This window comes from Gopherus flavomarginatus, chromosome 7 (assembly GCF_025201925.1).
Source record: "Gopherus flavomarginatus isolate rGopFla2 chromosome 7, rGopFla2.mat.asm, whole genome shotgun sequence".
Lineage (NCBI taxonomy): Eukaryota > Metazoa > Chordata > Testudines > Testudinidae > Gopherus > Gopherus flavomarginatus.
This window is the reverse complement of record NC_066623.1, coordinates 109,220,979-109,365,157: the sequence shown is the minus strand read 5'-3', so window position 1 is coordinate 109,365,157 and position 144,179 is coordinate 109,220,979. Positions and strand designations below refer to the sequence as shown.

At 45.7% G+C, this 144,179-nt stretch overlaps 1 protein-coding gene across 5 annotated transcripts; it reads left to right on the top strand.

The window, feature by feature from the left end:
* Positions 1-87,167: 87,167 nt before the first annotated feature.
* SLC5A9 (solute carrier family 5 member 9) lies at positions 87,168-131,116 on the top strand. 5 transcript variants are annotated; one of them, XM_050961704.1, is made up of 16 exons: positions 87,168-87,233; positions 92,460-92,501; positions 93,340-93,539; positions 94,998-95,069; positions 100,661-100,765; positions 103,053-103,217; positions 106,281-106,386; positions 107,180-107,260; positions 108,081-108,286; positions 109,312-109,447; positions 111,208-111,315; positions 111,926-112,076; positions 113,320-113,488; positions 115,226-115,441; positions 126,138-126,297; positions 129,753-131,116. In XM_050961704.1, the coding sequence occupies exons 3-16, from the start codon at positions 93,411-93,413 to the stop codon at positions 129,959-129,961; spliced, it is 2,013 nt and encodes a 670-aa protein (XP_050817661.1). In that variant the 5' UTR covers positions 87,168-87,233; positions 92,460-92,501; positions 93,340-93,410; the 3' UTR covers positions 129,962-131,116. The 5 variants fall into 5 exon arrangements, with proteins under 5 accessions (XP_050817661.1, XP_050817659.1, XP_050817662.1 ...); XM_050961702.1 differs by having other exon boundaries at positions 87,169-87,233; positions 92,412-92,501; XM_050961705.1 differs by having other exon boundaries at positions 87,169-87,233; positions 92,412-92,501; positions 126,138-126,301; positions 129,760-131,116.
* Positions 131,117-144,179: the final 13,063 nt, after the last annotated feature.

Genomic DNA, 144,179 nt, shown 5'->3' with positions numbered 1-144,179 from the left:
ATCTAATTATTTTTTTAACCCAATGATACTTTTGGCCTTCACAACATCCCCTGGCAATGAGTTCCACAGGTTGACTGTGCATTGTGTGAAGAATGTTGTTCCCTAACCTCCAAAGAGAGTGGAGAGTGCAGGTGTTAACTGAGTTCAGGCCTGGATACATTCCTTCAACCACTCTTGCTGCCTTTGGGTCCAATCTGCACATGGTCAGAAATGACTGCTGTATCTGTCACCTTGTTGGCCAACCCCTCCCTAAAACCCAGCCATAAAATCATGCTACACTCTCTGATTGGGAAGAATCTAAATTTATGGAGAAACTATTAGAAAGCCGAACGGAACTTTGTTCTAATGAGCTCAACTTTATTCACAAAATAACACTCAAACCATTCACTGATACCTTCTCCCTTTTTGTAGGCTTGGAGTCAAATCAGTAATCTACAAAAAGAACAGAAAAAAGGGTTTTTTTCCCTCAGAGAAACAATATTAAAAAATATCTGGCCCTTGCAGCTGTCAGGACCTTTGATATTCAGCTACATGTCATTTCCATATAGCATAACGAACTTTAAGACCAAATTACCTCCATAAATAATACAGCCTTGTGATTTCCTCAACTACCATTCCTTTGTCGCCGTGAAGGGTGGAAAGAACAGGAAACACAATGAGTATGCTAAGGCGCCATCCCTTTGGTTTTTAAGCTTAGACAACAGCATTATCTAGAGATTAGGATGTGTCGCCACACGGAAGCAAACCTAGAAATAAGAAGCTAATCTCATGCAAGGTTTTGAATTTCAGGAGTGATGCCATGAACTGTTTGCTGTCCTCCAATGGGAAGCTGTCATGGTCTAATTCCCCGCTCTGAACCTTACCGTCCAAAAGATGGGGTACCAGCATGAATTCCTCTAAGCCCAATTACCAGCTTAGGTTCTTAAACAAGAAAAGCTTTTAATTAAAGAAGGAAAAACAGTAAAAATTATCTTTGTAAATTTAAAATGGAATAGGTACAGGGTCTTTCAGCTGTAGACACTGGGAATACCCTCCCAGCCTAAGTATACTAGTGCAAATTAAAATCTTTTCAGCAAAATACCAATTTGAACTCCTTTCAGCCAAATACACATTTGAACTTCTTCCAACCAAATACACATTTGCAAATAAAGAAAACAAACATAAGCCTAACTCGCTTTATCTATCTAGTACTCACTATTCTGAATCTATAAGAACCTGTATCAGGGAGACTGGAGAGAAACCTGGTTGCACGTCTGGTCCCTCTGAGCCCCCAGAGTGAACAACAACCAAAAACTAACAGCACAGCACAAAAACTTCCCTCCCTCAAGATTTGAAAGTATCCTATCCTCTGATTGGTCCTCTGGTCAGGTGACAGCCAGACTCACTGTTCTTGTTAACCCCTTCCAGGCAAAGAGATATAAAGTACTTCTGTGTTGTTAACTTTTCTTATCTGTTTATGACAGAAGCCTGTGCAGAAGAGCAGAGCACTGGGATGATGTGTTCCTGAAGAGCAGCTTTAGCAACAAGGTCTATCTGGCAGGGCCAGTTCCAGGCACCAGCGAAGGAAGCAGGTGCTTGGGGCGGCCAATGGAAAGCGATGGCACATCCGGGTCTTCTGCGGCAAGTCCCTCAGTCCCTTTCTTCCTCTTCAAGCTGCTGCTGAAGTGCCGCCATAGGCTTAATTATATTTTTTTCGCTTCGCCGCTTGTGGCGGCAAAAGAGCTGGAGCCGGCCCTGCTATCTGGTATCAGTTGGAGCTGTATAGTAGCATTTTTTAGCAAACACGCTTCATCGTTGGTCTTCCATCCAACTAATTTCAGGAGAGATTTAATTGAGGAGAGGGTAGAGTGACCTCAGAAAGGGAGTCCCATGAGTAAGGAGCATCATGGAAGAAAAAGCTGATGTTTGTTGGAGAACCAGGCAAGCAGGGAATATGGGATAGAAGAGACAGGACAAGATGGTGACATAAGAGACAAATTAATTATTCATACCAACTATTTTCCCAGCTCTAGTCTGGAGTGTGACTGTTTTTGCAAATTGCCTCTGCTGTATTTATCTCCTGTCCCCAGATACCAAAATGTATCCATGGTACAACTGTGTTGCACTTATTGTCACTACATCCCTGGGCCAATGGGACTACTTATGTTAGAGAAGCTTATACATCTAAGTAATGGGTGCCTTTATTTTCTGTGTCAGATCTTTCTGCTATTTCTTTTAAATCTGTAATTATTTTTGAACAATATATTCCCCATGAATATCTTAGTATGAGACCAAACACTCCGAGGGGCCTGAGAATTCTACTGGCTATGGATATTGGTTCAGAATCTAACCCTGCCAAGATTTATGGCTGAAGTCATCTCACTGCCCTTGCCTCCCACAGATAAACTCTAATAAAAAGATGTGTTCGGCCTCATTCCTTCCTCTGTTGGACCCTGAATAGCACTTATATGTGGGTAATTCCTAAAGGGAAATTCCTTTATTTTGACTCCAGATTTCTGACATGGCAGCATGTGGTACCATAAAACCGAAAAAAAAACCCCCAAAAATCCACAGAAGTTGACTGCGAAAATAGCACAGACCTGGGAAGACCCGTACTATGAACTTTGTGGAGCTATAAAATGTACTGATGAAAAGGACGGGGAGGTCCTTTCGGAGCAAGACAAACCGCTGCAGTTACGTGGTTGCAAACCGAGACAAACCTATCTGTGTAGAAGACTATGCTCATGAAAGCCAGTGGGAATTCAGGATGCGCTGCACCTTGCAGAAATGGAACCTGCTGGTGCACTCTTGAAACTTCCTATCATGTATTAGAATCTATTTTCATGTAATAGGTTAATCTATTGTTTGGACAGTTCTTCTCAGACTGACAATCAAGATTCCTGGGTTATTTTCCTGGCTCTGACGCTGACCTTAGGCAAGCATGGTCATCTTGAATTAATTTTGCTTATAAAATTATGTATGACACTTCAGTTCCACAGTGATGGGTGCATTAGGCAGACAGAAAAATTTGTGCATTCCTTAAATTCTCACTTTGTGCAGTATATTAAAAATGTATGCAAGTTCTACCCTACTCACCATCCCTAGTTCTTGTATTATGGGAATAAGTAAATAACTTTTCCTTATCCACTTTCTCAACAGCGCTCATGGTTTTATATACCTGTATCATATCCCCCCTTAGTCTCCTCTTTTCCAAGCTGAAGAGTCCTAGCCTCTTTAATCTTTCCTCATATGGGACCCTCTCCAAACCCCTAATCATTTAATTGCCCTTTTCTGAACCTTTTCAAGTGCCAGCATATCTTTTTTGAGGTGAGGGGACCACATCTGTACACAGTATTCAAGATGTGGGCATACCATCGATTTATATAAGGACAATTATATATTCTCAGTCTTATTCTCTATCCACTTTTACAGATCCAGACTAACACGGCTACCCCTCTGATACTTGACACCACTTTTTAATGATTCCTAACATCCTGTTTGCTTTTTTGACCGCCTCTGCACACTGCGTGGACGTCTTCAGAGAACTATCCATGATGACTCAAAGATCTTTTTCCTGACTCATTGTAGCTAAATTCGCCCCCATCGTATTGTATGTATAGTTGGGGTTATTTTTTCCAACATGCATTACTTTACATTTATCCACATTAAATTTCATTTGCCATTTTGGTGCCCAATCACTTAGTTTTGTGAGATATTTTTGAAGTTCTTCACAAACTGCTTTGGTCTTAACTATCTTGAGTAGTTTAGTATCATCTGCAAACTTTGCCACCTCACTGTTTACCCCTTTCTCCAGATTATTTATGAATAAATTGAATAGGATTGGTCCTAGGACTGACCCTTGGGGAACACCACTAGTTACCCCTTTCCATTCTGAGAATTTACCATTAATTTCTACCCTTTGTTCCCTGCCTTTTAACCAGTTCTCAGTCCATGAAAGGATCTTCCCTTTTATCCCATGACAACTTATTTTACGTAAGAGCCTTTGATGAGGGACCTTGTCAAAGGCTTTCTGGAAATCTAAGTACACTATGTCCATTGGATCCCCCTAGTCCATGTTTGTTGATCCCTTCAAAGAACTCGAATAGATTAGTAAGACACGATTTCCCTTTACAGAAACCATGTTGACTATTGGTCAACAGTTTGTTTTTCTATGTGTCTGACAATTTTATTCTAACTATTGTTTCAACTAATTTGCCCAGTACCGACGTTAGACTTACCGGTCTGTAATTGCTGGGATCACCTCTAGAGCCCTTTTTAAATATTGGCGTTACATTAGCTAACTTCTAGTCATTGGGTACCAAAGCCGATTTAAAGGACAGGTTATAAACCTTAGTTAATGGTTCTGCAACTTCACATTTGAGTTCTTTCAGAACTCTTGGGTGAATGCCATCTGGTCCCGGTGACTTGTTAATGTTGAGTTTATCAATTAATTCCAAAACCTCCTCTAGTGACACTTCAATCTGTGACAGTTCCTCAGATTTGTCACCTACAAAAGCCAGCTCAGGTTTGGGAATCTCCCTAACATCCTCAGCCGTGAAGACTGAAGCAAAGAATCCATTTAGTTTCTCCGCAATGACTTTATAGTCTTTAAGAGCTCATTTTGTATTTCGATCGTCAAGGGGCCACACTGGTTGTTTAGCAGGCTTCCTGCTTCTGATGTACTTAAAAAACATTTTGTTATTACCTTTGGAGTTTTTAGCTAGCCATTCTTCAAACTCCTCGGCTTTTCTTATTACACTCTTGCACTTAAGTTGGCAGTGTTTGTGCTCCTTTCTATTTGCCTCACTAGGATTTGACTTCCACTTTTTAAAGGAAGTTTTTTTATCTCTCACTGCTTCTTTTACATGGTTGTTAAGCAACAGTGGCTCTTTTTCAGTTCTTTTACTGTGTTTCTTAATTTGGGGTATACATTGAAGTTGGGCCTCTATTATGGTGTCTTTAAAAAGCACCCATGCAGCTTGCAGGGATTTCACTTTAGTCACTGTACCTTTCAACTTTTGTTTAACTAACCCCCTCATTTTTATATAGTTCCCCTTTTTGAAATTAAATGCCACAGTGTTGGGCTGTTGAGATGTTCTTCCCACCACAGGGATGTTAAATGTTATTATATTATGGTCACTATTTGCAAGCGGTCCTGCTATAGTTACCTCTTGGACCAGCTCCTGCACTCCACTCCAGATTAAATCTAGAGTTGCCTCTCCCCTTGTGGGTTCCCGTACTAGCTGCTCCATGAAGCAGTCATTTAAAGTATCGAGAAATTTTATCTCTGCATTTTGTCCTGAAGTGAAATGTTTCCAGTCAATATGGGGATAATTGAAATCCCCCACTATTATTGGGTTCTTAATTTTGATAGCCTCTCTAATTTCCCTTAGCATTTCATCATCACTATTACTGTCCTGGTCAGGTGGTCGATAATAGATCCCTAATGTTATATTTTTATTAGAGCATGACATTTCTATCCATAGAAATTATATGGAACATGTGGATTCGCTTAAGATTTTTACTTCATTTGAATCTACATTTTTTACTTAGTTTACTTAGGTTATCCCAGGGGAAAAATACAGTTAATGCTGAGGTTTAAAATATCTGAGCCCCTGAATCTTAAAACTCCATCAGCACTTGGGGATTTCAAATAACCTTAGCAACAGGGAGGTTAAATACACACACACACACATACATACATACATACACACACACACACACACATACACACTAAATGTAACATAGCTCAACAGATCACTTTAGAGTTTTGTCTGACATGGTCTCTGCTCTTGATCACCTAGTATTTATAGAAGGTATGGATTAAAAATAATAAAACCTGTCCCTTTCTGAGATTGCCTTATAATGAAAACAAGAATATTTTGGAAGCAAAGAATAGGAAGCGTTGACTGGGATGCCCCACTGCTTTTTTAAGGAGCCTGGCTAGAAAGATTTATGTCAAGAGCAACAGAAGGTTGGAAATAAAATAATGCCCTTGATGTTATGGCCTCTCATTCAGCCAAGCGAGATGGCTTTTTCATGTACCTTGTCGAAAACCCAACATCAGAAAGGGGGTAGGAGATTAAAATCTTCCACCATTAACAGAGATTTACAAAAGATATGACCAAATAAATACATATTCCACACGTGAGAGAAACCGCTCCACTTGGTGATATACCTGCTCCCATGCGCAATGAAGGTAGCATATAGCGAGGCCGAGTGTTTTATATTTTCCAGAACAGTGACTTTACTTTCAGAGGCCAGTATGCTCTTACCCTGTTCAAAGCCTGAGTAGGCCTTGTTTATGGGTGCTCCACAAGGGATAGGGCCTGACTGAAGCCACCCCACCAACCTGAAGAGAGAGATCGGAGCTGTTCTTTTGTTGCTACTGCAACCCATGGCAACCTTGAGCTGCATGGTCCACATAATCTCCAGTACATTACCCTTGTTTTATATTTCTGCATGTGAGAGGAGAAGCAGGCAGGTTTACACTGCAAGACAGATTACCATAGGGCTGAGAAACACAGGAAGGGTGCTATAGGGAGGATATGGGTTATAAGAGCACAATATAGTGTGCCAGGAGAGAGCAAGGTCAATCTTGAGGCGGGAGCAATAAAGAGGAAGTGATTAATGGCAGGTAACTAAAAGGAGTGAGCCATGTGGAAGGAGTCAGGTAGTGGTTGAGAGGGGCAGAAGAAAACACATGGAGCTGCTTGTAACACGAGACCTGAGGAGCATCAAGGCACCTTGGGGTGGCAGAGTGTACAGCATGAGCAGGAGATGAGAGCTGAGGTGAAAGTGGATCTGTTGAGAGTTTTGACAATGATAGATGTGAGCCACAACACCAGATTCAAGCACCCTTGGCCCTCTGGGAAGGTGTGATGGGGCACCGCCCCCGCTCCTGTCCCCTTAGCTTCACAGAGTGCTCAGAGACCTTCCTTCTTGTAGAGGGATTTTATAGTGTTTCACTCTACCAACTTCACATACTGGCACAGCCACAGTGTTTACAAGTCTATCCAGCATCCCTGCCCAGTCTCTTAAAAGGGGAGGGAGATAAAGGTGCCTTGGTTCAGGGAACTCCCTTTTATCAGCCCCTCTCCTCCTCCCTTACTCTTCCTAACTGTGCTCTTTTACCCAGTCTCCTTGCTAATGGTTAATTAGCTCATTAGCTTCCCAGCCCAGATCTTATCTGGTAAATCAGGCCCTCCTTGGTGCCTAATTGGATAATACAGTGACAGAAGGCTGGTGCAGTTGCTGATTCCCAGCACTCTGTCATGGAAGGTCCGGTCCAAAAGCAACATGTCTCTGGTGAGCTTGTTTTGTTTTTTCCTAATTGTTTCAGAGAAATCAGCACAGCTTGAAACCTTCCTTTTGAATCCAGGCCTCCAAGACCCTAATGCTGACCTAATGAGCGAGCAAACAGGCTTTAGCTGTAGTAAGAGAGCCTACAGCAATACTGGTAATAGAATGCATGTATTCTGAATGTAGAACTGGTTATTACAAACTCCTATGTTATTAGGTGATGAAGATCGCACCATGTGTCACTGAAAGGGCAGTTTTCTCTATAAGAACAGAAAGGTCTAAGATTTGTTCTCTTTGATCTTGATGTCATGATAATGTGGCCATTATTAATGTACCTGTTTCTCAGTGGATGACTATTTGTGATGATAATTCATACAATTTGAAAGCCACCAGAGTGATCATGTAGTGTGACCTCCTGTGTAACACAAGCCGTAGAATCTCCTGCAATAATTTCTTCATTGAGCCTGTAACTACTTTGAGCTATAGCATAATATATAACATTTTCTATAGTGCTTTTCAGTGCTTGGAGGCCAAAATGACATGCATTCTCTCTCTCTCAATCTCTCTCTTTCCCCCTCACCATGTATTTATATGGTCTTTTATCACTGTTGTACTTCCCCCATTGTACAACCCTGTATAGAGCAGCAGTATATAAATAATGGAGATGATCAAAAATGGAATGACATTTATTTTCATCCCAAATTGGGACACACAGTCCAAATATCAAAGCTTTTTACAGAACAAAAAGTTCCATTCTGAAAAACTTCAACTGGGAAACATCAAAATGTTGGGAGTTCCATGATGCGCTTTGCCAGCTCAGTCACATAGTGAGATCTCAGTGCATCATGGTAGACGTAGTCTAGCAGAGGAGAAGGACCCATAGCAGGAAATTGGTGGCATTAAGGTCCTAAATCTACAATTCCCATGAGGCTCAGCAGCTCAAGCAGAGGGAAAAATTATTGTTCACTTGAAACATTTTGTTTCAATTTTCCTCACAGAAAATTTCCCCCAAATTGATTTTTCTCCACAGAACATTTTGAATTCAATGAAAACCTATTTCCTGAAAAGAAAATGTTTTGGGAGTGCCCAAATAAAGGAAGAGCAGTGATAAAAACTGCTGCAGTAATGAAGCAACTCATGCAGCAGCTTAGCTGGAATGAGGGCCATAGTATTCTCAGTGACAGAATCGGTGCAATGGCTTGATTCTGCCCCATTGAAACTGGTTTTATACCAATGAGCTCCACTGACTTATTAGAGTTGTTCCTCATTTACTTTGGTTCAAGGAAAAGCAAAACTGGTCCTGATATTTCCATGTAAGTTCTCATTGTACACAGAAGAAGACGCAGTACAGCCCTGCTTTTGCAAAGGGTTTCAGAGCAATCCGAAACCTTCAGATAAATGGGACTTTGGAGTTTCAAAGAAGCAAGCCATCTATACATTGCTATCAGGGGATACCTGGCTCACATCCAGTTAGACATGCATATCAGTTAACCAGAGGTCACACTCATGGGGTTGCAATCAGAGAGATTAGTGATGAAAAGTCTTATTAGCTCATCCACTGCATGCTTCTGCCAAAGCAGGATTGTTCCCTAGAGTCCATGATTTTGTATAATATATGACCAATTTATTGAGACTGCCATTCTGCACGAACGCCAAACATCCTCGCCAAACCATAAGTTCAAGAACCGTGGAGCAGCTGAAATAGAATCAGCAACATTGGATCGATACTTCTCTGAAGGTATGTCTGTGCTACAAGCACTACAGCAGCACAGCTATACCACTGTAGCACTGTTGTGTAGACACTTGCTACAGAAATAGAAGGGGGGGGTTCCATCACTGAAGTAAATCCACCCCCTCAAGAGGGAGTAGGTAGGTTAACAAAATAATTCTTCCATCAACCTACTTCAGAGGCATGTGGGAAGACAGCAGAATAATAGCCCAGCACTAGGTTATTGAGTGCTTCAACCTTCACAGGATAGAATGAGCTTTTTGCTGGGGGGCAAGGGGAGGGGAGGAAACTGCTTGCAGCTCTATAGAGAAGTAATGTGCAGAGCACTGAGTGCTTGCTGCCAGATGAGTCTTTATGCACAAACTTACACATAAAAACTACGTTAAAAGAACATTATTAAGGTTGCAAAGTCAAGCAATCTAATCTTAGGAGATGCCAGAATTAAGGTTGCACAGCCCCCTGGGGCAACTGAATTATGATACGGATTATAGCATTACATGATTTTTTTTTCACATAACAACAATAATGTTCTTTTAATATAGTTGTGTGTGTGTGTGTGCGTGTGCGTGATTTCCAAGGTTCTTAACAAAGCAAACTGAACAAAAGGAAATTCCATCATGCAGAATCATAGTGACAACCACATCAGCTGCCTTGGAACTTGTAGATTCACCAGATCTCTGCCACTATGACAATAGTTGGTTGTCATTCTCTGTGTCAGTGATTAAAGTGCTATGGGCCCTACTTACGCATAAGATGAGGAGACTTGGCCAAACCCCCAAGCTAGCTGGCCATGCCCCCTTGGGAGTGAAAATGGGCGTATTAGCCAGTCCAGCTGCCTAGTTGTCAAGGGTGTGCTAGGTCTGGACCCTACCCTACTTCTGTGCAGATGGGACAGGTGCAGGGGAGAAAAGATGTCCTGCCCCCATTTCTCTGCCTTCCCCGAGACTCAGCTCTTACCTGCATAGACAGGGCAGGAATTAGCTCTAAAGGGATATGTAATAAAAGTGCAGCTTCTTATGGGTATGTCTCATGGGTGTGCCTCTGTCGCAGACAATGAGGCACAAGTAAGACATATGTGAGAGCATTTGCACCCGCACCTGGGCCCTGTTAGGGCTAATGTGTGACTCTGCATCTGGGTGTGTCTAGCAAAGTGCCAGTTCAAGCTGTCTCTGGCAGCTGTGAGCATATGGGTTTTGGCAGGCAGCTCTAAGGCATAGTAGACTGGAGGGAATCGGCAGCACACATGGTGAAAGGCAAAGGAGCTGAGGCCAGGAGGAAAAGCACAAAGTCTCATTGGTTATTAGAAACCTATCAGCAGCCATAAGGAGAAGAACACACTGTGTCCTAGGCCTCCTCCTTATATTGGCAGGGAAGGGGTTAACCTGCTCCCTCTGGCTTAGGATCAGTTGGCAAGATAACTGTGGAGAATTAATGACATCCCAGCACACTGGACAGGGGATGTGGGGCTGAATCTAGCAGAAGGCAGGGAGGCTCTCTAGGGAGAGGGGCAGAACTGTGAGGAGAATCCAGGCAGGGGGGGTCTTTTCCTGTCTCGCCCTGGCCTGAAATGGGCCAAGACTCGTACCTTACTTCAGACTCTGGCTGAGGAAAATCCTGTTACTCTTCTGTCTGGCAGAACATTCTTTACATTGACCTCCCTGCTTTATAATCCAACCTGCTGCAAAGATGTTTAAACTCCCCCTCAGAGTACGGGATCCGGAGTGCCAGCCTCTCCTACCTTCCAACATCACTGCTGGGGGTCTACAGATGAGGGGGAGAAGGGATGAGACATACAACTCCATGGCCAAAACCAAACCTGGAAGATGGTGGATTTCAGTAAATGCTCGTCTTGTTGCCTAATAATGATTAATATTTAGCATGTACTGATGCTTTATTGCAAAGCACGAGGACCGATATTATGTAATTAAGCAAATTGATCTTTCTGGGTAGGGGCTGATTTAAAGAGCAGCTGACTAGAGAGTAACCTCTTTGAGACCGGGACCATGTTTTTGCTCTGTATTTTGTACAATACCTAACACCATGGGACCTTGATTTATGAGACGGGTCCCCAGTGCCAATAATAAATAACAAACAATGATGGTGTCAGTTTATGGGAGACTCATATGAAATGTTCTCCAATAAATCTGATCCACTTAGAGGATTAGCCAGAGCTAAGTCAAATCTGGACCCTGGAAGCAGGGCCAGCTCCAGGGGTTTTGCCACCCCAAGCAGCCACCCCCTCTCCCCCCACAAAAAGCTGCTATCGCGATCTGCGGCAATTCAGCGGGAGGTCCTTCGCTCCCAGCGGAAGTGAGGGACCCTCCACCGAATACCTGAAAGTGCCGCCTCGCTCTGAAGTTGCCACCCCAAGCACCTGCTTGATAAACTGGTGCCTGGAGCTGGCCCTGCCTGGAAGGAGAAACCACTGGAAGTTGAAGCTAGACAAATTCAGATTAGAAATAAGATGTAAATTTTTAACGGTGAGAGTAATTAATCCATTGGAACAATCCACCAAGGTGGATTCTCCATCACTGACCATTTTAAAATCAAGATTGGATGTTTTTTCTAAAAGATCTGCTCTAGGAATTATTCTGGGGAAGTTCTATGGCCTGTGTTATCCAGGGGATCAGACTAGATGCTCACAATGGTCCCTTCTGCCTGGGAGTCTAAGACTCAACCCAGCCCTTTACACTTTTGGTTCTGAGTTACATCCAAAAATGGAAGGGGCCTGTTTTTCAGCTCAGATGCACCTAGGAACTTGTGGGAACAGGAGGTTATAATGCAGGTGCAGGGGACGAGTTGCCAGAACAGATGAACTGTTAAAGTTATCAGGCACATGTCTTGTTAACGATATAAAGAAGAAAAAAGGAATCTGAAGAATCCAAGAGATGTAAAGCAGAACTTAACACTGCAGATTTTTCATTTAGAAGTTTTTCTACGAGAGTGGAAATGCTCTTCAAATGGGATTTGCACCTAGTGAAAACAGGAAGGGATTCCGGGGAGGAAATTCCTCTTGACATTGGTACAAAGTCTGGCCAAAGGACTTAAAAGGGTAAGCTTGATCCTGAGGCGGCCCTAACTCATGCCTATCGGCCCTAGATCCCAATGGAACATGGTTTTCCCAAGGTGGGCATTTAGCTGTTTTTCAGCCATTTTGAGCTGATGTAACCAGTGCAAGGACTAGTGCAAGGCAACTTTGAACTGGGCCTTAAATCTTCATTCTGTTCTGTGATCATGGTTAAGCAGTGGAATAAATTGCCCAAGGAGGTTGTGGAATCTCTGTCACTGGAGATTTTTAAGAGCAGGTTAGACAAACTCCTGTTAGGGATGGTCTAGATAATCCTTTAGTGTCCTGCCATGAGTGCAGGGGACTGGACTAGATGACCTCTCGAGGTCCCCTCCAGACCTACAACTCTGATTCTATGATGGAGTGAGAGGAGCAAAGTCTCTACAGCTTTAATGGTGGCCTGCAAAGGGAAAAATGCATGAGCCCTTTTGCATGTCTGTATAGTGATCACAGATAGGAAGAGCAGGGAGTGTTCTGCATGGTTTTGATCTGTTAAAAAATAGCAGGACTCTCACATCTGGTCTTCTCTGCTCCTGAAGAACCTTGTGAGGCTTCAGATATGAACTGTGGTTTCTTTTTCAACCCTGAACTGAAGGAGTGTGATGTCAACTCTTGCACACAGATATCAGTTTTCCAAGCGCCTTCACGGTGTTTGAGTGAGAAGGGTGTCAGCAAAACCAGTTGGAAAGTGATTTGAAGAGTCTGAATAAAAATCACTTCCCTTCTCACACTGGGCTACTTCACCTTGACTGGTCCCATTAAGTAGTTATGCTGAAGCATCTGTTCCATCTTGTATTTAGCTGTGGCACTCTGAGTCATTTTCCAGGACCAGAAGAAGAGCTCTGATTAAGCCGGAAAACTTGGCTTTCACCAACAAAAGTTGGTCCAATAAAAGACATCACTTCACCCACCTTCTCTCTCTAACTTCCCTTCTCAGTTACTCAGCATTGACTCATGTAGTGTCCCTGATCTTCTAAACCTGTTAGATCTCCAGTTGTCCATAGATCCTGCCAGGAAATACCTGGGAGACAAAACTTGAATTTCTAATATTGAAAACAAGCAGGGAATTAATACTAAGAAATTAATAATTTCAGACCTTCTGTAATCATCATAAATCAGCCAAAAGGAGGCACAAATCTATTTTTTCCTTTGCTGGTCATCTTTTAGTAAGGAATAAGCAATCTGGTTCATAGATTTTTGGAGCCAGAAGGGGTCATTAGATCACTAGTCTGACCTCCTGTATACCACAGGCTGTAGAATTTCACCCAGCTACCCATGCATTGAGCCCAATAACTTGAGTTTGACTAGCACATATCTGCATAAATACTTACCTGATGTGGATACTTTGCCCAAAATTCCACCTGATCCCAAACACGGGCTTTTTTTTAGCCATTATTGTTCACTTTGGCTCCTTATTGCACTGCCTGCTTCTGATCCGGGTTGGTAGGTGGAAGTGCTGAAATAACTACCTGAACAGCTGTTCTCCTAATACTGCCAGCCTCACTAAAAGCACACACATAAAAAAATCCTGTAAGAAAGCCTGTTCTCATGACATTTCCAATCCATCTTTTCAGTCCCAAGACCTGCGGAGAAGATTTCAGATAACCGTCTGAAGCTTGTGTTTCGTAGGTTAGAGCATGGTTTGCTTTGCCTATCTGAGATATGCCTGTGACTCGCTTGCTAAAAGGAATTTCCAAGCCTGGAGCAAGGTATGGTCACGAGAGCTTTCCAAGAAATAAATATAGGAATAAATATTTACCTTCTTTGTCCAGCTCTCCAAACTAAGAGTTGTGCTGAAACAATTATCCTTCCCTTTTAAGATGTATTTATTTTGAGACTTATCTGGCATGAGAAAGCAGCCTCAGATTGAAGTACTGTACACCTTTTGTCCTCTGAGTAAGGGGGACATCATAAATGTTAACAGCATACTCTAGGTATTTCTGGGCTCCATTAGGTCCAGAACTGCACACTGGTGTTAGGAAGTGTTTGGGATCATAATAGAGGTGGTAAAGCCTGTTGCTTATGGTGCCAGATTAGAGATTTTCAATCTTGTTTGGGGTTTGTATTGTTGAAATGTTTGCTAACGACCCAGATGGAAATAACATTCATACCACAATTTAAAGACCTGGTTGGTGGTTTTTCATCCAGAGTTGGATACACTTGGCAGAGACTATTTTTTCCCATCAATTTAAGTTTTTGAACAGTTGATTTTAATAAAAGAAAAATAACTTTTGAGCAAACAAGAAAACTATGTCCTCCAATGTTTTCCAAAGAGAACCAACTTCCTGTGAAAGCCCTTAAACTCCAATTCTGTTTTGCCTATAGCCCTGGTTGCCATGTTTTATTTATTATATTCCCTCTTTTAAAAAATCATGCATGGTAATGATAAACTGGAGGTGCCTGTAACTTAATATCTATGTATTTCAAAAATACACATAGCTGGTGTAAATCAGCATTACACCAGTTCCAACCAGTTGAGTATCTGGGCCATGTTTTTTCTTGTTAGTTAGTTTAGTTTAGTTAGTGGCATTTATAGTAGTTTTTAGAAACCTCTAACCAAGATCTGGGCTTCATTGTACTAGGTATGTAACATTCCCTGTTACAAAGGCTTTACAATGTAAAGGGACAAAACAGACAAAGGAAATATTATTATCCCCATTTTACTGATGAGGGAACAGACGCACAGATAGATTTAGGGCTTGTCTATGGAGCCTTACTCCACACTAGCTGGGATATAAATTCTAATGCACACCAATGTGTTGCACACTTATTGACCCATGTAGGCCCTGTTGGCATGCACTTAAAAGTACCCTAGTGCAATTGATATAGTCTCTTCAAACCATATTATATTACAATGCACTAGGGAACTTTTAGTGCACGCCAACAGGATTCCCATGGACCAGTTAGTGCACAACACATTGTTGTGCATTAGAATTTATATTGTCAGCTGGTGCTGACGAAGGCACAGCGTAGACAAGCCCTAAGTAACTTGCTCAGGGTTATATAGGGAGTTTGTGTCAGAGCCGAGAACTGAACCCAGATCTCCTGAGTCCCAGTGCAGGGCTTCATCCACACGACAGCCGTCAAAAGGACAATCAGAGGCCACAGCATTACAGTCAAAATCAGGGACCAGCTGACCACTGAACTTTCATTCTAATCCTGAACCAAACACTTCCCTGTTTTAAACTTATAAAAGTTTGGTTCATTTGTTTATTCTCAATATTTTCTGCTTTTTACTTCCAACTGGAACCCAAACCAGAAGGTCTAAAGTATCATAAGAAAGTCTGATCTGGCTGGATGCTGGTGGTATCTGAACCCTCAAAGAGGGCCTGTTCTTGTGAGACTTTCAGGTCAGGGAGTTGAGCTAAGTATCGAGTTATTCTGTTATTTGTACTGAAGTTTCCAACACTTTGAAGTTGAACTGTCCCTGTAAAACCTGCAGGGAACTGAGCTGGTGCCCACTAGCCTTTCATTTCTAAGATATAACAGGCAATATATTATATAGGAGCAGAATTGTGTATACACAGCGGAATTTCTCAAAGTGTTTTTTTTTCAGGGTCTTCTGCAGTATCCATCACCTTTGCAAACTAACACAAAATAGCTAATATACCACAAGGATGATGTATTCTATATTTAATTTCTTTTCCTCCAGTAGGCCCACACCTTCAACTGACAAGACTGTAATTAATTAAAAGCCTGATTTAATTGGTTAGATTTACATTATGCCCTAAAGATTGATAGGTGTTGGCTTTAGCATACAAGGAGGCAGCGAGTTCCAGATTAGAATTGAGAAGGGTCTGCTGCTAGTCCAGGAAATTTGTACTCCTGGCTAACTTGCATGTTAGGAGATACTTAACTGGATGACAAGATGACATCTCATGATGGGCTCCACTGGTCCAAGATGAATCCGCTGGAGACTGGAAAGTGGGTCTATTGGATTTGGAACCCCAATGATGGCTGCCTACCCATCTGGATCAAGTACAGCCCTAGCAAACTATTTTACAACTCTCCCAGTATGAAAGGGATCCCCATTTCCTTACTGTCCAGGGTACAAGAACCACCACACACGGGGTTGCCTCTTTGGCACTCTCATCAGGGACTGAATAGCAGTGCTGGAGGGAGCTTTCATGGCTTTTGCTCATGCTGTAGCAGTTCTATAAATAAGTAGAACTGTCAATCCAGCACCTTTCCTGAGCCTTAAATTCCATTTAAACCCTTTAAATTAAAAGATACGTCCAGCGCATGTGGTGCAGGATGTTTAACATACAGGGTACTAAATTGACATCAGTGCTTCAAGGGTCGGACTGGCATGTTATTAAGCACTTTACAATGTAACAAGATGCCAAACACCTTCCATTTAAATCAACTGCCCTTTGTGTTATTCCAGGCAATTAAGCCAAGTTATATTTTTAATCTGACATTTTAGCTGGCGCAAAGGTCTGTTTTAAATATTGCAATCTTTTGATCCTCCAGTTAAAACCAAGAGCTGACTGGGGTGTTTCATCTATTTGCACTTAAGGTTACAAGCGTGGTAACTTTCAGAGGATTTGCGCTTTCCATTTTGTTCCTCCCCTGGTGCGTGCGTGACAAGCTGTGTGCAAATCACTTTATTACCATGTTCCTACAACTAAAGACAAGCCTGATCTCACATCTAGGCCTAGATTTCAAATACTTTCATCATCGAGGATATTCAGAGTCAGGATCCACTTCACGCCCATTCACCACACAATCTGGCTGCTTTATACCCAGCGACCAGATCCGCTGCTGAAATAAGTCACCTTCACACAGATAATAGAATTCATTAGGGTTTCTGGAGAGCTGTCACCAAGAGAGAAAGGAGTGCATATCAGGACTGATCCTGGATTAAAGCTGGAGATTATGCCTTGCAGTTGAACTGTGAACAGTGACAGCTGAAGTGATATAGTGGTCAATAAAATATGAAAGCTGTTGACACTAGAATCACAATTTATATGAAAGTTCCTGACGGCCACTGGAGGAGCCGACACAAATTGCTTTTCACATCTGTGGCAAGCAGGGGTCAGGTTCATGGGGGGAATTTATTTATTGAAACTTCTCATTGCTGTACTTATAAATCTGCAGCGTATCGTTAACCTGTGAGCTGTGAACAAAGGCTGTCTTTTCAGAGATAGTAATTTTGGGGGGTGGTTTAAATCAATTTGGAAGGCAAGCGATCCAACCAAGCTGGAAAAGAAAACAATTACTCTTAGAACAGCCGGGCATGTTACTGGAGAGACAGTGCCTCTACATTCAACCACTGTGTTGGCTTGTAAACTCTATTTATGTGGGTGGAACACGATCCTTGTCATTGGAAATAGTGTGTGCTCATTGTATTACATCCTTTCCTGCTGTAGGCATCCTGTTTAAACACGCCGAATGCAAACGGGGTGCCTGCTATTCATTTGCAGACCCCTCGTGATAATGGAAACCGTAATGGTATAATTTATGCAGAATAAACTAAGAGGAGCTGCAAAGTGGAGTTAAGTGCATGAAATAGTGAATCTAGAAGAAAAGCTAACAAAGCCCATGTTGTCAGTAGCTACCGGTGTGGTGCTCTGCTCTTGTTCAATAATGACAGTCAGCTGCGTGCGTGTTCCCTCTGTGTGCTGCCCTGGCTCTGCAGATAGCTGATACAGCAGACCCCGAGAGAACCCCCAACGATGACAGACTCTAGTAAGGTACGAAGGAACTCAAGCCAGGTTTACTATCAAATGAAGCACAGTAATAGTTTCCTATAGACTCTACAGGACATACTAGGAATAAGTGGCCCCTGGCAATGGACACAGCTCAGTCAGTGATGGGACACTCCACTTTACCCTAGGCTGGACAAAGATGCGCACTCCAGGACCTACTTTTATACAGTTAAAGGACAGATTACTCATCCCTCCTGACATATTGAAGTACAGCCCCTTGGCTCATTAGGTGCTGTCTCCCCTTTGATCATGTTGTTCCAGATAAACAGATCTATCCATCATGCTGCCCTTTCTTTAAGATGCACCTGCCTGTTCCTTGTTATGTCTGTGGAGTGTCCTGATGTCATCTTGGCACAAGATCCTCTTCTTGCCATTTCTGTGAGAGAGAGGCCTGCCTCTGGCTCACAGCCCAGCTTTTGCTTAGCAATAACTGGAAGTACTTTGGTTCAGGCTTCAGGCCTCAAACTAGGCCTCTGACATATGAGTTTATGTTTCAGGGCCTCATCTTACTACAGCCTGATATTTTTTGCTGCTGGGCCTATGTAATTGCCCATGTACATGGAGAGAGAGTAATCAGCCAGCAGCAGCATGGGGCTCAAATAGATTCTGACTTTGCTGGAAGAGAGAACCAGAGTGGATATACAAATATTGGGTTAAATCAGTAATTCCCCTGTAGTCAATGGAGTTACACTGGGGATGAATTTGGACCCATTCACTTTTCTGTACATGTGATGGAACTATTTAGAAAAGTGTTGAAATTAACCTTTAGATGTTGTTATTTATTTAGAGCCACCAATGTACTCGGCGTAACTTAAAACAGAGAAACAAATATGGCAGCTGCAGTGAAGGGCTTCTGCTCCAAGGTCCAACACTTATTAACAATTACCTTTCCCGTCTAATAAAGTAGGTTTCCCCCCATCTGTTGCAGAGCTGGCTGACTTCAAAGGAACCAGGATCCAGTTTTTCATGAGAACGCCCTTGCCTTCTCCACTCTGTGTTATACTGAAACAGTCTTTTGTCTTTAGCCATAGGCAGGGTGATTTCCATTGCTTGCAATTGTCTCTGAGGTCTTTTCATTGAAAGGCTTGGGGTAGAGCAAGGTGAGACAATTGAACCTTTGTATTAGGTCCTCTGCTGATCAGGGCAGGATGACATCTCCTTCTTGCTTGAATGGGCCACCACCGAGACACACTATCTCATGGTGATGAACTTTTACCCCAAGTCCATACAGCATAATTTCAATATATTTATGATTCCTTAATTATTACCTGTACATATATCACACAGTAATTATAAAGCTTGACAAGTTACAAGCTTTCTGTAGATACCTGACATGCTATCATAGAAGATGAGGGTTAGAAGGGACCTCAGAAGGTCATCTACTCCAACCCCCTGCAGGTTTTTACCCCAGTTCCCTAAATGGCCCCCTCAGGGATTGAACTCACAACGCTGGGTTTAGCAGGCCCATGAGCAAACCACTGAGCTATCCCTCCTCTCCTATAAATTAATGGAGATATCCTATCTCCTAGAACTGGAAGGGACCCTAAAAGGTCATCAAGTCCAGACCCCTGCCTTCACTAGCAGGACTAAGTACTGATTTTGCCCTAGATTCCTAAGTGGCCCCCTCAAAGATTGAGCTCACAACCCTAGGTTTAACAAGCTAATGCTCAAACCACTGCTTTATGGATAAACTTCCTGCAAGATGTGTTTGGTGTAGTGAGTTTGTCAGGTCTGAGGTGAGAGTCATTTGCAAAGAACTGAGATTCCTTTGCCAAGGAACCTCCGTGTCACAACCCACTTTTATTATTAATTATTTGCATTCTTGGACCAGGTTCCTATTGTGTTAGGCACTGTATAAACACACAACAATGAGACGGCCCCTGTCCCAAAAAGCTTACAATCAAGTATAAGGAAAGGGACGACAAATGGATTCATGCGGGGGAGTACAAGGAAACACTGAGACAATATGGTCAGCATGGTGGGTTCTGATCTCTGCACAGCAGTAGCCTTGTCTTTATGAAGGCTTTTGTAGGTCTAATGGTCTTTTTTAGGGTTCTTATTTAAAAGCTATTATCTAGCCCTTTGGGGTCAGCAAGTGTCTGAAGGGAGCAGACCTCCCTCCCAGGCAGATGCTGTTATGGTCTTCCTTCCTTTCCTATCCTTCACAGTATGCTGTGTGTAAGAGTTAAGCCACATGTTAGATTTTAATCTGTGTGTTGGGAATGTGGAGCGGTAAGGAATGGAAGTCTGCAGGGCTGGATATTCTGGCCCTGCTGTATTTTATGTTCATTTGTTCTCCAAGTGCAATCACTTTGTTTTTATTTAGCTGAAGGGGGAAGGTTTTCCAGGAGCTTGTTTTAATTTATAATGCTAGATCTGAGCATGATTTCAGTGATTTTTGGGGCCTGACCGTGAAGCAGGTCTGAGGAGAATAACTTGCAATAGGCCATTGCATAAATCCTTCCATCTAGGTACTGGCAGGGTACTTTCATGCCACAGAGCTTCAAAAAAGTCCACAGCGGGCTGAAAAATGTCAAACAAAACCTTTTTCCATCTGAAAATGAGGTTTTGTCAACATCAAAGTTGTCCAGATTTTGGTGGCATTTTCTGACCGGTGAATCTAAGTTCAATGTTTCAGGACGACCTGAGACGAAACTTTGGTTTGTCGATCCCATACGAAACATTTTTGTTTCATGTCGACCTTAATTTCTGCATTTCAAAGTGCTGCTGCGGTGCATCTGAGTTTCCAAGTCCCTCCTATTGCCGTTCTCCTCTATGGGCCCTGATCCTCAACTGATCTTCCTCTCCTATGATGGTCTTTCCCTGTAGCTCAGCTGCCGCCATGCATATAGAACCAGCTCTGGCTTTTTGAGAACTTTCTATTTTGCAAAAAGTTTTGACGTTTTAACTTTCCATCCTGATTTAGACTAAAAACAAATACTGAATGATCGGAATTTCCTTTGGGGTGGAAATTCCATTTTCCGATCAGCTCAGTTAGCAGCCCTTGTTCAGAGTTTCATGATAAACTCATTCAGAAGACTAAATTTGTGGGGAAAACTCTTTGACTCTGAGAATTATACACACTGGGGCTGAGCCAAAGCCGACATGAGCAACACTGGAACACAATCATAGAAGGGGCACTTTGGTTTTTTCGTTTGAGTATCTTGCTCCCCTAAAACATGTTGTCACAAAAGTGTTCCAGGTGGTTTATGTTAACAACATGGTCACCCTAAATGATGATGATTTACAGTTGGATCTAAAGGATCTCAAAGCGTTTTACACATATACTTTTTTCATTAAGGATCAACTACCAGAAGGGGGGTTCCAAAGAGGATGGAGCTCAGCTGTTCTCAATGGTGGCACATGGCTGAACAAGAAGCAATGGTCTCAAGTTGCAGTGGGAGAGGTCTAGGCTGGATATTAGGAAACACTATTTCACTAGGAGGGTGGTGAAGCACTGGAATGGGTTACCTAGGGAGGTGGTGGAATTTCCATCCTTAGAGGTTTTTAAGGCCTCGCTTAACAAAGCCCTGGCTGGAAGATTTAGTTGGTGTTGGTCCTGCTTTGAGCAGGGGGTTGGACTAGATGACCTCCTGAGGTCTCTTCCAACCCCAATCTTCTATGATCACAAAAGCCCTGGAATGAAAGTAAATATTTTACCAATGTGAAATCTGGAGCGCAACCTGATTTTAATTACCTGTTTATGGTCCCACAATGAGTTGGGAGCAGGAATAAAACCTCAGCTTTCCTGACACCCAGTCCTATGATCTAACCATTGTGCTTCCTCACTTCTAAACTGGGAACCTACACTGAAGGAGCTGATCTTAGCATGAAATCTGGTAAGCACAGTTTCTCATGAAAAATCTAGTATTAGAGGTTAGAAAAAGGGGTTTGTATCATTCATTCTGTTCTGACTGGTGCCTTACGTTGAAATCAGATTGTCCTAGGGTGTGCAGCTCTAAAGTGAAAGCTGGAATGACCTGTCCCCCGAAGGAGAAGAAAAAGATAAGTGAAGGCAACACACATATCACTGCAGATCTAAGTAACTGGGGACAACTTTATCACACCTTCTGTTGAGAGGTCTTTCAATAGTACAGTCTTCCAGACATGACATGAATAAACTGTAGATCAAAGGGAGCTCAGACTCTGTGGCCCAAATGTGAAACATGTTTTAACTTAATAGGGTTAGAATAATAGTGGATTGGATTGTATGTGGGAGAAATCTGCATCTGTAATAAAGTGAGAGGGACAGATGTCCTGTTAAAGATACTCCCATGGCTGTGATTCTTCACTGCCAAAGCCAAGCTACTACCTACCCTCCCACAACTTCCAGAGAGAGAGAGAAAGAGGCTGGCCAGGGTTTTGTATTACAAGCCGGCACTTGCATTATGAACAGACCCGCACAGAGCAGGAGGCGGGAGAGAGAACAAATGGGGCTGGGGAGGTAGGAGGAAAGGCAAGCTGGGTTCTCAAGGGAAAGCCCGCTCTTTCCGTTTGAGGAAAATAAAAGGCTCAGTGTCCTGGAGCAAGGCACAGATAACCACGCCAAACAGCTGAAGAAATCTACCAGGCCTCTATTCAGTCAGCTCCTGCTAATCTCATTTTACTGCTGTGCACAAGAGGAGACATTGAAATAAAGATGCTCTTCAGTTGGACAGGAATCCTGTTCACCAACAAGTTTGTAACATCTTGCCTACAGAAGCTGCTTTAGTCCGAAACTGGATTGGGAGTCACCTAAGATGTAGTGTTTCAGAGAGGTGCCATGACAGAGGGAACTTCCATTGCGAGATGAGGCCACTTAGTCAGTAGACTCCAACATCTGGAAGCTAATCCCCAGATCACAGGCTGTAGAAAGAAGCTGCTGGACAGGAGACAGGGCAGGAGGACAGATGGCCCAGGCAGCAGGGAAAGATTAGGCAAGTGACCCAAGGAAAGGAAAACATGGAGGATTCTCCTTCTTGACTTGAGGACAGAGAACCCAAATATTCATCATGTAGAGCAGAGACACCCCTACATCTGCCCCTGACTGGCTAACTTTTGCAAAAGGCAAATCAGTTCTGTCACTTGGGCAGATGCTGCAGTAGCTATTACTGCATTTTCACACCGCAGCTACCACATTTACACACAGATGCAAGAAGCAAAATAAAAACTATGGGGTCAGGATCCTTCTGTGTCCTGCCTGATAATGGCTGCTAGTCAGTAGGGCCACTGAAGTGCTCTCATTCACTTTCTAGGTGCTCAAAGCTTCCTGATGTCTGAGAGTCAGCAAAATACAGGTGCTCTTAGGATCAAGTTCCTGGCAGAGAAAATTGCTCCCTGACATCCGCAAGAACCTGCAAAGTGATTTGCTCTTCAATGTCTGTTTCAAATTCAATAAACTTTACAGCAGCCACATCTAACCACAGTGTGTTTTATCCTTTAACCGCTGCCACAACTATGTAGTGAAACACATTTTTCCATCTTTCCCTCTAGAGCTCAATTAGCACATGATCTAGGCTGTTATCTAAGCATGAAGCAAATGCCATTAATGACCAGTGTGATTTATGGCCTCATGTAACAAGGTAAGATCCAATGTCACAAACGCATAGGGAGATCTGGATGCTCTTGTTCGATCACAAACCAGCGCCAGCTGCTTCTAAGTTTGTCTCTGCCATCTCCATAATAGTGGGAAAAATTGCAAAGTGGTCTTGAAATATCCATAATTTTGATTGGCTAAACCAGTCACACGGTTTTACCATGTAGTTTACTGATTTCCATTTCATTTGTGGTGGGCGGATACAGCACATGGCCGTGCAGGTTTCCCACATGCTATTTGGCCAATGTACCTTAAGCACATTCACCATCTCTAGTGGTCAGAGGCGGGATTAATCTCCATAGCCTATTCAGTCCTTGGACTCGCTGTGACTGCCAACAGGATGGCCAATGAGTGCCAATCGCAATGGTGATGTCAATGCCTGTCTTCACGAAACTAGCCTGAAGACCAATTCACCACAGTGCAACAGTGAGCAAATGCATGGAGTCATGCGAGCAAGCCAGTGGCTTATTAAACACAAGTATGGATGTATACATCCCTCATGCTGACAGTTAAATCAATGGCTGATTCGACATCCATTCCCTGATTAAGCTTCTCTAGGGGATATGCCTGAGCAGGGCTGGCTCCAGGCAGAAGCGAAGGAAGCAGGTGCCTAGGGCGGCCAATAGAAAGGGGCGGCAGGCCGTCTGTTGTTGGGGCAGCACGTTCAGCAGCGGCACTTCGGCGGTGGGTCCTTCACTCCCTCTTCCTCTTTGGGGGCCGCTCAATCAGGTATTCCTTGTTTGTTTGGGGGTTTTTCTGTTCACTGCTTGGGGCGGCAAAAAAGCTGGAGCCGGCCCTGTGCCTGAGGCATCATCAGTGTCAGTATCACTGCTACCCAGAAGAACTGACAGTCACAGATATTTGACAGGTTTCAGAGTAGCAGCCATGTTAGTCTGTATCCGCAAAAAGAACAGGAGTACTTGTGGCACCTTAGAGACTAACCAATTTATTTCAGCATGAGCTTTCGTGGGCTACAGCTCACTTCTTTGGATGGATAGAATGGAACACACAGATAGAAGTTAGAGTTGGTATGGGTACTTCCACCTTTTCATGTTCTCTGTATGTATAAATATCTTCTGTCTGTGTGTTCCATTCTATGCATCCGAAGAAGTGAGCTGTAGCCCACGAAAGCTTATGCTCAAATAAATTTGTTAGTCTCGAAGGTGCCACAAGTACTCCTGTTCTTTTTACGGATATTTGAGCATTTCAGAAATGTATTACTTGGAGTATTTCTAGACTCTAGGCATGGCCAGGCACTTACCACTAGTAAATATGCAGCTTTGTTGTGACACCTTCAAAGCTGATGGTAGCTGGCTGTCAACAAGGGAAGTTGGCATGAATGAAGATTTGCCCTACTGAGAAGCCCTTTAGAATTAATAGAAGAGTGTAATCTTCCTGTAAGACACTTTAACCATCCTCTAGAATTGAAAAGATAATGATAGCCAAGCTGTAATAGCCTAATGAATGGTTCAAAAAACCTGTAGAAAGGAGACCATTTGTGCAGTAAATTCTATAGGTCTTTTAAAGCCATTTCTATAGTTTTATTGGTTTCCTCCACATTAACTCCTATAAAACTTTTGCATATGGCTTGGTTTGTCAGAAGAATGGGACAGTAGAACCTCAGAGTTACAAACCCCAGAGTTACAAACCGACCAGTCAACCACACACCTCAATACGCCACCAGGCAGCAACAGAGATGAGGGGGAAAAAAGCAAATACAGTACTGGGTTAAACATAAACTACTAAAAAAAAAAGGGAAAGCACCATTTTTCTTCTGCATAGTAAAGTTCCAACGCTGTATTAAGTCAATGTTCAGTTGTAAAGTTTTGAAAGAACCACCATAACGTTTTATTCAGAGTTATGAACATTTCAGAGTTATGAACAACCTCCATTTCTAAGGTGTTTGTTCTACTGTATTCAGACAATAGATCCAATAAGGCCTTGGGGGAGAGATAGGGAGTTATGCCATGTTTACTAGCATATTATATTATTTATTGTTTGTATTATCGTAACCTGTAGGAGCCCTAATCATAGACCAGGACTGCATTGTGCTAGGTGCTGTACAAACTAAAGAGAGTCCCTGGCGTGAGGAGCTTACAGTCTAAGGGTACTGCTGGGTCTCTTGTTCTTTACACAACATATGTAACATATAGGAACCACATGGGCATACAGAGTGCCAAATAACCATGCTTACTAACTATAGACAACATTCAACATATGTACACTGCTGCTCTGCAGGGTTCTGGTGACATCTAAACCACAGAACCCAGTAAGTGCCAGTAGAACACTCACAAAATATTTAGAGGGATACAACCCATTGCCTATACAGGGAAAGGACCCTATTAGAGTGTCTGTTCACAAATTCTGTGGGATCTGCCTGGTAAATGGATACAGTCAGTGCTGGAGTGGAATGGAGCAACCATTTAACAATTCACATCAACACTACACACTGCAGAGTGGGAACCTAGACTAATAGGATGGAATTATCCCACTTGGAATATAGGTGGCTGGGATACCAAAGCTAAAGTCCCAGCTCTTGTGAAAAATGTGATAAGATTGTTTACCACTTTATTATAATATAAAATGTAAGGCAGCATTGCATAGTGGCTAGAGCACTAGACTGACACTCAAGAGACCTGTGTCATATTCTCAGCTCTTCCACTGGCCTGCTTGGTGATCTTGGGCAAATCGCGTCATCTCCATGTGCCTCAGTTTCCCCATCTGTACTAAGGGGATAATGATACTGACATCCTTTGCAAAGTGCTTTGTGACCTACTGATGAAAAGTGCTACATAAGACCTAGGTTTTATTATTTTGTCGTTGTTATAATCCAGTGATGAAGACAGTGGAGAAGCAGATGAAGGAGACATACACTGCAGAGGGGAAAGGTGAAATGTCTTGCTATGGGTCCACTCAAAATATGATTATATAAGCTCTGGTGGGATGCCATTGTTTATCCCTCAGAACACTCCATCAGCCCCACTCCAATAAGTAGGTTGTCTTTGTGACTCAAGTCCTACAACTGGAAGAGGGAGCTGTGTAGCAGCGTGGGAGAGGGGATGACTTTTGTTACTTCAGTCAAGTGTCATTATAGGCTTGGCTTGGGAAACATCTGCCAATAATCAGCAGGGCCTGATCAAAGGTGTCAGATGTTGTGGTTTCTCCTCCAATCCTCTAGGTAATCAGCCGGGAAACCGGAGAACTTGTTATTGCAGTCAAAATCTGCCTGATCACCAAACAGCCAGCAATTTTTTGAAAATGACCCAACCTGCCCACGTGAAAAAGAATCCATGCTCAGCATCAGCCATTGTAAAGGGTCAGCAATTTTTAATATCCGGTAACTTTCCTCTCTCTTTCTCTGTGTACTTTTCTCTTTCCTTCTCTGTGCATATATCTGTGCATTGCTGCATTTGGAAAGGAGAGGGGTGGATGTGAGGGGTTCTTGGCACCACATAACTCAAGCAGAACAAAGAGGAGGAAAAGCTAAGGGAGACATAGCAAATACTTAACCACTTTAAAACATCTCCTGGTAGGAGGGGGGAAACGTCATTGGCAGCTCCAGAATCTGATGGGGAAATGCTGGGTGGGGCGCCGCAGAAAACAGCTGAAGGAACTGATGTGGTAGGAAAGGAAAGCATATGGCCAGGAAAGCAGAGCACCTTTTGTAGAGTCCTTTTTTACCGTTTAGTAACTGGCACAGATTTATGCTAATTGTAGCATTGGGGATTTACAGAATGCTGGCGACTTTTCTCGTCGTATGTCATAGTGTGGCCTCTCCAGAGCACCCCGAAGTCATGAGCATTCGAGTGACTTTACATATTGCGTGCTGCAGATATTTGTGCAAAAGAAGTCTTGCTGTGTTTAGACTGGGCTACTTTGGGGAGGCGGAATGTCTACCTGCTTTTCTCAGCTCTGTAGCAAGGTCCTCACTAAACTTTAGTCCATAGATTGTTATGACAGGGTTTGGGCTGAATCTGGCCACTTTCGGCTGCTTGGGTTTTGTTAGAGCCTAACTTAGTTATTTATGTGTTATGAATTAGCACTGCCCCCTTGCCACACAGCTACAGGGCTGGGGATGGGAGAATGTTCCTAGATTCATAGGTTATTAAGGCCGGACGGAACAACATCTAGTCTGACCTCCTGCATAGTGTAAGAAGTAAAATTCCACTCCGTTCATTGAACCCAATTATTTGTGTCTGACTAAAGCATATCTTCCAGCAAAGTGACAAAATGGCATTACCGGATTCCAGGTGTGTTAGGTCTCTATCCAAACTTCCAGTGTACAAGTATAAAGATTTTTTTTCTGCTGCTTGTCAAACTCACCCTGGGATCTGGAGATCCTTCTGGCTCATGCTTCTCCTACAATAAAGACCTTGAAGTCGGAACTGTTTCATCTCATTAGCATCAAATGATGTGGCAGACAGTGGATCCCTTATGGAAGGGATCTGTACTGACCATGGTGCATGGCCAATGTTACAGCTTGAGAGCTAGCAGTCTGGACTCAGCTCACTTTCCTGAGTGCCCTCGTGTCCCACCAAACTAGGTCCTCCCTGAAACCCAACCCCCTCTCCAGTTCCACTCACCATGCTACATGATCTGAATTTACAATTTTTTTGGGTTGGAACTGAATCCATCTCTCTCTCCCACAGCTCTCCTGACTCTGCTAGGCGAGTGGGAATCAAAATCAGCACAAATTAAATATGGACACTAAGCTCAGCAGATATTTCAACGGATTTGCACTGGGAGAGGGTCTACTAAAACAGTTTATAAAGTGGTGGTAAACCCAACTCTCCTCTATGGCTGTGAGACTTGGGTGACCTACAGAAAACACCTGGAACACCAGCACCAGCACTTTTTTCAGAAGATACTCAACATAAGATGGGAGGATTGTCACACTACTGTCAGTGTCCTCACAGAGGCCAACATCTTCAGCGTTTGAAGCCTTGATTATTCAACACCAGCTGAGGTGGAGCGGGCACTGTGTGCGCATGCCTGATGTACACTTACCCAAACAACTGCTGTACACCCAACTGACAAAAGGAGGCCAAAAGAAACGCTTGAAAGACATTCTCAGGATAAACATCAAGAGATGTGGCATCAACACCACACACTGGGAGACAGCAGAATAGGGATAACTGGCAAAGACTTGTCATAGCGGGAACGTCCACTTTTGAGGAAAATCCTTTTCTGGTCACAGAAAAATGCCAGAAAAGGAAAGACAATTGTCATGTGGCATTCGCAGCCCAACCCTGTCTTCCAATACCACCTGCAATGTCTACCAACGAGCCTGCCACTCAAGGATCGGACTCCTCAGTCACCAAAGGACCTGTAAAAAATAAAACCTGTGAAAGAGATCATCCTTGACCTCAAGGGCTCACCGACGATGACTAAGACAGCACAGAAAAATCAAGCTATGCGAACTGAGGAGAATTCAATTAATCTGTTTTTTCATAGGGATCCCATTGTAACTCTTAAATAATTCAGTATGGCACATCCAAATGACAGATCTCCAAGCTCCACCACTGAACAATGGTGATCAGCCCTATCCTAGTTCTTGATGGAGATTTAAGGTGGTGGAGGAGTGACTCAGAAGAAACCACATCAGCCAGCAACATCTTTTCCCCAAGGCATAATGCCGATAACAAGCAAAATATGTTCACCTAAGTAAATGTGGAACAGAAAACTCCCCAGCTCAGTATTAAGTCCATCCCTATGAGCTCTGGGCCTGAAATCCAGCCTTTTCAAAGGCAGTGTTCTCCTTGCATCTCTCAAGCACCCATCCAGTGGCTTTATGCTCTGAGGCCAAAATCTTCTCCCCTGCTCCAAGTCTGAGTAGGCCTTGTACATAAATGCTCCACAAGGGCTAGGGGCTGAAAGAGGCCTTGCCATCAGCCAGCAGAGAGTCAGTGAAGCTGTTCTTTCATTGCTTCTGCAGCTCATGAACCAACTTGGTCTCTTCTTGAGTTCAACCACATTAGTCCTGCTGTTAATGACAGGAGAATTGGGCCCCTTCCAGCATGAGACCAATTTCAGCAGGGGCTGAGAAACAAAGGGAGGGAACTATGGAAAAGATATGGGCTATAAGAGCAAAGTACATTGTGCTTGGGCCTTCCTAGAGGGAGTAAACTCAGTCGGGAAGGCGGGAGCAATTCAGAGGAGGTCAGTCATGGAAGGTAATCCAAGGGATGAGTTATGAGGTGGGGCTCGGATGAGGATAGCACCATGGCACTCAGAGCAGCTTGTAGCAGGAGATCAGAAGAGCATCAAGGCATGCTGAGGTGACACAGCACATGACGTGAGTAAAGGGAATCATTGGAGATAGGAGGCAAGATTTTGACAGATCTATGAAGAGCTTTGACAGTAATGGAGCAGAAATGGAGCACCACTCTGGGAAGTTCAGCTCAAGATCGGAGAGGCAGTGTGATCTAGTGGGCGTGTGATGGGGCTGGAAATCAGAAGACCTAGGTGCCATTCCCAGTTCTGCCATTGACCATCTGTGTGACCTTAGTCAAATCACTTCACCACTCTATGGCTGTGTTTTCTCTCCCACCCTTTGTCTCTCCTGTCTATCTAGATTATAAGAAATTTTGGGCCGGGACTATCTTTTACTATGTGCATGCATCACACTTAGCACAATGGGTCTCTCTACAGAACAACTGTGATACAAATAATAACATGACGAAGGGGGAAATTACTCTGGGGAGGACAAGGACTGTATTTTTCAGGAGGCTGCTGGGAAGACTGGGGAAGAAAACACCGATGTGTTAAATAGCACTGGCTCCTGTGACTGTGTCTCCTTTGCTCTGAGGGACTGAGAAACATTAGGCAAAACCTGGTTATTTTTCTTTTTTTGAAAACAAACAATCTTTTCAATTAGACGGGTTTGTCGCAGAGGCCGTAAATCTATGCTTTATAAAAACAAATGCTCTCATAATTAGTTCTATCCAGGAAGAAAATTAACTGTTTATCTTTGTGTAATTAATCAAAGGACCCTGCCAGCTTTACCATGCCACCTCTCCGCAGACTGAGGGTGGGAGTGAGGTGAGAAACGTATGATATACAATGACAGGACATCGGGATACCATAGATCTTCCCCCTCTCTGCTTGTACAACTGTCCACATGAATTATGTGAAATAATATTCCAGGCCAAAGAGTTACAGGGCTGTGCAATGGCTGCTACTTGAAGAAACAATAAATAACAAGGGGAACATTTGATACCCTCATTTGTATTTACATTTTTAACAGCGGGATCACTCTGACATACATGTACAGTGGGGCAATCCAGTTCACCTGTCTAATTGGTAAAACCGCAGTGCCTTTTTACATGCAGTGGAAGTTACACCAGGGCTGAGTTTGGCCCAACAGCAGTCAGGTTAATTAGCCCTGGTGTCTTTCCAGCCTGAATAGTCGTATTCACTCTTCTAGTAGACTTTCCACTGGTGGTTTCATTTGGATAAAACACACGCCCCATCCCACTGAAGAGGTGACTGCCTTTCAGTGATGGGTGTGGCAATCCCATTGGGCCTAATCTTGCCCTTAGCTCCACAGACACAATGAGCAGGAAGGATGGTCTTTCCTTGTGACTAGGGAATGAGTTACCCTGGACTCTGTTCCCAACTCTCCTGCCCCCGTTCCACGTCAGTGGACTTACTCCAGGTTTTCACTTGTGCAAACAAAATCAGAATCTGGCCCATATGTTCTCTGACACCAGTTTCCCATCTGTAAACCAGGGATAATGTTTACCTGTGTCACAGAGATGCTGAAAAACTCAGTTCATTCATGCTGCTAACGCAGTTTGAGATTATTGGAAAGAATTATTAAATATGCAAAATGTTGCTATCTGAAGGCTCTCATTAGGGCCAATGATTTTATCTGAAATGTGTTTCTCAAGTGCTGAGTGGGGAGAAGCGATACCTCAGTGGTTTGAGCATTAGCCTGCTAAACCTAGGGTTGTGAGTTCAATTCTTGAGTGGGCCATTTAGGGAACTGAGGTAAAAATCTGATTGGGATTGGTTTTGCTTTGAGCAGGGGGTTGGACTGCATTACCTCCTGAGGTCCCTTCTGGCCTTGATATTCCATAATTATCTACAGGCTGAATTATAGGGCCCTCTTTATATGAATTAGGTTGGCAGCTGCAATATTCTAGGTGTTTTCCAGTCACATAGGATGCAGCGTCTGCTGCAGAGCACAGAACCTAAGCAACAAACAAGAGCCAAAAGGAGCTGGATCAAAGATAAATGCTGCCATACATTTTTTAATATAATTATGTGCTGTGTAACTTGGCCTCTTCTCAGCCACTATCAGCTGGCAGTTGGTGCTAGACGGAAGACGATCTTAAGGAGGGATTTAACCAAGGAGAGGGGAATGGCCTTACAGAGATTACATACATCCGATTCTGCAATTGTCAGAGCATGGTGGACTGCTGAGCCCCTGTCAATAGCAGGATCAGGGCACAGTATGTGAAGTGTGTGGTGATCCTTCTGAATGCTGGAGATAATAATTTGAATTTAGATACTGTCATTAGTCAGTAATTATATTATTGTTACAGCAGCACCTTGAAAGCCTGGATCAAGGCACCACTGTGCTAGGTGCTGTATGGACAAGTAGCAAAGTCCCTGCCCCAGAGAGCTTGCAGTCTAAGTGCCAGACAGAATACAACAGGGGGATGGAACAGACCAACAGGGTGGAAAGGCTGGGAGCGCAAGGCAACGTAAACCAAACCCACTTTCTCTCTACACATAATTCTATCTGAGGTAGGCCTTGGCCCAAGGATCTCATAGGGTGGGTGCATTCAAGACTGGGTCTCACTAGGGTTCATGCCCAAACTCCATTATTTTGCAGTGTGGATGCAGATCAGGCCTGCCCCCCAGATTCAGGCCCTGAGAGGGCACCAATATTATTCCACAGTCCCATGGACCAATGTTCTTTGTCCTTCCTATCCCAAGAATAGCCAATCAACTCCCAGGAAATGGAAGCAACTTCCCTTATTCCCTAGGGTCAATATGCAGTGTGGCTTCTCAGGACCTGGGCTTTCAAACCCAAGACTTGAGTCCCACTAACCCTGGGTGAGACATATCCTTTGTCTCTCCTTCCCTGCAGTGCTGAGACTGTCAGCATCCATGCTGATGGCGTCTGGCATGTGGACCAGGTGGCTCTGATTCTCCACTCCTCTGCACCATAATGTTTGCACAAATTGGCTGTACAGTACACTGCCCAACCAGAATGGGCAGATCCATCCTTCACTCCTTCTAGCTGTACGTGTAAACCCCACTGACGTGGCTAATTACTCCTGATTTATACTATGTCAGTGAGGACAAAATCAGGCTCAAAACTCTTTCTGCGGGCTGGTTTGAAAGGAGGTGCACACATAGGGATGTGCCTTGTCCACACCTACATTTTTTTGCAGTGAAGACAGTGTTGCTGATATGTTGATTTGCAGGCTGCTGCGAGCAAAGGGTGCAGAAGTTATCATTCAGAAGACCCTCAGTTTTGAAAGTCACCCTCTTCCCGCAGCGGTCGCTGCCTTTCCCAGCCACTCATCTATAAATCTGAAGAAGAAGGAAGTTGAAGTGCAGGTCATTGGAAACCTGATCATTCCCCCAGTTTGCCTGCTCATTAAGGTGAGATATAACTTTACCTTAACATCACGCTCCTTTCACTCTTCATCTCGCAGCGGCCCTGCCGAACACTAAGCAGGTCACATATGGCCTCTGTCAGCTACACCCCAACCTTTGGTACCTGTTAATAAAAACATCATGAGTGTTTTCTTTTTGTTTCCATTTGAACCTGGCCCATCTCGATGATAAGGCTTTGTCAACCGGCTTTGCTTTCCAGACTCACGACTCTGTTGCCGCGGCGCGTCCGCTTGGAGACCGTAGGCATGTGTTGTGTGACTCTGTCCCCATGTGTGACAAACAGGCACTTCATTAACTCCCTGCAGTGGATTTGCAGATGTGCAACAGTAAGAACTAGACCATCTCCCTCCTTTTGCTTTTTCCAAGTGGGAAGGGCTAGTTAGTTCAGCTAAAAGCAGACTGGATTTGTTATCGGGGTGCAAACTTAATGTTCATTTTTGAGACCTAAACGTTGAGATTTCCTGCAAAGAAACTGACACTTCAAAAAAAAATCTCTGTTTTTAAATTCAAAAGGTCTTTGAGATGAACAGCCAGTTGTGCTGAAAGCAGGATGCATTTCTAGTGCTCAAAGATAACATGGCCCTTTCGTGGAAATCTAGGGAAAAACTCTGCATCTGGGTCACTTCTGACCTGAAATGAAGAGCTGAGTAGCTGAAAGGAAGGATGGTCTTGTAGTTAAGCCACCAGCTGGGCATTCAGGACACAGAGGTTCTATTCCCTACTTTGGCACAGACATTTGTGCAACTTTTGGCAAGTCATCAAATCTCTTTTGGCTTTAGTACCCCAGCTACACAATGGGGCCAACAACCTTTCCTTGGTCTGTCTTAGACTGTATCCTCTTTGAGTCCAATGCTAAAGGCAATAGCCAAGATATGGGTTCTCTCCTTGGCCACAGATTTCCAGTGTGATCTTCAATGAGTCACTCCTCATCTGTAACATACGGATAACAGCTCAAAGGGGGTTGGAGAGGATAAGTACATTAAAGATTGTGAAGCACTTCTGAAATCTGATGAGAAATGCTATAGAAAAGCTGACTATTAGTAGCTGTCTGTAGCCTATCCTCTTAGAGACCTGATCTTGGATGTGATCACTAGGAGCTACGAGTAATGTGAATAATAACTGTACATAGAATTTCATGAAAACATTTTTCATTCCTTTCACACTGCTCTAGTGATCATAACAACTGAAAGCACAGTTGCTTTTGATTTATAATTTCTTTATACTACTATTACCATCAGAGGCAAGAGAATGAAAGCTAAGCAGGGTCGTGTTTTTATACTGTTTGGTTTTTTGGCTTGTTTCATTTTAAAATATTATTCCACTCCAACACCTAACAAATGCTTAGGGGAAAGGACATCTTTATTACAGATTAAACACCTCAACCTTGTCTATTAAAGAATGAGAGATCTCCCAATCTGTTTCTGAGACCTCCAGCAAAACCATGGAAGACTTGACTTGTTAGTCCTGATATTTCTAAGGTAAAAGGACTATGGGGTGGTATACCAGATGGTGCCAAAACCTGTGGTGACTATATAGATCAAAAGAGACAGAATTGAATCATCAGCATGGAGGAGCTGAGAGTTGACATCAATGAGGAAGTCCAAATACTTTTCACATACATTTATAGTATTATAATACTAGATAGAATCATAGAATATCAGGGTTGGAAGGGACCTCAGGAGATCATCCTGTCCAACTCCCTGCTCAAAGTATGACCAATCCCCAACTAAATCATCCCAGCCAGGGATGGGAGTAGAGAGATGCAGGCTCATGACAGAAGAAGAAATTAAGGATCAAGGCTGCCGCAGAGGAGAAAAATCCTAGGGACCCCTATAAAGCATCAGTTTCTACAGAATCCAGACTCTCCTCTCTAGTGAAGTAAATGACATCACATAAGTGAGAGACTCTGGCCCAGTTTTTCAAAATAGAGTTTGGATGAAGGACAACTCCCGCCTGTGACAACCTGCCTGAATGCTCTCGGGTTTGCCCAACAATTGTTTGCAAACCCATCTGCTCCCTGAACCTTCCTTGTTCTCCACTTGCCTCACCAGCAAAGTGAAATTCTGTGAGGTGTGTGTGTGTTTTATACCAGGGGAGCTGGGATTTGGGTAACTTGGACGCCTTCCAGAAGCCTTTCCTTTCACACTGTGCCCTTTATTAAGAACCAAAGTATGTAACCATTATAGAAAAGGTGTTTATGTTTCTCTGCCTAATAAATCACTTGTCCTTTTTCATCTTTAATGGCCTGAATAAAACCATTTCCCTGGTACTGAATTACTACAGCCAGTATTACCCCCACTCACCGACCCTTTGTATGGTAGTATATGCCTCCTTGTGACCGTTGCAGCAGGGAGGATTGAAAGGATTTCGGAGTTAAAAACCCAAATTCTGCTCTCCTGTAGGCCATGATGATTTTTTCAGCCCCAGCAAGGTCTTTGCGCCAGATGCATTCGCAATGATCTTCCTCACGGAGTTACAGACTGTACACATACCCTCACAAAAACTAAGATTAGCCTTAATGCTCACAGATTCCCTAAATTTAGGAGGGGTTGGTTTGTAGATTTCACAGATTCCCAAAGGCTGGCTTTGTTCCCTCAACCTTAACTGATTCTGTATATTCTTGTTTGGTTTCTGCAGTTTGTGCACTGGCCCATTGAGCTCCCTCCTCCAATGTAATGTCTTCCTGGCAGAGTTAACTTGGGCTCATACTCAAATGTTGCCCTTAACCTCCACTCCCATCTACAGACACAACCCACTCACCTTAAGTTTATTGGTGCTTTCAACCCAGGCTAGCTGGCCCGACTGGAGATTTCAGCTAGAGCTCAGGTGCTGCTCTCCCTCAGGAAACATTGGGTGAAATCTTGGCTCCATTCACGTCAATGGTAAAATTCTCATTGACGTCACTGGGGCCAAGATTTCACCCATTATATTTATGCTTTCTTTGTTTCTTCTTTTCCTTGATTGGAAATAAGAGATTTAGGTTCAAAACACACATTTAGTTTTGTCTCAGGGGAAAAAGAACATTTTCACACTGTCGGGGATGTGGACCCAGATGACCTGATAGATCTTTTTCAGCTTCTTATGTCTTGGATTTTTTTTTTTTAACAGCTCACTAGCTAAGCCACCATCCTTGGTGTCAGATCTGAGCCATCTGGGTTCATTTTGTCCAATCAATGCTGTAATTCCACTGAGTTTCTCATCCACTTCAGACACCGGCCTGTATTACTGTAATCTGTGAAATGCTAAATGGTTGTTATATTTTTTTATTATTGCTGCACCTACAGGTGCTAACTGATGGTAGGCCCTATTGTGCTAGGCACTGCACAAACACATAGAAAGAAACACCCTCTGACCCAAAGAGCTTACAATCTAAGTAGACAAGACCAACAAAGGATGGGAGGAAGGAGGTATTATTAGCCATAGATTCAGATTCATAGATATTAAGACCTGAATGTGACCTCCTCAACAATACAGGCCAGACGGTTTAACCAAGTAGTTCCTGCATCAAGCCCATAATTTCTGGGTGGTCTAGAATATACCTTTTATTAAGTCATCCAGTCTTGATCAAAACAAATGAGGTAAATGTGATCTAGATGAAATTACTGTAAGGTCGGTTCACAACTGGTTGAAAGACCATACTCAAGGAATAGTTGTTAAAAGTTAAGTCAAACTGGGGGGATGTACCTAGTAGGATCCACAGGGGACAATCCTGGATCCAGTGCTGTTCAGTATTTTCATTAATGACTTGGATAATAGATTGGAGCGTATGCTTTTAAAATTTGTGGGTGACACCAAACTGGAAGGCATTGCAAGCACCTTGGAGAACAGGATTAAAATTCAAAACAACCTTGACAAATTAGATAATTGGTATGAAACCAACAAGATGAAATTCAATAAAGACAAGTGCACAACGTACTTCAGTTAGGAAGGAAAAAGCAAATGTACAATTACAAAATCGGGAACAACTGACTAGGTGATAGTATTGCTGAAAAGGATCTGGGGGTTATAATGGACCACAGATTAAATATGACATCCAGACAGATGTGATGTAGCTGCAAAAAAAAAAAAAAAAAAAAAAAAAAAAGCTAATAATATACTGGGGTGTATTAACAAAGAGTATTAACAAAGAGTGTTGTATGTCAGACACAGGAGATAATTCTCCCACTCTACTCAGCACTGGGGAGACCTCAGCTAGAGTACTGTGTCCAATTCTGGACATCGCACTTAGGAAAGATGTGGACAAATTGGAAAGAGTCCAGAGCAGAGCAACGAAAATAATAAAAGAGTTAGAAAACCTGACCTATGAGGAAAGGTTAAAAAAACTGGGCGTGTTTAGTTTTAGAAAAGAAGACTAGGGGGTGGGGGGAACCTTATAACAGTTTTCAAATATGGTAAGGGCTGTTACAAACAGGATGGCGATCAATTGTTCTTCATATCCACTGAAGGTAGGACAAAAAATAATGTGCTTAATTTGCATAAAATCTAGTAAGCTCATTTGGGAGTAGAGAACCTTAGAGTTCTGTGGATGTTCGGTGACTCATGGGCTAAGCACTCCGGGGGGATGCTCCGAGGACTCAGGGGTTGGTGTGTGCCTCCTGCTAACCTGTACAGAGAGAGCGAGGCCTGGAAGGCCGTGCTTGTGTTGCCAGAGGCTGGTGGAGTCAGCAGCCAGAGACAAGACTTCCGCATGCTGAAGACAAGTGGTACCAAGGTGTTTAACAACCCTGTGTACTCCAGGAAGTGTCACAACAGGTCCGGACAAACACCTGTCAAAGATGATCTAGATTTATTTGATTCTGCCTGAGCTCAAGAGGCTGGATTAGATGACCCTTTGAGGTCCCTTCCAGCCCTACAGTTTTATGATTCTTGATTTAAAAACTCCAAGTGACAGGGAATCCACCACGTACTACACAAAGTTGTTCCAATGATTAATTATCCTCATGGTAAAAAAAATATGCACCCTATTTCTAGTCTGAATATGTCTTCACTTTCCAGTCATTTATGCTTTCTTTGTTTCTTCTTTTCCTTGATTGGAAATAAGAGATTTAGGTTCAAAACACACATTTAGTTTTGTCTCAGGGGAAAAGGAACATTTTCACACTGTCGGGGATGTGGACCCAGATGACCTGATAGGTCTTTTCCATTCCTTGGTTTCATTTTACTCTTGTCTGCTAGATTCAAGAGCCCTCTACTATCAGAAAACTTTTCCACATGTAGGTACTTATAGACCATCTCTTTGTTATATTAAATAGATTGAGGTTCTTTAGAGTCTCACTATAATGCAGGTTTTCTAATCTCGAATCCTTCTTTTAGCTCTTTCTATTTGCCAACTTTCTTTTTAAAGTGTGAGCGCAGTACTCCAGCAGTGGCATCACAAATGCAGTATATACTGGTAACAGCACCTCACTAATTGTGCTCGATATTCCCCTGCTTATGCACCCAATGATTGTTTTTGCCCCACATACCCATTTTTCAGATGGAGAACTGAGGCCCAGAGAGATTAAGTAACTTGCACATGACCACACAGGAAGCTTATGGCAGTAGTAGAAACAGAACCAAGGCCATGACTCCGATGCCTTAATTACGAGATCATTCTTCCTTTCAAATATGTAAATGCTAACATTAGGAGGCTGAATTCCTTGGCAATTTACCATGAGAAGATCAAAGTCCCTGGTTAATGTAGGCCAGTGTCCTGCTTCCAGAAGCGATCTGCAGCTACAAATGAAGGTTAAACAATTTGCTCCTGACCAATTGTTGAAATGTTCCATCAGGGAAGAGAAACCTTTCCCAACTCTGCTATTCCCTTTTCTTGACACCAGACCTGCTGCTCCTCCATCATTGTGAACGTCACTTTCATTCCAACAAAGGCAAATAAGGACCTGCTCTGTTTTCTTTCTTTTTTATGTTTTATGAAGTGTGTTGGACATGCTCTGGACCCACATTTTTCAGCTGCCACCTTTGGAAACCAAGTGAGCTCAGTATTAAACTGAAATAAAAAAAAATGCACTCATAAATTATAATCCATTTAATGAACCAAAATATGGCCAGTAGTTGGGAAGACGCTGCCTCTGTGGATTGGTGGTGGCGACAAGTCTGACAGGCAGGACAAGAGGTGAGTGATGCCCATGGAGACCAGGGCTCCTTGAAAGTTTAATGACTGGAGTAAAGTCAAACAAGGGGCTGGAGAGACTTGAATTATGGTGTCACAAATACATGCTAACCTGAGGTGGAAAAGTAGGGTGATGATCTGGCTTAATTTCCCCAACCCTGAAGTTGGCCCCAGCTTTCTATTTCTGTGCCCAGTGAGAAGTCATGATATCTGGCCTCACCCATCAGTCTGAAGTAGCTCCTCTTCTAGCCCGGCTGTATTTTAGCACAGCTGATATCTCCACTCTCTGGTTAGTGTGTGTGATGATGAGTCCCCATCTGTGCCTGATCCACCAAGGATATACATCTGTTCCAGCCCCTGCCTACAGCGGATCAACCCAGATCAGTAGTGGGCAACCTGCGGCATGTCAGGCAGTTTGCTTACACTGCCCGTCCACGGCACGGCTGCCTGCAGCTCCCAGTGGCCACGGTTTGCCATTTCCAGCCAATAGGAGCCGCGGAAAGCGGCGGCCAGCATGTCCCTCTGGCCTGCACCACTTCCGGTGGCTCCCATTGGCCAGGAATGGTGAACCACAGCAATGGGGAGCTGTGGGCGGCCGTGCCTGAGGACGATCAGTGTAAACAAACTGTCTCGCAGACCACCAGTGAATTACTGCGACAAGCTGTGTGGAGCCCATGGGCCACAGATAGTGCCCTAGGCACATGCTTTTTAGCTCTCAAAGGCCCCGGTTCAATCCCCAGCGTCACCAAGATGGCCAGTATCAAAATTAATGTGCAGGATTTCCAGAACCAGCTCACTCCATTGGTCCTTCAAGTATTCTGCCTCAGTCAGTGAGCCGTAATCCATGCATCCCAGGAAGGAAAATAGAACCCTATAAATGAATGTGGGCAATTGTGCAAGGCTGTATGTGAATAGCAGGGGCGGCACGTTTGTAAAATTTTTGGTGGTGCCCAGAAACCTGCCTTGGAACCCCCCAACACACCTGCCCCCCAACACACCTGCCTTGGAAGCCGATATATATTTTTTAAAATAATGTAAAAATGTGAGGGCTCTGGGGTGGGGCTGGGATGAGGGGTTTAGGGTGTGGGAGGGGCTCAAGCAGAGGGATGCGGTGCGGGGATGAGGGCTGTGGGGTGGGGCAGGAATGAGGAGTTCATGTTGCAGGAGGGGGCTCAGGGCTGGGGCAGAGGGTTGAGGTGTGGGAGGGTGAGGACTCTGCCTAGGGGTGCAGGCCCTGGGGTGGGGCAGGGCCGGGAATGAGAAGTTTGGAGTGCAGGCACTCCCCCAGCCTTCTACCACCAGCAGCAGAGAGCTCCAGGGGAGGGGTCCCTTCCCCCCACCCCAGCAGCACACTCATCTCGCACCAATGTCACTGCATGTGCTCCTAGGGCCCCTCTCAAATTCAGGAAGCCCCCTCACCTCCCCTCTGGTGGGTGCTGGGGGAAGGGGGGCTGCCATCACGTGTGCGCCTCCTCCCCTGCTGCTGCCCCTCACTATAGCCTCACTGAGGGTGGGGGATGGGGCTGCCCTTTGCCCAGCGTGGGGCAGGAGCGGTGACTGCTGGCAGGGGGGGCCCCCTGTGCTGGTGGAGGGTCCTGCTGGAAAAGGGAAGGGTCCGTCCGTCCAAGGCGGAAGGGCAGGGGCAGTGTTAGCCTGCCCCGGCACTAGTGGTTGTGGGAGGGTGCGGGCAGTGCGCTAGGACCCTGCGGCGGCAGTTGATGCCCTCAGCCGGCAGAGCAGAGTGCTGCTGTGAGGGGCCCCAGGCCAGGCAGGGACGCTCAGGGGCAGCAGACGGGGCCGGGGGAAGACACCCAGCCGAGAACATTGGTGGAGCTGGGCCCCCGGCCCCTGAATAATTCTGGAGCATGGGCATATAACTCGCTGCCCCTGTTGCGTAGGGGGAATTTCCCTCTATTTGTTCAGCTGACCCATGTAAGCAGGAGAGTTGATAAAATAAATGAACCCACATAGTAGCTATTGCACAGATCTTAGTATCAAGCATATTAATCCGTGGTCCATGTGAGGGGGCTCCCAGGGACATTAGTGGGAACTGAATGCAGAAATCGTGGGCAAAATTTCATCCTTAGGGTTGGGCTACACTAAAAAGTTAGGTCAACCTAACTAAGTCTCTCAGCCTGTGAAAAATGTTACATCCCGTGTGATATAGTGAAGCCAACTTCAGCCCTAGTGTAGACACCACTACGTCGAAAGAAGAATTCTTCCATCAACCTAATTACCTCCTCTAGGAGTGGTGGATTTACTACAGTGATGGAAAAACCTTTTCTGTCGCTGTAGTAACTGTCGATGCTACTGCGCCACAGCTGGAGTGTTTCTAAAGTTGCTGTACCCTTAGTTGCTGGCTTTTTGGTGGTGGTAGTGGGTTTTTTTAAGCCCCTGTGCTATAAATGCATGTTGTCTGTGATCCTACATTCTGCCCTGTATGCCTCATGCTTCTGCAGGCAGCATTTAGACCCCTAAGGGTTTAGGGAGACTGAGGAGAGAAGGTTGAATAATGCACCCATGTTTCACATCCAAAAGTGTGAGCTGGCAAGGAGCCAAGGCACAAGTCAAATTAATTTGATAGTCCCGTTTCTGCTTCTGGTTTAAGCAGCCCTTACTCTGTCCCATGGCACATAGTCTAAGAAGGTCACAGAGGATAGACTGCCTGGGACACCCTGACGTAGCCGTTTGCTGGTTTATTTGGGTAGAAGAGCATGAAAAATGGCTGTTCATGGGCCCTGCCTTGTGGAAAAATAAGGGAGAGACATCACCTCTTTCGTGAGACGGATCCCTCCAGTTATCTGCCGGCCTGAGCAAGAACAATGAACTCCTTGGCCATATTCCTCTCTGATGTCGGCCTGTTGGCTTCAGTGGGGATGAATGGGGGCCTTGACAGTCACAGAAACATGCTGCCATCAGCTTGCATATGGCAGCCTGGCCGTGCTGGAGTGCAAGTAAACTCAGGCTCAGTTCCGGAGTCCCAGCTTGTGAATAGATGCACAAGCAAGCCTTGTTATTAGGAATTGGCCACGCTTAGTGTGGGGAAGTTTAAATAGTGGGGCCAGGCAAAGAGCCTCCTGTCAGGATGGTGTAGTGGACGGATCCCTGGACTGGGCCTCGAATCTGTGTTCAGTTCACTGCTCAGCCACAGGCTTCCTCTGTGACCTGGGTATCAGTGCCCCGTTGATAAAACAGGGGTGACATTTCCCTATTGCAACGGAGCGCCGTGAGGCTAAAAAGCATCAGTGTTTGTGAGCTGCTGATACTACAGTGATGAAGGAGGGTGAAATAAGCACCCAGATAGACAGCCCTGGCCTGCTGAACACACTCACGGGCTAGGGGAGACCTTTCTATGGATTTGCTCTGTTAAAATCGTGTCAGCATCTCCCTGCTCAGCTCTGATTACAATTTCCTGCTAACCGGTGTTGTTTATTGACAGGGCCAGCAGCTGTCACTAGATGTATCCCTAACTTTTCCTTACTCCTTCACATGTACAAACCATTGGATGTGACTGTTACAGAGACAAGCAGATTGTTCAAAGTGGGTCTCAAGTTTTTAGGGCATGGGATTTCATTGCCCTTTGACCTCCTCAGCTCAATATGCAACGTGGATGCTGGGGAAAACTCAGCCACACGCAAAGGAACGAGGCCGGTTATTTATGTGCGTGGGAAATTTGCTGCCTGCTCACAGTGTTTGCAGCCTCCGTGACACTCCACGAAGGGAGAGGTATTTCTCTTTGCTGGCCTGTTTGGAAAGTGAATAAAGAGACGCAAACGGCAGCACTTACCAGATTGCTTCAGCAGACAGCGAGTCCCAGACGAGCAGTTCTGAAGGGGAAGGGAGCTTGCACTCATATGAACAAACAGCCAAGGTAGTTCCAACAGTTGGAGAGACAGATGAAAAAGACAGACTTTTCCCCAGCCTCCTGTCCACCCGCCCTCCCCCACCATAACAGCCTGAACCCGAATCTCCATGCATCTGCGATGAATACGGCGTTTACAATGCGAGGAGGCAAAATGCTGCCCTGCGTTTTCTAGGCAGCCTTTAAGTAACTGCCTTAGTGCTCTCGTACATATTGGCCCACGGGCGTCATTAACAGCACAGGGAGCCCTGAGGAAGCAGGGAACGCCACCTAGGAAGGCACTGAGGTCATAATTTGTACAGAGCTTTTTCACATTCTTTCCCACCTGCCACAGATCAAAGGCCCCAGGGGCAAATCGACTGTATTTTTTTTTCTTTGGGGTTTTACGGCCATACAGCAAAGGTTGTGCAGCTCCAGTGAAAACTGAGGCTCTATTAATAATTGACTTGTATCAGGACACTCAACGGGGCAGCAGAGTCAAGGGAACAGAAAGAGGACTTGAAAGACAGGCAAAGAAAGCATGGAGGGGTCAGCAGCATTGTCAGTGCTTATGATTTTCTAGCAGCTCTCAAGATATTTCACGTTAAGCCCCTGGTCCTGGAGAGAAATGATTAAATGGGAATCTCAGCTCTCATTTAAAAATAAAATGTTTCTGGCCCTAATGGTTGCAGAGGAGAGCTTGAAACTGTGCCCTGAGTGCCGCCTAAAGGCTCAAAACCAAGAAAGCAAAGAAAGAACCCTAAATGCATTTTTTCCCAAAGAAATCTCATGATTTTTAAGCCAATCTCGTGATTTTTCAGGGCCTGACTCATGATTTAGTAATGTTTGGGGTTGGCAACACTGGGACAGTGTCCAGTTGATTTAGTTACAGAAGGGGGGGGGTTCACATTGCTGTGAAAATAAGTCTTAACTTTACTCTTAAATACAAAGGAAAAGTGTTGTTGGACTTGAATGTGGCAGCAGGGCTGTATTGGAGGAGAAGGAGGACGTGAAACTGACCTGAAACAAATGAGAAACTGACCAATCCAGTCTCATTGTCCATGGTCAGTGTAACACAAACAGTAAAACATACACGATCAGCGAAAAGTAAATTATTAGAATTTAATCATTCTATCTGTGTGTGTGTTATTAGTAACATAGATACTGTATTATTAGAGATTTTTTCTAACCTATAATACCACCTAGCTGTTGTTTAGCACAGTTCACGAATAGATCTGAAAACACTTTCCAATGAGGTCATATCCTCAGCTGGTGTAGACTGGCATAACTCTATTGACTTCAGTGAACCTACACTGATTTACAGCAGCTGAGGATCTGGGCCCCACATTTTCTCTCCCTAGTGCTCCTCTACATTAGATTGCAAACGCTGAAAACATTCATTACACAAGGTCAGCTGTGCTAGCTATACATTTGTATCCAGCTGTGATAAGCTTCACTCTCTGAAGACTAGCTTAGGATTGTTGCTAAATACGATCCTTTCACTGAGAGAGGGCAAGACAGAGAGAAAAGGAAGTTATGGTTTTCTAGCTTTCTGAAAAATTAATATTAGGCATTAATTTAATCGATGCAAGGTTTGCTAGCTCTCCCTACTGGCTAGAAGGTGAACTACACTAACCTGCGTCCCGGGGTCATTAAAGCAAGAATTAAAAACCTGTTTCATGAGAAAGTGTTATAAAAGTAATAGAAGAAACCTAAAGTAAATCTCCATCCAACCATTTTCCAGCTGCAAAACCATGCCAGCAGAAGCAGACCTTATGTCCAAAACTGTGGGAACTAATAACATCTTACTGTATATTAGCTCATGTTGTCGACAACTGAATGACATGAAATGTCAGCCACAAGACTGATTCTACTGTGGGAGTTTTATCTATATAAAGATTAAGGATTCAGCACATAATAAACTCCATTACTAGAATTCAGACACACGGGAAAGGAGCATAAAGCCACTGGGTTTGGGGAAGTTGTTGGTCACTGAATTTTGATGCTCTGATGGAGAAAAACAATTAAAATGTATAAAGAAGTTTGTTTTAGGTTTACCTAGTTAATTTTTATTTGGATCATAAGCAGGGGTAAAGAGTACGGATCTTTACATTGCAAATGGCATTATTCAGTTCCATCTTCAATATTACAGTCATATCAAGATCAGATTTTCTAAGATGAGTGTTTTTTTCAAAGTTGGGATGGTGAGAGGAGGTGTTCTCTAACCATCCTCCCTGCAAGCTCAGTCTGGGATTTCAAAGTCAGGTTGGGATCTTTCCTGCTCCTATATTGCCACTAGGAATTAGGACTGGAATTCTCAAAAGAGAATAAGGGAGTTGGGTGCCATTATCTCGTTGAAAATCAGTGCTCCTGTGGAAATCCCAGCTAAAGATTGTACCGGTCCAGTTCTGCTCTTTCATACCCACACAACCCCATGGTCTCTGCTGCTGAAAGGGAGCAACCAATTCTGTGGCCGGCTGAGTCATCGGACTAGAATCCACCTGTAACGCGGTTGCACTCACCTCTCGCAGGCGTCCCCTGGCTGAGCACGTGTGTCTGCACTCTTTGTTGTGGTGGGTCCAGTTTGTCCCTGCTCCGGAACAGCACAGTGCCCCATGGCTTCTTCCCTGGAGGCAGTGTCTTTGCCCTCTCAGGGCCTTTCTGGCCCCAGCTCTTGAGCTGGGCCACTGCAGTTCAGTTCCCCCCTCTGGAGTGCCTCAAAGTCCAGGCCACTTCCCTGCTGTGGCTAGTGGGGGGCTGTGCGGGGACCCAGGCCCACCCACTACTCTGGATCCCAGCCCAGGGCCCCTGTAGATAGCAGCTGTTGCTCTGTCCCTTTATCTAAGTTATACTGCCACTCTTAATTCCCTGGCCACATCCCCGCAGCCATGGGCCATCTTCACAAGGTCCCTTCCAGTCCTGTGATTCTAAGATTCACTCTTACCTCAGGGCCTTGTCCTGATGGAGTCCCCGCAACCAGCTCAGGGCTCCTTCTTGCTCTCCCTGACTTCTGCAAGCACTGCCTCGTCCGAGGTCCTGCAGCTCCCTCAGCCAGACACACACCATCCACGCTCCTCCAGCTCTAGCAAGGAACTGAACTCATTCTGGCCCTGCAGCTCTTCTTATACTGACCTGCTGGGCCCTGATTGGCTGCTTCCCACACAGCCACTCTAGGCAGCTTGAAGGGCCTGTCTACTGCCCTCTTCTGGGGCGGAGTGTGGCAGAGCCACAAGGCCAGCAGAGGGCCTCAGGGCCTAGTCCACCCATCATACCAGCTCACTCTCCCAGGTATTTTAACTCTGCAGAGCAAACAGCACTGAAAAGTAGTAAAAACATATTCTGTCACTAAGTTAAATAGATGACAATGAACACACACAAGGGGTAGCTCTCTAGAGTAACAAGCGGCCATTTTCACATAGTCACTTTTCAACCACACTTGAAGGTTGTGGCTTTTCAAAAGCCGTCAATATTCGCCTAACTCTGTTCCCACTGAAGTCAATGTTATAGAACTTGGCCAACCCTAAGTGCTTTTGAAAATCCCACACCAAATATTTAGGAGGTGTTGCACTGTCATATTGATTCCCCAACCACTGAATTGGATGGATTTTCATTCCCTTTTTCTGTGAACAATTTGATCCTGCCATTTTGCTCATGTGAAATGAATTGAGGTCGCAAATCTGAGCATTAGCTCCTCTGAGTACATGGTTTGCACCAGTAGTTGGGCATCTAAACATGCAAGTACCTATCTTTGAGTTCATGGTTCATATTCTCTGTGGAAATTGGATTGAAGTTTGTAGATATGCAGTCTCGATACAAAGACTTTCCATCCAGGAATCACTTCCTATGCAAATCAACCGCCAATAGCAAGTGATCAAAGCAAAGTGGGTGAAAATCACCTGTATAAAGAGGGCCAGAGCAAGGCCTTTACACCCACTATTCTGAGGGCTTTGACGGGATTAAAATAATACATATGCTTTGTGTCAGCCTTATGAAGAGGGGTGAATTTTACCTTAAAATCCTATTGTTGAAAGAAATCCCTCTGGGGGTTTGTAAGGAGAAAAGCTGTTGCTGGACTTTGTAGCTATGCAATGGAGATGCTGTGATGTCTTAAGAAGAGAGGTCACTTATTTAATATATATGCAAGTATTACAGTGATGGATGGGATGTCATATACATGAGCTGGGCAAAGTACTACAGTGATGGATGGGATGTCATATACACTGAGCTAGGCAGGTAGATGGAATTAACTCGGTAGGTCATTGGCACCTCTCAAAAATGCTTTAAGACCATGTTGATAGGAAGTGAAAATCCCTTCTGAAAGCAGCTTCCTACAAACACTCAGGCCTAATCTACACTAGGAAATTAGGTTGGTATAGCTACCTCATGCAGGGGTGTGAAAACACCGCCCCCCATCCTGAGTGATGGAGCTAAAACAACCTAATCCCCACGTATATGGCAGTAGGTCGGTGGAGAATTCTCCTGTCAACCTAGCTTCTGCCTCTCAAGGAGGTGGATTCCCTATGCCCACAAGAGAAGGGAATCCATCAGTGTAGGTAGCATCATCTTGTAAGCACTACAGTGGTGCTGTTGCAGCATTTTAAGTGTAGACAAGCCCTTAGTGGTTTCACAATTACCCAAGACAAGAATAACAACAATAATAAATACTTATATAATAGTAGCCCCTAAAGGCTCCCCCTGAGACCAGGACCTCATTGTACTAGTCACTGTACAAACACATACTAAGAGATAGTCCCTGCTCTGAAGAGCTCACAAGTTAAAGAAACAAGACAGACAAAGAATGGGGAAAAGGAAAGCTCTTAGCATGGGATTCTAGACAGAGTGTCTGCACTCTGAGGGTATAGAATCATAGAATCATAGAATATCAGGGTTGGAAGGGACCTCAGGAGGTCATCTAGTTCAACTCCCTGACCAATCCCCAACCAAATCATCCCAGCCAGGGCTTTGTGAAGCCTGACCTTAAAAACCTCTAAGGAAGGAGATTCCACCACCTCCCTAGGGAACCCATTCCAGTGCTTCACCACCCTCCTAGTAAAAAAGGTTTTCCTAATATCCAACCTAAACCTCCACCACTGCAACTTGAGATCATTGCTCCTTGTTCTGTCATTTGGTACCACTGAGAACAGTCTAGATCTATCCTCTTTGAAACCCCCTTTCAGGTAGTTGAAAGCAGCTATCAAATCCCCCCTCATTCGTCTCTTCTGCAGACTAAACAATCCCAGTTCCCTCAACCTCTCCTCATAAGTCATGTGCTCCAGCTCCCTAATCTTTTTGTTGTCCATCGGCTGGACTCTTTCCAATTTTTCCACATCCTTCTTGTAGTGTGGGGCCTAAAACTGGACACAGTACTCCAGATGAGGCCTCACCAATGTCGAATAGAGGGAAATGATCATGTCCCTCTATCTGCTGGCAATGTCCCTGCTTATACAGCCCAAAATGCCGTTAGCCTTCTTGGCAACAAGGGCATGCTGTTGACTCATATCCAGCTTCTTGTCCACTGTACCTCCAAGTCCTTTTCTGCAGAACTGCTGCCTAGCCATTTGGTCCCTAGTCTGTAGCAGTGCATGGGATTCTTCCGTCCTAAGTGCAGGACTCTGCACTTGTCCTTGTTGAACCTCATGAGATTTCTTTTGGCCCAATCCTCTGATTTGTCCAGGTTCCTCTGTATTCTATCCCTACCCTCCAGCTTATCTACCACTCCTCCCAGTTTAGTGTCATCTGCAAAATTGCTAAGGATGCAGTCCACACCATCCTCCAGAACATTAATGAAGATATTGAACAAAACTGGTCCCAGAACCAACCCTTGGGGCACTCTGCTTGATACTGGCTGCCAACTAGACATGGATCCATTGATCACTATCTGTTGAGCCCGACGATCTAGCCAGCTTTCTATCCACCTTATAGTACATTCATCCAGCCCATACTTCTTTAACTTACTGGCAAGAATACTGTGGCAGACTGCATCAAAAGCTTTGCTAAAGTCAAGGAATAACACATCCACTGCTCTTCCCTCATCTACAGAGCCAGTTATCTCATCATAGAAGGCAATTAGGTTAATCAGGCATGACTTGCCCTTGGTGAATCCATGCTGACTGTTCCTGATCACTTTCCTCTCCTCTAAGTGCTTCAGAATCCTTTCTTTGAGGACCTGCTCCATGATTTTTCCAGGGACTTAGGTGAGGCTGACTGGCCTGTAGTTCCCCGGATCCTCCTTCTTTCCTTTTTATTAAAGATGGGTGCTACATTAGACTTTTTCCAGTCATCCAGGACCTCCCCCGATCACCATGAGTTTTCAAAGATAATGGCCACATTACATCTGCCAACTCCTTTAGCACCCTCGGATGCAGCGCATCTGGCCCCGTGAACTTGTGCTCATCCAGCTTTTCTAAATAGTCCTGAACCACTTCTTTCTCCACAGAGGGCTGGTGACCTCCTCCCCCTGCTGTACTGCCCAGTGCAGCAGTCTGGGAGCTGACCTTGTTCGTGAAGACAGACGCAAAAAATCATTGAGTACATTAGCTTTTTCCACATCCTCTGTCACTAGGTTGCCTCCCTCATTCAGTAAGGGGCCAACACTTTCCTTGACTTTCTTCTTGTTGCTAACATACCTGAAGAAACCCTTCTTGTTTCTCTTAACATCTCTTGCTAGCTGCAACTCCAAATGTGATTTAGCCTTCCTGATTTCAATCCTGAATGCCTGAGCAGTATTTTTATACTCCTTCTTAGTCATTTGTCCAAGCTTCCACTTAAGATCAGCAAGGATTTCATTGTTAAGCCAAGTTGGTCGCCTGCCATATTTACTATTCTTTCTACACATCGAGATGGTTTGTTCCTGCAACCTCAATAAGGATTCTTTAAAATACAACCAGCTCTCCTGGACTCCTTTTCCCTTCATGTTATTCTCCCAGGGGATCCTGCCTATCAGTTCCCTGAGGGAGTCAAAATCTGCTTTTCTGAAGTCCAGGGTCTGTATTCTGCTGCTCTCCTTTCTTCCTTTTGTCAGGATCCTGCACTCGACCATCTCATGGTCACTGCCTCCTAGGTTCCCATCCACTCTTGCTTTCCCTACTAACTCTTCTCTGTTTGTGAGCAGCAGGTCAAGAGGAGCTCTTCCCCTAGTTAATTCCTCCAGCACTTGCACCAGGAAATTGTCCCCTACATTTTCCAAAAACTTTGTGGATTGTCTGTGCACTGCTGTATTGCGCTCCCAGCAGATATCGGGGTGATTGAAGTCGCCCATGAGAACCAGGGTTTCTGATCTAGTAACTTCTGTTAGTTGCCGGAAGAAAGCTTCGTCCACCTCATCCCCGGTCTGGTGGTCTTTAGCAGACTCCCACCACAACATCCTCCATGTTGCTCATGCTTCTAAACTTAATCCAGAGACTCTCAGGTTTTTCTGCAGTTTCATACCAGAGCTCTGAGCAGCCATACTGCTCCCTTACATACAGTGCAACTCCCTGACCTTTTCTGCCCTGCCTGTCCTTCCTGAACAGTTTATATCCATCCATGACAGTGCTCCAGTCATGTGAGTTATCCCACCAGGTCTCTGTTATTCTAATCACGTCATAATTCCTTGACTGTGTGTCTAAAGACTCCCCGGCCGGAGCAATCCTGGATTCTATTCAGACTCTGGAGGCTTGAAACACAGGACCCACCAGTCTCTCTGCAGAAGTCTAATGAGCCACCAGAAGGGGGAACCTGACGCAATGTGACACTGCACTTTACAGATGGGGAATTGAGGCACAGAGAGATTGAGTGACTTGCCCAAGGTCACGTCGGAAGTCTGTAAAGCACCAGGAATACAACCCAGATCTCCTGAGTCCTATTTTAGCATCTTAACCACAAGACCATTCTTCCTCTCTAACCTCATTAATTGCATCCGGCTGCAACTTCACGCATGCTACATTAGTTTGCAGCAATTTATCAATGAATGGCACTGTCGTTACCATTCCCACCATGGGTGGACAGGGCTAAGACACCCCCGCCCCATGCTAAACCAGAGATTATCCGTGAGATTGCCCATTTGTGCATCCTGTTTACCCAGCAGGAAGGCATTATGCAAATGAGCCTCAAAAACCAGCCCGCCTTTACATTTGCTAATGGAAAACAACTCTCTCTAAACTGTATATCCAAAACATATCCCACACCCTTCCCCCTCCCCACACACAGCAGGCTTTAAATATGTGTGTGTATGTGTGTGTGTGTGTGTTTATTTTATTTTCATCTGTGTTATATTTCTCCAACAGATTGGTGCCGAATGTGGAGGGAAAGGATGAAGCCACCGGAATGTGCTCTAAATTAATACTGAATGTGACAGAATCCAGAGCACCCATTTTAATCAAGTTAGTATGTTTTCCATTTTCTCCCAATGTGTTTTCCATTTTTGCTGCATTTGGAAGGGGGCTTTAGATATTGCGACAACATAATGTTAAATGTAAAATATGACAATTCCAACACAGGCTGCTTTAAATAATTTATGCCTTTCATAGTCTAATGGGCTGTGTAATGTACACATGGCTGTGTTACGGACATCACAAATAAATATAGAGTATTTATGTGTGATGGATGGGATTTTAAAAATTCCCGCCTGCTGCCTGGCAAACTACTCAGCCAACTTTCATGCATGCCCAGAGACTGAACTACATTGCAGGGAGCAAGTGATCACTTCTTTCTGTTGTTCCTGACCTTGCACAGAATACATGTGCAGTAGATGAGATGTCATGAAATTGCACAGTGGTACTGCAGAGTCTTGAAGATGCCTATGCTCCATCTTCTCTGCTTTTTCCCAGGAGAAAATCTTTCTCACACTCATTTCTTTTTCTTCTTCCTCTGAGTTAAAATACCACCCTACCTCCCCTTTACAAGCACTGGAATAGCGGAGTAGGTACAGGGCTATGAGTCAGGTGACTTGGGTTCTAAGTGCACTGCTGCTGTTAACCAGCAGTGTGATATTGACTGAGATTCTTTGGTTCTATTCCCACTCTTTGTCCTGTCTATTTAAATTGAAAGCTCTTCAGGGTAGCATCTGAGTGGAACAGAGCCCTGGTCTCAGCTGAGGCCTTCAGGGGCTACTGTAGTAGAAATAATTAATACTAATGCCCCTGCCCATCTCTCCTTTCTCCCCCTTCACAGGCATTGCTGGCCATGAATGACTAACACTAGATGTATGAAACAATATGTATTCTGTCTTCTCAATTTGGTGGATATTGAGAATCAATGTCCCTTGTCTTTTCCTTGGTCATTAATTGATCTCTCTGGTCAATAAATCTTGATACACACCTCAACAGAAGTCAGTATTTGCTTTTTCTCTTCTACTGCTGTTTGCCACAAATACCACCATTACCGTATCTCATGTTAGCTGTATCTGAATACACCATATTCCTGTGTACAAGGCTTCACGCCACGGTATATGTCTGTATTTTTATCCAGGTGGAACATTATTTAATAAATTTTCAAGGTCAGTCAGTCTTCTTCATCATTCTGTAATGTCTATTTCCCATTCTTAAGGTGATATCTTCTCCGGTTTTTAAAAGCACAGATCCCAGAAACTGGAACTGGACGAGAGGGAATGGATCACTCATAATTCCCAGTTCTGTTCATTCCCTCTGAAGCATGATGCACCGGCCACTGTCAGAGACAGGATATTGGATTAGATGGACCATTGGTCTGACCCAGTATGTCTGTTTTATGTTCTTCTGTTAATAGGTAATGACATGAGTCCTTTCATAGCAGCAATGCTTTATGTGTATGTCACCAGCTGGCTAACCTGCTTAGACTTTTCTAATCATTGGCAATAGGTATATTGATGATGTCTCCTATTATATGGATTTTTGTGTCAGTGAGTAGGCCAAGTTCAAGGTTACCTTGATTCTCAGGATCACAGAGTAACTAAATCAATAGATGGTGCCAGAAGGAAGGACAGAGGTGAAATAAAAAGACCCTGAAAAATGTGTGTGCCCACTGGAATTAAAGAATCAAATATGAAATGACTTTTATTATCTTTATGTAATTTTTGCAAGGATGCTCACATGACATGGTGATGTACGTGTTTCACATGCACAGATAGAGAGGATACTTAGTAACCAAGTAAAGCTGGTTCAATGGTTTCTTGGAAAAGGTTCAGAAAAGGGCAACAAAAATTATTAGGAATATAGAATGTATGAGGAGAGATTAGTAAGACTGGGACTTTTGGGCCACCAAATGAAATTAATAGGCAGCAGGTTTAAAACAAACAAAAGGAAGTATTTTTTTCACACAAAGCATAGTCAACCTGTGGAACTCCTTGCCTGAGGATGTTGTGAAGGCCAAGACTATAACAAGATTTAAAAAAGAACTAGATAAATTTCTGGAGGATAGGTCCATCAATGGCTATTAGCCAAGATGGACAGGGATGGTGTCCCCAGCCTCTGTTTGCCAGAAGCTGGGAACGAGCAACAGGGGATGGATCACTTGATGATTACCTGTTCTGTTCAATCCCTCTGGGGCACTTGGCATTGGTCACTGTCAGAAGACAGGATACTGGGCTAGATGGACCTTTGGTCTGACCCAATTGTTGTTCTTATGTTGTGAACAATATGTATGATTTGTATTGTAGTAGCTTAGAGAACCAAACCGAGATTCAATCCTATTTTGCTCAGCACTGTTCATACACATAACCAAAGACAGTCTGTGCCTCCAAGAACTTACAAACTAAAGAGACAAAAGATGGGAGAGCAGAGAGACACATTCAGTGTCACCACCACAAGCCTAAGTTCATGCATTTTATTTTGTTGTTCACAAATAGTTTGCAAATTTCTGCAAATGCAGTTACTGGTAGCTCTTTGCTAGGTAGTTTGAACAAACAACCTTTGGTCTATTGGGTTGTTTGCCATCGGTTCACATTCTTTAATCACAGTGTGTGTTTGGTCTTTTAAGCCACGTGGTATTATTTTTTCCATCGCTTGATTGGATAACTGAAACTTTCTAACTGTGTGCTAACAAGGAGTGAGTAATGAGTAGCAAATCACTAATTACAGCTCTTTGGTACAAATTATCATTGCATTAAATTTGTGATTCACATAGAGTGACCAGACAGCAAGTGTGAAAAATCGGGATTCATGGTCCATCAGCAGATGCCTATAATTAACAAATATGATCCCACCACTAAAAATTAATCCTCACTCAATACTCTTATTCATGATAATATTTCCAAATCAAGAATTTACGCTGAAATACTGTGGAGGCAATACTCACATTCACACCATCACAAAAGAAGCTGCTGGGTTCTACAAGAGATGTCCGGGAATATGTCAATTGAATATGTGCCAGTAGATGGCACTCAATGAGCAGCTATGCTCATAGGCCTTGTAGGACCAATAAAAAATGGTGGTTGTGTGCCCTGCAAATGGCTTCCCTGGTGCAGCTCTTAACAGATAGGACAACTCCTGTGAGTATGTTCTAGGGATCCACAACGTGCCACTGTTCAACCAGCTGCTAAGGGAGAGTTATGTGAAGTGGAAATCAGATCTCCATTTACGTTGTTGCGGTTCTGGCATCTGTCTTGGTTACATTAAAACCCTGGACTAAATTTCTTTAAAAGACACACACCAACTCTGTCCTCACAAAAACACCCCTCCCTCCCATACACTAAGATCTGGACAGTGCCAAATTACCCCCGGGGTGTGTTAAATACTGTTGCAAAAATGTAGCCGCCCTTTGTGACTTGCAAGGTTTTCGCTGGGAAGTTTATTTCTTTTCTTTTTACTTTAAATCAATCATTCATCCACTAGAAACATCAGCCTTCAAAGCAGAAGGCGGTTACCCAGGCAAGCTGCCACTGTATCCAGCCGACCTCCATGCTGATTGTGCTGATTATACACACTTTTTGGTTACATTAGCACCTGACTATGATTTATGAGGGCGGGTAGGGAGACGGTGACTGACTGACCTGCTTTCATGAAAGCAGCCTGTTTGCTGAGAAAGGGCTTCCGGCATAAATCATTTTTAGACATGCTTTTACACTAGGACTAAATAAACACTCACTTAGCCCTGTACCTGTTAATATGTTAACAAGTAATGTCCTCAAACAGCTTCATTATTTGATTACATCCGAGGTCAGGGATTTGCGCTGAGGTTTTCCATGCCTCCCAGAGTCTCGGGAGCCCAAAGTGATCGGCCCAGTTGAATTCAGGGAGAGTTTATCACACTGTATTATCAATCCAGCATACAGAAGAACTATAGATTTATGATCTCACAATTAAAATATTCTAGAGCAACACACACACACACACATACTCCTCTGATATATACAATGTACATCTTATGTATGTTGCAGTAGTAGAAGCTCCAGCCAAGATCAGGGCCCACAGAGCTAGGTGCTGTATAAACACAGTGAGAGACAGGCACTACCTCAAAGAGCTTATAGTCCAAATTAGCAAGATGGTCAAAAAGAAGAAGTCACTTATTCAAGATCAGTGGCAAAACCAAGGACAGAACCCAGATCTCATGACTGACTGTCCTGTGTTTTAACCACTAGACTGCACTGTCCTTCCTCCCATGCTCACTACTGCATTCAAAGAAATATCTAGGTTGCAAAGTTAAACCCTCAAAAGTTAAGAAATGCCAGAATTCGGATAGCCAATGCGCACTTCACTAGGCCTTCTTGTGTGTATGCCACCCAACTGCTGAGAATAACTGAAGCTGTGTGAGTTTGGCACCTCCCAGTCAGCAACATACTCCTGCCAACTCAACATGACACCAGTATGGGCTGGGCCTGGGACTGGGACGAGAGTGGTGAAGAAGCCGACTGCACCTCCTGTTGTGTTGATAAGGGGCAGCATCCAACCCAACAAAGGGAAAGATGTTAATAAATCCCTTGTTTACTGTTATGACCTTAAACAGTTAATTGTAGTCCAGGGTTTTGTGTGATGTTCTTGCTGGTGACGCCCTTTGTAACACCCACCATTAAAATCATTTTAACTTCTTGTTACAGATGAGAGGGGAAAAGAGTTAAAGCATTTAAAATGTAACCTATGAAGTGAAGCTCTTTTTTTTTTTTTAAAAGTTTCTCTTATTTCCTTTCACCAGAAAGGTACAGAGTCTTTTACAGAGGAAACTCTCCTTTGTCTTTTAGATACTATTAAATATTATATTAACTGGTTCTTTTTGGCGAGGTGTGGGAAGAGAAAGGTAGTTCGGATGGTCTGGAGCTGGCCATGTTGAAATCTGATTCCGTTTCCCTTAGGACAAAGCAAGACAAACATAAAAGAGGAGAAAGAAGAACGGCACAGAGGGAAAATGCAGCTTCTGTCTCTGGTGCTGACTTTCACTCGCAGCCTCACTGTTGAAGAAACCCAGGCCCAGAGGCTTGGCAAACTTGTGCCAGGATTGGGCAGCGTGAGGCATTGCTTCTGGGATGTTTCTCTTCTCAAACTGCTGATGTTGCATAGGGTGGAGTTGCCTTGGACGGCTAAACCACAGTCTTTATTAGCGAGAAAGTGAGAGGAGAAAGAGAGAGAGAAAAAAAAGGGAGAAATGGTGTAATGTAGGGAAGAAAAATGGCACCCATGAGAGAGGCTGGCAGCAGGGACATGAGGCTCGTGTCCTTGGTGGTGGTCAGAATTTAGTCAAAGCCAGTACAGATGGTGATGTCATCTACTCCTCTTTCCTTTGCCCAGTCTGACTAAAATGCCTTACAGGATGAAGGTGGGGACCTAGAAGATGGATTTGGTGGCAGTCCAAGCGCCCCTCCCCCACATTCCTTTCAGTGGCCAAGACGTGGTAGCAACCTCACCTCGTTACCATGAACCAATCCAAACACATTTTGGTGATTTCAATTGCAAATCTTTCCTGCCATGTCTGGAATCTTTTGGCTCGTTGCCACTCCAACCCAGGACTTTACCCTTTAGCACAGTTCTTTTGACTGAAACAGTCAAATTTATATCCATCAAACTGTCTCCGACTTCTCCTAACTTTTATAAACAACTTTACATAATAAGCTAAATTGGGATTTTGGTACCTTGGTCAACTTCGGGGGCAGGCCTCTGCTGAACGCACCCTTATACTAGGTTCGGATCTCCCGTTGGGAGGGAGTTCTCAGCCAAGGAGGTGTGTTCAGATTTTGTCCAGCTAGTGCCTCCGCTTGTGACCACAAGAGAGAATTTGTCCCTCATTTTTTGTGTGTGTTACTTTATATTACGGATGGGCCTGAGCCAAACCTTAGCTCCAAATGCTCTCCTAGCCTTTGGGAAAGCCTAGCTGTCCTGGGTCTGACCTACCTCTCCATTATATATTACACAAGTGCCTTTTGCCATCCTTTCATGGATATGCAGGCCTGGATCTTCTCTTATGTGGGCAGGTGTAAATCAGGAGAAACTCCAGTAAAGTCAGTTGACTTACCCTGGGGTACGATTGGTGTGAGACAAGAATCAGACTCAAAAAGCCAGGAAATTGCCCTTTTCCTGAAGCTATCGACAGTTAGTCCATGCCAAAGGCTTTGGTTATTTATTTCCTAACCTTTGAACAGTGTCACATTGCACAGTGCCGTACCTGTATTCCTCACAACAGGCCCAGCAAATCAAATTGAACAGATGAAGGCCCTAGTTCAGGAAAGCATACTTCTTCAGGAGAGGATTTAAGCACACACAAGCCTTATTGAAGACAATGGGACATACGCACATGCTTAAAATTAAGCACGTGCTTAAGTGCTTTGCTGAACCAGGGCCAGAATGCAGCATAGTTTACGTCAGGAGAATTCTATACCTGTGTCTGTTTTCCTTTCCCTTCCCTCTTAAAAATAAAGATTAAAGGCGAACACTGAACAGAGACTATTTTTCTTTTTATTAGATGTATTTTTTACCCCTTATTCATCACAGGTGCCCCAGGAATGAGTCTGTCCTAGCCATGATGTAATCTGAAATTAACTAGACTCCTTTTGTCAATCCTGCATCATCAAAGCACATATTTATGGAGTGTGAAATCTAATATTTACAGTGTTAAATACCTGAACAATATTTAAATTGGTTTCATCACTTACTATATTTAGTTGGAACAATATTGTCTGGTTAATAGCAATGAAAACTATGCCGTTCTTTTGGTTTTTACATTTGCAAGTGTGTGTTAGGTAACTGGAAAATATGGTCATTATATTTGTCTAACATTTCTACAAGTTGGTAACATCGCATTTCATTACTGATATTAACTCATGAATTACCCAGACGTGAAGGATTTGAGACCTTTCCAGGTTCAACAACCAAACAAGAACAGAGTGCAGTGGGACTTCTGGAAGGAAGGCATTTTAAACATATTTATACGTAAATGTGAAGAGATCTTCTTCCTACTTTGCTGGCTTTATACAAAGTTTATTAAAAAATATTGTTAATAGCAAAAAAAATGGTTAATTTATGATCTAACTGCAGCCTACAGGATTGGGATAAGCCCAAATGGTAGCTCTTCTTTGAGTCTTTGTCCACATGAATCCCATGTATGGTGGACATGCACCTGAGATAGGAGTCCTTATCCATTGAGGCTGCACCTAGGCATATTCTTGGCCATCCCACTTGAGGGTGTATAGGACAGAGCAGGCCCAGGGCCCCTTTATGCCTCTGGTTGCTCAATGCACATGACCACAGCTATGATCTGTGCCTGCCCTGATCTTGCCTTATTCCCAGTCTTGCTTCTGTTCTGCCCAGTCACTTCATCCCTTGTGGCATCCTGACTCTGGTGCTGACCACTGGCTTCAGTTTCTGACTCCGGCTTCAACCCCTTGGCTTTTGTTACTGGCTTCCTAACTCTGGCTGTGACTCCAGCTCCATCCACTGGGCCTGACCACCCACATGGTGGTTCATGGCTGCATGCAGGCATGGCCCCAACAAATACTGTCTGGGATTCCAGTCATGCGCGAACGAATCATGAGTAGGATTCACACAGGCAAAACAAGACCCACCAGCATGGAGCCGTTCTTTAACAGTGAGCATTTCTGAAAAAGGAAGTCAGATCTCTGTGATCCAGAATTAATTCTTCAAAAAGAGAGTGAAAATCATAATAGTTTGGTGCCAGTTAAGAACTAACTTCCTAAGTGCTACCTCCAACATCTCTGTCAGATGACTAGGGGAGGGATAGTTCAGTGGTTTGCAAATTGCCCCCCCCCCCCCAAACCCAGGGTTGTGAGTTCAATTCTTAAAGGGGCCATTTGGGATTGGTCCTGCTTTGAGCAGGGGGTTGGACTAGATGATCTCCTGACGTCCCTTCCAATACTAATAATCTATGATTAGTCTTTCATTTATTACCTGCTAAAATATGTATTTGGTTATCTGGCTGCATCCAGGGCTATCAAGTAGCACAACAATGAGTGTGGTGGAATAGATGTGGAAGGGCGTCACTTGAACTGGAATTCTTCTGGTGATGGTTAGGGGTAGGTCCATGTCTCACTATCATTGTTTTTCATGTAGGGCTTTGTAGCAGGGCAGACTGCCCATGTAAGGGCCAGGCAGCCTGGGGCTAGCCCTGTTCTGAGGCAGAGCCCCTTTAAGAATAGGGGGTTGGTATTGGTAGAGGGGATTTAGGGTGACCAGATGTCCCGATTTTATATGGACAGTCCCAATTTTGAGGTCTTTTTCTCATATTAGCTCCTATTACCCTACACCCTGTCCTGATTTTTCACACTTGCTGTCTGGTCACCCTAAGGGGATTAGCAACTTTAGCTAGGAAGGGGTCAGGTGATTGTCTGAACCCTGGGTTTCCATGGAGGGCGAAAGAGCGCAGGAGACCGACAGGGAGCAGGTTGGCTCCTGTGGCAGGTCCTGTACTGGGGGACTCAGGACTTTTCTGGCACATGAGCTCTAAGGGGGAAAGGGAATTGCTGCCAGGAGCAGGGAGGCTCCAGCAACGAAATCCCTGGGTGAGGAGAAAGGGTTATTTCTGCAGAACTGTTTTATTTCAGGAATTATTAAAGATGATCAGTGGAATAACTTATGGCAGGTTATAAAAGGGTGCAACCTGCTCTCTACACATCTGGTCAGGTCTGATGGCAGGCAGGGGACAAAGCTACCACTCTGCCCACTCTTCTCCCCACCCGCTTGTTCCTGGGGAGGATCATCCAGCATGCGGCCGCTGCACCAGCCTGAGTACTTGGGCTGCAAATTGTGCAGCACTAACTCAGCTGCACCAAGAGCCTCACTCCTCTGTAGAGCCATATTAGGGCTTGGGATATTTAGCCCATATTTATCTGGTTTTGTCTATGTGCTTATTGAGCATCTGGCCTCAGTGGTGCTTCTGGCTTCCACCCACCTGGGGAATAAGGAGCTCAAGTTTTGGGTCACAAAGTTCGAAAAGTGCTTTCAAATCTTTGCATGGGAAGTGCAGTGAAAGTGGAAAATCTTTTTAGTATTTGTTTGTGACCTGGGTTCTATTCCCAGCTCTGCCACTGGCGTACTGGGTGACCTTGGGCAAATCACTTTCCTCTCTAGGCCTCGGTTTCCCCATCTGTAGAATGAGGATTATCATACTGATCTCCTTGATAAAGCCCTTTGAGATCTACTGATGAAAAGTGCTATAGAAGAATTGGGTCTTATTAATATTTGTTGTTTTATTGAAACATTCCTGTAGTTGTTGGGCAATAGACTGGATAAGTTTCTAGTTTCAAAACTTATGAAATAAACTCAAATACCATGGTTTGGAATTCATAACATCCCCTACTGAAAGTGACATACTGGGCAGAATGCAGGAGAGGTGTATGAAAAATTGAAAATCCACACGGGCCGAAGTTTTTGCCTTTCACTTCCTATTTTCCAAATGGCCCCATGTTATGGCTTTTCAATCAAAACTAAAATAATCTTTTGAGTGGAAAATGTCTCTTTTCATTGTAAAAAAAGGCCTAGTTTTGAGGGAAAATTTGTGAAACTTTCTGTTTCAAACGTTGCTGTTTGTTCAAAATGAAAGTTTTTGTTCACACAGCAGTTTCAGGCAGTTTGTATGAGAAAATGCCCATTTTGGGACAGTATTGTGAAAAATGCAATATCAGAGTCAGATCGTATGTATGGTTATGAAGTGAGTAAAAGAGTAGATTACACAGGATAAGCATGCATTAAAAGCCCACTTACTGAAATCAACAGCAAACCTGTCATTGACTTCAAGCAGAGCAATATTGGTCCGTAACCTCTTTGGTCCTGGCCCAAAGGTCATTAAAGTCAAAGGGAATCTTCCTATTGACTTCAAATGCCTGCCCCTTTCTCCATTTAGTTGTAATTCACAAAGCGTTTAGCCTCTAACTCTACATAGTCCCAACCTTTATTTTAAGCTGGGACATTGACAGTGTACATTGTATCACCTGCTTTCCTGCTGGCAATGACATGGTGTATTTTTGTCTTGTCTACTTTACTTCTCTTCTAATCAGGGGCGGCTCCAGGCCCCAGCACGCCAAGTGCGTGCTTGGGGCGGCAAGCCGTGGGGGCGCTCTGCCGGCGCCAGGAGGGCGGCAGGCAGGCTGCCTTCGGTGGCTTGCCTGCAGAGGGCCCGCTGGTCCTGCAGCTTCAGGACCATGCCTGTGGGAGCTCCGCCGAAGCCGCGGGACCGGTGGACCCTCCACAGGCAAGCCACCGAAGGCAGCCTGTCTGCCGTGCTTGGGGCGGCAAAATGCCTGCATCTAATTCACATTAAACTTTCGCCGTTTCTTTCAAAGGGTCCATTTTATTCATTCCCCCACACACACACACACCTTTCTTCCCTCCATTCTGGACCGCATGAGCAGCCTTCCTTCTCATCTGTCCATCATTCTCTGCAGCAAGAAAAATGGATCTATTTTTTTCAGTGCCAATTTCAGTGCCCTTTGCCAGTCCAAATAAGAGCTGTGTATGTAACACGCCATACGTCAGCTTGGTTTCTGGAATGTGTCACTAGAGCTGTATTTTCTCAACAGCTTATTAACAGCATGTGTTTTGGGTGCAACTAAGCAAATGGAAAAAGAATGTCGCAGCAGGAAGCAGGGTTGCAACACTTAGCTTATTATGCTCCGCTAAGTTAAACAAAGACTTTTTAGCCCTGTTATGACTATGATCCACACTCCTGCTCCCTAAGAAAATTGATTTTAAAACAACCTCTCTTAGCCAGCTTCCCGTTAGCCAAAATGCTCCCATGTGCCACTCTTGTGAATTTGACAGAAAAAAAACAAAAAGATTTGTTGGGCAGGACTAGGGCCAATGGGGGAAAAAAATGGCTTAAGTCAACTCGTGCCAAGAATGAGAAAAATAAGGGAACCACTACAAACTGGAAACTTTCTTTCTACCATTTATCAGCCCCTTACTATTTTCTTATAATTCACTTTCTTCAGAGCATGCACATCAGGTGAACAAAATGTTATAGGGGGAGCTATGAATTTCATTGCACTTTACCAGAAAAACAGGCCAACCATCTATCATGTGCCAGGGGTCAACAATGTGACTTTAAACTTGCTGTGGATCTGTAAATAACCATTGGAGAAACCTGCTAGACATCTGAAAAGAATTCTGATTTCTCATTCAATAAGGGCCACATTTTCAAGTGCTCAGTACCCCGTGTTTTGGCCACTTAGTTTAGTGCCTAAATGGGAACTGAGCAATTTTGACAACCTGATCCTAAGTAGACAACATTCCCACATATTTAGCCATGTTTATTATGAAATATGCATGACAGTGTTTCTACCATATGTGTATTCAAAATAATGTACTAACTAATGCAGCTATGTAGATTCCCCTCTCTCCCACCCACACGTCAACTACTGCTCTTGATTAGGGTGGAAATGGCTTTTGATACAATGGGCCTCTTAGGTGAATTAATTTAAACAGCATTTTTTAAAGCTGTTTTGCAGCTTCTTGAGTTTCAGCTCAAAAACTAACAGTTCTCAAATAAGAGGAACAAGAATGTTGAACATCTGATCGAAAACAAAGTCACTGAGCTCTGCAAAGGGAAAAATCCTATTTCATGCAACAATAATAGTTGATATTTATAGAGGTCCTTCCATGGTGTACGATTTGACCTGGAACACAGCCAGCTGCACACCACTCAATTGTATGTACCTGAAGAAGACATAAGGCTGTTGCAGTTCGACTTCTGTCTTCACTCAGCCTCAATCATCCCATTGGCTGCTTCTCCACTAAGCATTTTTGCATTTTCTCCCATGTCACCCTTTACAAGTGGGGAAAAGTTCTCAGTTGATATCCATAATTCCATCATCTCATCCTTCCTCAAAACTCACTTCTTCACTAGTCTAGAGCTTAGGAGATCCAAGTTCAAGTCCCTGGTCTACCAAAGACAATTTGTGTGAACCTAGGCAGGTTATTTTCCCTCTGTGTGTCTCCATTCCCCATCTGTAAAATGGAGATAATCGCACTGCCCTTCCTCAGAGGGGTGTTGTGAGGATAATGGGATCCAACTTGGTGGTGGCCTCTGGGTGCTACTGCACTAGAAATGTTAACGAATAATAAATTCCGACTTATGCTGTGATGATGGTGTGTCTGTGAATTGGACACACCACCAGGTGTACATGAGGAACTGTACTGAGAAACACCAGCATGTTTCAACAACATTTCACACAGGGTCCATGAATGGAGCGCTGCCAATGTGTGCCAGCTGGGGGTATGATCTGGCAAAGAATTTTTTATACTGTGTATCTGGGCAAAGTGTTAGAATTATAATTTGGACTCTGAACTCGAATGTCAACCAAATGGAGCTGGATAAATGCCCTCTGAGACACGTTTAGAATTAGGAACAAGCCAACGCACTCTTTGCAATGATGTGTGAGGAGAGCTGGCCAGTTATTTTTCATGAGAAATTTTGAAAACAGTTTCATTTTTAACAAATATTTTGGTCAAAATTTCCCAAGAAAATGGACACCATACAATTTTCAGTTTTCAAAAACAGGTTTTGGTAAAACTTACCCATTATGTGGGGGAAAGATTCCTGGATTTCCATTGATTAAAAAAACCCCTACAAACCAGAAAAAAAAATCACAAAAATGTTTGCTTCCAACAAGAAAACATTTTCATCAGAATTTTAGACAAAAAATTTCAACGAACTCTCTCTATATGAATATCTGAACTGCCATTGACTCTAAGCACTTCTAGCTGTGTAGCAGTTTTCAACAAGTCTCATCGCTGTAGTATCTAACCCCATGCACAAGAATAAATATGTCACAAGTACCTAATTGTAGCAAGACGGTCTGGTTCCCCGCCGCCCCGGAGAGGGACAAACCTGTCTGGACACCAAAGTGGATGGAGCCAGTGAATCCTGCTCTCGCCCCTCAGAGGTCAAGGCGCAGGACAGGATGTATAAAAGCCCGACCCCAGAGCTCACTTGGAACACAGCCACCAGAGAGGCCAGACACCTGTGGCATAGCTCCCAGTTGGGAGACCGTGGCAATAGGCGGCCGACCCGAGGACTGGCCAGACCAGCCAATGCCTGATGCTAGCCCGAGCCCTGAGATGCTGCCAAGTCTGCTGCTAGCCAGTTATGCTGAGGAGCTGCCAAGCCAACCATGCACCAGCTACCCTGAGGAGCCCATGGTGCATGACCCCTTGGAGGATGCTGTCTGGATCCAGGTACCTCTAAAGGGGGAGGTAGGAAGTAGCCCAGAGGCTAGGGTGACCAGATGAGAGTGCCGCGAAATAAATGGAGTGCCACAAAATATCAGGACAAATTGCGTCCCGACCAAACATCGGTTGGGACGCGAGACAAACACCTAAGTATCAGGACAGTCCCGATTTTATTGGGACATCTGGTCGGCCTACCGGGGGAGCCGACCCTAGTCTGGCTGCAGCACTGCCAGAGCCTATGTCAGTGTGTTGTGGCCAGGATTCCCACTGACACAGCAGCGGGTCTGCTGCCGCTTCTAGGGCCCCAAGCTGGGATGCAGTGGAGCAGGTGGGCCTGCGTCCCCCTGCCACCCACCTTGCAGGTGGCCGTGTCCCTCTCTATCTAGCCGCTCAGAGCCAGGAGCCTGGGGTTTGCTGTTCAACTACCACTGTTTGCCCTGCAGCCAGACTAGTTCCCAGACACACCTGACCCCAGTAGCGAGGCGGTCTGGTTCCCCATTGCCCTGGAGAAGGAAGAGCCCCGGCCGAACCGCCCTACACTGCTAAATAGGAAGGTCAGCAACTCTGAGACTTTACAGTCAACGGTTTAATTAAACCCTCAATTGATTTCATCAGGTTAAATCCAATAATACTTAATTCTCATTGGCCTCAGCGCTGACCTTGCCAAGACGCCTCTCCATCTGCAACACCAGGCAGAACAAATATTTGAGCGAAATGAATAGCTAGTGTTATTCGAAAAGACTTACACCAGGGATGAATTTGGCCCACTTATGGACCCACATAATGACTAGAACTGCCATAAACCGCTGATTGACAGAGACCCTGGAGGCAGCGCCAAGCTATAAGCACATGTTTAGCCCCATTGAAGCCAAAGAGCTGCAAATAACTTAATCAATGGAGTTATAGATTAAAAACAATAATAAAGAAACAAATATGAAGCCATTTTAGTTGCTAAGCTTGGAGGTGAAAAGGAGACCATGGATGTGAAATCCTGGTTCCATTGCAGCCAGTGCCCAAACTCCTATTGACTTCAGTGGGGCTACAACTTGGCCTCGTTCCTCTGGGCAAGAAACAAGCAGGGTTTCAGCTACAGCAGCAGACAGGGGCTGTATTTTTTCATTCCACTCATATTTTCCTTGAATTGCTGCAGAACTTTTTACAGTTATAAATATTTTTGCTCGCACCAGCTAAAGGCATCACTCCAGTTTTGCTGAACAATGAACCAGACAGCCAGGCTTTTCAGATCCTTTCAATTATGAATGCGAGTGGGTGGGTTGGGGATGATTTAAGGCTGCCCCGAGATGACACTGACATGAACCTCGACTGCAATTCTTCCTAGATGGATTCAGTCCTTTTAGCAGATTTCCTTTCCTGATGATTTCAACACCAAGCTAAGGGAGACCTTTTTATGACAAAAATAAACTGAGAGCAACAACACAAGAAAAAAATGAATGAGAGAAATTAGCAGCCCTGAAGGTAATAGTGAAATGCCACTGAAACCAGCAACTGGTTGCAAGAGATAAGCATGACTGGAGTTTTGGAGTCTGAGCAGAGGGTTTGTGACTGTGCTTACCACAGATATTCAAGGACACTGCATGTCTTTGCTCAACGCTGAAAATACCTACTTCAGACTTTAATCCCAAAGTGTGCTCTGGAACAATATTAGAATAATGTAAGTAATTTACTGGGGAATGATGAAAGCGCATGTGTAACGCCCATAAAACAATTATACACCAGTGCAGCGCTGACTACTTTAAAATAGCACATGCTTTTCAGAGAAAAGCTTTAATAGGCCAGTGTAATAGATTAATTGTGCAGTGATCAGCTTCCAATTCTAATAGTCTTAGGCAGGTGTGGAATTCTCTTAAACTGCTTTTATGTTTGTCATGAGGTTTTTATTCATGCCGTTGGGATTTTGGCTTCTAGAAACTACACTGAAAATTAAAGAGACTTCTCCTCTGACCCTCCCAAAATTTAGAAGTGTTTCAATCTTGGATTTCAGACTGGCCTGTTAAGTTCAAGCCTGGATCTGAACACACCGATGTTCCTGCTCAGATACAGGAATTGGGTTTAGGCTTATCTCTAGTTTTGGCCTCTAGGACACTGTTCAAACTGGAGGTGATTTTCACTTTCAGGGGTTAGTCCAGGGGAGGGGTGTGGCTATTGGGAAGCAGGGCTTGGTCCAGACTGTGTTGGACTGGGAACCGCAGTACCCAAACTGTATGAAAATTGCAGTGTGGATGGGGCCAAGCTGTGTTTAAATGAGTTTTACATCTACCTTGATGTAGGACCCCAGAGGATTCGGGCTGAAATCCTCTTCGCTATTCACACGCAGGTGTTAATGGGGCTGCACCCGCTCAGAATTTGGCCTTGTTTGTTTCAGCATCCGATTGACAGGTGGTGTAAACTGACCATTTCTGTCCCCAGAAGCAGTGCCAGCTTCCCCCACGCCAGCCTGATAATCAATAGTGAGGAAAGAGGGTCCCCTAGGATGGCAACATAGACAGCATCTACATCACTTCCCAAGGCCTGAATTCCTGAGCTGCACTCTCTGATCTTTGATCCCAGTGCCCCCTAAGCCCTCCTCACCAATCAGTCACACTCTCTGTGCTGAAAAAATGTTTCCCCCACATTAATCACAGTGGATCAAATCCTAGCGCTGGCAATTGCGCCTTTCCAGTCCGAACTGGGAGACTCCATCGTGTGCCTCTGCCTCACAAGGTCCAGCCTTGCGTCATTCACCCAATACCATTTTAACCCACTACACTGACACCTGGGGCTGCAGAACGCTGTGTGGAGGAGAGAGAAAGTGTTATGACTGACAGAAAACCCCCAAGCTCCATAGGTGTTGGAAATGCAGCATCTAATAGAAAGCAGGGGGGGGCCAGAAATGGTGCATTATGGGATAGGCTGTAACAGATGAGCTGGACCTGAGCCTCTGAGAGTTTGCATTAATATCCCTGCATTTACCCCCCAGGGTTTCTATCCCAAGAACTATCCAAGGTGCTTCTCCCAGGACATCTGCGCTTCACTTAGCACCTGAAGCATGTCTGGCTTTCTCAGCAGGTAATAAACCCTGGAATGGCATTCGACAGGCTGCTTCAGAGAAGCACATTTCTCTAAATACCCATCCCAGATAGTTCTTCCCCCAGCAACTGGCGGTGCCTGGTTTATATTAAACTACTGCAGCCCTGGCATTGCAGAAGGGCCAGGGAAAGGCCGGGAGGTGATGTTTTTGCAAGTTGCCTAAAGGACAAATTCAAGTTAAGTTTGAGTTAATGTGTCGAGAGATCGGGCCAAGTTCTCAGGATGGCGTGGGACGCTTATTGTATGTACTGAGCTGGGGCTTCCCACAGCACAAGGGAATCCTCAGTGGGTATGCAGCCAGTGTAACTAGCTCCTATTTCCTCCAACTTCCAGTGTACGGGGCCACATAGTCCTGCTTAAAGCCCTTCCCAAAATCAGTGATCCACAACCTGCTTTCACCTCCTTTCCTGTGCCCAAAAAAACTGTACCCAACCAAGTGGGAAACTTACGCATACACGTCCCCGGTCTGTAAATGACACGTTGGTGGGCTAGGCTCTAGCAGTCGCCACCTGTTCTGGTACAGCTTGTGCTATAACAGCCGAAGGCTTCTCAGGAGACATGGGCTGCATCTGAGCTGTAAAGGGGAGACAGACCCTTCCGTCCAGCTTTTGTTAAGAACGCATGGGCAATTTAGGCCTCCCTTGGCATTTCTTAGGCTTACCTTGATCTTAGACCCAGGGCGCTCAACCTACATCAAACTCATCCTCCTTCTGTCTCATCACGGATACAGGGTAGGGTTGGGGCTTCTTTTCTTCCTGAGTGATTACTTAGCACATCCGAAGAAGAGGCAGAGGAGACTCTATGTTTCCCATGGCACTAACCATCATGAAAGCCACAGCAGGTCAGAGTCACACAGTCTATGGAGCTGAAATCTAGAATAGAATATCAGGGTTGGAAGGGACCTTAGGAGGTCATCTAGTCCAAACCCCTGCTCAAAGCAGGGCCAATCCCCAGACAGATTTTTGCCCCAGATCCCTAAATGGCTCCCGCAAGGATTGAGCTCACGACCCTAGGTTTAGGGGGCCAATACTCAAACCACTGAGCTGCCCCTTGTGAGGATTGGTGATAGTTCTTCATCCATTAGTGTGTTCATCCCAGGTTACACTAGGGCATCCATGTCACATTTACTCATGGCCGCTGTGTAGCTCTAGCCAATCCGAAGCTGAGGGGAGCTCATCTTTCTGTCACCAGCCTGCAAAGGAAGCTTCCCAATTCCTTTATTTGGAAGGGTGCGTGTCTCACACTCCTGGAGCTCGATCCAGCTGAAGCTGAATGTGAGCCGTTGCAGCCTGAAAAGGAGAACACTACTAGCAAATGGAGAGAGGGGCTTATAAGTGGAATGGGATGTCACTTACTCTGGAAGAGGAAACAGGAATTTGCTGCTGTTCTGGTCTCTCAGGATCTTTGGAAGAGGAATGAAAATAAAATCTAGCTCCTATAGATCTCAGTAGATCTCAATGTGGTTTACAGTTAACTGTTTGCAGTCTCCATTTACAGATGGGGAAACGGAGGCACAGAGACAGGCTAGGACTGGCTCAAGGTCACACAACAGACCAGCAACAGAATCTAGCTCTTCTGAGGCCCAGTGTTGTACTTCATCCACTAGGCCAACAATTAACCACCAGCCAGGGAAGATGAATGATGCCCCCTCTCCCCACCTCCCAAAGGCCAAATTTAAATCCCTATCCTCATGTCTGCCTGTCAGTGATTTACAAATGATTTCAAACAAAAATAAGCCACTCAGAAAAGCAAGTCCCAATTTCCACAGACCCTCCTAGGTTCCTAGCCAGCTGTCAAGGGAAAACATACCTTACCCCTTTGGTAGCCACCACCACAGGCACTTTCCTTCTGTCGTTATATCCCCAACCCCCATTCCCACATGGAATAGGTAGATATCTTGGTTAAGCTGCCCTGTACTAGGGGAAGTGCCTTTGTACTTCATCACAAGGAATTTCTCATTTATTTAAGAAGCTAGACTCTTTCTCCCAGTCCTGTGGGATCTTGCAACAAGGTTTTAACTTCCATTCAAAGCTGTTTAGTTTACCTTAAAGCAATAACCTTCCAGGAGCTATGCCCTGTAAACTGACCCAGCACAGTTAGTACCACTCCCCACAGGTACTCCAAACCCCTCCCAGAGTCTTGCTATTGTTAAGTCCTTCAAGTCCCATTGGAGTGCACTTCACAGCAGTATAGCAGAGCTAGAATCCATTCCTTCCCTGGCCAATCAACCCTTGGCATTTACCAGTAAGAGTCTCATTAATCCAAAGGGATAAGAAATAGGTAGATTGGCCCAGGGGGTTAGGAGGCTAAATTTATCCTGGCCTTTTTACTCGTGTCCTGGGCAGCAGAAGACAGCTGGGCCCAGCCAGGACAATGATTGGACTGTTCCCTCACCTTGGGCACTGCCCTTGGTGGCTGAGGTTTGATTGTAGGTGAGGGAGAGAGAAGATGGAGACAGACAAGGCTAGAAACTCAAGATGGCACTCAGGGTATGTCTTCACTGCAATGTAAGCCCAGAGTTCTTGGAACTCATGGTAGAAGACCCTAGGTTTGTTAACCTAGAGCTTGACAGTCTACACTCAGTTGTAACCCCAAGTTAGGAACTGTTGAACCCTGGGTTCCAACCTGAGGCTCCAGTATCCACACTAAATTATGTGGGCCCAAGTCTAGCCACCCATATCCCAGACTTTCTAGTGCCCTCCCAAAATTTTGCCACTCTAGCCCTTTGTACATGGTGAAGTGTGGGAAAATATGACAGTCCACCAAACTTGACTGTCCAGAGGACAAAGAAACTCAGAACATGGGATTGTGGGATACTTTTGACAGACTCCCAAAGCATGAGTTCAGTGGAGCTATGTCCACTTCATAAAGCAGTAGGGCTGGAACCTTGAGTCCCAACTTGATTCATGCTCGGAGCCGCCACTGCAGATGCCAACTACTTTAACATAGTCACTGACCAGCCAGCAGGTAGCATTTGCACTACCATGCTAGCTGGAGCCACAGATCTGCTTGTAGAAGAAGAAAGTGTTTATTATATAGAACAGCCACTAGCAACAGACAAACTAACAGGTTACCACAGAGATTGAGTTCCAGCTTTTTCTCCTTTGTTCACCAGGGAATACACCTCTAGATAGCACACAGTGACATCTACTGGCAGAATCATATACTGCAAAAAATATATCATTACAGTGATTAGTGGTGATCTCTACATCTTCTTACCAGTCCTATAACTTTAGCCAGCCCCACCCCAGTAATCTCTTTAAAAGCCACTGAGAAGAGGATTAGGGAAGGCAAGAAATGCACGGCAGATCCCTCAAAAGGCAAGGTGGAGAAACTGGGAGCATCTGCTCAAAGTATTATGCCACAGTTCAGTCCTGCAGCAGAGCATTTTCATAAACACATTTTGATATTGAGCAAGGAAAATGACTGACTGAGAAAAAAGTCCTGTAAAATCAAGGTATAGAGAGCTCTTGTGTGAAGTACAAACCTGCCTGGCTTGAGATCAGAGGTGGGGCTTGAGTAAATCTCTTCTCCTCTCTCCCCCCTCCCCTCCAAAAAGCCATGTGAATTTTTGATGACAGCTGCACAAATATGACTTCTTATCACAGATTTCTCAATTAAAATCAGGCGGCCTTAATTTGAGGGGGAAAGAAACACAGCCCTGATGCTATGCACCTTGTTTTCAAAAGGAAACAGTGTGAACAGACACAGCAGTGGCCTTTTCACTTGTTTAAGGCTCCTCAAGACGCTGATTTCCTGGCATCAGTGAATAGCTACTGCCCCCTGATGCCGAAGCTAAGCGGAAATTTGGTTTGATACAAGCAGAGCCAGTGTGAAAGGCCAGAAGGAAAGGAAAGAAAAGATGGGTCTTTCCGTCCATGCCACAGTGGCTGAGTTGAACTAATTAATCAGTGAGATGAACTGTTTGATCTAAAACTGGTCTGTGTCGTTGAAAACTGGGAGCAAATTTACCTTAAAATTAATGGTGAAATTCTTCCCAGTACTTTCCAAACATTGGGGCTGTTGCCAGGAACCCAAAGAATGACTCTAATTTGAACATACAAGTGCCTACTGTAGTGTCCCTCCTGGTACAGCAGAGACTGGAGAATGTTCAAATGATCGTAAATGGGAATCTGTATTGAGACCAGTGGACACATACACATCCTGTGAGTCTCACTGGCTTTCCAGGTTGCAGTTTAACTAAACACAGTCTGTGCTACATAGAGTCACCATGACAGGTCTCCCTAAACTGGTGCCTGGATTAAACCGTGATGGAATGAACAACTGCTACAGTCTAGCCACAGACATACTTGTGTATAATACAGCTTTGGTAATGGCTCAAGAAAATTTGGTGTTCAGTTCACCATTCTGCAGCTGATCAGCTTTCTCCTCACCCTGCCATTATCAGATGAGTGTGAAATACAGGATTACAATCTGGCTTTAATGTGAGGTGTTTAAGTAAAAAAAAAAAAAAAAACAGCTAGAAATCATGGACCAAAAAAACAGCTTTGCACACAACTTTAGTTCCAACTTTGACTGCCTTGTTTACCAGGGTTCACACTGGGTATGTCCATGCTACAGCTGGACACGTGCCTCTCAGCTTGGGTAGACAGACATATGCTAAAAATAGCAGCGTGGAGGTTGTGGCACGGGCTAGCCACTCACATACAAGACCCTCTGACCCCTTGGATCTGTTCTCAGGTGACTAGCCTGTGCCACTGCCAGTGCCATAATGTTCAGACTACTATATTTAGCTTGTGTCTGTCTACCCAGAGTGGGCAGCAGATGCCCAACTGCAGTGTGGACATATTCAATGTGGCTGGAACTCCATATAGCACACAGTGACATCTAATGGCTGGAAAATGTCCTGCAAGTAAATGCATCATTACAACCATGGGCTGCAGTGCAGGAGTCCAGAGGTCACATATGGGCACAAGGGTATCCCTGCTGTGATATGTTGGAAGAGAGTAGGAAGCATGATGGAAATACTAGGCTGTATTCCGTTCACAGATGTCTGCACAAGGGGAATGTCCCAAGATCCAGAAGTGCTGGGACAAGGTAAATAGTATTTAAATGGGTGTTAGATGTAAAATGTGCATTTGCTGCACATGGAGAGCCTGTCATGAAGGCCTAGCAAAAAAAATATCTGGAGAGGTTTTTATTGTTATTGGTTTATTTTTATTATTATTATTATTATTATTATTATATTTTATGTTGCAGCAGCAAAACCAGCAAACTCCATGGCCTTAGCTGTGAATTACAGCTCCTCAAGCGATCTAAGTGCTAGCAACTATAAGGGGCAAATCTGAGACCTCATTTAGATAAGAGTGAGCAATGAAAGCCTGTGGAACTGGTATTGGCTAATATGCTGCCTCAGTCTTTCTCTGGGACCCCATCAATTTCTCTCGCTACTTCTTTGTGAGCGACGTGATTCTGGAGCCAATATGGGATGATATGAGACACTCCAGCCCATAGGCATGGGAACTAAGGGTCCAGGGGGTGCTGCAGCATCCCCAGGCTGGAGGGGGTTGGGGGTAGGGGAGAGGGATAGCTCAGTGGTTTGAGTATTGCTCTGCTAAACCCAGGGTTGTGAGTTCAATCCTTGAAGGGGACACTCAGGGATCTAAGGCAAAATCAGTACTTGGTCCTGCTAGTGAAGGCAGGGGGGCTGGACTCCATGACCTTTCAGGGTCCCTTCCAGCTCTATGAGATAGGTATATCTCCATATATTATAAGGGGTCTGGCCTTCAGCACCTCCACTAGAAAAAGGGTTCCAGCACCACTGCTCTAGTCCTCTTGGGAATTTGAGTCCTGCAGGGTTTAGCCAACTATCTAATCACACAAACCCCTTTCCCTGCTCCCTCTGTCACTTGTTCTCCCCCACCTTCACTGGGTGGGGGTTGGAGTGCAGGAGGGAGATGCTTACCTTGGGCAGTGGCACAGCACAGCTAAGGCTGGTTCCCTTCTTTTCTCTGGCCCTGTGCCACTCCTGGAAGCAACCCACATGTTGCTCCCCACCAGAAGAGGGGGTGTTGCGTGCTTCCTCCTCCCACAGGCACTGCCCCTTCAGCTCCCATTGGCCAGAAACTGTGCCCAATGGGAGCTGTGGAGTTGGCATTGGGGGCAATACATGGAGATCCCCTTCTGCCCCCAGGAGTGGCATGGGGCCATGGCAGGCAGGGAGTTAGGACCTTTGGTGGCCTAAAATCTCCTGGGTTCGCTTCAGTAACCTCCAGGAGATAGGACCTGATTCCCAGCAAAACTGGGAGGGTGGGCAACCTTATATGGGGGAATCTGATTGACTGCCTTCTTCATGTGCCTGTCCTCTGGGCTGCTGCAGGAGGCAGGCAGAGCTCTCTCCCCCATCCTGTAGGGGCCAGAGGACTTTGTGGGGTTAGAATAGGGGGGCGAGGGAGCAGAAAGAACCCAGCAACTCAAGATCAGTCTGCTCCCTGCTCCTCCCCTCCCCCTGCAGCCCCATACCTGGTAGCGGGAGGGCGGGGACAAATCCCTGCACATATTCCACACACACACACACACACACCCCTGTCTTGGAAGACTGAGAACAGGACCCCCTGGCAACTGCTCCTCCTCCAGGCCTGGGAGTGAGAGCATGAAGACATTTGGAGCTACAGAAGAAGGAGGAGGAGGAAAGACTCAACCCCACAGTATCATCTTTTGTAACCATCTCATGATTTGGGGGATCACTTTTGAACTTTGGGGGAGGTTGGCCAAATTGAAATCTCCACAAGGATTTGCTCACTGAGCTCCTCTTGCATGGTACCAACCAGTCACGGCTGCACCGAGGCCCCCTGAGGGGGTGAGGGAGGGCATATAGACAAGACAATCCAGCCTGGGGCTGACTGGCTTCCACAGGGACTGGAGAGGGGATAATGCTCGTAGTGCAGCACTGGCCCTGAGAGGGTTAAAACCAGCCTAGGGAGTCTGAGTGGCAGGCAGCCAAAGGAAGGGACACAGGGGAAACCGCCAATTAGGCGTCAGCTACAGATAATTAGGGCGGTGGCTGGAGCAGCCAATCAGGGCCCAGTCAGCCCATATAAAAGGAAGCTGCAGACCAGAGTGAGTGAGTCTATTGCAGGGAGCCCTATGGAGAAGACTAGTGTCCTAAAGGGCCCCTGGTGGGTTGCCAGGACTTACTGGAAGAGGGCAGGCCTGGGCCCCTCCCCACCCAGCTACTGAAGGAATGGCCCAGCTGGGGACTGCCAAGCTGCTGTGAGGAGTGGCTGGACTCTTGTTGGAGAAGAGCCCTGGAATTGGGGGGAAACCAGATGGTGACACAGCCAGAAGGCTGTGCCATGAAGCAGATGCTGAGAGAAAGGAGCCGTAACAGGCCTGCAGGCAGAGGCAAGGATGGGAGAGCTACCACCACCCAAGGGTGTACCCACTGGGACTGAGCTAATTCCTGAAATGCCCAGCAGGAGGTGCCAGTGTGGTGAGTGGCTCCGTGACACCCATCTAACCCCAACGCCATCTATTCCTGCCTCTAAGAGTCAATGCGCCCCTGTGGCCCAGCCAGACAAGTTCTCCCATGCAAACCCAAGCAGGGGCATCCATAGATAGAAGGGTTCCCTTCCCACTCCGCTTTGATCCAGGTCAGAATTTATACTGGAATACAAGACAGGCGGATGGGGGAACAAAACTGGCATTTCTACTTTGCATTTATTGAAGAGGAACTTAATGAGCCAATACTGCCATCTGCTGTCAAGTGTGGAGAGCAGGATTATTTCACTGACAGGTTTTGGGGCAGGGTGCATTCATATTTTGTCATATTCACATTCTGGCCACACACAAATCAGTTGGACACGGGTCAGCAAAACACTCAGGATCTGGGTTCCAGGACCCTGCTGGGGAGGAGGTCCAAGCCCAAGTCCCACTGTGACTTGGGTCCAAGCCCTGTCATTTTGCAGAGTGGATGCAGCTCGAGCTCCAGTCCCACATCAGGAGGTGTGTGTCGTGCAGTGTGGACACGTTAGCACGGTTGTGAGACCCGGCTCCAGCAACTGTAAACCAAGGCTTGCAATGCAGTGTGGACGCTCAAGTGTGGGCTTAGAAACACTGAGTCCACAAGCCCAGGTTCCACAGAGCTGGGTTTACAGTGCAGGATAGACATACGCTCCTAATTCAACCTAGAAATTAACCATGTGATTTGCCGAAGGAATCTAGATCATAATGGCAAGGGAGATTCCTGAAAAAGTCGAACAATTCTTAAGGAAGAAAACAATTCCCAATCCTGTAAAGCTCATGCTTCACTCTGAACACCTGAACAACTGCAATGACATCAAGGGGACCAATCGCATGTTTATAGTTGGCACACACTTAATAGGATTGCTGGACTGGGGCCAGCGATAGAGAATGCAACTCCACTGGTCCCCTTAAAAATATGTTACTTGTCTTTCCAGACAGCTTAGATCTGAAAAGAAGTTAGAAACAAGTAAAATTGATATTAATATTGGTAGTATTTCTCCAGTGTTTTGTATTCAATTGTGCTTAGCTTTAAACTTTCACTCCTATGATCCTCCAAAGAGACCCTAAAACAAATACTAAAATATACTGCACAGCTGGCCCCAAACAGCACTTTGATCTGTGATCTTGCTGCAGTGATGTTCAGCTGGCTCTGGGTGAATTTCTCCAGTCTCCTATGATATTGTGCCTTGGATAGGGAAAGAAAAACCCAGGCCCTGCAAGGGGTGGCACTGGGGTTCATTGGGTGGCATTTTTCTCAAAGCCCTTGTATACTAGTACCATCATGGGTTTCCACAAGTTCTGTAGCTCTGTGAGCCAGCCATCAGGGTGGAGGGAGAAGACAAATTTATGTAACACATGCGAAACAGTGGGCTACATTAGCACAGCGTTTGGGGGTGTTGTGTTGTAAGACGTGCCATCTTTCAGACAAGCTCTGAAACTGAGCTCTGACCACTTGTGCTCATCAAAGTGTTAGTGTTGCATTTAGAAATTTATCACACAACTCGTGGTATTCAGTGTTTTTTCTTAATGCCTCAGCTCCTGGAATCAGGTGATTATGTGAGCTGCTCAGCTTGCATGAAAAAGAAAAGTAAATTTCTAGCCCTCGTGGTTATGGAGAACAGCTTAAAAATGTGCCCTGCAGGCCCACTAAAGGCACAGAAATCAGAAGGCAAATAAAAAGACTCATCTTGCTATCTATCAGTATTTTCTTGGAGCCTGACCTGTGATTTTTTTTGAATGCTTGGGTTGGCATATTGGAGCTCCCATGACACTTTCCCCAAGAGTAGAGTCATGGCCAAATCCCAGTTTGGATGATCCGACTCTATCTATTTAAAATCCTCCCTGGACTTTCCATTGAATATGGAATTCTTGACCGCTGTTGTAAATTTCTTCAATGATGCTGTGCACTAGGCCAGAGCTTCTGCAGCCTACCCTAGATAGTTTTATACTTGAGTGGTGGAGCATCGTTGTGTATCAACTTTGAAAAGCAGTTTGACATATTCCTCTGGATTCAGGCTCTCTTTAGGAGTATTTATTATTATTACGATCGCAGTGCTGATTAGCATTCGGGGCTATTACTGGAGAATGCCAGAGAATTTTTTCCCAGGATTTAAACTCAGCCACGAGGCCGTTTTTCTACAGAAATAGCACCCTGGAGGGAGCTGTCATTTCTGGATGCTGATTAGCTTTTGCAAGGTTACAGCGAGCAAGACTGATTACCCTGTAGTGAGCTTGAGTTCATTCACCTAATCAGGCCAGCCCAGCGGGCGGGTGGTGGGGAGGGGGAGAGAATGTAACCCTACCTCACAGTTTGACAACTTGGACTATTCCAGAGTTTTTCTCACACCCACAAGCTGTAACAATTCATTATGTTTGATTTTCATTCTTCCAGCACCAGCCTTGGCTGGTCCTTCATTCACAGCTTGTTCTAGTGACATGCAATTACTCCCAGGACTCTCTTGGCTTCAGCAGCCTCTGAGAGTCTTTGAATTTATGTATGCACCTATTTTATTTACCAATTAATCCTAAGAAATTAAGGCTCCTTCAAAAGATCTCATGTTAAGTACACAAAGCCAAGCTAAGAAAGCAGAGTGTCTGATCTGCCCTGCCCACTTCACAGATTGTTTGAGTTGGGGATGGGCAGACCAGACTTACTGAAGGCCGAGGCTAGAAATAAAGCAATAATCTTGTAGTTAAGGAACTCACCTTAAGAGATGTGGATTCCATTCCCTGCTCTGCTACCGCCTTCCTGTGTGGCTATGGGCACGTCACTTGAGCTCTTTGTTATGATGGAAGTTGGGTGAAATCAATTGCAAGCTGGTGAGTGTAACAGCCAAACTTCATTTAGGATAAATGTAAGAAGCAATGACGTTCCTTGATGGAATAGATAACTGAAACAATAGGAGACACCTCCTTCACCCCTAACTCCCCCCAAAAAATAACCCATAGGCCACATACAAGGCTAGAGTCAGAGTTCCTCCAGCATGTGGTCTGAGAGGTTTTCCTTGGGATCTGAATGTAAACATGGGGGCTGGGTATTGTTTGGTGGAACTGTGGTGGGAGGGAAGGGCAGGGGCACATAAAATAGGTGGTAAGGAAGCCCCAGAAAAGCACTTGCAATGTGACCTTGAGAAAAATCTAATAGAGAGCTTTGGGGCAGATTGCTGGCCAGAAAGAGGCTTTGAAGAGAGGAACGGTCTCTTGCTGTGTTCAGGAAAACAGCATTTTGTACATTCTTTGTAAATAGGATTGCAGCAAAGAAATACCTGACTCCATCGTCAATTTCTGTCTAACAGGAACAACGTCCAACCCTCCATATACTGACTAACTTCTTGAGCCAAAAGGTGGAACACCTTTCTTGATACCCCATTTATAAAATCAGGATCATAACCTTTCCTTTTTCTTGTCTATTTAGATTGTAAGCTACTTGGAGCAGGGACTGTATCTCAGTACATGCTTGTACAGTGCCTGATACAAGGAGGCCCTGACCTTGGCTGGGGCCCCAGGTGCTACTGTGATTTCCTCACAAGTGTGGCCGGGGCTGGAGTCAGTCCGGCCATGCACCAAGACGCTTGAGTCCTCTTGCAAATGTCACCTCTGCCCCGGGGGGAAAAAACACTCTCATTGGCTGCCTTCTGCCATCTATCTAAAAGTCCAAGGGGAATTTTAGATAGATGAACAAGAGAGTGTTGCTTTGCTCACAGTTCCAAGCCTCTTTCCAGCCAGCACTCTGACCAAAAGCTCTCAGTTGCTCATCTCCTGGGGACGGACAGCCAGTCAGGACTGCTGCAGGAAGCAGGTAGAGCCCTGTCCTCAGGAGCCAGGGGTGAGGAGAGAGCAGAAAGTGCCCCACAGCTCAAGATGGCTCCCCTTTCCTCCAGGGAGCAATAGGGTGGCTTTTCTGCTCCTGCCTCCACCCTCCTGCAGCACCTGACCTGGGAAGGGAGGGAGTAGGGAGATGAATCCCTGCAGCTGCCCCTCCCTCCCCCCCCCCCCCGCTCTGTGTGTGTGTGAAGAAATCCAGGAGGAGCAACTGTAGGGCTGGGGTAGGGAGCAGAACTGATGTGGAGGCTGGGAGGAGTGCGTAATTAATTGCTGGCCGGGGGGAGAGGTGGTTGTGGGGCTGGGGGACACACACAGAGAGTTAGTTAATTAAAGTGTTGGGCTCTGGGGAGAAGCTGGAAGCTCAGCACCATTAGGCAGCTAGTGGGAGCTTTTGGTCTGGGAGCCAGAACTGCTGTATTCAATGCAGTCAGGAGGGTGGCCAATACGAATTCTCTTTCACACACAGACACACTGTGTTGGGGGCAGGGGGTGTTGAAAAATCAAAAGTCAGCCTCAAAACACAACCTCATCTTTTCAAAATCACAAGGGGTGGGAGGGTTTGGAGACAATCTCATGATGTTTGAACTTTGGGGGTTGGCCACCCGGAATACAGCTGATAAGCCTGATCCCAAAGGTATCGGCAACCACCAGGAAGTTCAGTTTAAACCAATTTTATCTGTTGCATGAACCCTGCTCTTCTCCCTCCCTCCCCTCGCCCCAGCTCTGTAGAACTGGGACTGAAAGTAGAGTGACCAGACAGCAAGTATGAAAAATCAGGACAGGGTGGGGGGTAATAGGAGCCTATGTAAGAAAAAGACCCAAAAATCGGGACTGTCCCTATAAAATCAAGACATCTGTGTCACCCTAACTGAAAGTTTCTGCGGGCTCACAAGGGGAACGCCGTTGACCAGATCAGATATTCTCTCCAGTAGAGGGCAGTGGTGCCCAGGCACGCTGCCGGCTAACACCTTGTTAACATCTTTATGTAGGCACTCCAGACACTTGAAGGATATGTTTCTGAGCTGCAAAGCAAAGAGCTGGCCCCAGTAATGGTTGCACGCTACGGGATGCTGCTAATGTGTCATCAGTGGAGACTGAAGTGTCCTTCAGAACAGATGCCGCTCGGTGCGCCTTGTCACAGGTGACTGGGGTGCTGCTTGACTTAAGCCTGCCTGTGGGGTTGAGAAATGTTCATTTAGCATTCACAGCCTGCCTGCAAGTCTCTCTCCCTAATTAAGGGTGACGTAGGAAACAACACGAAGCGCGCAGCCCTTTCAGTCTGATCAGCGCCAGGTTGGGGCCCCAGGTGCTACTGTGATTTCCTCACAAGTGTGGCCAGGGCTGGAGTCAGTCCGGCCATGCACCAAGATGCTTGAGTCCTCTTGCAAATGTCACCTCTGCCCTGGGGGGAAAAAACACTCTCATTGGCTGCCTTCTGCCATCTATCTAAAAGTCCAAGGGGAATTTTAGATAGATGAGCAAGAGAGTGTTGCTTTGCTCACAGTTCCAAGCCTCTTTCCAGCCAGCACTCTGACCAAAAGCTCTCACTTGCTCATGTCCTGGGGAAGGACAGCCAGTCAGGACTGCTGCAGGAAGCAGATAGAACCCTGTCCTCAGGAGCCAGGGATGAGGAGAGAGCAGAAAGTGCCCCACAGCTCACAGAGGAATGTGACGGAAGCAGAGATTTCGGGATCGGGCTGTCAAGAATCATTCCGCTAAGCACAAAGCGGAAGAGTAAGACCTGTCAGAGGGGATGATTAGCCAAGCCCAGCCATGCTGCTGGAGTGAAAAAAGTGCTGACATGCATTCCCCACCCACCCACCCCTTTTCCTAATGGGGGTTGTTCCTAAGCCGTCCCTCAGCTGAAACCCATTTCATCCTCCCACTTCTAGGCACGTGCCCTATGGTGAATCATGGCTTTTGGATGCAGAGGCCCCAGGCACCCTGCTACTGACCCACCCGGAAGCATAGTAGTGCCTGAGCATGTGGGGCCCCATACCCAGGGGTTTACATTGCGATGTGGATTCCACCAACTTGAGATGTACTAGGTAGGAGGAGAATAGATTAGGTATTCAGTTGTCAGGCAATCAGTCATCTTTGGCTGGACATTTATTCACTTGCAGTAATATAAAGCAGAGCAGCTTTGCTGCTTCTCATTAGCATCTCTCTGGATAGTGATCCAGCCGGGATCCCTGGGAACACCAGTGTCTCTTGTTTGTTCCCCACACGTTCCTGTCACAGTTCACTCTAGCCTGCCTTTCCCACTCCCTGGCTTTGTTTATCATTATTTAACATTGATATTGTGATAGTGCCTAAAGGCCACAGCAGCCGGGATGGATTGAGCCAGGAGCTCACTACAGGCTGACTGGCTCTTTAAGGGGAGAAGGGTCCAGCCCCACCTGTAACACACTTAGTTCATCTGCCCCGGTGGAGAAAATGATCCAAATCACATGAGAGATGTGCAGCTAAACCAGGCCTTTCCTGGTGGAGAGAAGGCAGAAGGGGAGACTCCAAGTTCAAAGCCCTTGGAGTTGGTGCTTGGTAGTGTGGAAGAAGAGAAAGAACTGACAGGGATTTGTAGGGGATCTTAATGCATGACAGTCTCTGTTAGCAAGAGTTAGGCTAACTGTAACCCTAATAACGCGAGATTTGTAGAAGCGAGGATTGTGTGAGGCAAGTGGAAAAGAACTGTGTGAGAAGTTTTTTTGACCTTGTGTAGATAATGTGTAGATAATACGAAATGTAGACTGGAGTCTCTTAAGTGAGAAAAACAAGATATCAGGATGACCTATGTATAAACAAAATGCAGCCGTTGTTTATTATTGTCTGTAACAAAAGTATAAATGCTGCTGTAATTGTTTACCTGTTGAGAGACCTGTCTGGGACTGGGGCTACCCTGTGTCCTAGGGCACTCCCTCCCTCAATTGCAATTTCTTGAGAAATAATAAAGTATCTGACTCTGCTGCACCCAAACAAAAAGTGAGAACTGAGTTTTTCTCCGACAGTAGAGAGCAGGGAGAGGCGAAAAGGGAGCCCGGGGATGGGGAAAGCTGAGCACTGAGGGTGGGCTGAACAGAAGACAGACTAAGAGGGAAGGGCAGGAGTGGAAGACTCTGTGTTTGTTTTAGCCTTGGATGCTCTGGAAAGAGTGGGCTTTTTTTAATGAATGATTTAGCTGGAGGGCCATGTCACTGCAGCAGGCAAGCCAGGCTGGCAGGTCAGGAGATCTGACCTGAATGAGGAGAGACAGAGGCAGCCGCTAGGTAGGCAGTGCTGGACAGGGACAGGGTAGGCAGTGCTGTGCAAGCCTATCGTTACCCCTTTTGATCTGAGTGGCTAGTCAGGGCCCTGGGGATTTTCCAGTTGGGAGTAGAAACTGACAGTGGACTCTATAGTTTCTCTGAGGCAGCCTTCTTTATTTACAAGGAATGTATGAAGTCCTGTCTCTGCGAACGCAGGGCCGAGCATCTTGGCTTATAGCCCCAAGCTGCTTCAGCCAGCACCAGACCCAGCTGCCTTCTCCCTAGCTTCTTCCAGGATCATGCAGTCTAAAAGACAAGGTGGGAAGACACAATCAAGTGGGCCGGGGCAGAGTTGACACGATGAGACAACAAATACGTTAACATGTGCACATTTTTTAGTCAGCCTGTTGTAGTGACGCTAGCCATCCATCTTGTCTTAACTCAGGCCCTGATCCTGAATGAGCTCCACACTGATTGACCCCTGCATTCCCATAGGACCCTGTAGACTGCGGTGGGGTTCCTCCCACAGAGATGGCAGGATTGGGACAACCGGTTATAAGCTCTTCAGGGCAAGGATGGTCTCTGATTGTGTTTGTGCCCAGGACAATGAGGCACCTGAGTGGATTCTCTGGAAAACGAAAAGTAAGTTTCAACCAGTATTGAACAGTCTGACTAAAGATGTGTCCCAGCTGAGTTTTTCAACTTTCACTTTGTTCTTGGTACATGCGATCTCATAATCTCTCTAGTTCCACAGTCATCCATAGTCTTCCAGGAAAAAACAGGATCTGAAATTCGAATGTTTAACACAAGCAGTCTTTTTAATTAATCCCGCCCCCCCAAAGATCTTCTTTCTATATCACAAAAAAGAGCTACAAATGCATTGTTTTTTCTTTATAGATTTCCCATCTAGGAAAAACCAGCAAGGAGGTTGTGTAGTGGCTAGTTCTTCTGTTTGCCTTGTGACTTCTTGACATTGTGTAACCCATCTCTCGGTGCTGGCTCAGTTCCTGTATGATGTGTATACAGGAGAGAGATTCCTTGCAGTCTTTGGACAGTTCTAAAGTTTCTGTCACCTGCACTCATTTCATGGTGTTGCTGGTAGTTGACCCTTCCTGGTGTGCTAAAGAAAAAAGCTATTTTAGCGGTGCCTCCAGTGAGACAAGGGGATAATCACACTGAGGCTGTGGGCACCGGACAGGAACTCAGAAATCATTCAAACTCACCCATGCAAACAAATTAAAACAAGAACTATAAACTCCTTGTAAAGATTTGACCACAGACACCTAGACAATCAGTAAAAATACCCACTGGTTAAAATGATTAGAAATATTCATATTGCTTTTGAACGACTAAAGGATATGCTGGCAAGTGTACCAGGTCATGTGACACCCCCCGGATGTTCCTAAACAAAAGTGTCTCCCCTCATCAGCAGCAAAGAATCCTGTGGCACTTTATAGACTAACAGACATTTTGGAGCATGAGCTTTCGTGGGTGAATACCCACTTCGTCGGATGCATGTAGTGGAAATTTCCAGGAGCAGGTATATATAGTTAGAAACTGGTTTTGTAATTGGCAAGCCACTCACAGTCTTTGTTAAATTTCCAGGGGCAGGTATATATCCCCTCATCAGTTCTGTCTGCCCCTAATGTCTCAGGTATCCAGGTGGTGCGCACGGAGAGACGTTGCTGGCCTGTAAGGAAATGCTGTTAAAAACACACTTTGTTATACTGGGAATTTGCAAGCAGGTCCCCCCTGGGGATTGCTGGAGCAGGACTAACCATTTGCCCGCTTCTGGGACGATGCTGACTGTGAAACCCTGACCGTGTCCTTCCCCCTTCATCTGTCAGCAGTAATGGGGAATGCTGCATGGGGAATGAGGCAGAGTAGAATCCAGTTTAGTCACCTGTAGCTGGGTTGGCTCAGCAGGGCTTTGTTTGTGTCACTAAGTGAGCAGATGGGAGTGGAAGTCACATGTTTGAGCCAGATTTCATTCTCTGTTACACCAACCTAGAGTGACTCAGTTGACATCCACAGTACCAATTACATGACAATCAATGCACAGGGACTTCATGGAGGCAATGATCTTGGTAGTTACGTGGAGTCAGTCCAGGAAAACACCACTGCACTCAGCATGCTGAATTCTAGTCTCATGCCGAGTTTATGCCAGTGCACTCCTGTTGGCTTGATGGAGTTAGACCTGATTTACGGTGGTGCAAAGAAGACTAGAATCAACCCCGACCAAGTTACTTCATATTTACGCTGATGCACAATAACTGAGATCAGAATGAGGCTTGCAGAGAGCAGAAAGAGGACGTTTTAATTGCATTCACTTCTCTGACATCAATGGAGCTATGACAAATTACCCCAGCTCAGGTTCTGACCAAAAGTATCTAGTGGCATTTAGTTCCTCTCTGAGTTTTTTTGGCCGTGGATAGCATTTTGCTAGTGACCATGATGATCTCCTGCAGGAAACATGCTGACCTTGCACTGCATGTGCCAGATGGACGTCTGCGGACACGCACAGGATGGGCCTGGAAAGATTGTCTTGCGTGCTGACTGTGCTGGCATTGCCTCTGACAATTAGCATGCCCTGAAGGGAGAGAGAGATTCTGGATGTCTTACAGGCACTTTACAGCCAGAAACATGATGCCCAAAGTTTGGGAGACACGCTGTGTTTCCAGGAATAATACCCTGGCAGGCACTTTCTGATTTCAATACCGGGCCATCCTGTACAGTGAGACTCTGGAGAAAACTTTGGCTCCTCTATGTAATGAGGGGAAACTAAGTGCTAATGGTGCTGCAGCCTTAATACCGTGAAGCTTGATTGCTGTAATGCTCTCTCAGCTGGAGCTCACAGCTGGGACTCTCCTTGGCTTGAGCTACCATGACCAGGAATCACCCCACTCCCCCCATTTGATGCTGACTGCTGAGAAGGAGATGGATTGACTTAGAGCTGGCCCTGTTTCTTTTCATGGCCTTTCCTGGTGTAGGAAGGACCTGCTAGGGCACGTCCACCCAGCCCACAGCAGCGAGTGTCTCAGTCCAGTTTGACAGGCTGGGGCTCGCACTAGTGCTCTAAAAAGAGCTGTGTAAAAAGACCATGCTTTGAAGTTGTGACTCGGAGTGGGGCTCGGCTGTCTGTAGCCTAGTGGGAGCGGTGGGCTTCAGAGCCCGAGCTGCAACCTCAAAGCACTGTCTACACAGCTATTTTTAGAGCACCAGCAGGAGCCCCACAATCCCAAGGCTGTTGACCCAGGCTGGGAAACTTTCTGCCACAGGCTGTGTAGCTGTACCCCTACAGCCTTGGCTCGATGGCCCAAGCACCACCTGCTATTTAAGGATCCTCATGTAAACCCTCTAGGATGGAAGGCGGGTTTTCGTTCTGCTCTCTGATGACCACCTCAAGAGGGGCTGTGAGACAACCATCCATCCGCTGGATCATGGTGTATGCGCAAGAGGTGTAGCCAGTCATGTGATGAATCCACGTGTGACTGACAAGCCGAATTCAAGAGCAACACTGCTTGTTACAAGTTTCCCAGATCCATGTATTGTCTGAGTTGTCCAAGATTACAGCACGCGGCTTTTTTCTTTCTCGCTTGGCTTCCATCCTCCCGGTTGACCAGGATTCAGTGTGCTCCTCACAGCTTTCTACATTGGCTTCGTATCATTTTTACACACATCGTGATACCGCCATTAAGGGTGACCCCACTTTCTAGAGCTGTCACGAACCTCACTGTACAAAATATTCGTAGGGATACAGCCTCCTTCCATTCTTCTGGCGTGACCAAGGGTCTCATCCTGCTAAATTACTATCCACTAAGACTGAGCTAAATCAGGGCCAGATGCTAAACTCAGCTGCACTGATGTCATTTCAGTTGGATCGCTAGGGATGGAAACTAAATTTACACCAGATCGGAATTTGATTTTACTCAAGCTAAGCTCCCAATGAGCAAAAGACTAAGAAAAAATGAAGGGTCAGATGAACTGCCCAACACTCCAAAAGAAAAAAAACAAAGGAAAGAATTAATAATAATGTCTTAGGTAAAAGGTTAGACGTGCGTTTGTCCTGTTGGATTGTCCTGGCTATGCTGTCATTTGTAGATATATTAGTTCTCAATACATTTATAAAGCCACTAATTATCACTGGAGCTATTTGCTGACGGTTCTGAAGTAGCTCCATAAGGAAGAGAAAGCCCATGTGTTTGTTAGCCTATGGAAAATAATTGCCGGTCACTTAACCAAACTTCCTTTGCCCCGAAACATTTGCTCTTTAGCACTTTTTTAGCTGCACTTCTTGAAATGCCACTTGCAATTTCCATACCCTCAAAGGTCTCTTTCTCTGCTGCCGTGACGTGAGCTGAAAACTATTCTCCTCAAGAGGAGACAAATGTCCTGCCAGTTTTGCTGCTGTGAAAGGAGAGCAAATAATATTAAACATAGTTGTATTGGTTTAGCAAGACCTCACGGGGCAGATCCCCACTGAAGTCAGTAGAGTTGGGCTGATTTCACCACTCCCGTGCCAGCCCTGTAACATTTGTGGCAATGTCTCACACCGTCGCACTAGGTGATGGTAGTTACATTACCCCCTCGCATGCTAGCTCTGTTAAACTTTTACTGTTTCCGGTGCCTGTGGCATTAACACGGATCACCATTCTCAGCCTCTGTTGATGCGGGGTGGGGCCCATGCCTTTGCTCAGGTAATTGACTCAGATGGTAATTTAATGTCAAGGCGAGCCAGGGAACGTGAGATAAATACTACCGCTGGGAAAGCCAACCTGTCAGACATCCCAGGTTAAGGTTCGCTGCTCAGTGTGTGCACAATAAGCCGTCTTTCTGGATGGGTGGCTTGGAATGGATTGGCAAGGTGGATGTAAGCACTCAGAGCCAAAGCAAATGTGGAGCAAAACAAGTTCATGTCACACGCCCGGTGCTGGAGGAGGAGGGAAACTGGATTGCCTCATGGGCGTGCCACTGTTTTGCCGTGCCTCCCTCAGGGCACTCCACCTCTGTATCAGGAACCGAAAGGAAACTGAGGTTACGGGAATACACAGTCCCAGAAGGAAACTCACAGGAGACTGGCGCAAGGTATTGTACACTTTTGAGGCATATTAACAATTCCTCTCTGGCTCAGGAAGGAACTTTGTGCACCACAATGCTACTGTCTTTGCACCTTGTGCTCCCCTGTTAACTAGGGTGACAGACAGCAAATGTGAAAAATCGGGACAGGGGTAGGGTAATAGGAGCCCATATAAGAAGAAGACCCAAAAATCAGGACTGTCCCTATAAAATCGGGACATCTGGTCACCCTGCCTGTTAACAGTGTAGGGTAACAGACAGGCCAATGTAAATCACTGTAGCAATGCTGATGTCAACTGAGAGCTGCCAGTTTTCACCAGCGGAGGGTCTCAGCCCTGCATATGTAGTTGAAAGTCATTATACTTCAGTGGGTTGGAATCTTTTGTAGCCTCTTTTGGATAATGGATTTGGTTGACGGTTTGTTTGGTTTTTGTTTTGTTTTGGTTTTTTGGGGGTGGGGGGCCTTTTCCTAGGAAGCCTTATACAAATGAGGCTTATTGGGGAAAAGTAATTGATTAGCGGCCTGCATTTCCAAGAAAACTATCCTCAAAGCTCTAAGGGATCTTGAGATGTTAGCATATTGGCACAGAGTGGGGTAGCTGTGAGTCAGCCCATGGTGTAATGGGGATTGGGGATGAGAGGGGAGACAGAGCAAAGATCTGAAGAACTAAAGTGCTGCCAAAAATGGCTCCTTGTAGGGAGGAGAAGAGCAGGCAAGCTCTGCCTTGGCACGGCTCAGCTTCCCGGCAAGAAACACTTCCTTGAAACAAGCAACGGACCCATTTGCAATCAGATGAAATGCATTTCAAATAGCAACCAGACATTTCAGTGGAAGAGCATAGATGCCAAGAGTGTGTTCTCATTCTTCGGGGAGGGATCCTTCCAGAGCTGAGGGTCCCTGCAGGGGGTTAGCAAGCCTGGCCTTGCATCCCATTCCTTGAGCCAGCAGACTGCCATTTGTAATGTTCGGCTTGGGAAAAGCGTGCCTTGCTCTAGAGCTTTGGGGGGGGTGTGAGTGGGCTACCCTTAGAGAGGGGTCACACCTGTAATGGAGCAACAGAAGAACCTTTCTTTTTAGGAAAGGGCTGATCCTGAGAGATGCTGAGCAGCTGGGCCCCACTCTGGGCCAATTCCTGACGTCTGTTGATTTGAGGGAGACTCTTGTTTTTATTTTGTGGTTTCTGTAGTGCCTTGCAACCCTGCTCATGTGCTAGGCACTGTAGGTACAGAATTTAATTCAATGGAAGCTGCAGCTGCTTGGCATATCTCCAGATTAGGCGCTGATGCACAGCATAAGATAAATGGACCCAAATCTCATGCACAAGCGTGTACTACAGTTACTTGCCGGAGCCAGGAAGGAAATCCACCCACTTGGTTGATTGTCTAGCGTTGCCCAGTTAGCAAAGTGCATTCTGGAGCTGGAATGCTGTGTATTCAATGGGTATTGGGGCCAGGATACTGGCTGTCAGTGGCCTGCTTGGCCATAGCAGAGTCTGTGTGCCTGAAGACTACAGGCACCGTCCAGCCCTGGTATCCTCAGGCACAACTGTGCCAAAGCCAATTGAATGGTACCCGCTTATGTCCAGGCTGAATTTTGCCCTATGTGCTGAGAGGCTGGTTCTTTGGCGTTTAGAATTGCCCAGAGTGCCGGGATCGTTGTTACCTGGGGACTCTGAGACAGGTTTTCTAATGAGCGTGTGCACATGCGTGTGTGTGTGAATGTGCCTGGCAAGCGTGTGCCCACTGCACAATGTGTAGACTCAAGCAGGGGCTCTGTATTCAGGTGTGCACAAAAGTGTGCAGGCTCTATTGAGAATCCAAGCCTCTGTAGCAGTCTCTCTAGAGTCCATGGCAGAGCCGAACCCAGGGACTTCAGCACAAGACTCTTCTGTCTGCCATAAGGGAGCAGCTGCACGGTCAGGAATTCTTCAACAAACATCTGTTAGTCAGAAAAGGGGCAATTTGTCGGAACAGAATCTTTTCCTCAGCAAGGGTCAGCTTTGACCACTTCCCCAGTCTGATTTTTTTTTCAAGTTTCAAAATTGTTTTAAAACATCCCCCTTTGAAACCAAAAATTTCATTTTCAGGATCCAAAATGAGGTGTTTTTTTGTCACAGTGAAATTTAATTTATAGTAAAAAAAAATGGGAAAGGCTGAAATGGGAATTAAACACTTGGATTGAGATTTTGCAGGTTTTTGTTTTGGGATGGGAAACACTTTGAAATCTTGAAAATCCTCATGGGACAGGAACAGCATCTCCCCCTGCACTCTCCGTTACTGGGCCAGAGCAGTAGACCCTTCTCATTCTATGCAGGCAAACCCCTTGCTGGGGTAGGGTAAGTTACAGGTCATCTTTTCTGCTAGGAGGGAAGCTTCCAAATCTGGAATAGTAACCAACTGGACCTTTTATTATTAAAACCTGCTGGGGACTGAGCTCCTGAAAACAAAGGTTGAGTTTCTTTTGGCTACAACCCCGCATTAGCATGTGAGCTCTGGCAACACACCTGACCCAGCACACTGCCATTTTATCCAAATCCCCCTGACCAGTCACAATCCAGACATGGGTTAGGTGGTATCCGTGTTACGTGACTTTGGAAGGAGGAGAAGTAGCCACTGGAGACTGGACTGACAGAGGAGTTTGGAGATCTTTGAACACTGGCATTTCGGTCATGGAGCTAATTGGAGGTGCCGGTGTTCAAGCCGGGGTGCACTGCTCCAGTGCCGCTCCTTTCTGACGTAGATGCAGCCTCTATACACTGTGGGTTAGTCCAGTGATGAGCTGCCAAAATCTTAACAATCGGTTCCCTATAAAAAGTTCTGATTTAAGGGGAGGGAGAGGTCGGGGTGGGGAGATACATACCTGTCGGGCCAGGGGGCCCTGCAGGATCTGGGGCAAATTGCCCCACTTGCCCCCCCAGCAACCCTAGAACTTACAGCCCCCTCCCCCCTTACCTTGCCAGCAGCTCAAAGCAGCAGAATGACTCAGGAGCTCAGCTGAGCTGCCCAGCTGCTGGCCATGCTGCGGCTCTTCAGGGTGGGGGAAGCAGGGGAGGGCCCAGGGGAGACATTCTCATGGGGCCAGGGGCCCCTGCAGGGCCCGGGCCAATTGCCCCATTTGCCCCCTCCCCTCCCTTCTGGCCAGCCCTGGAGCTTGCAGCAGGACTCCCACACACACACCCTGCCGGGCCTCTCAAAAAGCGGCAGCAGGACGACTCCAGAGCTCAGCCGAGCTGCCCAGCTGATGCTGGCGGCTGGCCACGCTGCAGCTGGGGGGAAGCGGATGAAGGGCTGGGGGAGCCTTAGCCTCCCCAGCTGGGAATCCTGGGAGCAACAGGATGGTCTGGCCCACGGACTGGAGTTCTTTGCCCACCCACTGACCCTTTAACAACCGGTTCTCCACGGAGGTCTAATTTTAGCAACTGGTTCTTGGGAACCTGTGGGAACTGGCTCCAGCTCGCCACTGGGTTAGTCCAGGCATAGCTACAGTGATGCAACCTCCCCTGCTCACCCTCTGCAGACAAGACCTTATTCTTAGCCAGTGAGGTGCTTGGGAAGAGATTTTGTTGCATTTTGAATCACCGCAGTGAAAATCTTCTGTGCAAATGTAACCCACACTCGAGTGCATTTTACCTGGTGGCCCCTCTGTGCCTCATTTGCAGAGTTTTTACTGCCCTCCTTTGAGCGGCTTGGCTCTTTAGCTCAAGCTGTAACAGCTCACACTGACGCTCAGGAGGTCCCTGGCTCGCTCCATGATGTGTCAGCCAGGAAAGTGGCCCGGCTGTCTCACCATCCCATGATGGCCTGGAGACTTCCCCATTGTGTAAAATCAAGCCAACATCTATGATAATGTGAGAGAGACCCAACCAGCAATTTACTCCCATATCTTTATGGTCTCATACTCTGGGAACTCCCAGCCCTCTTCGCTTCCTCCCTCCACTTCGAACCAACAGCACTGGGCAGCTCTTAAAGGGCTTCAGCTACATTCCTTATTTCTCCCTCCATGCCTACAGCTGGTGAAACTGAGGCAACCCATTTATGTGTCTCCCCCTTTGTCAGTGGCACAGCTGTTAGGAATCAGGACTGCTGAGGGCTGGTTTCCTGCTCTAGCCACTAGCCCTGCTCCCTCCCTTCATTCTCCTTGTATTGTTTGAGCAGCAGGCAGGCTGCAGCAGATGTTCCAGGGCAGTTCCAGAAGCTGGAGGATCCCAGCTGCTCTTTGAATGTGTTGGATTCCTTTAGTTCCTTTCTCCAGCAAAGATGGCTACCCTGAAGACAATGGGAGCAGGAACCAGGTCCTGCTTGGCTTGAGATTGACAGGATACAGGGCTGCACACCCATAAATGCAGAAGTCCCGCATGCCAGTCAGGGTCCTGAGCTGCACCAGGTGGCCAGTGGCACTGACAGGATGTAGTGAAGGAACTGGAGATACCAGCTTGCCACACCTTAGAGCAATTACAGCTCCCTGACAAACCCAGGGTGATCTATGCCTGCTCCCCCTACCAACGCCCAGAGACAGCTGCTTTCCCAGGTTCATTCCCCAGATCTTTGCAAGTCAGGCGAGTTAACTCCGACAGTGCCAAATATGTATGTGACAGGCTCCCTAGATAAGGCAATACAAATGCTACTCCCTCTGCCTTGCTAGCCGCATTTAATTTAATTGATGGGAATGGAATTTAGAAGCTCATATTGAGTGGTCCAGGGTCGCTATGTGCTGTTTGATTTGATGTCAGGTAGCAGAATACAATAATAATTAAGAACTTATATTTATATATATATATGTATAGCAATTTTCCTTCTGAAAGATCAGGAAGCACCTTGCAAACTGTACAGAAATCATTTGAATAATAAAGCGTCATAATAATACTTTTCCCGCTGTCGAAATGCAGCTAGTTCTGGCGTGGAACGCTGCAGCTTTTGGCAAAACATGAAAACAGCACACAGCAGTTTAAGGCAGGAAAGAAGGCTGAATCCCAAACCTAATTTGTACTGCAAGGGGGAAGCAGGGAAAAGTAAACATGCAAATTGGCCAGGACATATGGCCCTGCTGTGGAGAACAGTGCCAGAGGATCTTTAATGACTGCAGGTAGTTAAGCCCTCAGGTTTGTGTCTCATTAACTTGGGTGAATTTGCCAACAAGACTCTTTGCTTATAAAGGGCCTGAAAGAAATTTGTTTATCTAAATAACAGGTGCTGGTCTCTCATTCAATTCTACTTTCTGTTCTCTTCGTGCACCAGGTGGCACTGTGCCATGTATGAATACGTGCTGGCGGCACTCAGGTACGTTTTTGTTTCACCTTCCAGTTATTTTAAAAAAGAAGTTGATGGGGTTTGTGGGTTTTTGTTTTTTTTTTAATGCTAAATGTAGATCCTGGACCATATGTCACTGTGTTGCCACCCAGGAGCCTCCCAATGTAAGCTCCTCCCTGCCAGAGCTCTCTCCCCGACCCCCCTGTCCCAGCCTTGAGCCCCCTCCCACATCCAAATTCCCTCCCAGAGCCTGCACCCCACATCCCTCCTGCACCCCAATCCCCTGCCGCATCCCGGGACCCCCTCCCACACCCAAATTCTCTCCCAGAGCCTGCACCCCCGCAAACAACCGCAGCATGTTTGGGTTTGTGTGATTAGACAATTGGCAACCCTAGTCAGAACAGGCCCTGTACAATTTATTCTTTGTATTGTGATGGCACCTCAGAGTGCAGAAAGTTGGTCCCTGCCCCAATCTAAGTATGTTGTGGGAAGATCTAGTCCCATCATGTTGTAGGTTCAATTATATTTCCTCAGCCCATATTCTAACAGTAATTCCTGTTTGGTACCCATCAAAATAAATGTGATGTCCTAAGCCCATTTATTTGTTAATTTGAGGTTTTTAAAGTCCCTTTAATCCTGATTCCCTGAACTCATTTATGTGAGCCACCTTCCAAACCCTGTGAGGGTTTGCCCATCCTTAGCCTGGCAGATTACGAGGCAGGGCTGAGATGACTGACTCAGTACAGGACGCCTATGCGTGCTGCAGACGGGGATCCATTAATTGCCAGTGTGCCAACAGTGTTATCTGCCACCCTGTGTTTCTCAATTTCCCCCACTGACACTCTCCTAACCCTGTTAATTATTAAAGGAGAATAATGAAGGTAAACGTGCATCAAAGTACAGTGTGAGAGAGAGACAATCAGCAGTTCATTTGCGGCCATGAGCCAGCCCACCCCGGCCACCACAGAGCCACCTGGCCAGCCTGGACGGAGGAACTTTGCCTTCGAGGTTGTGGACATCGTGGTTGTCATTGTTTATTTTGTCTTCGTCCTTGCCGTTGGGATATGGGTGAGTCCAGGAGATCAATGATTTGCTTCCATTAGGGGGCAGAAGACAGGCAGGGTGTGTAAGCAGCTATGGGTGCAAAAATATCTGCTTATAATCAGCCTGCTTTTTGATTTGTACATAGCACTTATGCAGGGCCAGACAGTAGCAGGCCTTGACTGGTATGCTAGGGGATTGAGAGTAGGAACATTTTCCCCCACACTCCCATGCAGCCCCGATTCCATTCCTTGCAATGCCCTGAACAGCACAGAGGGAAGGGTAGTGCCACCAGAATTGCTAAGTATCCCATAATGCACTGGGGAGAAGGGGTGAGGCTCCCTGTGAAATGGCTGCAGAAAGGCAAGCTGGGAGACTTTCTTGGCCTAAGAGGGCGGATGAAGAGAAAAGGACAGAATTGGGCATTGGAAAATTTGGAAAGACAATTATTATTTGATCCCTATTTCCTGTGACCCAGCCTATTTGGAAGAGTGGCGTAGCGGCCTGGCTGGGAAGTTGTTTTGTTCTCCTAACATGTGCACTCACTGGGAGGTTGTTAAATGGATTCAGAAGCCCCATCACCCAGTCAGAGGGCAGCTTCTATCGAAGCCAGGCAGCCAACATACATAGGAATGGGGAGAAGGAAAATGGAAGAGCTAGGCCATCACTCCGCACCCCCAGTCTCCAGTGCCCCATGCATCTGCTGCACCATGGACCAAAGCTTTTGACTCCTCCAAGCAGCAGGACTGCTCCGTATTCTGGGTACCAAGATGCAGATGAGAGTGCTGCACAAATCAGAACGGAGCAACAACTCACAGCTGGTTGGTAACTTCTGGGTACAATGTCCTGACAAACTGAGGGGTTTTCCGACTTGCAAAGTAACAACCAGGCCCCCAGATCAGAAACCAGAGAGGCTTGTTAGCTCAGCATAGTGTTAATAATGAGCTAACAAGAAACACTCCCCTTTTCACTGGCCAGAAGCGTTGGCTGGGAACATGCAGGGAACAAGCTGTGTGTTTCTCTCATGCAATGGGAAACTCAGGAAGGATTCGTCCTCCTAAGGCTCTGTTCCACTCATAGTTCCCCCTAGAATGGGGCAACTCTTCACTGCCCCAGTGCAATCCCATGTGCACACTGTGGTACGCAGTCTGGAGTCTCTGACAAGATGGGCACTTTGACATCCCTGGAATGGATGGGCTACAGCCCGAGGTTTCACCCCGCTGGACTTGCTGGAGCACGGTGCATTATTTCCCTGTTTTAACTATTGTCGCTGCACCTTGAGCATCTGCAAAATGGTTTATTGAATCCTCCAGAAAGCATTGGATGACCTGGATGCGGGGAGTTAGCCAAGTCTAGCAGCAGCTGGGAGGGCAGAACTGGGATGACTCCCAGCATGTTGCTGGCAGGATGACTGGAGAGCGGGGCCGGTGTGATGGGCGGGAACCCGTGGGGGGAAAGCACTTAATGTGTTTTTCTGTTTTTCAGTCATCCATACGGGCAAGCCGGGGGACAGTTGGAGGGTATTTCCTGGCTGGACGGTCCATGACATGGTTGCCAGTGAGTCTGATGCTTCCACTTGTTACTTAAAAATTGGGTTTCAAGCAAATCCAGGTACCTAATTGAAAGGTCTGGGGACAGGCACAGCAAGGCGGTACCCACTCCACTCAACTCTAGCCAGGAGCCTGAGTCCTGAGCTACAGAGACCCCTACCTGGAGGAGACGGACAGTTCAGTCTCCCTGGTCTTTTCAGTTCTTAGCTTTTTTGCTCAGGTCAGAGGCAATGGGTTACCTGGTGCTGTGGCTTCTATGGTGCAGCCTCACCTGCCCATTCAGAGCTGGATTTAGATCCTCCCTCTGTTCCCAACTCATTTCACATACCGCTTCAGAACAGCCATGGGAGCATTAAATGACTCAAGTCTGCACAATGCCGTAAAAATCAGGTAGAGACGACAAAGAAAACGATTGTATGGCAGAGCCCTTTGCCTCTACCCTCTCCGGGTGGGGGAAAGTCTACACTATTGACTGTGTGAGGACTAAAACTCGGCTCCAAACCCAAAAATATAAATCTTCAAAATGATTCATGAGAAAAGAATAAAGCTCTTAAAGGGCACGCTTTCGTGGGAGCGAAAGTCACACCTAAAGATGTTTTAAAAGAATAAAGGTGTCACAGGAATAAGTAGCCTTTTCATCCAATTGCAAAATATACAGCCATCTCTCTCTCCAGTGAGTTGCTGGTAACAGAATACAGTTTTCAACCAAAAACTTCTTTCTCTGTCTACACAGTGCCCATAAATCCTCTAGGCTAAGTTTTCAACCTCTTCTGTTGGAGAGGCGCACATATATATAACAGCTGTTATTGCTTTAATGTGCTTTGTGCTCCAATTTCTCCCAGGTGACATTTAGGGAAAAGCATAGGGAGTGTTTCTGTAACTACAGCGTGGAAGGTTTAAAAGATGTTGAAAGGAAACTGGCTTTTCCCAGGATCCCTACTCTTATTATTTTTCATTGCGTCTGGTGGCTGAGCTACTCCAGGAGGTAATATGGCCGAGTGGTTAGAACACATGATTGGGTGCTACGTTCCAGTCTTGGTTCTCCTACTGATTCACTATCTGGCAAGTTGCTTAGGTCAAAAGCAGCCTCTGAGTTTGCCTGCTTCTGTTTTCTGGGCCCAACTTGAGATACTTTGGGCTTGATTCTCAGAGGCGCTGAGCCCCACTTGAGTCTAGTTATGACTGTTTTAGCACTGACGCCTGAGGAAACATATGATGCAATATGGGAGGAGGTCTGCTCTGCTGCTGAAGGTGCCATCGTCGGATCACTTGTGATAACTGAAGTAGCCTGGCACTCTTTGCAGGAGTTGGGAGGTTAATCCCAGCGTCCCAGCTAAATTCCAGTTTGGGTGGCAACATTCTGGCAACTTCATAATTTCAGCATCGAGCTATAACACCCTAACAGGTTTGGTCATGAGAGAGGGTCTCTAAGGCAGGCCTCTCATGTGATACCACAGCAGCTGAGGCGCCAATAGCTCCTCCAGTTTAACCAAAAGGGTTGGCCAAACAGCACTGCCAGCTAATGACCCCCCCAACTTTGGAACTAATCTCCCCTCCTGATCTGACAGAGCCCCATATATGTGTACAGTATTTCCATCCCATAGCCAACAGCCTGAAGGTGGAAGAAAAATGGCAAACAACCGAAGAGGGCTCCTGAATCCAGATTAAGGCATTTAAATCAACGTGGCCGACCTTTTTCAGAGACTTAGAGGCCCTGAAGTTTCCATTGATTGAGGTCCCTTCCAACTCTGTGATATTCCATGATTCTGTGACTGAGGTGAGAGCTTCAGGTACCCTGCAGGTCACGTCTCATTTATTTAGATGTCTAAATATGCTCTTAGGAGCCTGATGGTAGGCAGCGAGATTTGAAGATTTTGGCCTATAGCTTTTGTTCCCTTTCACCAATATAAATCAGGAGTAACCAACTCCTCTGAAGTCTGGAGTCCTCTCTGTGTAAAAACCACGCTCCGTGAAGACAGTCAGGCCTACAGAACCTGCCTTTCCTCTATCACTGATTCTCGTCCCCTGCCCCCTGGCATATCTCCATTGAGTTTGATGAAGTTACTCATGATTTTACATTAGTGTGTAACACAGGGCATGATCTCTCTCCCACTGAAGTTTTTCTCCATTGACTTTAATGGGAGCTGGAGTGGGGTCTGAGGATAAACCAGAGATGAGCAAACTACAGCCCACCGGCCACATCTGCCCCTCCAGCCAATTTAATCTGGCCCTTGAGTTCCCGCTGGGGAGCAGGGTCTGGGTTTTGCTTCACTTCAGCCAGGAGCAGGGTCAGGGGCTGCTCCGCACACGCAAGCCGCAGGTCCTGGAAGCAGCGGCATGTCCCCCCTCCAGCTTCTAGGTTTAGAGGCAGCCAGGGGGCTCCACACATTGCCCCCGCCCCAAGCGCTGTCCCCGCAGCTCCCATTGGCCAGGAACTGGGCCAATGGGAGCTGCAGGGGTGGCACCTGTGGACAGGACAGCATGCAGAACTGCTTGAGTGCGCCTCCGCATAGGAGCTGGAGGGGGGACATGCTGCTGCTTCTTGGAACTGATTAAGTGCTGCCCAGAGCCTGCACCCCGACCCCTGCCATGCCCCCAACCCCTGCCCCAGCCCTGATCCCCCTCCTGTGCCCTGAATTCGTCAGTCCCAGCCTGGAGCACCTTCCTGCACCCCAAACCCTTCATCCCGAGCCCCATTAAAGAGCCTGCACCCCCAGCCAGAGCCCTCTCCTGCACCCTGAACTCATCATTTCTGGCCTAACCCCAGAGCCCACACTCCCAGCCAGAGCCCTCACCTCCTACCCCAGCCCTGATTTACCTCCTGCCCTCTGAATCCCTTGGTCCCAGCCTGGAGCACCCTCCTACACCCCCGATCCCTCATCCCCAGCCCCACCTCAGAGCCTGCACCTCCAGCCAGAGCCCTCACCCCCTCCTGCACCCTAACCCCAATTTCGTGAACATTCATGGCCTGCCATACAACTTCCATACCCAGATATGGCCCTCGGGCCCAAAAAGTTTGCCCACCCCTGGGATAAGCCATAGACCCTGTGACAGACCCAGGTCAGTGGCATACAGGAGTCTGGTAGAGGGCAAATATACTGGTCACTGGATGAGTAGTTTTCTGTTCCCTGAGTGACCAGAGCAGGGGCTGCACTAGAGTAATCAGGAACCTGCTAGAACCAATTAAGGCAGACAGGCTGATTAGATCACCTGCAGCCAATCAAGGCAGGCTAATCAGGGCCCTTGGGTTTAAAAAGGAGCTCACTCCAGTCAGATGAGGGGGAGCAAGAGGAGAGGAAGTGTGTGTGAGGAGCTGGGAGCAAGAGGTGCAAGGAGCTGAGAGTGAGAGGCTGTGCTGCTGGAGGACTACGGAGTACAAGCGTTATCAGACACCAGGAGGAAGGTCCTGTGGTGAGGATAAAGAAGGTGTTTGGAGGAGGCCATGGGGAAGTAGCCCAGGGAGGTGTAGCTGTCACACAGCTGTTACAGGAGGCACTATAGACAGCTACAATCCACAGGGCCCTGGGCTGGAACCTGGAGCAGAAAGCGGGCCCGGGTTCCCCCCAAACCTCCCAACTCCTGATCAGACACAGGAGGAGTTGATCCAGACTGTGGGGAAGATCACTGAGGTAAGCGAATCTGCCAATAAGCGCAGGACCCACCAAGGTAGAAGAGGAACTTTTTCACAACCCGTAGAGTAAATACAGTGGTGACAGGGGCCAAATGAGCACCCTCCCCATGGTCTCATGATGGGCTGTGGAACTGCAGACAACTATTTCCATTGCTTCAAGGTTACTTTTCTTGGCACATCTGTGTCCTCCTGTGCGTTGGACACAGGCACTACCAGAATAAATAATAAGGCCACTGTCTCACTGCTCTACACCTTCTGCATTTCTTACATCTGTGTCCGATGCAGTCAGATGTGTGTCTTAGAGAAGGTATTTACATTTCTTGGGAATCAATATATTTACTCAAGATATGATTTCACATTACCGCAGTCAGCCTTTTAATCAGTAGTTTACTGTATGGAGAAATAGAGCTGGGTAGCAGTGTTAATTCTGACCACAGCTTCCAGCTTCATGCAATATTAATATTTTCACTTTCTCAGAAGGTGAGAAGCAGGTCAAACTCCATTACTCTTTGCTCAGAGCTCAGCAGTGGCACATTAGGAATCTGCTCTTCAGACAAGGACAAGGTGTGGTTGGAAAGCGAACTTTCCGTAGGAGGGAAGCCAAAGCATTGATAACACACGGCTAGATTTATCCCTGGTGTATATCCATTGATGTTAGTGGCCACCTGGGATGAATTTGGCCTGTGTAGAGGTGTGGCAAATCTTTGTCCAAACGGAGAGTGATACATAAAGCCAGAGGTGCTTTATCCTGTGGGAAGAGCAGTGTACCTTGCTTTCATCTAGTTAAGGGATCACTGGACCATGCTAGGGGCAGTGTTAAAATTAACCCAAAGTGTTAGCATTTTCCAGACTGCAGCAGTTTTCCATCCGTATGTGTTTGAACTCACATTTCTGCATGGGCTGCAGCTTTCCCAGGCTCACACGTTCTTTAAGATACATGCAACATTCTTTCCATGCAAGTATTTCTTGAACAGCTCAAGGTCCAGGCTTGGAGTGTAAATATTTGCCTATAGAAAGGCACTGAATTCTCTCAGGTTATAAATGCAAAAGTCCTTTTTTCCTTTTTGCTTGTCTTTACTTCCTGGCTACCCCAGAGGGAATACTGGCATGATAACTACTCATGGAACAATTGTCCCCATTGAAATCAGTGGGAATTTTGCCGTTCACTTCGGTGTAGACAGGATTTCACCTCCATTCCTACTTGCTCAGAAGTCAATTTGAGTTTTCCTGAGGAAAAACTAGGCCCAGATGATCCTCAGCTGCCCCATAGATGGAGCGCACACTCTGGTTGAGGCTCCTTGCCATTCCTTCAACCAGCTCCTTGGTGCCATCTCCTCCTTTCCCCCATCCTGGACCCTGCAATGGCCTCTGCGTGGGTTTGGGGGCCATGCAGGGACAGGGTGGAGATGGAGGGGACCTGTGGAGAGGTTACACATAATGTCATCCCTCCAGCCCGTTGGAGTTTAAGGCTGAAGCTGTGTCTTTGCACTTCATGGACTAGCCGTAGATTGGAATAAGCCATAAAGAGGATCTGAAATAATTTACATATTTACAATACATAAATATAAAAGGAAACAAGTGCTTGTTTCAAACAGGCCCCATCCTGAATCTGTGCTTGGAGCGTATCCATCTATTTTCCTATGTAACTGCTATGGTATCTCTCACTGGCGTATCTGAGCCCCTCAGAATTCATGAAGACAGCTCCGCAGCGGTGTCTGTCAAAGGGAAATCTCCTGCTGAAGTCAATAACTGAATGAAAACTGACCGGACGAGGGCCGGCACCAGGGGGCAGACTCACATAGGTTAGATTACTTTAATAAGTCAAAACACGGTATCCTTTAAAAAAAAATCCACCAGACAACAGCCTTGGACATGACAGCAGGACAGGCCATAGGGAAGCGCTTTATGTTGCTTAGAAACTACTTGCAATGGCTCTCTACATTCTCTTTCTGTGCCGTGTGTTTCAGATTGGAGCCTCCTTGATGTCAAGCAATGTGGGCAGCGGCTTGTTCATCGGCCTAGCAGGCACAGGAGCAGCTGGGGGCCTCGCCGTCGGCGGCTTTGAGTGGAATGTAAGAATCCAGGCTGCCCTGGGGTTACAGTTTACAAGGGACGGGGTGTGGGTTCCATGACTCTGTTATTAACAGTATTGTCCACCCCCTAGTGCTCACAACTCCTGAATCAGGCCCCCTAAAAATCATGAGATTGTCTTGAAAATCATAAGATTTAAAATATGTACATGTGATGGTTCTTTTTCTTTACCTGTTGCTTACTGGACCTTCAGGGAGCTCCCAGGTCACATTTTTAGACTGTGCTCTGCAGCCACAAAGATTAGAAGCTGTGTTTTTAGAAAATAAAAGTTGAGATTTTCACATAGGAACAGGATTCCAGGACCTGGGGCTTTAGGGAAAACAACACATCTTGGAAAAGTAGGGTTGCCAACATTGTATTTCAGAATAAGTGTTCTTAGCACCCTGTTTCCACCCTTCCTCTTGATATTAGTTATTGTTATTTTAATTAATAATAAACAGTACTTGCCTACATTTGCCAAGGGTATTTATTCCTGCTTTTTGCAGTGCTCAGCAACTCCTGATCTTGTACAGAGATGAAAAAATAAGGGACATCCCTTGTAATAAGGTAGTAGTTCTCAACCAGGTGTCCAGGGCCCCCTGGGGGGGCATGAGCAGGTTTTAGGGGGCTGCCAGGCAGGGCCGGGATTAGACTCACTGGGGCCCAGGGCAGAAAGCAAAAGCCCCAAGATACAGGGCTGGGTCCCCGCTGAAGTCCGGGGCTTCTCAAAGCCTGAGCATCTTAGTTTCATGGGGCCCCCTGTGGTGTGGGGCCTCAGGCAATTGCCCTGCTTGCTAACCCAGAACGCTGGCCCTGGCTTGTATATGCAGAAAAACAGTTGTGGCACAGGTGAGCTGTGGACTTTTAATAGCATGTTGTGAGGGGGCTCAGAAAGAAAAAGGTTGCGAACCCCTGTAATAAAGGACTGTGGGCAACCCTACACACAAGACTCACCGTAAAGCCACAAGAGCTAGCAACACTGTAATAACATTTCAGGTTCCAAAATGTGTGTTTCTGTGTTCAACAACTTGGTGTGAATTGGGGCCTATTGAAATCAGTTGGAGGTTAGCCGCTGACCCTGCTAAGAGCATGAACGCTAGGTGTAGCACGCACAACTCAAGAGGAATTACTAGCTGCACTGGGTGTAAGTGAGTCTGGTGCTAGTTTTCCTGCAATACACATCCATCGGATAACTCAAAATCTCTGCTGTTCCATTCTAAGACCTCCCTTGAGTGGAGCCGGGTAATGGTGCCAATTTATCCCCAAGGGGCAAGTAGGAATCCATCCAAGATCAAATTTCTTGCATATATTTTCACTGCAGCTGGTATTTTCAAGGTGCCTACGGGAGTTGAGATTTGGGTCCCGTTGCCAATTCCAATTTGCACCAACAAGCCCTTTCAGCAGAACAGGGAGCCTATGTGTAGCCCGTGAGCCATCAGACATATTGAGATATTTTGATGATCACGGAGAGCAAACGTGACTCCATCAGTTTTAACATCTCCATTTTGGCCTGGGCTGGATTTTGGAGCGGCAGAGTGTGATGGGAGAGAGAACTTAAAACTCCTAAAAGACACTTCATGCAAAACAAACGATCCATTTCATGCTGGATCTGCATTGCCACTTGTTTTACCATGTGCAGGTGCAAATCCAGTTCAATCACACAGGAAGTTGTCCAAAAGTCCATCAGAGTCTTCCTGTTGCTTCTATTTCTGCTGCGCAGAGAGATTCTGTTCATTCAGCATCCTCAGCTGCTAACCTAGTCATACTGTCCTGCAAAAATCATGAGATACTCGAAGGCTTCTCCAGAGCCAAGAGCCTGAAGGTCAGTTAGACCCTGATCCTCAAAGGTATTTAGGCTCCTAACTTCCTGGGCTTTAGATCCTTGGCACGAATGGCAATGCCGCTGGTACCAAAGGTCACCAAATACTACATCTCCTTTTATAGATCTAGTGCAATGAAGTGGAATCTTGCCAAGGAGGCAAGGAAGTGGAACAGGATCTGACATCCTATAAAAAAGAGAGAGATGAGAGATCTCCACAGGCTTGTCACTGTACTGACAACCGTGTTCATCCTGTTCTCATTCACCCATCTACCACCTGGTCTTCCAACCATAACCCCCAAGTCCCAGGATTTTCCTGTCTGTATGGCAGAGCAATACTCTGCTTTAGAGATCCCATATTCCCATGCTATCTGACACTGTCCATGGCATGTACAGAGAATTTCCATTGTGCAGAGTCTATCGCATGTTTTTAATTGTGGCCTTTTCTTTTCCTTCCTCCCAATTGCCAGGCTACCTGGGCATTGCTGGCCCTCGGCTGGATTTTTGTGCCTGTTTACATTGCTGCAGGAGTTGTCACAATGCCTGAGTACCTGAAGAAGAGATTTGGAGGACAGAGGATTCAAATCTACATGTCCGTACTGTCCCTCATTCTCTATATTTTCACCAAGATATCAGTATGTATCCCATTGGAAAGCAACATTGTGTCTACACAATGTAGACTGATGCAGAGTAATCACTCTGTGAACCTTACAGTAACATGACAAATAATTAAGGAACACATTATGCACCATAAATGCCCTCTTGCCTCCCCCTACTCCTCTCCATATATCAGACAAGTTCTTCAGCTGGTGTAAACTGGCTTAGCTCCATTGACTTCCATGTACAGCATCTAATGATCTGATCCATTGCATCTCGTGTTGATTAAATTCTTTGCAAAAATAATCTTAGCATAATAGCATTTCTATTATTATTTTCTTTACTGAAATTTCTAATTTTAAGAATTGTATTTTAAGGAAACAACTAGTGTTATCGCTAGTCCCTCCACCTTCACAAATTGCTTCTATTGTTTCAATCTGTAAGATGAATGGGAAATGTATTCTACCTTAAGGCAAAGCATAGCGTTCTTAAAGCATTGTTAGTTGCAAGCCAGTAGCATTATATGGCACATGAAGAAATGTCAGCTTCTGATGATTTGAATGCTGCAAAGAAAGGAGCATATTATCTGCTCAGTGTATTAATGGGAGTTACCTGTGCTCCCAGAGGGAGAATTATAGTGCAAAGTCTTAGGCACAGAAGATATTCATTAACCAGGGGACTAACTAGTTCAAAGGACTGATCATAGAATCATAGAATATCAGGGTTGGAAGGGACCTCAGGAGGTCATCTAGTCCAACCCCCTGCTCAGAGCAGGACCAATTCCCAGCTAAATCATCCCAGCCAGGGCTTTGTCAAGACTGGCCTTAAAAACCTCTAAGGAAGGAGATTCCACCACCTCCCTAAGTAACTCATTCCAGTGCTTCATCACCCTCCTAGTGAAATAGTTTTTTCCTAATATCCAACCTAAGCCTCCCCCACTGCAACTTGATAATGGGAACTACAGCCTTTTGTCTCTAAGCCAATATCTCTAAGGACTGGTCTACACTGAGGAGGTGAGGGGAGATCGATCTAAGATACGCAACTTCACGTAGCTGAAGTCGAAGTATCTTAGTTCGACTTACCTGGCCGTCCTCACGGCGGCAAGTCGACTGCCGTGGCTCCCCCGTTGACTCCGCTTACTCCTCCTGCCGAGGTGGAGTACGGGCGTCAATTCGGGGATCGATTTATCTCGTCTAGATGAGATGCGATAAATTGATCCCCGACAGATCAATTACTACCCGCTGATCCGGCGGGTAGTGTAGATGTGGCCGAAATTTACTTCCAGCCCACATCTGTAGTGACTAAGACCTGGATCCTCACAGATCCTTCCGCCAGTGGAAGTTTGGAGCCTGAATACCTTTGAGAATCTGGGCCCAAATGCCCTTCTGGCATGATGACCTCTGGTCAGCTTCTGAAAGGAGTTGCTGGCACAGGAGGGTACCAGATATTGGGAGGGAGGGAGCCTACAGCTACTCAAGACTCAGCACAGCTACAAGGTGTCTCTTGGGGAAGCAGTATTTTTCAGTGCATTTCAGTTCAGTGGTCTGTGCTTACTATTCACTGCTTATTCTCAGCGACCTCTCTTCTCAGGCTAATTCATATGTGTCTGACAGGTGTCTCTGGTTTAGCTTATTGGCCTCGGAGGTGTTTTCTCTAAGGTAACACCTTTGTTTTCAGAGTGCGTATTTAATGGCTGGCTTGACAGCAGGAGGTTTGGTTATGAGGGGGATTTTTCACGCGGCAGTTCCTGCTGGAAAGTAGGTTAATAACTTTGCTGCTCAGTTTCATAATCCTCCTGCTTGCCAGGAAGAGCGGAGAGCTGAGTGAGTGATGGGGTCAAAGTGTGTGGATGCAGTTCTCTTTATATTTCCTGCTGGGAAGACAAAGCTCATACTCCTTTATGTACAGGAGGCTCTTCACTCCCCCTGCCCAACCCCCCGGGCTGTAAAGATCACGAGGTCTAACGGAAGCTGGATTTTAGGGAGATGATTTGGGGGCAGAGAGGAGCACTCTCTTTACCACTCCATTCTGTCTCGCTTTCTCGTGGACGGTGTCTGCATCTTTCCACATCCCAGATTTACAGATTTCTTTTGGGTTGATTAATACAGAACGAAACCTCCTCACTTGTTATGTGCCACCTTCTGTATTTACAATGCATCCATCTCAATTTTAATGCTGCTATTTTTTCAGTATGGCCTCGTTTACTATCCCCCTCAACCAAGTAAAACCCAGGGAACTTCTGCAGCTCTAGGTCAGATCTCCAACCTGCATAAATAGACTAATGTCATTGAAGTTGTTAGAGCAACCCTGATCTGCACCAGTGAGGAGCTGGCTAGGGTCCATTTTTAGATAGCCAGGTGGAAGCACAAGACATTGGCCACTCACTCATGGTCTTTCCAGCTGATATTCCATCACTCTGACCATTAGGCCATGTAGTATCTGAAGCCCAGGGTGACACCAAGATGTTCTGTTTTAACAGATGCCAATGACCCCACCTACTAGAAAAGTGAGCTCGAACTAACCATTCACAACACCCACAGTGCTTGGGACCCTCCCTTGTTTCCCAGTCACTCATGCTCTTGTCTGTGCATTCATCTCATTCCTCTTTCCAATGTCAGGAGCCTTTTCCCACTGAGAGCACTGGGAGTTCTGACCCTGTCTGAATGAGGTGTCAATCACTTACATCCCTGGCAGGCTGCTCTAAGCTGTGCTGTAATGGCTTTTGCGAGCTACTGCAGGGATATAGAGTTGCTGAGGGACAGGCCTACCTGATCTCACCCTGGAAACCCCACCCCCACCCCACGCTAGGGATATTAACCTGATAGGGAGGGTTTATGCGTGTCTGGGGCCTGGCACATGTGGTGAGCCACAGTGCAACACCAAATCAGGCCCCATGCCCTTCACAGCCCAGTGCACCTTTTTGATCCTGTTGTGTCTGTCCTTTTCCCTTCTGTCTCCCCCTCCCTCGCTTTCATAGCATCCTCCCTTCTGGTTGCCCATCCAATGGGTTTTGAGCCTTCCAGTGGGCTGAAGATTATGTCAGAGACATGCTAATAAATGCAACCCACTAGAGACTCAAATTCTCCTTGCTCTTATTCCAGACAGATATTTTCTCTGGAGCGCTCTTCATCCAAGTCTCCCTGGGCTGGAACCTTTACCTGTCCACCGTGATCTTGCTAACCGTGACAGCTGTCTACACTATAGCTGGTAATGATACTGCCTTAAAAGCAGCACACTAATTTGGAGTCTGGCAAAGACTCGCTTCCCCCAATGCATTTTATTTAGCTGCATTCTGGGCCCAGGCCAAAGCTCATTGAAGTTAAGGGAAAGAATTCCATTGACTTTGACCTTCGAATCAGGCTCCTTAGTAATGGAGCATCTGAGCAAAATACAAGGTGGGACAGATAGTTAAGCATAAGGGTTTCACGCGTGCTGTAGGACATTTTGAGTGGCCCATTCCATAATGCAATCTACTTCTCTGGTAGAGTGCCCTTGTTTAGAGAAGGTGGTTTAAGCAGGTTTTGGTATATATCCTGAATTTTCTCTTTAGCGCAAATGCTGTGATAGCTGAGTGCCTGGCTGTAGACAACAGATTGATTGGCTTGTCTGGGGTGGTTGCTGGATCTGTGGAGGTAACCATGGGGATCTGTGGGTTTTTGGTATATAGTCTTTTGTAGGGTTCCACTTTTGACTAAACATGGACTTAACAGAGAGACTAGTTGTATGGCTTTTTACAACAATTTGTAACTCACCCTACTGCCTGGTAACCCTGAAGTGCCCACTTCATTTTAAGCAGTTTTCTATGGCACGTGTGAAACCTTTATGCTTAACAATCTGTCCCACCTTGTATTTAGCTTGGACTCTCTGGTTACCTTCTCCAGACCTGAGGAAGGGCTCTGAGAAGCTCGGAACCTTGTCCCTTCCACCAACAGAAGTTGGATGGATATTACCTCACCCATTTGGCTCACTCTTACTCTGTGGTTTGCCGTTCCTCCTACAGGTGGTTTAACTGCTGTGATGTACACAGATGTGCTGCAGACTGTGATCATGGTACTTGGGGCTTCGGTTCTTGCCTTTATAGGTAAGAGGAACAAGGGACTGTGTTACCTACAATCTGAGTCAAACAAGGTTCGAGATGTTGAGCAGTTGGAGCATTTTTTCCCTCTTTCAACAGAGGACCATAATTTAATATTAATAACAGGATTCACAGCTATATTTGGCACCTGTCCCCATAAGCCAAGCTAGTTCCCCTCTTCCTTGTTTATTCCAAAGTGCTTATTTTAGTTGTGCAAGGTGTAGAATGCCTTTTGCTCCCTTTGGGAGTTGATGGAGCAGCTTGCTGGATCAGCTCCTAAGAGTCAAACTCTGCTCTTGAGCCCATAACTCCTCTGAGTTTCAGCCACCTCTACTGCTTTCCTCCAGTGTAGATACTCTGGATTTACAAGGGAATCATTGGGAACAAAAACGGACTCTTAGCACTTTGCTCTAAGCCTGCCTGCCAAACAGTAACCCAAATGCTGTCTCCTGTGGTTTCATGTTTTCCTGCCGAGGCTCTTCCAGAAGGTTTTTATTAGTGACTCTGGGTTCTAGTGGCACTTTCTTGCCATGAACCAGAACTCTGGTAATGATGCCACTGCTAAGGGAATTCTGTGGTGCTGGTGCTGTCTCACCCAGAATGCATTGCTAGGTGCAGAATTACATAGATCCCATTAGCATCCCAGCGTTTCTGGGTGCAGACCTGCTACCCTCAGCACACACACCAACTGGGCCACCAAAATCTAGGTGAGAGGACAGCAAGGAAGAGAGGAGGGGGGAAAAAAGCAAGAAGGAGAGAGAACCAGATGGATGAATGACCTTGTAGCAGGGCATCAAACCTAAACCACTGGCTGCTTCCTTCTCAGGGTTTGAAAAAGTCGGCTGGTTTGAAGGACTTAAAGAGAAATACAACACCATGATACCCAGTGTCATAGTCCCAAACACCACCTGTCACCTCCCACGCGCTGATGCCTTCCACATGCTCAGGAACCCTGTCACTGGGGACATTCCTTGGCCTGGCCTTATCTTTGGCCTCTCTGTGCTGGCTACTTGGTGTTGGTGCACTGATCAGGTAAAGTCTCTTTTCTCTTTCTCTCTCTCTCCTTCCACCTTTTATCTCAGGATCTTCCTTTCCAGGCTGCTGCACTGTTAGCAGAGTCAGTGAAATGATGAATGTGTGTGTCCATCTGTCTGTCTTTGGGGGGCCACCGCCTCTGCTGACTGGAGCAGACCAGACCTGCTCATTCTTTCCACAGCTCCTGTTGCAGTTCAAAGCTTCTGAGTATTGGGAGTGGGGGGCTTGTTTTGATAGTAGGGAGCAGCAAGGTGTGATGTTTTCCTCTATGTGCATAGCTGGCTGGTGAGCAAGTGGGGTCTCTTTATGAAGGTAGGCAGTTCTGAAGCCTCGTTCTGAAAGCCAGGAGGTCTGTGTTCTGTTCCCGGCTCGGCCAATGATATGGCACATGACTCTGTGCAAGTCGCTTAAATCTCATCTATAACCCACTTTTTTTTGCACACAAGGTGCGGTGGAAGCCCCAAGTATTGCACATCACCGCCAATGTGCAGCCCTTCATCTGGTCACCAACTAGGAGCCTAGTGTGAAATGTACTGAGCAAATACAAAAAGCTAGGGTGGGCTCAGAGCACAGACAAATGGGCCTCTTCTTTCGCCAGCCCGGCTCTCAGTGTTCAAAGGTGGGAAATTCAGGTCTGCTCACCGCAATCCAGTGGGGGATTTTTAACAAAATGCCTTGTTCTTTTTCATTCTCTGCTCTGAGCTCTTGTCCATGGTGCTGAGTGCATTGTTGAGCAGTGGCTGCGTTTCACCCTAGAGGTGGCTGCATTGCAGTAGTGGGTGAAGTGATGCCTGTAAAGGGCAAGAGAAAATTTCCTCACTGCAGTCAGACCCTCGCTGGTGTCAGCAAGAGTGAACCATGCAACAGAGATCTGCAGTGCAGATCAGAGAGGAGAATTTTATCATTGGCTTGCAAAGTGCTTTGGGATCCATTGAGATGAAAGTATCCTGCATTAGATGATGAGTCTGTTTTCTCTCTGCAGGTTTTTCTTTTAACTCTTTCCCTTTTTATACTGACTGCAGGTTATAGTCCAAAGGTCTCTCTCTGCCAAGAACCTCTCCCATGCCAAGGGTGGATCGGTGCTGGGGGGTTATTTGAAAATGCTCTCTATGTTTTTCATTGTCATGCCTGGTATGATCAGCAGAGCTCTTTACCCAGGTAAGCTGTTGTGCCTTACAGTTGGACTGTCGTGGATTGTGAATACAATTTCCTTGTGTCAGTGCAGACCTGCCAGAGCTCATCACTCTCGCTGCAGGGTTTATCTCCATACAGAGCTACTGGCAATTCAGATGGAGCTTCCCAGCCCCTGACTCCACTTCCAGGTTTGAGGTGCTGCTTTAGGACATCTGTGGCAGAAACCATTGGGACAGTTGCAAGGGATAGGTGTCAGCATATCATCTTGTAAACACTTCATGTATCTAATAGACAAAAGGGAGTAGGCTAGAGAGAAACATGGAGTCGTAGGGTATGTTTAGACTGCACCCTAAGCCCAGGCTCTGACTCAGGTTTGAGCCCAACCTTCCCTTCCATCCACACACAAATCTGTCTGACTCAGGTCAGCAAGTACTCAAGACCCGGGTCCTATAAACTTGCTAGGTGGGTGGATCAGAGCCCAAATCCTGCCGTGACTTGGGTCCCAGCCCTGTCATTTTGCAGTGTGGCAGCAGGTCAAGCCACAAACCCAAGCCAGAAGGTCTGCATAGTGCATTATGGACATGTCAGCACACCCAGCAACGGTAAGCCCAGGTTTACAATGCAGTGTGTGTGCTCTAGCATGGGCTTGGAAACACCGAGTCCACAAGCCCAGATCCCACAGACCTGAGTTTACAGTGCAGTATAGACAGACCCATACAGACGCGAGGGACGGGTCTTTTGAGTCAGACATGGAATCTGGTTTGTTCCGTTATGACACTGATGTAATAGTAAAAATATTTCACCTGAGACACCCCTCTTCCCGCAACTTTGTCACGGGTTCTGCACAGAGCTGGCTTTATGAAGGGCGGGGCCCAATTTGAATACCTGGTGGTGGTCCGGGACTTTGGCAGCAGGGGGGTCCGCTCTGGGTCTTCCATGGCATCGAAGGACCACCCGCCGCCAAAATGCCACCGAAGACCCCTGGAGCGGGGCCCCTGCCACTGAAATGCCACCAAAGCCCCAGACTGCTGCCGGGTATTCAAATCATAAAGCCGGACTGCGGCCGAGTAAGTAAACAAAAAAAATTTAAAAGGTGCCTAAGGCACGGGGCTCTAGTGTGGGGCCCTCTTAGGCACAGGGCCTGATTCAGGTGAATTGGGCTAATGGGCCTAAAGCCGGCCCTGGTTCTGCACAGCAGGCAACTGCCAGGCTGAGAGTCTGCTTGTGGAAAGAAGCAAGATCTCCTCTCCTCTCCGCCACCCAGAGCAAGCTGGGTTAGACCCAGCTGAGTCCTCAGATTCTCACTGTTGCTTCGGATCGGATTGCAGGGGGAGACAAGCAGGGCTGCAGTGCTTGTTTCCCCTGTCCCCCTCTAGTGATGGCTGGGCCACATAGGGAGATGGGTGAGCCTGCTGCAGCTTTAGCTAACAGCACTGGCTCTTTTAGCATAGGCAGTCAAGACTCATGTGCTCAGAACCTGAGGTCCCAGGTTCAGCCCCAGCTGCCACTGACCCATCTAAGGGTGAAGCGTTCCATCTGCTCTGAACCAAGTTTGCAGTGTGTCATCACGAGGCTCCACCTTTATTTGCAGACCCAAAATGTTCTTTGGCTCCCATTGCGATAGCTTGGAAAACTGTGTTCCTGCTGTTTTACTGCCTTATATTAAATATATAAGAGATCAAGAATCAGTTCCTTTAAGACAGTTTCCAATAGCTGGAGTAGATACGCCACAAAGGAGGTTTAAGCTGGCTGGTTCGGTTTCTAATCTTTCCTCTCTGCTACAGATGAAGTGGGATGTGTGGACCCAAAAGTCTGTGAAACCGTCTGCGGAGCTAAAGTGGGTTGTTCTAACATTGCCTATCCTAAGCTTGTAATGGGACTCATGCCTGTAGGTGAGATAGCTGTATTCTTAGGGGTGTGGGCTTGTACTAGCACTGAACAGCTGTGTCCTCAGAATGGAGTGGCCTTTGGAGCTATCCATGTGAGGAACTAATGTCCTGCAACTATCAGTTGGATTGGTAAACAAATTAAAAGATAGCAAAGTTTTCCTTCCATTATGTAGCAGGCAAGCGTGTGTGTGTTTGACAAAGAGATGGATAAATAGAAGTAGCCGCACTGAATGGAAAACAATAAAGTATTTGCTATCGCAAAATATCAAAAGAACCAAAAAGCCCAACATGTTTTTCCAAAAATGTTATGGAAATTTTCCAGTTTTTTTAGCCAAAGTTTTTAGTTTTCATGTTTTTAATTGAAACAATAAAATTCTAAAGAAAAAAAAATGTTCCTGGAGAATTTTTATTTTGAAAAAAGGACATTTTTTAGGGGACGGGGAGGTAAGAATTTGACCTTAAATGTTGACTGGCTCTAAAAAGTCGAGATGGACCCAGACGAGAGCTGCAGATCCAAAGAGCTCTCTGGACTCTGTTTATGTTCATATACAGCACCTGATGCAAGAGCTAAAAGACCAATAATCTGAACCAAATTTTCCTGCTGGTTTCCCAGGACTCCGGGGTTTGATGATAGCTGTGATGATGGCAGCCCTGATGAGTTCCCTCACCTCGATCTTCAACAGCAGCAGTACGCTCTTCGCCATAGATATCTGGCAGCGGCTCCGCAAGAAAGCCACAGAGCAGGAGCTCATGATTGTTGGCAGGTCCTCTCACTTCCTTATGGCTTCACTGAGCGTTTTGGGCTGAGACTATTTGTTGTTGTTATTTTGATGGCAGGTCTTAAACGCTCCAAAATGTCCTTCTGGACTCTAACATTCATAGATTCCAAGGCCAGGAGGAACCACTGTGAGCATTTCATCTGATCTCAGAGAACTGCCCTGAATCAATTCTTGTTTGAACTAGAGTGTATCTTTTAGAGGGAGGGGAAAAAACAGGTGAAATTAACATGCATGTTAATGAAGAAAGTAAAACCTGAGATGAGTTATGTTTTCCAACTGTAACTGGAGTAGATTCAGTTACATAGACAGGCTCAATTTGCCACTGACCTGGAGAGATTATTTCTTCTGTGTTCTCTAACTTTGTTATAGACTCCTGTCCTCAGCAGAGTCTATAGTGAAATCACGGCACCCTCTGTTGACAGACTCCAATACTGCATTACACCAAGACTGTAAAACAGTTCCCTTCCCACTAACACTGTTAATCATAATCTGCTCTTCTGTAGAGCCTTTTATCTGAAGTCACACATATTAAGTAAGCTTCAAAACATCCCTGTGAGTTAGGTGAAGGATAGAGAGGGGTGAAAGCATCACCTGTTAATAGTACACAGCAATGCGGTACGTCGGCTCAAGGCAGAAATGGAGGAGGATATTGAATGCCGCTGAAACTTCTGTGGGAATTTTATTAAGTAGGAAGTAGTGACTTAGTTGGAATTTGGTGACGGCACTAAAGACCTCTACTCTTCTGAAAAGTGGCTATGAGATTTTAATGATCACAAGTTGTCAGGGTCTGTGTCTCATCCATGACACAGTGACTCCGGCAGTTTCCACTAAAAATATGTCGGGCTACTGGGGCAGTCATGATTCAGCTAGCCCTGAGATTGCCACGCACAGAGCCACCTGCACCCCTTCTTGCAGCGCTCTGGATTCTCCTTGGATCTCTCCCATTCAGGTCCTTACAAGGCCCCACACAGCTTAATTTGAGCACTTTGACCAGATCTCAGTGAAGGGGTGTTAGCTTAGGAGAATGAAATTTACTTCCTGCCCGGTTGCAAGGAAAAGCCTGTCCTAGATTTCACTTCAGATGAGGAATTCACTCAGGGTGCACACTGGTTTTCCCCAGAATTCACTGAAAACACAAGGATGTGTACCTTGATTGGAGATTGTGTTTCCAGGTGGATTCTGAAACATGCAGCGCTAATACTCTTTGTTCCAATCTCCGGTCTTCCAGAGTGTTTGTTCTCATCCTCATTGTCATCAGTATTCTCTGGATTCCCATCATTCAGATGTCCAACAGCGGCCAGCTCTTTGACTACATTCAGTCTATAACCAGTTATCTGGCCCCACCAATTACTGCCCTCTTCATCCTGGCAATCTTCTGCAAGAGGATCAATGAGCCCGTAAGTGAGGAATCAGTGACTGGGCCGGCCACCTCAGGGGGTGTGTGTGTTCTTAGTAAGCATTTGAGTGGATTAGTGTGTGTGTGTGTGTGTGTGTGTGTGTGTGTGTGTGTGTGTTCTTAGTAAGCATTTGAGTGGATTAGTGTGTGTGTGTGTGTGTTCTTAGTAAGCATTTGAGTGGATTTGTGTGTGTGTGTGTGTGTGTGTGTGTTCTTAGTAAGCATTTGAGTGGATTTGTGTGTGTGTGTGTGTGTGTGTGTGTGTGTGTGTGTGTGTTCTTAGTAAGCATTTGAGTGGATTATTGCATACCACTATCTGGAAAAATTAGAAATCAGAGGCGTTAGAACTGGTTCCAGTTGTTTGAGACTAACAATAAAATGACTTTAAACAGGAAATTTCACAGGACAGGATGGTTGGGGGACTGGGACTGGTCTATAGAACCTTTCATCTCTAGGTCACCTGTTCAAACCCACCCCAGCAAAGCTGTGACCATCACAAAGTGGCTTAGCGGCATGAGTTAGTGGGCCTTACCCCTGTTTCTATTGGATGGGTGTCAGCTTTGCCGAAACCATCACAACTGGGGCAAACTGGCAGCCTCAGCAGAGGGGCCATGGAAACTCAACTGGTTTCATACTCCTAGAAGTGGTCCCTCTAGGTCGGTGAGGGGCAAATGTGCACTCCCACTGTCTGTGCTGTAACTGCTCTACGTACAGAGAAGGCCTCAGGCCCAGGTACCCCGGTTCCTAACTTCCATAACTTTGAGGATCTGGCCTTAGTCTCTAGGAGAAGGATCCTCAGCTGGTGTAACTTGTTTTGGCTCCATTGAAGTCTGTCCATCCAACACCTTTCATTAGCTCAAAATTCATGTATAAAACACCTACCACATTTGGCTTTCCTCCAGTACAATATGCAGAGGTGGAGACTCAGACTTCTATCATTCCCCTGCATCTCTCTGTGCCCTCTTCTTTCCTCTGCCAGCAAGAAGGGGGAGCATCACTGGGGCTGTTTAATCCCATTGTTTTGAACCTTCCACTGGACGCTGGTTCTGCTCCTGACACAGGCTCAGCCTTTGAGGCAGGAGAAACCCCATAAGGGATTTCTGACCCTACTTCAGAACCTAGCTCAGGGTCCCAATTATTTCTGGAAAATCAGACCTTTTTGCTAGACCCCTTGAAAACAAAGTGGCAGTGAAAAATGAACCCCCCCACTTCCTTTTCCAGTAAAAGCCCCATATGAAGCTCAAACGGTCTTATGGTTCTGTCTCTCCCCCTTTATGGTGTGGCCAGAAACAAATGTCTCTCCCCTGGAAAGGACTACAGAGTCTTCAGAGGGCTTTTACCCCTGTCTCTGAAGCATGTGGGGTGGCCACTGTCTGAGACCTGCCGTTGGACTAGATGGACCAATAGGTCCCAATCCTGCAGTGAGATGAACCTCAGTGGGACCTTGTGCCCACCGAGAGCCTCACTGAAATCAATGGAAGGACCTTAGCTCAGTCGGGTCTGATGTGTCTGTCTTGCAGTTAGAAGGGTGGGAATGAATAGATTACAATTCTGAGGCCCATTAAAGGTATCTAGCATGAATGAATTCCCGTCCCTTGCTGTCCTGCTCTGTTGACTCCATCCTGGAGAGAAGGGACCATTCCCAGAAAGAGACTCTAACCCCCCCCCCCCCGCCCTCCCAGATGTTTTCAATGATCCCTCACTTCCTTATGCGTCTCTTCCTATGTTTTCTTTGCAGGGTGCTTTCTGGGGCCTCATGTTCGGGCTGGTAGTAGGTGGCATTCGAATGATCATGGAGTTTTCCTATGGTGCACCATCCTGTGGTGAGGAGGACACAAGACCAGCTGTGTTAAAGGATGTGCACTACCTGTACTTTGCCCTCATTCTCTGCGTGCTCACGGGCATCGTCATTACCCTAATTAGTCTCTGCACTCCACCAATCCCAGAGGAAAAGGTAAGCAGCTCTACAGTTCAAACCTTTCAAGCCCCTCTCCATCATAGGGTCCAAGAGGACTCCCTGATCTGTACGGCCCTGTCTCTCCTATTGCTGAGATCTCAGGGCCTATAATGCACGTCTACAAAGAAGCACCTTTCCCAAGCCCTTCTGTTTTCCAGGGCTCAGAGTGTTAACGCTGCTTGAGACTCAGTGAACTATTGAAATGGAGTGTGAGTTCCCATGCTGTGTGCACAGCTCTGCACACACACACCACAGCACATCATATCTGGGAGAGAAGGAAAAGAAGTGGTGGGGGGAATCATATTACAGTGTGTTGTTGAGAAGGAATTAAATGGATCTAATTGAAGCTTCTGTCCCATTTCAGCAAAGCCCCCATCAATCTTGCAAGCAAACAAGATTAATATCTTTGCCACACTGGCATTTAGAGAAATAACATTCCATCCCAATGTGATCTCAATTACATTTAACAACATAGTGTCATGGTACAGAAGAAAGCAACTTTCTTTTACTTACTGTATTAAAACAGAGCTGTGCATAAAGGTTAAGGTTTTATTGAGTGGCAGCTTAAAGAGCTACTGTCAAGTAGTTTAGGGTCTAAAGAGGTTTGGTTTACTGAGCGGTTGCATAAAAACGGGGCAGGAAAAGGAAAAAACCATCAGGTGCAACCATGTTCCATGAGTGTTTGTTTTAAAAGAACTTCTGAATGGGGTATGGGATACACCTCTACCCCAATATAACGCGACCCGATATAACACAAATTCGGATAAAACGCGGTAAAGCAGTGCTCTGGGGGGGGCGGGGCCGTGCGCTCTGGCGGATCAAAGCAAGTTCGATATAACGTGGTTTCACCTATAACACGGTAAGATTTTTTGGCTCCCGAGGACAGCATTATATCGGGGTAGATGTGTATACAAATTCTCTGGGCCACATGTAGCCCTGGTGTATCTCTGTTGACTTCAGTGGAGGGGATAGGTTTAAATCAAAGTGACTGAAATCAACAACATTACTCATGATTTAAATCAGCGGGCAGGAAACTTTGATTTAAATCATCACTTTTATTTGAGTCTTGCATTTAAACGGTTTAGTTATTTTCCTATTGAGTCTCATTGGTTGATAACCATTAAAACATGTCGATTTGCAACTAAATATTACTTTTACATGAAATTTGGTTCTTTTTGCTAACCAGGAAGATGCACCAAACTTAAACAAGCTGTGATTATGTCATGTGACATTGCCCGCCATGACATTTTCTGCCATGGGGTTGGAACTCCCGCCCACGCAGTCCCCAGCCCCCAAACTGGTGGGAGAACCCACAGCTGCCCAGCCTTGGCCCATAAATCATAAAATCATAGAAGATTAGGGTTGGAAGAGACCTCAGGAGGTATCTAGTCCAACCCCCTGCTCAAAACAGGACCAACCCCAACTAAATCATCCCAGCCAGGGCTTTGTCAAGCCTGACCTTAAAAACCTCTAAGGAAGAAGATTCCACCACCTCCCTAGGTAACCCATTCCAGTGCTTCACCACCCTTCTAGTGAAATAGTGTTTCCTAATATCCAACCTAAACCTTCGCCACTGCAACTTGAGACCATTGCTTCTTGTTCTGTCATCTGCCACCACTGGGAACAGCTGAGCTCCACCCTCTTTGGAACCCCCTTCAGGTAGTTGAAGGCTGCTATCAAATCCCCCTTCACTCTTCTCTTCTGTAGACTAAATAAGCTGGCCAGGGACAGCGGCTGGGGGACTCTGCAGCTGCCAGCTGCACAGGCGAGGGGACTCAGCAGCAGCCCAGGTCCAGGGGAACCCCAGAGTCCCCAGGCACCACATGGGTGGGGGACCCGGGAGCCCCAGTAGCAGTGGATACTGAACCCACCTCTCCCTTCTGTCAGGGATCTTTTTAGTGAAAGTCAGGGACAGATCACAGGCAGGTCATGGGCTGCCATTAATTTTTGTTTATTTCCCATGACCTGTCTCTGACTTTCACTAAAAAGATCCCTGACAGAAACTTAACCATAATTATATAGCTTAACGTGCATTTATTCAGAGTCTTAATTTTGACATTATGTTAGGAAATGAATTTTTTATTTACTAGATGATGATGAACTTTTTACTTGTGATTTGTATCAAACTCTATTTGGATGGAAATTCAAATTCAGTTAAAATGCTCCAAACCGACATTTTAAAATTTGTATTATGTTTATTATTATATTCATTATTATATTTATTATTAATTATTAAATAAAGCTACTTTAAATGTGCTGGATACGTAAGAAAAATGTTTTATCAAAACATATTTTTTCATTTAAAACTAACTGCTTTATTCAACAAAGGCTGCATTATCTGTAATTAGTGAATTGACCTGATTATTTCTTGTCACCGTACCCTTTAAGATTTTAGAACTAGCCGATCTGGTCCTCTCACACCTCATTTTTATTCACTGGTTGAAAGAGGCACACAGGTTTTCAACTCCCATTGGATTCTTAACTTTGATTGAATCAGTCACTGAACTGAGTTAGCTGAATAAATAAAACAAAGAAAATAGCCTCTCTGTACTTGTAGAAAAGCCCACTGCTGTGAAAAGCTGGTTTAGCACTTCATACTCTTGTTCCAGGTTCCCAGCCAGTGACGGCCACCAGCTCGGTGGTTTGACATTCTTTAAAAGTTGGCACCAAATATATACTACTCAATATTATTATTTTTTGCATTTAATTTAAAAGTTTGAATAGATTCACGATAAATCTAGGCTTTAACAAAGGTTGTCATTATTTCAAATTCCATTTTAACTAGGTTGTTTTTTAAAAAATAAATAAATAAATAAATATGCATTTAATTTAAATAAAAAAACAATTTAGAAAGTTGGATTTTTTTAAAATATTTTTTAAAACATTGAGTTTTATGCCTCCAGCCTGGCACGGGTTTGAACCAATGACCTTGTGATGAAAGTGCTTCATATCTCCTTACCAGGCCCTGTCATAGCATTCCCTCTCAGATCTGAACCTTAAGAGTTCAGAAAATGAGATATTAGCGCCTGAATCCTCTAAGCTTAATTACTAGCTTAGATCTGATAGCACTGCCGCCACCCAAAAATATACTGTTTTGGGGCACTCTGACCTCCCCAACCTTCCCTGGGGACCCTAAGAACCCAGATCCCTTGGGTTCTTAAAACAAGCAGAAATAAACCATTCCACCACCCAGGATTTCTCTCCCTGGGCTATCCTGAGAGATACTGATCCAACCTCTTAACTCATCATACAGAGAAGCATCTCCCTTCCCTTCTACAAAGAGGCAAACAGATTCAAGGAAAACAGAGAGAGATTCTAACTCTCCCCCCCTCCCGTCTCCCCCACCCATCCTGGTGAGTTCTCCCAATCCCCTGGAATAAAACAAGGGACACAAGAACAAAAAATCAATCAGATTCTCTAAAAAGAAATCTTTTAATAAAAGAAAGGAAAAAGTAAAGAATTATCTCTGTAACTTCAAGATGTAAATATTACAGGGTCCTATAGCTTACAGACACCAGAAAGAGACTTTCCCCCCAGTACCAATACAAATCAAAATATTCCCAGCAACTACATATATAAAAGTTACCCAGCCAGATCCACAATTGCAAATAGAGTAAAACAATCAAAAAGCCTAAACCACCTCTTTTTACTTACTATTTGAAAAGAAACTTAGAGAGCCTGTAGTAATATCTGGTCTCTCTCAGACCCTCCGAGAGAAGAACACACAACGGACAAAGAACACACACAAAAGCTTCCCTCCACCCAAATTTAAAAGTATCTTGTCTTCTGATTGGTCTTCTGGTCAGGTGTCCAGTTCCCTGCTTGTAACCCTTTACAGGTAGAAGAGACATTAACCCTTAACGATCTGTTTATGACAGGCCCAACCCAGCTAGTATCATTGGGAGGCAGTGTGATCTATTAGCGAGAGCTCTGGTTGGGATTCAGGCCCCCCAGAGTTTTATTCCAGATGCTGAAATGGGCAACTCAAGTCTCAGCTATGTGCCTCAATTTCCCCAGCTATAAAATGGGGATAATGCTACTCAGCTCCTTTGTAAAATGCATCGAGATCTACTGAGAAAAACTGCCAGATAAGAGCTAGGAATTATTATTATCCTGTCAAATAAACTAAACAAGACATGCCATCAACAAGCCCAAGAAAAATACTGATGAGCCAGATCCTCAGCTGGTGCACATTGGTATAGCTGCATTGACTTAAAATACTAAGAACAGCTTTTCAGTGGAGCGATGCTGATTTACACCAGTGGAAGATGTAGCCCAGATATCTTTAATGACTCAATGCTTTATACATAGAAGGGGAAATAGCCGTTTGTAGCTGATGTTAGACAGGGCTTCCCAGGGGGAGGGAGGGGGGCAAGTGGGGCAATTTGTCCCAGGCCCTGGGTCCCGCAGGGGCCTCCACGAGAATATAGTGTTCTATAGCATTGGAACTTTTTTTTAATGGAAAGGGCCCCCAAAATTGCTTTGCCCCAGGCCCCCTGAATTCTCTAGGCAGCCCTGATGTTAGAGTGGTACAGTTAATATGCTGAGCTTTAAATGAATTACAATCCAAGAACTGCCAGCAGTAGCATTTCTCCCCGCTGTTTTGGACACTCTCCCATCTCTGTGGGTGATTGATGCTGTGCTGGGAAACAAATATGCAAAGAATTTGTTTGGTATGCTCCAGAGTTCATATGTCTTCATTGTAGGTAGTCAAGGGTTTGTGTCACACCGTCCTTGAAAACCTTGCAAAAGAGCTTACAATTAAATTTGAGGCTGTGAAGCTGAAATGCAACTGTCAGGTGCCAGATGGCATTTTGGAACAGAAGGATTTATTCTCACTTTGCCGCGTCTCTCAAAGTCCCTTGGGCAAGGAGTACGGGGGAGGGGCCGCAGAGGGAAAGGAAGTGGTACAGTGACATGGCAACTGTTCTGCAAATGAACCAGGACACCTGCGCTGATCGCCTGCTACACTCCCAGGGCCTGTGCTTGTCTTGAGGCCTAGTGCACTAGGAACTTCAACTGGTCTGCTCCAGAGAGTCAGATTAATAAATTCGGTGGCATGTTTTCCAAAGTGCTGAGTTCCCACAGTGCCCAGTGCAGCCAATGAGAGCTGGAAATGCTCCTCTCCTCGAAAATCAGACCTTCAAAGTGTGCAGAGGAGACACAGGCTCAGACTAAAGTTGGGGATCCAAATGCCCCCAGACTGGAGGTGTTCCAAATAGACCACCGGAGAAATTGAGCGAGAGATTCATAGGAGAACACGCTATCGCCCACTTGTTAGGGCACTCGCTTGAGAGACCTGGATTCAGGTCCCTGCTCTACCTTTGGCAGAGGAAGGATTTGAAGGCAGGTCTCCCCTGTCCTGGGTAAGTGAGTTAACCAATGGGTATAAGACAGGCACCACCACCTCGTCCTCATTGTTCGTGAGAGAGAACTGACCAGGCTTAGGATTCACAACTGTGAACCTTCGTGGAGTTAGGCACCTAAGTGGAGGGAGACACCTCCTGGTAGGCGCCTAACTCCCTTTGAGGGGAGGAGCGTCAGTCAGGTCCGTCTCCTAAGCATTTCCTCTTGGCTAGCTTAGGCAGCTTCCCGTGCTGCAGTCGCAAAGCTCGGGGGGGGAGCAGGGCAGCAGCCGCTCCCGCACTGAGCATCTTGGCACCTTTTTAATTTTTACGCACCCGGCAGTGCACCAGGTCTTCAGCAGCAGTTTGGCAGCAGGCCCTCACTCGCTCCGAGTGTCTTTGGCGGCACTGAAGGAAATGCTGCCGAAGACCCGCAGACAGGGGCGGCTCTAGGTATTTTGCCACCCCTTCAGCAGCTTGCCTGCGGGAGATCCCGGTCCCGTGGATTTGGTGGCACACCTGCGGGAGGTCTGCTGAAGCCGCGGGACCAGGGGACCCTCCACAGGCATGCTGCCGAAGGCAACCTGCCTGCCGCCCTCATGGCGACCAGCAGAGCTTCCCTCGTGGCTTGCCGCCCCAGGCACGTGCTTGGCGTGCTGGTGCCTGGAGCCGCCCCTGCCCGCGGAGCGAGTGAAGGGCCTGCTGCCGAAGACCCAGAGCGCCGCCGGGTGTGTAAAAGCACCACCCCGTTAGTAAAAGCGCTACAGCGGGTGGCACCTTTTTTTTGATGCTCCCCTTGTTCCCTCCACCTGGCTATGCCACTGCAGTGCTGGCTTTTGTGAATCCCATTCCTAGGCACCTAACGCCCTCCGTGCCTTGTGTGGGGAGCCTGAGCACCTAACATGGGGCTGCAGCTCCCACAAGGGGACAGGGGGCCTAAAAGTGAGGCACTGCAACACTGAATCTAGGTCTGCTGAGTGGATCTGGACCCTGCTCTTTGTGCAGTTGCCATGATAATAAAGCAAAGTGCTCGTTGTAGATCTACTGATCCATGCACTGCTTCCAATCAGAAATACCACCTGCCTTCAGCGGCTGCATTCCAGCTCTTCTGCTACATCCAGTCCATTGAGTCAAATGCTGTCCTAAGGCACACGGAAATTATGCTGCTAAGTTTCCCCCATCAGCAGTTGTTTTTTTGCTTACTCCAAAATAGCTGTCCTGTTAGCCATGCGCTCCCCTTAGCAAATCTCTGCCGACTGCGCTTAACGAGATATGCCACGGCTGTGTCCTTGGTTTGTCAGTGTTGAAGGCAGGCTGCTGCAGTCATAGTTTTTAGGCCATTGCTGGGTGGGTAGGACACACGATAAGGCTTCTCCCCAACATATCAGCCCATTGACAAGCTCCTGAATGTAAAGGTGAGAGGGGGAGGGAGATTTGGAGCACAAGGATGCAGGGGAAGGCATTTCATGGCAACTTGACTGAAGCTGAAAGGGAAGATTTTCAAGGTGCCTAATTCCAAATGACTGTCCGTGGGAGTTAGGCACTGAACTCCCATTAGTGACTTTGCAACTCTTGCCCCTTAAAAACTTGATTTCTGAAAGTAAAGTTTTTTGGGGGGAGCACCTTGAGTATCTAGGCTCTGCTCTGTAATTCTCCCTTCCTTACCCTCTCTACTGAACTGGGTTTCCCCTCTTCCCAAAATTTGAGAATCACATTTCTCAAGCGTTCAGCACCAGCAGCTCTCCACAAAGCTCTGCCTTCATTTAGGCAGGGAGGTAAAGGTCATGAGTGAAATCTTGACGTCAAGGGCAAAACTTCTCTTGACTTCAGTGGGGTCAAGATCTCTCACACACGCACACATCCACCCTCCATCCCAGGCTTTCAAAAGAGGTATCCAGCATAACCAGAGCTCAGCCAAAGGTAGGCTCTGAACTTCCACAGATTTCAATGAAAGTTAGGAGCCTACCTTTGAAGATCTGGGCCTTAACTCCCAGTCTACCAAATTTATTTGAAAATCTGGCCATATTTTGTGGCCTAAATTGGAATGGGCCTGTTTTGAAAATCAGCAATTAGTTCTGAGCTCTTAGGAAAATTCTGGCCTTAATACATTAATTCCAGGACAAACCTTATGCACAAGCAGCAATTTGTGTTTGGTGGGGGGGAGGAGTGGGGGTGATGGGGTCTGCATAGTTTCTTGAATTCTTTTGTGCTCAGAAACTTTGCAACTTTCCGGTAACATTTCCTAAGTGATTAAAAAAACAATCCTCAGTAAAGATGAGATCATCAAATCACAGTAATTTAGAAAATGTGGCAAGAAAGATTAGCCTTGCCTGATGCTCACCTTGGTTGAAAATGATTTAAATAAAGATATAAATCTTCTGGAACATGTTGTATCAGTTGGAAATTGCCATCTAGACTTCGCATGTTTAAAAAAAATCTACATTTAAACTGGTGATTCTGTGTGTGTAACTCAGTGGAGAACTTAATTTCCATGGAGGCAGAGAGGAGACATCTGCTGTTGGGAGAAATGAGTGTCCTCTCCGGAGCAGTCTGGCAGAAGTGATGGTCTGAGGGGTGTGGCTGGCTAGTGTCAACCACTCCTGGTGGCTTCTGTTGCCCTCTCACAAACACATGGGAATTCAGCAGATCAGAATTAACTTAGCCACCTTGCTCTCAATAATGTTACGTGGGATGGGATGCCAGAGGAAAGCAGCAATTCCCTCACTCCAGCACCTCAGGACAGAATGGTGCAAACACCAACATTTCCCACCTCCAACTAGGAATAGGCTATAGGGTATGACCATATAAACCATAGTGTGTTAATAGTTAAGGACCCAGGTCCATTAACATCCTAGCCCAGTTCAAGCCCACATTGTGCATTTCCCTGCAAGGGCCAGACTTTTGGACTCTTGTGCTTATACACTACACACGAGCCAGACGTCGTATCTCTTGCTACTAGCTCAGTGTTTTGGCCCATCCTGGCATGGCCGTGTGCTTCAAAAGGGAGGGTGAATGAGAGCGCACGTTTCTGGAGTCAGGAGAAGGCCACTCAGGCCTGCCGAAAGCCAGCGAGAAATGGGGCATTGGCAAGGCCTAGGCTGTGAGTATAAAACCTCCCAGCTTTTAATAAAAAGGAGAGGTGGGCCAAGTCAATGGACATGCAAAGTGCCAGGCCAAGACGCCGCTCTGTAAAGTTACAGTGATGATGCAGATTTCACCTTTGTCTGCAATTGATTCCTACTGGCTAGTAGCACTTTTCCAGAACTTAGCACAAAATGCCAGGGTGCCTTGAATCCCGGGGGCATACTGGGCCTGGGTGGGTGCCACAGACAGTTAGGAAAGAGAGGACTCCACCACACCAAGTTGTCAAAGAGCAGTTGTAGCATCCTCTGTGACGCCAACACTGCCATCCTTTTGCTGGGGAATGGCCAGTGGACCTGCATAGTGCCAGGTCCATGGCCCTGCTGCCAACTTTCCCTGAGGCCTAGTGGCAGATATGGCAATTTCCTACAACGTCTCTGGGAGATGTGACTGTATTACATTTGTGTATTGTTGTGGGCCAGGGACTGTATATAATTCCATGGAAGGCAGGTGACTACAGCTCCTGCAGGAACTAAGGGGTGTGTGTGTATGTGTGTGTGCACGCACGCGCGCACACACACACGTACACTGGGCAAGTTCACACAGGGAGAGATATCTTCTCCTGGGGAGGCTCACCTGTACTAGTTTAAACCGGATTTGCCAGAGGCCAACAGACTTGTGGCTAAATAGCCGGCATTTAAACGGACACAGGTCCTGCTTTCTGGTCCAGCAAATGGACCTTTTGTCCAAGGGCCGGGGAACCCCAAATCCTTAAGGAAGGGTTGGAAGCACTGATACCTGCCAGGACTTGGCGTGGGGGAGCTGATTGCTCATCAGTTTTCTAGCATGCGTGTAGGTGCTTTTGTTTTTTCTAATATGATTTCACTGTAACGCTTTCACCTTAAGAATAAAATCTGCTTGCTTAGAACAAGCTACATGGTAACTTATAACTGTGGGCATGTATGCTGTCTGTAAGCCTTCGAAGAGAAAGCTAAGTGCAGATGCTGGCCCGGTTTGCTAGTATTGTTTGCTGGCAATAACCCAGTGTAGATAAGGAACTGTGCAGCTTGGAAAAGTCCCGATCAGGAGGGAGAGACAGAGACACGCAGGTCTCTGCCCAAGAGAGGTGATGGTGAGGGAGCCGCGTGCTCTTGCTGGACCATGGGGAACACAGGTGAAGGTGCCCTGAACTGTGCCACGTAGGCTATAACTTTATAATCTGCCTTGCATAAGGGACGGCGCGTAGCCTGAGCAGAGAGTGGATTGTGTTTCAGGCAGTCCCACTTCCTCCCCCATGCTTTCCCCTTGCTCTGGGGGAGGAGTGCACATAGCCAGCAAGAAAGAGGAGGAGGCCAGGGCTGGCCCTATTCCCATCACAGCAGGGCGTAGTGCGGCTGGAATCACAATCTATGCAGGGGATCTGAGAGACATTCTCCTGTGTGCCCCCAAGAAGGGCTGGAACAATCTAACCCTGAATGAACATGATGTTGTCAAGGTCTGTCTTGGCCCAGAGCCCTGGATGTGGGAGGGGTTGAAGGTCCTGTCTCTGCCATGCCCTAGCCTGCCGTTGTTCCTTCTGTTGGTTGTTCCTTTGCTATAACCTTGAGTTTCTGGACCTTTGTGCCTAGGATTTGGGCTTGGTTTCTTTGATGGTGTTTCACTGTGAAACGTCATTCCAAAGCAGCAGGAGTGAGGCTCCAGATCCTGCCGTTGTCCCTTTGCAGCTCTGTGGAGAGCCATCTGTTTGTGTGAGTGTGCTGGAAGCCTGCTTCATCAGCAGCTAATAACCTGTGACGTAGACCTTGATTTGGCAGATTGCAAGAGGGAGAGGGGGGAATCAGCAACTTAATTAATTAAAAGTGAATATTTCCCTGGCTTTAACTGGACCATATTTTTTAGGGAAGGGAGTGTGTGAGAAGGGGGCCCCATATATGACTACAAAGCATACTGGCCCTGCCTACAACTTCAACACGTACAGCTTTTGGGCCCCCAATCCAGAGCTCTGCCTGTACTGAGCCTGTAATTTCCCAAAGAGAGGAGCCTTCACACCCAGAAGCGTGCTAATCTCCAGATGATTAAAATGGCCCCAGCCAATGGAAAATACGAGAACTGTTGGAAACAAAGCAACACAGATTTTTGTGAGGTCAAATCCTCCCCATTCTAATCACGGCTCCCGTTTCCAGCCGCGTCACCAACACTGGTCTTGTTCTACGAACTGACAGCTCTTTAAATTGCTTTCCCTGTTTGTTTTGCATTGCTGCATCCAGCTGGCTAGCCTGACGTGGTGGACTAGACACAGCAGAGCTCCTGCAATTGATCTGGTGAGCTACAAGAGCGAGTCGGCGGAGGTAAATCCTTCAGTGGGCGAGAGTGATGGGGACGAGCCGACATGGGAGACCATGGATTCAGGGAGCAAAGAACATGGAGGTAGGTTAGCTGAGTCTTCCAAGTATGTGCACGTATGGGTATGGGGAGCCTGGTCCAAGGCCTACCAGCATCCTTCCAATGACTTCAATGGCATCTGGCCCATGGATCTAACGATACCACATTTGTGGTGGTGACAGTTACATGCTAAATTAATTTATCTTCAACCACCGTACCTGCACTCTGCCTGCTACCCTGTCCGTCCTCGGGTTTATTCTAACAACCCAACCCTCTGTATAGTTCCAGAGAGCTTCCATTTAAAACTAGAAAACAACCCAACTTTCCAGAGAAATGTTTCCTCTTTCTCTCCCTAAATGTGGGATTTCCTTCTCCCACATAGCCCCAGCCTCAGAGCCAGGTTCAGCAACAGCATTTTTAGACTTTAAAAGTATCCCAGCTTTAACTGCCTACATCGTCCAGGTAAGCTGGATGCAGAAACTTCCCAGCAGATCCTGAGATATACCAGTGGTGGGGGCCAGATAAGCACCAAGATAGACCAACCAAGCACCTGCTTTTAAGTCCTAGATGGCCTGAGATATGGCCTTTAAAGTCAGGATATTTTTAGATGCAGACAAGCTATTTTTAGGTAATTTGTTGAAGTTTTTGGAGTGCCAGGACTTGGGGTACCAGGCTTCATCTGTGAGGTCCAATGGCCCCCCTGAAATAGCTCCCCCCCCAGTTGAGAACTGCTGAGCTAGACCATCCCAGACAAGTGTTTGTCTAACTTGCTGTTAAAAGCCTCCAATGATAGAGATTCCACAAGGTAATTTGTTCCAGTGCTTAACCAACTATTTAGCTTAAATAGCTCTTCACTCTCCCTGGTATGTAGAGACAGTAATCGCAGTACCTTTCATTCTTCTTTTTGCTAGGCTGTAAAAGCCATGCTTTTTCAGTCCCTTCTCATAAGATAGATCCTCCATTCCCCTGATCATCCTAGTAGCTCTTCTCTGCACCTGTGCCAGCTTTAATGAGTCTTTCTTGATCATGGGTGACCAGAATGGTGCACAGGATTCCAAATGAGGTCTTATCAGTGCCTTGTACAATGGCATTAACACTGCCCTGTCTCTCCTGGAAATGCCTCGCCTGGTACATCCTAGGATTGCATTGGTCTTTTTTGCACCTGCATCGCATTAGTGGCTCATAATCATCCTGTGATCAACCCCCATCTCCAGGTCATTCTTCTCCTCTATCACTTCCAACTGATGAGCCCCTAGTTTATATCAACAATTCTTATTATTAGACTCTAACTCTGCACTTTGTACTATAGAATTTCATCCCGTTTCTGTTACTTAAGCCATCAAGGTAATCCCAATCTTCCTGTCTAATATTCCAATCCGACTCTGTATTGACAAGGCCTCCCAACTGTATCAGCAAATTCCATTAGCAGACTTCTAATTATTAGTTTATTAGAAAGAAAATAGCTCCTCACCCCTTCCCAGCATGGATGAAAACCATCCAAAATTTCAGGTGCACGTTTTGAACCTAACCCTCCTGAGTTCACAAAACTGGAGACCTCGCAAGATGGGAACGCGCTCGTGAGATTTTCTGCATCTCCTTAGTCTAGACTGGCCGTGCTTGAATTCGTTCCCAACGCAGTCTCAGAATGAAGAGGTGAGAAACAACAACAAAAGTTTTCCTCCATTTTTTTTTTAAATGGAGGCAGTTGGGATTCAAGTTTAGTGTAACTGTTCAGGCTGCTGATGTTGTTTCTTATCAATTCTTATTATACCTGACCCAGCTCATCTTTTTATAGCCCGACGGCTTGGTAATTTGGTAATTAGCAGTGATGGGGAAGGAAATGCAGAACAGCTTATGTAACAGTTTAATGAGGTTTTGGTAACATGTTTTTTCAAGCTTTTATGACATGCTACCTTTCAAAGCATGGAAGGAACAGCCAGTGACAATTAAAAGACATAATGCACACAGCGCTTCACTCCTGATAAACAAGCCATGATTTCTGTGTCGGAGAGCATGAAATCCTACAAGTTTTGTGGAAGTTGGGCGGTGGAGAAATAAGAAGGGATTTTATTCATTAAGCAATAAATGCTTCATATGTCAATCGACTGGGACGATTTAACCTCTTTGGAGGACAGATTTTTAGTTACATTTTAAGAATGTCTGGCTAAAGTAAGGCAGATTAGATTTGGGGCCTGACTGAAGAGCTGGGATCCAGGGACATCTCAATCCTACATTGTAGCTGGGCCACTGATTTAGGACAACTATTTTCCAAAGTGACCACTGGTTTTGGGTGCTCACGTTGTTATGCCTGATTGTCCAAGTAGCTGAGTGCCTGTAGCGCCTGGTCAGCTTCTGGGAGATATGGGCACACGGAGCTTCCGGAAATGGTTCAAGGGACACATCCAAAATCGTAGGTGCAGAAAATCAGCAACTACTTTGGCAAATCACCTAACCTCTTCGCAGCTCAGTTTCTGTACGTTATACTCACTTGGCTACCTCCAGCCAGAGGCAAGGACTGATTCTTGCTTGCTCAGCACCTGGAACATGTCAAGTGCTACTAATGTAACTTGCTATTTTAAAGGTTCTTTCATCTGGGTTTCAGCTAGCTTAGTTGTGCTGTGAGGCTGGACTGGGCCGTGATGGTTAACCAGCTTACCGGTTCATTTCCTCTGCAGCACTAGCAAGGAGGTCTGGCTTTTATTCTGTGCTCTTAGAAGAGAGCAACTTTTGAACCACAGTCACGGTCATTTTTGGACTATTAATTCCTCTGGTTGGGGTGAATCCTTTAATGCAGAGCTAGGGGTGCTGGAATGTCCCTAAAAGTGGGGGCGGGGTCCATGGACACCTGAACTGTGGCCCCGCCTCCTTACACTGCCCCTTTTCCCCCTGGGTCCCCACCCTCACGTTGCCCCTTCAATAGAGGCCCTGCCTTCACACCACCCCTTCCCTCAAGGCCCCACCCTCACACGGCCCCTTCCCCCCGGGTCCCCACACTCATGCCACCCATTCCCCCAAAACCCCACCCTCTTGCCACCTCTTTATCCCAAGTTCCCACCCTCACGCTGCCCTGTCCTCCTGAGGTCCCACCCTTTTCAAGACCCCGCCCTCTTGCCACCTCTTTCTCCTGAGGTCCCGCCCTCATACCACCCATTCCCCCCAAACCTCGCCCCCACTCCTCTTCACCCCCTCCCCCCGTCGCTCGCATTTACAGCCAGTAAAAAGTGGGAGGGCTTAGCCCCTGCACAGAGCCATTTCTGGGCTGCAGCCATTGGTTCCTGGACCGATCATCAGCTGAGAGGGTGAAGCATTTCCTTCCACTGAGGATGTGGCTCAGCGTGGCTGGTTTTCAGGCCGTATGCCTCAAGCAATAGTGCTGCATGGGAGATGTGCAGACAGGTGACATGGTGTAGTTAGGGTACGCAACAGCGGTGAGGCGAGCTGAATACCCCCGTGTTCAGAATATGGGACTAATTCCCCCTCTCTGTCTGTATTTCCTGCAGCAACAAGCCCTCCTTGCTGGAGGAAGTTATACTTCTGGTTCTGCGGGATCTCCAGCAGCCCGGGACCCACATTGACCAAGGAAGAGAAAGCAGTCCTGGAAAGGAAACTCACCAGCATTGTGGAAAAGCCGCTATCAAAGACTGTTTGCAACATTAATGCTATAATCCTGCTGGCTATTAACGTCTTTCTGTGGGGATACTTTGGCTGATACTTGGGCTGGCTTGGCTTTGAGTTAGAATATCGCAGTAATGCTTAGAGACGTCAAGCAGGTCAGGGCCATATTGTTCTAGGTGCCGTGCATACAGCAACTGGAAATCCCTGCCCCAAAGAGCCCACAATCTAGAAGACCAAACCTAGCGGGCAGGGCTAGCATAGTATTTACCAGAGAGGGTTTTTATCAGATAAAATCATGTTTTTTGTCACCAAGGGAAAAATTAGTTGGGCCCAGTTTATGATATTTTCTATTTTTAAAATTGTTTTATCATCACACACATCACACTTAGTTGTAGTTACATATTCAAATTGCATTACATAGTCAAATAAGGCACTAGATTAGGAGATTAATTTAGGGTTGTACAAATAAACAAGTAAAATTGCAGTGAGCGGAATACTAATATATGTAATTATAATAGGGTCAGAATGTCTGTAAACAACTTAGTGTGGTATTTTCTCCAGAAAGTTATATAGGCCATGACGCCTTTCGATTTTCAACATTATATAACCCAAAGTAAAAAACATTCAGTAACAATAAGGCAGAGTTGTAGCCATGAAGCATTAAGCAATCAGAAGCATGCAGTGCTGTGGACAACCTGAACCTATTTCTCAGTTTTGAATGGATGTATCCAAAGTCTGAAAAGATTCACGCTATGCTTGCTGAACGTGCACCACCAGTTCTGTGAAGTCAGAGGGAATCTCGGCCTTCTTCAGATTTTTTCCACCATGTTAAAGTGGAAACTTTTTCCTTGATAGCGGATGAAAACGTCAATTTTGGTTACAGTGAGCCTTCTCTGTTAAATGCAAGTAAATATGGCAGAAAGTCGGGATTTTTGCTCAGCAGCTACTGTTTGCAATTTCTTCTTGTTCCAATGACACACTTCTTGCCTGCGTATTTTGGATGAAGGAGGTCGGCCAACATTTGCAATTGCCTCATGAACTCTCTTTGGTACGTCTGTTTTATGTGGGGCAAGATCTTCATTTATCAGTAAATCCAACCATCCGTCTCATGCACCATGAGTCCTTTTTAAAGTATGTCAGGTGCCACAGAAACTGAATTGAATTGAGTGATCAAATTACACCTCTACCTCGATGTAACGTGACCCAATATAACATGAATTTGGATCTAGTGCGATAAAACAGCGCTCGGGGGTGGGGGGAGACTGCGCACTCCAATGGATCAAAGTAAGTTCAATATAATGCGGTATCACCAATAACACGGTAAGATTTTTTTGGCTCCTGAGGACAGCGTTATATCAAGGTAGAGGTGTATTTACTTCTTGGTAAATTCTTTGCTTATTAATTACACTGACCACTCTATCTTTAAATTCCGTCTCTTGATCACTCATAATCCTGACATAATGGGGCCAATTTTTGAATATATGTTTCCAGGCATGTTGTTTGACTGTTCCATTGTGTTACCAGAGATTTGGGGATTTACAGAACTTGACTGTCTTTTAACCAGGCTCCAGGTGATTATGAAAATACTTTTGTAAATCGACCACGTTTCATCAAAGCATTTGTCCAGATAGATTAAGCCAATGTGATGCACATCAGTATGTAGCCAAAGTGTGGTTATCTTGTTCCAAATCACTGTCCATACTTGGCAGTGTTTTCTCATTGTCTGCCAAGTAACTCTTAACACAACCGTACCATTCATTGCTGATGCCTTGGCTTCTCTTGTCCGTGTAGCACAATACTTTCCAGTCTTACTGCTTCTAGTATCAACTGCTGATACACAAACTACAGTCAGCTATCACTGGGACAATGTGCACATTGCACCAGCCATCTCATATTCATGGACCTGCTTTTCCATATCATTTGTTGTGTGCTTCCACCTTTAAGCCATCAGCAACTGCATCTTACCATTTACCTGCCTTGTAGCCTGGCCTTAGGCAGCTGATCAGTGCTTGAAAAAATTGGCTGTTCAGTAACTGAAAAGGGAATATTACAGCCATAAAGCAGTTTTCAGGGCTACCTTTTGTTTCAGTTCTGGCTTTTTTTTGTGCCAAACATATGCATGTGTGATTTGAAAAACCGTGACACTTCTGCTTCATTGTCTTTGGCTGATATGGGGCTGCCTTTCTCTTGCTGCTCTTGTCAATGGCAATGCAGTATTATCAGTACCTTCTGTGGTTAGATGTTGATAGATGTTTGGCTGTGTGTGTGGTCGCTCTGTGTGCTGCCCCAGCCCTGCGCAGACAGCTGGCATGGCTGACCTCGAGCGAACCGCCCAATGACCACAAGAGCCGTTAAGGGATGAAGGCACCCAGGCAGCTTTATTATCAATGAAGCATGGTATTAGTATCCCGCAGACTCTACTGGACCACTAATACATGTATACCCATAACAATGGACCAGCTCAGTGAACGGCGGGACTTTCCATTCCTGCGCCAGACAAAAATATGCCCTCTGAGAAACATCTTTATACCCTGATACAAACAAGTTACATACTGCCCTTCTGACAGTTAGTTACTGCCCCCTGATGTGGCAGTTTTTACCCATTACCTTGTAGATATTGGTTCAATCAAAACATTTCTATTACGTACTGTCATCCTGACCTTATCTTTTGGGAGGGGTCAGTGTGTGCCTGTTATCCTTGGGGAATGTTTTTGTACCATCCTTGATATCGGGATGTTCTGGTACCACTTGATATTGGGCTGTGTTTGCATGAGTTCGCTGTGACTAGCACTTCTTAGGAATGTGTATTTCTACAGTATCAGACCCGTTCTTGCCAGATTCTGAGCGCAGGTCCTCCCTCATACCAGGCCTCTATCGCAGGCTCTCTTCCTACTACACATACATTTCCAGAGTCTGATTCTAATATGCACCTATATTGTTGGGGCAATGAATGTGGCAGGTCTGATGTGAGTTACAGTATGGGGGAGGGGAGGGCTCAGCCAGCTGGTACTGTGGGGCTTCCGGGGAGAGGGGTCACACTCTTGTCTGGGGCTGCATCATTACTTAATTACCAACACGTTGTATTGGAAATAATGGTGCTTTAAAAATTAAGAGGGTTTTTAGAGTCTGTTTCCTGTTGCTGTCAGCACTGTGATAGTGAATGAAATGACTTATCTGGCCTCACAGCTAAACATTCTGCAACCAGTGTGATCTAACCAGAGCCCGGGCCAATCCTCAGCCAGACAGTATCCTGGGCTGCCATACTTATCACAGACCGGTGGCCCAGGGCCTGGGCTTTTCATATGAAAATGAGCATATTTCTCTGCAGCTAGTGAGCCAGTGTGCGATGCTTGCTCTGTGGAATGGGCTTTGCCGCTCACTGGGCACCTGCATAGCCAGAATTCCCATTCTAGCATTGTGATGTCCTCCTAGCGTCTGAGTGCCAGGTCTCTCTATGTTAGGGCCAGGGATGCCACCACTGGTGCCAAGAAGCCCGTGCTATCCCTCTCAGTCGTACTAGGCGCTGGTTGGAACATGCCATCCTTACCAGTGTCAGCATTACCGTGCAATGGAGTGCTTTCTTTTCCTACCTTATCTGGTTTCTCTGTGGCTGGTACATAGAGTACTAGCCCTAGTATGAGCTCAGACAAAGGCAAGGTTACATGGCCGGGATTCAGATATGACCACATAAGGAGTCAGTGATGAATGTAGAAAGACTTTTACAAACCTGTCCCATGTTTTCTTAAATTGCACAAGACAATTCCCAAGCATGTCTTTCACTGGGGTCATGATTATTCGGTGGGAATATGATTGGGAAGCAATAGAGATTCTCAGACTCACCACAAGCCCAGGTGACATTCCGACATGGAGGAGTTCTGCCTCTCAGAACATTGTATGTCCAAGAAAACAGAGATGCTTTTACGCTGTGATAGAGGAAGCGCTTACACTTCTGGGGCAGGCATTGGTGGGCGCTTTTTGTGCTCTACACTTCGAGGCTAGCACCCAGGACAGTGTTTGCAAATACTGAGATCTAAGCTATTTTTACCTAGGCGCTGGTAGCTCAGCTGGTGCAAATTGGTAAAGCTCCTCTACCATCAATGGAGCTATGTGGATTTACACCAGTCACGGATCTGGCCCAAGCAGTTGTTTTGCAGCATGGTGCCCAGATGAAGCCTGTGGGTGCTTCAGAAACACTTTAACAAAGAACTGCTCCAGGATAGAGAATAATACAATTGGACCGTTGTATGTAACATGTTCACGGGGCAGAGGAAAGGGGTAATGGCGAAAAAGGAGAGATGGAAAATACACACAGATCCACCCATGAATGGGTAAAGCTGTTATCGTCCATGCCAGCATTTCTCACAGAATAACTTGTCTGCATTGCAAGGCCTCGTACATCCTTGTTGCCTGTGATAAATGGCAGTATCCTAACAAGACTGCATTGCATTCAGAATTGTAATTGATACACAAGTCCATTGGCAGCAGACATTATTAATGATGCCAATGCGTATTTTCTTATTTATCACCCCGCCTAGGTTTGTGTCTATCAGCAAATGATTATCATTCATTTTCCTGACAAATCTATCAAGATCATTCATGATTGTGCAGCAAAGGAGCGTCTTTTAAACAAAGATTAATGACTTGGCGGTTTGGCTGGCTGAGCAAAAGGAAATGAAATTAACAATGAACTCTACAAACATGTCACCACTTTAATTTACCAGAAAATATTTTAAAATGGTATTTAAAAATGTTCGCTATGATAGGCACATTTTTTTTTAATAAAAAAAGGAAACTCCATAAATTTTAAGGAGATGGCCAGCAAGTTAGCAAACATGAAGCCATCTCTACTGTAGTTCTTTGCCTAGATTTTCTAAGCGACAGAAAAATCTTCTCCTATGGGTCTCCCCTCAAGTCACTCTACACAGACAATCTTATGAAGAACCTTGGGATGAACTCCGGCAAGGGGTGACAGATGAGGATCAAAAAAGCATTTAATGAAGCCAACCAGAGCTCAAAGCCCTTTGCATCACTTAGGTGCCACAAAGGCGCCAGCATCCGGCTGTAAGCGGCCATCAGAAAATTCCCTGGCCTAGAGGAATGGCGTGCTGCTGCGAAGCTGCTAGAGGCATCAGGATCATGGCAGGAAAGGGAGGGAGAGGGCCTGTGGCAAGCAGACTCTCATCCCGGCTATCCTCCAATAGCCTACTAGAGGCTCTACAAGAAAAGGAAATCCAATGCAGCCGGATTAGTGTTTGCATTTTCCTTTCCTCCACGTTCTCTTTTAGATCGCTGAGATGAAAGGTTAAAAAACTTTGGCCAGCCAGTTTGCGTGAGGCGGGCTCCTGCAAACACATGTGCTTCAGTTCCCACTGAAGAGGATTACTTATATGCTTGAATGCTCATCACATACACGTAGGACTTCTTTTTTATGGTGCCCGAGTAAGGACTCTATGATTTGGGTCATAAAAGACCCACACGACCAAAGCAAACAAATGTTTCCTGGTTTACAGGAAGGAGTAGTGTAATTACAAATCCAGTTCCTCTTTGATGTCATCACAAAATGGCTGCGCATTAGCAGCTCCCATGGGAACATGAGCATATGTGACTAATATTATTTGGCACTTATGCAGTGCTTTACCTCTCCAAATCACTGTACCAACATTACAGCTAAGGCATCGAGTTGCCAACTTGGTAACATTTAAAAACCAGACACTCCAGCAGGGGTGCTGGAACCTCCCGTTCCATCTCTTTGCCCTGAGGTGCCACTCCTGCCCCACCTATCCCCCCAAAGCCCCTCCCCTGCCCCACCGCTTCCCCCCTGAGGCCCCACCCCACCTATTTCCCCCTCACGAGCCTCACCACCTGAGGTTGTTTATGGGCATGACCCAAGAAAATTAAGGCGGGATGTGAGGAGGGCCAGCTGGCTCTCTTTGGCCTTCGAGGGGGGAGGTGCATGCTGCCAAATGCAACTGTGTCCGTGGGCCTTTTACCTGCCAACGCAGGCTTGCCCTTGGTAGATCAGTTGCCCAGCTCTGCCCAGAAACTTCAGGGTCCCAGCAATGGGGCTGCCACAGCTGCTCGTCTGACTATTCCCCTTTCTAACAGCTCTTCATGGCAGGAAGCCACATAAGGAAATGAGTAACTTTACTCACACAAGTAGTCCCCTATAACCATCTGTGCCTGTGTCTTCAGGATTAGGGCCCTTAAGTTAACCCTATTACTAGCTTTAACAATGCTCCATCCTTGCTGTCCCTGCCCTGAAGGAAGGCGGGGACCTATTTTCATCCTCACAGTGGAAAGCAAACTCTTTGCCACTGGCCCATGTATTCCTGTACCAGCGGCTCTAGGGTTTGGTTAAAACAATTTTGTATTATGTATTGGCAAGTGTGTCTCATCCAGAAAATAATAGAAATCCAGCCTTCCTTGTGAGTATGCACCTTAGCTCACTGAGGCACCTGCTTAGCACCACTGTTGTAAACCCAAGTCAAAAAAATAGGGTTGTTTTTTTGCTGACCTCCAGCTGCTGCAGTTGCAAAGTGATTACATGGCCACAAGAGGCGTTCGGCATGTGCTTTTGCTGTAGCACAGAAGGGCAGCAAAACACACACCACCTCAGCTGGCTGGCGTTTAATGGGCCATTTTATCTCTACAGCACGATGCGTATGCTTCCATCTTCAGGGGAAATCTGGAAAAACACCAACCCATCCTTGCCTGGCTACAGAACAAAAAAGAAAAGTGATCTGGACCCACTAGCAGACCTTGAGGGTCAGTCCTGGATGTGGCTGCAACCGCAGTGAGCCAAGAGACTTAAAAATACCAGCAATCCCATGTGTCAGTTACTGCGGTACTTTAACGTGGTAGGCTAAAAGTGAGAGAGGATCACGTTAGGTGCAGAGTTAAGGATGATTGTCCAGCTTAACTGTGCACCCATTATACAGCTAAATATTTGAGCTGCTTGAAAAATTAACCTGAACACAGTTCCCCATAATACATTATTTTAACTCATCATTTGCTGTTTTGCAGAGGGTCAAATATTTTGGTGCATTTCACATTTTAGAGGGTACAAGGCCCTACTCACCCAGTGTTTTTTCTTCTCTGGGCCCCGCTGTGTGTCCATCACTCGCCAAGGTGTCTAAGGCAATAGAGGTTGCAGCTATGAGCATTCTGTAAGCAGACTTGTTAAAGCTTTTAGAATGCAATAGCTTTTGCAATATTTCTAATAGCCTCCTTAATGCCAGCCTACAGCAGCAATCAAGGGCAGTGCTTATTATACATTTCATGAAGATCAGCTCCTTAGATTGGCCCTCCTATTCACCAAAGAAGATATAAGACTCTGAAAATGTTGTTAGCAGCTCATTGAAATACTGAAACTAATAGAACTGTGGCTGTACTAGACTATTAAGGCTGCTGGTTCAAATTTTCAAAAGAACTCAGTACCGTGAGTGCCAAATTCTTGAAAAATCTGCTCCAGTTGTAAATACCAAGTATTTGAAATTCTGTCTCCTGCTGAAGAAGCTCCAGTTGTCATGCTGCATAATCCCTATTGAGAAAACAGATACCATCTCGCTTTAACTAGTCTGTGCAGAAATGGATCATGTAACATGCAGTCAGGAGCCAAACACGAAATCTGAACAGTGGTAAACAGTGCCGGAGGGCACAATTTGCCCACGTGCAGAGGCTCAGAGGTTTCTGCACTGTTCAGAACCTACTCAAGCGAGACTCAAGTGCTGCTGCCTGCAAGGACAGGGAGAATTTCATCCTAGAGAGTGTGCATGTGCGTTTCAGGCTGCAGTCATCTGTAAGTGACTGGTTTTAGGGTAGTAAAAACATCATTTGATTGAGGTGGCAGTGGCCAACTCAAGCCTGGTATATGAATGAACAAAAAGTACAGTTTCCATCTTCCCCTTAACTTGACCGTTATCCACACAGAAAAACTCCTTGTGGGTGGCTGGCTGACACACACGTGAGCATTAGGCAGAGCGTGAATAAGTTCACCATGTTACCCATTAACAAGGTATCCATAGTGTGGACATGGTATTGCAACAACCCTTGAGGCGGTCCTCCAATGCCTTCCCAGGTTTCCTACAGGCCTCCACAACCCTATGGTATTTTATTGTTAACTAACTGCTCCCTGCTGCTTGACGGGAAGCCATCCACCACTGCATATAGGCCTATTCTTCTCAGTGTCCATGTCCTCATGCAGCTTCCATGCATCAATTAGACTCATTCCTCCCTGGTACAGAACTCCTGTTTTTGGAGAATGCCCCCGCCCCACTGTGACAGCTCAAGCATGATGCCAGATGGCCAGGACTGGACACCAGGGTACTTGTGGGTCTCTGGAGCAATGCAAGCAGGGCCCATGATTTCAGGAGCAAGAACCAAAATGCCAGGCTGTATGATATTTCTCAAACTGCCTGAGCACAGGCTCCATTAAAACAGGACCTCAGCGCCAGGAGAAACACAAAGGGACTAAGATGGCAGTGGATCCCAAGCTGGAACATGCCAAGCCAGAACTAGCTTATCTGAGGTATTGCCAGGTTCATGCCATTTCCACCCAGGTTCCCCAGAAGGGCCAGACAAGTTCACTCACAATACACTGCAAAAGTATTCACAGAGAGGCACAGTTTATTGAAGTGCTACGAACCAAGGGATGTGTCCCCAGCTACCTTAGTGCCACATGTAAGCAAACAGAGCACCGCTATGGGCACAAGACATTTCAGCAGTCCATCTCCTGCAGTCAGCTATTACCCTGTAGCGTGGCCGCAACCTTGCCTGATAGGCTAATATGAGGACTAAACACAACAGTAGAGTCTGCATTGTGGTCACTCCCTCGATGTTAGGGGCAGATTCTTCTGACCACCTTCTGGAATTGGCATAAAGACGGCTTATTTTGAAGAGAAACGTGTAATTTTTATTGTAGCCGTTAAAAAAAACAAACAGCATTGTTGAAAATGTTCACGTGTGAGTTGCACGAGGCATATTCAATTTAGTAGGAGAGACTCAGACTTGTCTCAGTGCAAGAGTTCACATCAATTTGAAGAAAAAAATTCCGCTGGAAGCACGGGCAAGTAACAGTGTCACTTTTTTCATTAACCTACAGCCACTGTTTCTGTAGGTGTGCAGCCATAAGTAAGATTACTGCTATAATTTTGTCTGGTCCCCAGGGGAAAAGGTTTCGAGAACTTTAAAGGTTACCAAACAAGACTTAAACTGGAGGTAGTTTCAGTTTACTTTCAGATTTCAAAATCAAATCGCAGCTAGACCCACATCAAAGCAGAAATGTCAGTAGTTTTGCTTTGTTCTTAGACGCTGTAAAACCTACAACCGCCATAAATCAGATTCCCTCATCTAGAAGAACTGAATGCCAAGTCAACAGCTTTTTAAAAAGCTTATTCTTCAGGAAAGAGTATGGCAATAAAGTCCATGGGGCAGATTCTTCTGTCCTTTACGCAAGCTCTACATGGGTGTAACTCCATTGGCTTCAGTGGAATTAGACCTGACTTACATCACTGTAAACAGGATCAGAATCAGTGAGCTTCCACTGAAGCCCTCATTTATCCCATCGGAACAGAAGGGAAGCACTTTTTCAAAGCCAATGCTCCCCACGCTTGCTGCTTTGTCACATCACTGAATCTTGGGAGGTGGGGCTTGATATTTGGCTCCTCTTCTCTGAATATGTTATGCAGAAGCTAAAATGCTTGGGTTAATTTCTAAAGGCCAGAATTAAACGGAACAGAGCAAGAAAGCTCATCAGTGGATGTAACTTATGGATTCACAGCCTGTAAGAGCGGTAAGCCAAGGTTGTATGGCGGGAATGGATTGCTTATCAAGTGGAAGATGAAGGTTTTCTTACAGGATGAGACAATCGAACCCATGAGGATGAAGGACTGCTCTCCAGTTGCAGACATTTAATGGGGAAATGTAGTTTTCATGAAGACAGAAGACACCAAAGCAACGCCTCGTACCTTTACCCATGTGCTGCAAAACTTAGCTTTTGTACTTTTATGTCGTTATTCAATGACAAGTAGTATCTTCATCTCCAGCATTTAATTTCTGATGCAACTTTGGGCTGCACTGCAACATTAGTATATTTTATAAACTCTGCACAAGCCACAATTAAATGAAATCCTCATACAATTTTTTTTTATTTTGATTGGCCAGGTTACCATAAATTTATAATGCAAGTCATTAGAGTATAATTCAGGGTTTTCTTTCCCCTGCTATTTTATCTCCTGACAAGTTTTACAAAAGAGAAGAATGGAATCTAGCTTAGCTGCACTACATCCAAGATGCTGCCTACACAAATGCCAGAGAGAGACGCTAAATGAACCCCAGAACATATGGCGCTCTGCTGACAGAGCTCAGAAACTGGTTCTGCATGAGCAACACGGAACATCTTGAAACGTACGAGACATGTGTGTTTTAGGAAGAAGATTGAAGTGTTTCATAATAAAACAGGACAAAGTGAAATACAAGCGCTGTATAAAATTTTAATTAAAAACTGGTTTTACCCTTCAACGTGCATATACAATATGCTTCACAGATGGATTTCATATTTAAGTATTATCCAAACCAAAAACGTAAATGAGACAAATAAAGCCTTCAAAAAATGGCACAGAGGCTAAAATGTATGTAAACACTCCATGATTGTGGTGAAAACAAGGCAGGCAGGGAAAGCAACATTCTGTCAAGTGTTTACTACTGGAGTGCTGAATGAACCAGTTCACAGAGCTATCGCCTTTGAAAGAACACATTGAGCTCAAAGTCCAAAAAATTCCAGTTGGTTTAATGATCTAAACATAAGCATCCAATCTACAAAAGTTCGGTGAACTGGATATTGCCTGTGTTACTTTCAAGCGATTTATTTAAATGACTATTTTATAAACCCCTCATCTGTGGCATCTGGGTGCGCTGATGCATATGGAAAGCAACACATTAAACTGCCCCCAACAGACCGAACAAAGATCTCCTCCTTTTGTGTCACCTCAACCCATTCTAAGAAAAGCCTCCCCAGCAATTCCACAGAGTTAAGTAAAAGTCTGACCAACGAACAGCACTCCACCCTATGCCCTAAAAGGTGGCAAACTCTGAGGAACAAAGAGAAAGTTCTAAAACCAAAGACTCTCCAAAACATGTTGGACTCTAGACCTAAAAGCTTTCATAGCTAGGGACTATAGCAAGAGTAGCTCAGCTGATAGCAGCCATCATAATGGAGCATCATGGGGAAAGTGGTTTCAGATGGCTAGGTGCCACAGCTCTGTTAGATCAAAACCAACCATCCTGACTGGATGGGAATCCACAGCAGAAAGCTTGCATGACCTCTGAAGTTGATATGCCAAAGGTAAGGTTTACATTTCCTACAGGTTTTCATCCAGAAAATTATTCTGGATTTCAGAATAGTTTTCCCTCACAAAGCAAGCACATGAAACTACAAGGGTGGTAGGTGATTAGGGTGCGTTTGGTCTTGGTCTAAAAAGGCTTCCCTCTTTACTGCATCATCTCCATCAGTGAGGTAGTTAATTCAAGTCATCCCCAAAGGCTCGCTTCTAGTGGTTTTATTGCTGTAGAAGAGCTTGGTCACTGAATTCTAAAGTTTTAAGGTTTTCCCCATAAACTTTTTAGAGAAAAAAAAGCTCAAAAGTCCCTGTCACACTCCACAGCTAATTCCAACTTTTAAATCTTCTCAATAATAATCTCTGATAAAATTTATCTCTTAGTCAGGCAAGTAAACTCATACGGTCTTAATTAAGACAGTTGTCAGACTTCACGTGATCCAAAGACTTTCTATTAGATTATTGTATTTATATACTGAGGCCACTGGCAAAATTTTGTTTTGCACAGTTCAGTGTTGCTAAAATAACATCAAGTTTAGGATTTAGGAAGACGAAGATTATACAGTGATAGAATGACTCGCCACCTTCCACTCCAGGTGCAAGGCACATTTTGACCTTGACTCTACTAAGATAAATTAATAGCACAGCATACGTATGCATACGTATATACACATAGATGAAGTATAAGAACCTGTATAGTGTAGAAGAGACTCCAGTAGGAACAATGCAGGATTAGAGATGCAGGATCAAAACCTAAACCAATGAGGTTGGCTAGGATTTTTATTATAATGATTAGACTCTAAGCCACAAGCTGTCAGAGTTATATATTCTCTTTCTCAATGGACTCAGTCAGATTTAACATCAGGCTCCCATCTCAACAAGAATAGTGCTTGTTTAATTTGAGAGTTACATGATTAAAAAAGTAAGAAAATGGGAAATCTACAGTAAAGCCCTTTTTATCGAATAGGAGATGGGACTTGGTGAGGTTCCCCCCACCTCCCCGTAATAAATCACTTCTATAACAAATTCTATCTCAGGATCTTTAAGCACTTTTCCCTGTGTAGGAGAGGTATAGTCTCCCTATTTTATGGATAGGGTAACAAAGGCACAAGGAGCCAGAGTGTTTCACCACAGACTTCCCGAGTCTTCTTGCTCCCAGTTCTATAACCTAACCACAAGGAGAGATTACTCACCCTGTGCAGTGTCTGGAGTTCTTGGAGATGGAGCACCCTGGGGACACATTTCAGGTCCGAATGCGCTCTGTGCCTTTATCGGAGAAGTGCCTGTTCATCCAGCGCATGCGCCCTGTGTCCGTGCTTATATAGGGCTGAGTGGGCAAACTGCCTTCTGTACTACAAAGTCCCACAAAGGAAACTCTGAAGCAGGAGGGCGATTAGTGGAGCTCTCATAGGGGACACACATTTCAAAGAACTCTAGTTATTGCACATGGTACGTAACTACTTCTTCTCCATCGAGTAGTGTCCTATGGGTGCTCCACTTCAGGTGACTTCCTAGCCATAGCCCCTTAAGGAAGCAGAAGGTTCATAACAGAGTTCAGCACTGAAGAAAGGACTGGGTTGTTTACTGTAGCATCTGATCTTACAGCATGACCCAAAGCACAATGGTTGGGAAAAACAAGTACTGAGGTCCACATTGCAGTGCTGCAGATTTCCACAATGTAACGACCTCCAGCAGGGCTACAGTTGTAGACTGTGACTGAGTAGAATGTGCAGTTCCTTGTAGGGGAGGTTGGACATCAGCCAAACTGTAACAGGTAAGAATACATTCAGAGATCCATTTAGAGTCACTGCATGGAGATGGTGGATCCCCTAGGCCTGTCTGCAATAACGGCAAAAGTCTAGGGGACTTCCTGAATGGTTCATGGTTCAGTTTTGTCCAAGTAAAAGGTCAATGCCCTTTTAACATCTAGTGTATGGAAGGTGGCTTTGGGTATTGTCTTATGCAGCTTTGGAAAGAAAACTGGAAGGTGAATAGTCTGGTTAATGTGAAAAACTCAGAAGAAACCTTAGGTAAAAGTTTTGGATGGGGTTGTAATGATACCTTGCCCTTGAAGAACACAGTAAATGGAGGGCCTGCCATTAGAATCCCAATCTCCCCAACCCTTCAAGCAAAAGTGATGGCCACCAAAAAGGACATCTTCATAGGCAAATGTAACAGAGAGCATGTAGCTAGTGGCTCAATGGGCTGTTCCATGAGACAGTTAAGGATAAGACTGAGATCCTAAAGCAGAACAGATCTCTAATTTACAGAAAAAGTTTTGTAAGACCTTTCAGGAACCTCCTTGTGGTTAGATGTGTGAAAAATGAGAAACCTTCTACTGGTGAGTGGAAAGTTGTTATTGATTCTAAGCGAACCTTGATGGAACTCTCAGATAGATCTCATACCTTCAGTTCCAACAGGTAAATACAAGACTGTGGAAAGAGATGACTGGACAGGTGAGTGATGAAAGTGGTTACATCAAAGATGATACCTTCTCTATTTCTGGAGATAAGTGCACCTTGTAGATTTTTTCCTGCTACTTAACAGTATAGGTTGTACTCCTGATGAGCAGGACACCTCTAATCCCAAGAATCATTGAGGAACCGTGCCTGGAGTTGCAGAACATTCAGATTGGGGCAAAGTGTTTGACCTGCATTTTGAAACAATAGTTGAGAATTGAGGGCAAGAGGTGAGTTCGATGAGGTAAGGAAGCCAAACCTGCCTTGGCCAAGTTGGTGCAATCAAAATGTCCCTGGCGCGGTCCTGTTTGATCATGTTGAAAACCTTTAAAAGCAGTGGAATCAATGCATAAGCATCAATAAGACCCTTTGTTCATGTAATGAGAAAGGTGGTTGCTAGAGATAAAGGCTTGAGTCCTCCTCTGAAGCAAATTTTTTTGCACTCTGTGTTGGCTGCAGTGGTGCAAAAGTCAACCTCTTGAAACCCCCAAATTAGGAATATTTTGTAGAGACTCATAAA

What these genes read in the sequence shown, in the direction of transcription:
- SLC5A9 (XM_050961704.1), top strand. Translation starts at nt 93,411, where the DNA reads ATGAGCCAGCCCACCCCGGCCACCACAGAGCCACCTGGCCAGCCTGGA. An exon ending in ATATTTTCACCAAGATATCA is followed by an intron (nt 103,218 to 106,280) that starts GTATGTATCCCA and finishes CTCTTATTCCAG; the next exon opens with ACAGATATTTTCTCTGGAGC. An exon ending in AGGGAGCAAAGAACATGGAG is followed by an intron (nt 126,298 to 129,752) that starts GTAGGTTAGCTG and finishes TATTTCCTGCAG; the next exon opens with CAACAAGCCCTCCTTGCTGG.